The sequence below is a fragment of the Nicotiana sylvestris genome, chromosome 10 (assembly GCF_000393655.2).
Source record: "Nicotiana sylvestris chromosome 10, ASM39365v2, whole genome shotgun sequence".
NCBI classification, from domain to species: domain Eukaryota; kingdom Viridiplantae; phylum Streptophyta; class Magnoliopsida; order Solanales; family Solanaceae; genus Nicotiana; species Nicotiana sylvestris.
Genome location: NC_091066.1, coordinates 19,724,788 through 19,863,769, shown reverse-complemented (window position 1 = coordinate 19,863,769; position 138,982 = coordinate 19,724,788). Strand labels below are relative to the sequence as shown.

The window sequence follows — 138,982 nt, the reverse complement described above, 5'->3', positions numbered from 1 at the left end:
AAAAAAAGAGTCCGCTAGGTTAAAAACTTTGAAAGAGGCGGCCTAGGCAAAAGTTAGGACATATAAAAAAAATCACACAGTCTGAACTATGGTATAACTTGATCCTCTTCGCCGAGGTATGTAGGCAGCTTAGAGTTTCATTCTAAGTTCAGTCGCATAAGTTCAAAAGATACATATTGCCCCAATTATTGTTCAAATGAAGTATGAAGGAATGTAAGATCAAGCTGAAATACCATCCTCCTATTGAACTTTGATCTCATTTGATTTAAAGGGGGCAACCCTCCATGGTAAATTGGTATCTTCAATTGGCCGATTTTAGGAGGATGTCAAGTATTTTCATTGAAGTCCAGGGATTCTCTATATCGTCAGGTTCGCCAAACCTTCAAGTTTGTTGGTCTCCAAGTCCGCCCTCTGCCTTAAAAGAAATTCAAGTATAAGGAAAAAATTGCTTAGCACAACGTTTCAAATTCAGTGAGACTTGAACCCAAGATATTTGTGAGAATATAGCTCTTAAATTTCGATTGATGGCAAGTAAGACATCTTCCGATCTCGAGCCTTCCATACCAAGATGCAAAAGTTTTGGTGAAGTTGCACAATCTGAAATCGTCAGTATGTCAGAATTTTACGTCGACTTTGGAATATTATTTGAAACTATCCTTATGGTATTAAATTTTGCATTTTGGATATGATTTAAATTTCGAAGTTTGGTTTCCGATAAATCAAACGGTTTATAAATTCGACGTTTCTACGCCAAGATATGAATTTGTTTGGTGAGACTGCGCAAATCTAGAATTGATAGCATGGTGCAATATAAAGTTGATTTCAAAATATTATCTGGGACGATTCCGAAGTTGTTTGATTGAGAATTTTGGATATTTCTAGATCTTGAAGTCTTGTTTTTAAAAAATCAAACGGTACATAATTTTGAAGTTTCTACACCAAGATATGATATTTTTGGTGAGACCGCGCAAATCTAAAATTTTCAACGTGGTGGAATCTAAAGTTAGGTTCAAAATATTATCTGGGGCGATTCTGAAGGTGTTTGATTCTAAATTTTGGATATATATTATATATTGAAGTCTAATTTTCGAAAAATCAAACGGTTCATTATTTGGACTCTCCCACGATAAAATATGAATCTTTTGTTACAAGCGCTTAAAGCTGAAAATTATGCGACTAAGATAAAAGTCGGACAATGTAAAGCAAAAGAGAAGCTGAAACATTTAAGCCCTTGAAGTCTCCAATTTGAAATCTTCAAGTTCGTCGGTCTTCAAGTTGAAGTCTTCATATTCGCCACCCTTCAAGTTGAAATATTTAAGCCCTCCAAGTATCCAAGTTGAAGTCTTCAAATTCGTCGGTCTTCAAGTTTCAGTCTTCAAATTCGTCGGTCTTAAAGTCGAAATATTTAAACCTCCAAATCTTCAAGTTGAGGTCCTCAAACTCGTCGGTCTTCAAGTAGAAATATTTGAGCCCTCAAATTTTTCAAGTTGAAACGTCAAAGTCTGCCGAATCTTCAAGTTTGTCGGTCTTCAGGTTGAAACGTCAAAGTCCGCCAAATCTTCAAGTTTGTCGGTCTTCAGGTTGAAGTCTGCAAAGTCCGCCAAATCTTCAAAGTTTTCCAAGTGTTCAAGTAGACGTCATCAAGTCCATAAAGTCTTCGAGTTGAAACTTCATAACTTTCCAATCTTGAGGTGGACATATAAGTCCCTTTGCATCTTAAGTTGTCCTCTTCGTGGGGTTTGTCCTTAAAAGGAACTATAACTTTCCAATCTTAAGGGGGACATATGAGTCCCTTTGCACCTTAAGTTGGCCTCTCCGATAGTCGGGCTACATTGAGAGTAATCTCTCCGGTAGTTAGGCTACATTGAGAGTAATCTCTCTGATAGTCGAGGCACATTGAGAGTAATCTCTTTGATAGTCGGGCCACATTGAGAGTAATCTCTCTGATAGTCGGGCCGCCTTGAGAGTAATCTCTCTGATAGTCGGGCCGCCTTGAGAGTAATCTCTCTGATAGTCGGGTCATATTACTCTCCGATAGTCGGGTCGTTTTGAGAGTAATCTCTCCGATAGTCGGGTCGTTTTGAGAGTAATCTCTCCGATAGTCGGGCCATATTGAGAGTAATCTCTCTGATAGTCGGGCCATTGAGAGTAATCTCTCCGACATTTGGGCAGGGATGAGTATCCATCCCCTCACACCCTAAGACCGCCTTCTTCATGCGTAGATCATCTTTTTGAACAAGAGCATATATCTTTCTCGCTTGACCTGCAAAAAAAACAAAAGACAACAAAGGAAGAAAAGCACAAGAAAAGAAGAAGAAATTATCTTCGCGTTGATGCTTCCGAGTCCACAAAACTAAACTCAAGTGGCTTGCGAAAATTGGGAATTGATGTTTAACAAATAGGAGCGCATGAGTTTATATAGATTCTATAGACGACTTGCAATAGTATATTACCGATGTGGGAGCAGCGTTAAGGCAGTAACATAATTTGTGTCCAACATGAATTACGTGACTAGTAGACTTCAAGAAGGAGTCAAATAGCTTCTTGGTTTAATCGCTTTAGCCACATAAAGGTCGGAGGAAAGCAGTCGTAGGTAGTATCCAACCTCAATGCGGAAAACCACTCGGAAATCCTTTCACGCTGATTTGAGTCAGTTCTTTGCAAATGGAAGTCCTTTTGGAGACCAAATGTATATCACAATACTACTTTTTGTGATCTTTACTCACTTTACCTTAATTATGTGGCATGTTTAAATTAAAGTTGCCATGACTTATCCTTTTTGATATGATGTCATCTCTCGTTGTGATATTTGCTCATATGGATGAATTGATTGTGAGTTAAAGTCTTGGCATGCGCGAGTTACTCAATTGCGTGGTACTTCAAGCCTCGTCTTTCAAAATTAACAAGCCTATACCTCAATAAGTCTTGAAGCATGAGACATTTGTAGGCATATAAATTTTATTAAAATTAAATCCATACAATAATTTGGATTATATTTTAAAGTTCAAGATACATTGGTCCAAATAAATATTATGAGCTAATATAATTGAATTAATTATATAGGTCCAACATATATGGATTAAATGTAAAAATTGCACTGGCGCCCTATTTGGTCCCCCCATTTAACCTATACCCATTTTTTTAAAATTTTTAACTTGTACCCACTTTTTAAATAACTTCAGCTCCCTTTCTCCTCCTTCTTCTCCTCCTTCGTTTTCTTCTTCTTCTTTCTTCTGCTGTTGTTGGTGCTGCTATGAAACTTCAATTCATGAGATGATTGTCATAAATATGTTTATCAGATTATTTAAAAACAAATTATAAATAAATTATTTAAAGCGGCACCTAGATGATTAACTAAACAACCCTTAATTAGTTGCTGAACCTGAATAGTGAATGAAAGATTAAAATTTAGAAGAAAAATTGTAAATGGTTTGATGCTACAGGCACAGACAGGATCAAGGTTTTCGCCGTCGTTGGATTATTTTTGCATTTGTCGCTGTGCAGAAATTTTTACTTTGTTTCAGAAAGCCAATGAACAGTTTTGGTTCTAAAATTGAGCTCTAGTCTAACTATCCTTCTTGCAATGGTGCCTATGCGTGTATTGTATCCAATGTCGTGTTTTATAAGCAAATGTAGACTAGTGATGAACTAAATAACTTAAGCTCTAGAGCTGAAGTTCGACAATTTAAAAACAAAACTTCAGCTTTAGGGATGAAGTTTGTCAGTTACAAAACAAAAACTTCAGCTCTAGAGCTCTAGAGCTGAAGTTCGCCAGTTACAAAAACAAAAACTTTAGCTCTAGAGCTGAAGTCGGCCAGTTACAAACAAAAACTTCAGCTCTAGACCTGAAGTTCGTCAGTTACAAAACAAAAACTTCAGCTCTAGAGCTGAACTTCAGGCTCGGCTACTAGAATGCTGAAATTTTGCGTGATTGTCTTTGCTACTTCAGCCTCGTATGCTGAAGTTATGCGAAAAAACGGGTACGCTTGCAATTTTTTTTTGCAAAGCGGGCACTAGTTAAAACGTGACACAAAAAGCGGGTATAGATGCAAATGCCCCGGATTAAATAAATAGTCTTAATCCATTGGGCTAGCCCATTTAGTTGGGCTAAAGCGATGAACCCACTTCATTAAGCCCGAGATGTCATCTTCCTAGAGGCTCAGTTTGGTGCCACGTGTCAAATGACGTGGCGCGCCAAGTCAAACGGAAGAGCCAATGAGATCATGTCACGTGTCAAAATGACAAGGCATGCCAAGTCACACTAAAAGGCCAATGCAATCGCGCCAGAAAAGATACCAGAAGTTATAACAAGAAGCAAGAGAGAGCTCATGGATCAAACGCCGCAAATGTCTCTCCAAGTTTCAAGCTTCAAGCTCAAGAACGAAGAACAAATCAAGGTCAAATTCAAGCAATCACGCTCAAGCTCAAGAACAAGATCATCGTTCGTGGCAACAAACAAAATTCAAGATCAAGCTCAAAGGCCCTTGAATTTATATTAGAAAAGTAGAATCAGAGGAACCATAGAGATTGTACACTCAAATATTCAAAATAAAATACTACGATTGTTGCGATATTTTTCAGTCTTGATTTTATTTTCTCGATGCAATTATTATCTTCAAACCAAATAATACGTCAGTGTTAAACCTTCGCAACAAACATGGTCAGATATCTTTGTCCCTTTTCTTTCTTCATAACGTTTATTTCTTTGTTTGGCTCTGATAGAGTTCAAAACAAAGTAAGTTTTTATGCTCACTTATCTACTGGGCCAAAAAAAAAAAAAAATCTTTGTTTCAGGTGGCTTCTTTTTTTCCTTTTTCTTTTAAAAGAGGGCCTCCTGAATCAAAAGAAAGTTCCTTCTTTTTTTTTTTGACGGAAAGGATATTTATTTCATTATATTTAATTAGGAATTACAGTATGATGTCTAATCCTGTGGATCATTAGATGATAATTCATGCATAGCATGCAGATTACCAAACATAGCAAGATTTCTACAACACTTCAAAGAAATAGTTTTAACAAAACTAAAATTACTCTTATCTGCCAGCATCCTGGCTAGGACAAAAGGTGGGGGGAAAAGTTCCTTCTTTTCATATTTACACTTGTTCGTTGATTTAAAGTGATTATTATTATTATTATTATTATTATTATTATTATTATTATTATAAATAAGGAGTAAAACTTATTTGAAGACTAAAATGAGGGGTCTAGTTTGGCAACCAACAGAACTGACTCCTAGCCGTCTTTTTTGCCTGCACCTCATTATAGAATACATGGCAATAGGCAAGGGAAGAGCTAGTAAGTTATATAAAAATTATTGAATCCGCTTGATAAAAGGTAAAATTTTATATAAGGGTGTACATGGATCGGGTTGGTTCGGTTTAAATCAAAACCAAACCACATTAACTATATCGGTTTGGATTGGTTCGGTTTTGTCGGATTTTTCGAGTTTTTCGGATTTTTTGCTATTTAAATATTATTTCAATCTTACTTTATTAAATTATGATAAGAAATATATGTTTAGTAAAAATATAAAAAATTGACAAACATACTATCTATTAAATATTCTTATGAGAGAGTTTTCTTAGTAACATATACTTCCTCTGTTCCAATTTATGTGAACCTGTTTGACTAGCCACGAATTTTAAGAAAAAAATGTAGACTTTTGGAATTTGTGGTCCTAAACAAGTCAATACGGGGCCCAGAGTATTTGTGTGGTTATAAAAGCTTCTCATTAAGGGTAGAATTGAAATTTTAAGCTGAATTGTTTCTAAATTTAGAAATGGGTCATTCTTTTTGGAACAAACCAAAAAGGAAATAGGTTCACATAAACTGGAACGAAGGGAGTAATAGTTATTTTTTTAGTCGTCTGACAATAATTTTTCGTTGATGTACACTTTCAAGGTTAAGCAAATTTAGTAATTAAACATAAAAATCAATATGATACCTCAATAATAATAATCACTTCACATTCGCAAAAGATATAAGAATTTAATAGATCTTAACATATGATATGAATATGGAAGAACAAAGAGATTGACGCATTTCAGTAACACTTGATGAGAAAGTGATCATACAACCCATTATTTAAGGTTAATAAATATGGAGCACTTCATATAATATTAAATATTATATCCCGCAAGAGAATCCTAAATATTTCTAGACATTTTTTTAAAGAAAATTCTATATAAAATCTTAAATGTATATATAAAAATTATATATTTATATGTCGGTTTGGTTCGAATTTTTTTACTCAATATCAAACCAAATCAAACCAAACCTAGTCGGATTTTTTAATCGGTTTAGTTTTACTTTTCGGTTTGGTGCGATTTTTCGGTTCGGTTTGTACACCCATTTCTATATATCGTCATAACGTTGGCAACTTTTGAACCATCTTTTCAACTTAATCTCTCAACTAATTCCAATTGAAATTTACTAATGCATATTAAGTTATTTAAATCCATACTGGTTTGAATATGTTAAAACTAATCCAAGACAGAGCAAAATTCTGAAATAAAAAATAAAGGTTTACGTGTTCCTATTTTGGGTGGTCATTAACAGATATTATGATATTATATATATGAGACTGCACATGTTTTGATATTGGTCGATTTGGGTTATGACTTATGCTGGCAAGTAATCATAATTAAATGTTGTTTGACTTAAATATAATCTACTAATAAAAAAAATAAGTTCACCATGATTGTAATTATTTTTATTGAGGCATGACATTTTGGTCATCATAGAGAAGAATAAAAGTTAGGGATAGAATGTCCACGAAGAAAAATGTATCAGTGATTCTATCTAAAAGAGCAATATGTTTTTATGATTGGCAATGGCATGCCTAATAAAATTTTAATCTTTACTAATTTCCATGATTAACGATAATCAGGTGCTAAACTTTCAACCGCATTCAACCTGAATTATTCCTGCCCATGCTAAACTATGTTGTTTATCAGCAATCCAATATCAATTATGTAGTGAAAGGAGTCCATAATCTTCATCTGACACGTGTTTCTTTATCGAGTTTAATGATTAGAACTAATTAACATTTTGAGCGTATTACCAAGCCAGCATGATTTCTTATTGTATTAAAAATTTGGAACTTGCTAAAAGTCAATAAAAGAAGAGATCAACCACAATCAGCCTCCAAAATTTAGTAAACAAGCAAAGTAAAAAAAAAAAAAAAGTGAAAATAAGGGGTTAATTTATAGGATGGTATTTATTTTATTGTATCAAAGTTATTAAATTACTTTTATAATAAAAAAGTTTCGCGTTTTTTAGTATCGCAGAAAATCAAAAGGAGAAACAAATGAGACATGGTGACAATGGTCATTATAATATTATTTTTATGGTATTCACAAATTGAGTGTTCTTTTTAATTATAAAAAATAGTTTAATAACTATAGTGCAATAGAGTAAAACTTGAGTGATCATTCATGAAATTAAAAAAATTAAAAAATAAAATTCAGTAGTATAATTATGCTTCCAGATGCAGCGTCACTATGAATATTCACAATAAGGGATTGATTATGCTTTAAGATAAATGCTCAACTCCTCTCTCTCTCTATATCGTAATTGATTGACATTGTGGCAATAAACCAGTAGTTTGCATGTGGCGAATTCATCACATTTAAGATTACAAACAATAAAAGCAAGAAATAATGTGTAGGCGTTGTATGCTAATACTTTAACTAAAGTTCTGCCACTTGTTATATGCTGGTGTATTTAGCTCGACTAATACGCCCATTTGAATCGACTTGGACCTAAACCGAGATATTGATAGCAATTTTCTAGTCTCACAAAAAAGTATGTGACACGATTTGATGGAATGCAACAAAAACAAAGATTTTACTAAGACTTTCAAACATAAATATCATGTCAAATAAGGACATTCTCATCTATTTGATTGGCTCGCAAAGGTAAAGAGCAATAAAATTTTCTTCTTAGTTATAGTATTTTTGCAACTTATGTAATTTATAATTTAGAATACAACAATGAAAACCCAAAAAGACGGGGGTGATGAGGGTGGTGGTGGTGGAGGAAGAAGAAACGGGGGAAGGGGCTAAAATGGATTGGAATGCTAAGGTGGCACGTCACGTGGTGTCCACCTCACCCATATATCAGGCCACGTAGGATGATGTTGTTATGGCGGAAGATCCTAATGGTGGAGGAATATTTTTATACCAATTTTGTGAAGTTAGAGTAGGGATGGACCAAAAGTATAACATAAGATATAAATAATCCTTTTCGCATAGTAAAAATATTTTTGACCCTTATGCTATGTTGTATATTTCATTATAATGTGAGGTTGTTGTAAAATTGTCATATCTCAAGTACTCTTGCAAACCAACATGAGTACTAAATTTGGACACTATAATATAATACTAGTAAAGAATTATACTCAAGGTATAAAGTTGACTGAGTACTTGCTCAAAAATAAAAGCTTTTTTGTCCTTGTAGTAAATTAACTCATATAACCAACAACAATTGTGGTGGAACGGTAAGTACTTCTTCATCCTTAATTAGAGGTTTTGATTTGAATTCTGGGTATGGAGATATTTTTTATTCTCAATGTAGGACTTTTCGTCGCGAATCCGAATTTAATTGGACGTCAATACAAATATCGGACACCGAATAAAAAACAAAAAGAGTAACTCGTATAAAGTTATTGTACTTCTTAACTCTCCCTCCATGTGCACTTATTGTGCATGGACCATACTTGCCTTTGATCTTTAAATCCTCAGTAAATTTTTTATTTTTATTTTCATTTTTCAACATAAAAGCCATTACTCCTGTCTACTACTAAAGCAAACAAGAATTCATTAGACCATATTTCTAGCCTTTCTTCTTTTGACTTCTGACCATTCTCTGAATTTTTTCTTCTTCTTTGAATCTTGTCGTCTCACTACCAATAAAAAAAACCAAGATTTAGGTTTTTTGTCCTTCCAATTTACTCTCAGTAATTCTACCAAAAAAAAAAAAGAAAATGGCAATTGATATGATCTCAGAAGCTCCAACTCTAGTAACAAGTCCAAGAATTTCTTTTTCTGATGATCTTAGTCAAAAAGATTCTAATGCAAATTCTTCTGCTGAAAAATTCCCATTAATTTGCTCAGATTCTAATTCTGAATTCGATTTCTGTATTACCAACAACACAAATACAGAAACTTCTTCAGCAGATGAGCTTTTCTTAGACGGCTTAATTCGACCTCTTCAACTACAAGAAAAATATGTCACTATAAACCAAGAAATCTTGAAAAATATATCCAAGACTCAACCTTTAAATTCTCCTCCAAATCAACCAACCCCAAATGAAAGTTCAAACCAAGAAATCTTGAAACAAAAGGATCAAAGCAAATCCTTTTGGCGCATAAGGAGAAGTAGTAGTCTTCATTGTGTTAATAGCCACAAAAAAAGCTCATTTTGGTCTTTACCTTTACTATCACGTAGCAATTCTACAGGCTCAGAAGGTCAGAAAAACAATGCACAATTCAAGAAAATGAAGAATATGAATACATCTGCAGCTAATTTTTACACATTTCCATCATCACAAAAGCCACCATTGAGAAAGAATTATGGATTAGGGCATAATTATGGTAATGGGGTTTGCATTCATCCTGTTTTGAATGTGCCACCTACTTTTATTACTAAGGGTACTGCTAATCTCTTTGGTTTGGGGTCTTTTTTTGCCAATGGAAAAGAAAACAAGGGTAAGAAATGATTTGTTTGTACTAATTACTACTTTGCTCTTATTGTTCTTACTACTATAAATTATTGAAATCCATCATAGTTTGTTTACATAATTTTTGGGGTCATTTCGTTTGAAGAAAAATTATGCTAGGATTAGTTACGCTGGCGGCATTAGTATCTTACATTTATTGGTTGTTTGATATATTGTATTAATTTTCGGATTATCAATTTTATTGCTTTATTCTGGGATAATTTATCCGCGTATTATTATTCCACTCTCTATTAGGTATAAGTTATTATAATATTATTTTTAATTCTAAAATAACTTATCCAAAAATTAATAATCAAATAAGAATAAAATGGTAGTACTAAATTTGTTTTATCCCAAATTTATTTTTATTTATTCATCATATCAAACTACCCCTTAATGTTATTTAGTGATGACTTTATTCTTCTTAACATCTTTGGACAGAGGATAAGAATTTGTACTTAGGATATCTGCAGAAGTTGGGTACTTTTTGTCCCTTGTGTCTATCTAAATAAACAATTAATCATTAGAGTCACTAAATTATTAAAAATGTAAAATTTAATGTGGCTTAGGCTTAGGGGACACAAAGACAGGAGGCCTTCTTTTGTGGTTGTCCCTTTTGTTTTTTCATTTGAAATCTTGGATTTAAAGGGTTTCTATTATTAATTTCAAGATTACTTTTTGGTCTGTCTTTTCGGTTCAATCTTTTCATAAGATTGATATACTCCCGGTTCAGAAGATGTGACCAATTTGCTTTTTTATTTGGTTCAAAATAAGTGTCCAGTCATGTAATCAAGAAAAAATTCAATTTGTTTTTACAAAATAACTCCTATGTACATATTTCTAAAAAGTTTTCTTACTTTTCATATTAAATGTTTAATTAGGGGTAGTTTAGTCATAGTAGATATTTTTGTATAGAATTTTGTATTTTCTTAATAGGCGTGCTAAAAGCAAATTGATCGGTGAACCGGAGGAAGTATTTGATTAGGTTCAAACTTTTGAGGAGTGGTTTATGGTATCAGTTGCTTTTGTATGTTTTTGTGGGATTCAGACAATAGCATCCTTCCAAAATAAAATAAACAATGGATTTTACCGGACCAAAAGAGTAAATGTCTTAAAAATATGTAAAAAATGTAATACTTCTACTATATTTCAATACTCCATCCGTGCAACATTATCGGTCATGTTTTGCTTTGCAAAAGTCAAATGTGACAAATTTTTATCGATATTTAAAATGTATTTTTATTATATTGACATGAGAAAAATTATAACCTATAATACTTTTATACTATAGTTTTTGAATATTAAAATTTTAATTTTAAAATACTGAATTGCTCTAATCTAATTTAGTCCCAAAAATTAATTAAATTGACTCTCGAAAAGCAAACCTGATATAATTTGCAATGAAGGGAGTATTTGCAAACTGATGTTTATAATTGCAAACACTAGTTTGGCCCTCGATATTTGCAAACATTAAATTTTAATATCTGAAATATTTGAAAAATATTGAAAAACCTGTATTTCAAGCAAACTAGTAGTTGTTACTCACAAATCTACAATTTTTTCTCCAAATGAAATCCATTTCCAAACATAACTTCCAACTACTCTTTTTTGAACATCATCGTTTCAAATAAACTTTATTTTTCTTCAAGTATGTTTAGATACTCTATTTTTCTATTATATAAAAATTATTTTCCCTAGTCCCACCTTCCGTTTTTCAGTCTTGAGTTTTGAGTATCACTGGTAAATTTTCTTGAATATAGAGACATTGAGCACTATATAAATAATAAAAGTAATAAATTTATCTCACAAATATGGGTCTAGGGAAGGTAATGTATATACAAACTTACCCCTATCTTGTGCAGGTAGAGAGATTGTTCCCAGTAGACCCTCGGCTCCAAATAAGCATGCAAATCACAATAGTATAAAGAAGAAATATAATAGTGTAAAAGTCACGGAAGCAGTAACAACAACAAGTAGAGTAACCAAAGCACAAGCAATATCAAGTAGCAATAGAATTTTAAGCATATAGAAATATTAAAATACGTTACTACTTGTTATGCCTCGCAATATTACGTCCCGCAGTATTAAATTACGACGATGTTGCGCCCTGTAGTATTGTATGTTGAATTTATCGTAAGGCAATTGACATTAGTCCAAGGAAAAAGATTATTTGGAGATTATAAAGATTATGCTATTTTAAATAAATAATGAGTAAATCCGTGAAGGTGAGAGGGGAAGCAAGTCAAAGAAAATAAGTTTTTCGTCCAAGTTTGACATATTGGGATAAAATACGGGCCGAGCGTCAATACCCGATATTTATGGACTAGTGTCATACAAGGTACTACATGACCATGATAGTAAGGTGTAAAGGTATGTTAAAAACGAGTAGTATTTTAAGTAAGTTGAGATAATTATTAATTATGTGGGTAATTAGTTAATTACCGGATAACGGGACATTACCGAATTAATTGGGGATATATTGGATAAGTATTAAATAGCATGATGTGGCAGCCCCACATTCAAAGTAAATAACTCACGTTACAAATTGAAAGGTAGTATTTAAGTGTCATTTGCATGTTTGATTTAAATGACTTTGCACCATATTCAAAGTAAGGTGACTTAAGTACAAGCTACCAAGACCTTAAATGTCTGATTTGTGGTCTTCATTGGTCATTAGCTTCTTCCTAAATTCCAAACAATCGCAAGAACAGAAGATTACACTCCAACAAGAACGGATATTAATCTGGAAACAAAACAATTCCAACAAGATTTCTTAGCACCGTAGCAATGTGAGATTTTGCGATTCTAAAGGAATACGGTGCAACCTTTTCCAAGAATATCATACGGATTTTTCCCTACTCCAGGTATGTTAAGGCTATCCCTTCTTTCTTTTGGCATGATCTATATGATACAAACGAAACAAGAAAATGCATAGAAGTATTAGGGGTGCCTATGTTCTTGAATTTCCATGTGTCATATTATTCTATCATTTGTTCATGGGTCTCAGTAAAATACGTAAGTTGAAAAAAAAAGTTTACTTCATGATATTACTCAAAGGCATAATGGTCTTATGACATTCCAAGAGATTTTATGGACGTACTTCTCATGCATTGCATTCATGTACATTGACCCATGACCAGATGATGTTATATACGCGTATATATGTATATATATGTGTATGGGATATGAGAAAAGGTTATGACGTTATATACGCACCACCACCTGATCAGCTGGTATACGTTGATGATTTGCCCACAACGGCCGAGATGATATGATGGGATGCTCTCAGAGGCTTGATGATGTTATGAACGCATATACCCATACATGGTATGGCATTTATACGCATATGCACGACATTATGATATTAAATGATTCACAGAGTTATTCAAATATACATGTTGAGTCTTTTACTCCATGTTTCTCTCACGTCTACTAGTTACTGATTTTCATTCCTTACATACTCGGTACATTATTTGTACCGACGTCCCTTTTGCCTGGGGACTCTGTGTTTCATGCCTGTAGGTCTTGATAGACAGGTCGAGAGTCCTCCAAGTAGGCTATCAGCTCAGCGAAAGGTGTTGGTGTGCTCCATTTGCTCCGGAGTTGCTTCTTTGGTCAGTATGGTTAGTACATGCATTGATTGGCATGGCGGGACCATGTCATGACCTTTATGATATTATGTATTCATAGAGGCTTGTAGACAGATTTCATATATACGGATACTTGTATGGCCTTGTCGGCCTATATTTTGAGTATATACAGAATTATAATGGCCTTATAAGCCCGTACTTCATTTGTATAAGTTTGTATTTTCTCATGCTTTACTCCGATTCTTTTACCTATGATAGAATGATATGAAAGATACGTTATGTTGGTACTCGGTTGAGTAAGGTACCGGGTTCCCGTCGTGGCCCATCGGTTTGGGTCGTGACAAAAGTGGTATCAGAGCAGTTTTGTCCGAAGAAGTCTATAAGTCGTGTCTAGTAGAGTCTTGTTTATGGGTGTGTTGTGAACCACACTTTTAAGTAGGAGGCTATAGGGCATTTAGGACTGTCACTCTTTCTTCTTATTCTAAACCGTATGGTAGAGCTCAGTTGTAAGAATTCAAATTCCTAACTTCTATTTTATTCGTAATAAAATGATACCTACATCCAGAAAGATGGTTGGTAAAAGACATGGCTACGGAAGAGTTGAGTCAGAGGAACTCGAATTTGCATCATGCTTATAATAAGTAAATGTGAGGTCTTCAGCAGATCATGTGCGTACTGAAAGGTGTAAGCCTCTTGATAAGGAGTCTTGAGGCAAGAATATCTATCCACCTTAATGGTGAAAGACAATGAGAGATTCAGAAGATAAATACAAGTTTCAACAAGCAAAAGAAGTAAGATGAAGAAGAGTACGAGGCGCCCAGCTGATAAAGGTTAACGGTGTTTATAATTCAGGCAGAGGAATATAAACTTTTTGAGTTATATTCAATAGTAATAAAGGTATGTACAATTGGCCGTACCCATCTCAATTATGCTCTGTGGGGGCTGACAGGTGTAGTTTAAGAAAAGGACGGAACATCAGGATCCGGAAGGGGTTAGAGTAACCCAAAATGGTGAATGGATTGTTTGTGTTAGTTGACATTTCCGAAGGGTATTACAAATGTGCTAATAGATCTTCTTGTGAGACACCCAGATGGTACCCTCTAAAATATTATAATTAGATGTGAATACTAGCATGATCAAAAAAAATTCAGAAGATAGGCACTGAAAACCTGTAAGGGATAAATATTACCTTAGTGTGATTCTCGTCCCTAGTAGAGCAAGGATGTTGAGCAACCCGAAGAGCCGATGGATGAAACAAGGGGAGTAAAAAGCAAAAGAATGCTTTGCTGAAGTTTTTAGAAGAAAGGGATAGGCAGAAATATTAGCAGAGTAATGAGAAGAGAGATAAGGAAGAATTATAAGTAAGATGCGATACATGGATGACAACGGTAGGTCAAAAGGATGACAGAGTCTATAGTCAAGTGGAGGAAAAGACGAGAGGCGACATGCCTTGAGACAACAAAAGAGTATAGGACATAAAGTCATTTCCTTATTTTGAGAAATAAGTTCGTGACTCCAACGCGATTACCAAAAGGAAATGTTAGACCCAGAGTAATAGAAACTAGTATGGATTGGTGAACAAGATAAGCTAAACATGAATTAGGAACTGATTGATTTGATAATAGTTGGCCTCATGAGAATTTCAGATTTTTTTCTAGCAATAATAGAATGGACAACAGAAGAAGATTCATGAGAAATTCAGAGAACGGTCATTCAGGCAGACGCTTCCATAAAGCAAGCAACATGAGTAAAGTTTAACTTAAGGAACTAGGTGTGCCAATTACACTAGGTGTCACCATTATGAGTAAGGAATTTGGTTATCCTTGGTACAAAAGGATTGCCTCAAGGCAAGTAAGGTTCATCGATAATGTGGGAAGACGCCAAAGATGAAGAGGTAAAACATCTACAGGTAGATCGTTGTAGTGTTAAATCTTAGTACTCCCCTAAAGGGGGAATATGGAGTAATGCGTCATTAAGTCAGAATTAAGTAGTTCTAGAAATTATGGAATGGTAAAGGAGGAATGCGATAAAAATGAGAAAGAAATAAGATTGCGCTTATTCAAACCCTACAGATATGCTACGAGTTATGCAAGCACGACATCAAGGAGAGGAAGTAAGGGTTCCTTCTAGGGATGATATTAATAGATAAGGAGACAATGTGAGACGTAAGTCAGGACAAATGAAATAACCCAAGAAAGATTACGCGGCAATATTAATATAAGGATAGGCCAACTAATAGTTAGCAGTTGATTCAGGACGAGCCTAATTATGGCTAGACAAGAGGATACAGACAAATCAACAGATCGCGCAAGATAAACATAGTGAACCCCAACATGGAGAATTCAGCCTTGCAGCAATGTCATTATAATACTTGAGATATATTCAAATAGGAGTCGGGGTAGTTAAAGGTACCATATGAATGTTACAGGAATAAAAGAGAGTGTCACTAGGAAGACAGTCAAAATATCAGTGCAGAAGCAACCCAACAAGCATAAGGGCATGGAGGTAAGCAACTACGGATAATTATAGGCAAAGAAGGACATCAAAAGGTCCGTAATAAGCTCGCATCTTTACAAGAGTCAAGGGTTCTCCCTAAGTAATACAATGAAAGACTAGCTGAGGAAATAAGGAAGAAGGCTTCAACTTAAGCACAACGACCTAAAGAGGAAGTGGTCATGTAACAACAGTCTCACAACAACATTGTAAGCACTCCAAAGGAAAGTTGCACCTACCGTGGCTAATTAATGGGAAGTAAAACTAAGAGTAATATTCGAGATCATATGAGTTGCGCGAAAACTCTGGTATGCGTGGGAACTTAGATAAGCTAAGTATGCACACAACAAGGGGGCAGAAAGACCAGGAAAAGTAATAGCTTATGTTAAAGAAAGCTAAGAAGGAACGAAAGGAATTATTCGATCAATGATCCCGAGCTGGTGACGTTATGAATATACTTAAGAGTTTGGAGTTTTATACCTGTAGCATATATAGCCGTAGAATATTCTGGTATACGTTAAAAGAAAGAATTGAGCCTAGGTCATAGATGAAGGATTGAATTGTTAAAGGATTTTATTATGAATATCCCTCAGCGCCTATGAAAGGCTAAAGTAATAACTAATACCAGGAGTCGCAGATCGAAAGGTAGCTTAAGCCTACATAAAAGCTGATCAGAAAGAAGAGGAAACTAAAGAGTTACATCGACTAAGTAAAACAGGAGTGGCCCAAGAGAATTATAGACCTAGGGATCACTCTTAAATAGCAGAGGTATAAGAGAGATAGTATAGTAGCTATATTTTATAACAGCTCTACGAAGAAGCTAACTGAAGAAGTACCAGCTTTATAAGAAGTCAGTATGAAGCTCTCACCGCATTGTGTGAATTATAATAGAGCTTCAAGTTATGAATGTGAATTATACCTATGTGGAAAGGAGGTGTCACACCTCCTTTTTACCCGCGCCGCAAGGGCGCAGAGGGAGTTTTTCCAATTAAAGGACAATCGAAACGGGATTTGTTTATTTAATTCAGAGTCACCAGTTGGGAGATTTATGGTGTCCCAAGTCACCGATTTAATCCCGAATCGAGGAAAAGAATGACTCTGTTAATAGTCCGCGAACCAGAAATCCGGATAAGGAATTCTGTTAACCTGGGAGAAGGTGTTAGGCATTCCCAAGTTCCATGGTTCTAGCACGGTCGCTCCACTGTCATATTTGGCTTAAATATCTGGTTTTTATATGATTATGAACTTATGTGCAAATTTTAACTTTTAGCCGCTTTTATTATTATTATTATTATTATTATTTATTTATTTATTTAGAATGTGAACATCGTTTAAAACATGTCTTTGGGTTGCGTCACATGAAATGCACCCGCAATCCGGAACACATTTTTATTCAATGTTTTGGGATTTGGATTTGGGTCGCATGAAATGCACACCCGGGTTTAAGAAGGTAAGATTATTAAAATGCGTGCCTAAAACGACTAGCGCGTGGTTATTTTGGAAAAAGCCGTGAATTTCGCTAAGCGACCGATTCCGAGTTCTAAGTAATTAATGCATACATTTGTGAGGGCCCCGCAATCTATACATTTTACTAGGCGAGGCTCATCTCATTTATTTTTTAAATGGACAATCCTAAAATGACTACATTTTTTCTATTAAAATTAGTCTTCTAAAATAAAGAAAGAAAATCCTAATTAATTACGAGCTTAAAAGAATAAGAAAAAATGTAACATACTACTTGCCAGATTAAGACAAATATTAATGGAAAGGAATTTTATTAAAAAAAAACAAAAAACAAAATTCGAAATTGTAAATAAAATATGAAATTCGCCAACTAATATTCAAAAGAAATCAATTATAGCTAGATTAAAAGCTCACATTGTTATAAAAAAAACTATTGGAATTAATTATTCACAACCATTTGAAACTAGATTTAACCATAATTACTAAAGCTTATTAGATAGTTTATTAAACTTAAACGTTGATTCATCTTGATCAAGCTCGCATATAATGGATTAATGTTCTTAACCTTGCTACGTTGAGTCACACATTAAAAGCATCAAGCCTGCCGATTCTACGAAATTATTGGCCTAATATTTGCGGATCTTTGTTATTAACAAGATTCAAAGATAAAAAAAAAAACTCAAATTGCTTTTATTCCAATATTTGCAAATTCAAATCTACATTTTTACTAACCCTCCCCCCCCCCAAAATTAAATGGGTTTCCCATATTGACTATTTACCAATTTTGATTTGAATGTGATCTCAAACTAAAAAAATTAACAAAAAGCCGAAACTAATACTTATGGTGTTCATACCGACACCCATCCAATAGTTCCGCAATTTAACGCTTCACATTATACATAATTCTACCATTCATATAACATGAAACACATAATGAATATCTAACTAAAAATACGAATATTCTATAATTAGAAGCATAAATCTTCTGGCCATTTCATTTCAGCTTCAATGCATATGTCAAAATGATTCAGAGTAGTGTACCTGGTGTTTGAATACAAGGAAAGGAAGAATAGGATCAGCAAAATAGTATGTAACACAGCAACAGCAACAAATAACCAGCAATATCCAACAAACGGAACACCCAGTGACAGATTTGAAAACCGAACAAAATCCAGCAATAACCAGTGAAGTAGTAGCAAATAACCAATTAAACTCGAGAAATAAACCACATGAAAATCCAAAAACACCAATAATAATCAACGGGCAATAACAAAGTGAACTTCTTTTTTTTTAATTGAAAGACCAGTTAATGTTTAACCTTTAATTCTCTCTTAATGTTCAGAAAATTCTTTCTTTTAAACTCTCTTCAAATTCGAATCCCTAAAAATCCTTTAATATTTTCGAATTTTTTCTCTCTATTTTCAGTTCATTCTCCTTAAATTCTGTCCAAGTCTCCTCTATTTATTACCAACTTTCAGCATTTTAAAATTAAATCCCACTATCTTCCACTCATCCCCCTTTTAATCCCACTACCTAATGTTTAACATTAAACAAATACATTATCCCCTCCATTATATCTTGTCTCACATGCCTACCTTAAACAATTATATTATTTCCCCACTACATTATGTCTTGTCCGCCACCATGTACTATTTTAATATTATTTAATCTTAATGGACAGAGCACTCAAAATAAATAATTGTTCAGATTTTCAATTCCAAAAATACCCCTCCGACCTTACTGAAATTACCATTTTACCCCTGAAAATACTGCAATTTACCAATCTACCCCGTCAGCTATAACCAATTCACCTAATCAATTCTAACCAAAATATAGCAGCTATAACCAATTCCTAATCAAATTTTATGAACAAACTCAAACTAAATGATGAACAACAAAGAAACAACTGGAATTATTTTGACTGAACAATATTTTTAAACAACAAATCTACTTTCACATTTCAACAACAATAACAAACAAGTATATTCAAATCATTGAGCTCAAATTCAAATTAAACTTAAACAGAACAACTAAACAGATTCAAATCACTAAACTCAATAATCAATTGATCTTCAAATTAAATCCAACAACATTACAACAAAGATGAATGATTCAAAACGAAGCTATGTTGAACTACTACGGGCAGATTTCAGACTACGATTGACACACAGATGCAAGGGACTAAACTAACTGTATTGGGAATAAATCGTGATTTAACTTAGACAAAACCTGAACGAACAGGGAACCAAACAACGTGATCAACAACAAAGAGCAAACTGGCACCATTTCAACAAATAACAAACTACAACAATACGAATATACAAACCAACTAACGAAAACGAGATAATATGACAATTAATGGAGACAAACGACTATGTAAAACTTCTTATGTGATTCAGCAATTAAACAAACAAACATCACAAATGAAAGGGCCAAGATATCAGTATCACGTGAGTCATAAGACTGGAACGAAGGAAATCGAACAAAACAACTCATATACCCACGACGCAAGAACTGAAAATCAAAAGATGATCAAAGTTAGAATATAACCTCTTAATAGAAACTTCTTTATTTTCAACATCAAAGAAACTCCATTGAAAAGCTCGATTTTTGAATCACGAATGGAACTAACGAACGGGCGATCTCGTCGGATCCGAACTCAAACTAGCGACTGGACATGAACTCGAACGGACGATCCATGACTGGACGATCTCGTCTCTTGCAATGAGGACGATGGGTGAGGGTGATGTGCGATGAAGAAGGTGACGCCGCAGAGCAGCCATGGATGTCGAGGGAGCTGTTGGTCGTCGTTTGGGTCGTGAAGACGAAGCAGTGGGGTGGTGCTAGGGATGGAGCAACGACGAGCTGCTTCACGTCGCTGCTGCTGCGATAGGCGGACATGGCTGGAGCTGCGACTGGAGGAGGAAGATGGTGGAGGGTGTTCCTGGCCGGTCGTTCATGGTGGTCAATGAAGAAGATGAAGCAGAGGGGTCGTTCATGGCTGGTCGTTCATGGTGGTCGACGAAGAAGATGAAGCAGCGGGGTGGTGCTGTGTTGCGACGGGGCTGGTTGGGGCTGCTTCACGTCGTCCATGGCTGGAGCTCGTCGAAGCGGGGCTGTTGGTCGTTCATGTCTTCGACGACGAGGCGGGGTTGTTGGTGGTCGACGAGTGTGGATGGTTGTGGAGTTGTGTGTGTGTGTGCTTGTGTCAAAGAAGATGATGCAAGGGCAGCCATGGATGGGGGCGTGAGGAAGCTTGGAGAAGATGGAGAGAAAGAGAGGGGAGGCGGATGGGTTTAGGGTTAGGAAAAAATGAAATGAAGATAGGAGAGGTTAGTTCATTTGGGGTTATGGGGCGGACCGGGTCGACCCGGGTTGAAATAGACCGGGTCATGGGGAAAACTCTTTGGGATTGTGGTTTAAAATTGAAGAAAAGGGCCAATCCGGCCTTTTTCCATTTTTGTTCTTTTCTATTTATTCAATTTCCTAAATAATAAAGCTAAAAATGCTAAGATTAAATTATAAAACCCAAAATTATCTGGAAATACTAATTAACTCTTAATAATAATTAACACACAATTAAAATAGCGATTAACGATAAAATCACACAATTTGAACATTAAATGCTAAAAATGCAACGTACATTATTTTTTTATGATTTTTTCATTTTGTAAAACAAACTTAATTAAATATCAAATGCAAATGCAACATATTTTTATATTTTTTTTTATTAATTTAACACATTAACATGCACAGGAAAAAATATAAATAATTATCAAAAAATGTCACGAAAATTCAAAAATTGCACACAAAGGAAAATTATTTTATTTTGAATTTTTTTTTATTGGGATTAATTCTCATATAGGGCAAAAATCACGTGCTCACAGCTGCCTCTCTTTGTCTGAAAACACAAAGAGTTTTCGTGCAAAGATAAAGTGAGCGGATACAAGCGATTTTTTGCCCGTTAGAATACTCCGTGTGAAGCATTTTTTGAAAGATTTGACCGAACCTTCGCTTCCGAGGTTTCCTACATATCCTGGGCTAAACAGGAATCAGGTCAATATAGTTCGAGAAGTTTTGGTAGCTGGGACTACCATGGGACTGCAATTTGCTGTTACTGCTGCTGCATGCTGTTACTACTACTTACTGATCTCCTTATTACACCGTGCTTAAAAGAAAAATCAAGAAGCTAGGATAGACTACGGATTACAAGATCCCATCTATCTTTCATTTGTTCTTGATGCCCTGCTTTCTTGTCGGCTTGCGTCTATTCTGGTGCTTCTTTCTTTTGAGAACTGACGGGGATGACACCGGCCTCTTGCTTTCCTGAACACCAGTTTGCATCATTTTGTTCTGTCTGCTTGAGGATGCGGCTTCCTGCATTATGTTGTGGATCTTTTGTTGTAACCTTCTGCCTTTCGTATTTCAAGACCTGAAATGTAAAGACTGAAAAATATTCTCTCGTTATACAGGTGGGCGCCTAATGCTAAGACATGAAAGTATTCACTTGTTATACAGGTGGGCGCCTAATGCTAAAGACATGAAATGTATTCCCTTGTTATACAGGTGGGCGCCTAATTGGTAAAGACATGAAATGTATTCCCTTGTTATACAGGTGGGCGCCTAATTGGTAAAGACATGAAATGTATTCCCTTGTTATACAGGTGGGCGCCTAATTGGTAAAGACATGAAATGTATTCCCTTGTTATACAGGTGGGCGCCTAATTGGTAAAGACATGAAACGTATTCCCTTGTTATACAGGTGGGCACCTAATGTTAAAGACATGAAATGTATTCCCTTGTTATACAGGTGGGCACCTAATTGGTAAAGACATGAAACGTATTCCCTTGTTATACAGGTGGGCGCCTAATAGTAAAGACATGAAATGTATTCCCTTGTTATACAGGTGGGCGCCTAATTGGTAAAGACATGAAATGTATTCCCTTGTTATACAGGTGGGCGCCTAATTGTAAAGACATGAAATGTATTCCTTTGTTATACAGGTGGGTGCCTAATTGGTAAAAACATGAAAAGTATTCCCTTGTTATACAGGTGGGCGCCTAATTGCTAGATAATAACTTGAATTTGTTTCCTCGATTCTCCGAGAAAATTTTCACCTGTGACAAAAAAAATTCTGCCCCAGTTCTGGCGATCTTTCTTATGATGTGTCTTTCGGCCATCATCAACACTTTATTTTCCTGTTCAAATCAAAGAAAATTTAGTTAGTTTTTTAAAATATGGCGAGTGGTCATGTCACTCCTGATGGGGAATGATTGTTCCCTTCCCGTTATTCCTGTTTGGCGTTCCCAAAACTTGTTGGGGATGACGTTATTTGCTGGGGATAACATTCTGCTGGGGATGGTTTTTCCATTTATCCCTTCCCCGTTCTGTGTCTCAAAACTTGTTGGGGGTTATTTTGCTGAAGATGGATTTTCCTTTCTTCCTTTCCCACTCTGTGTTGTCCGACCACCTCGGAACTTGGTCGATAATCGGTCGGAGTTCTGCTGAGGATCCTCTTGGAACTTGGCCCACAATTTCCTAAACATGCTTTTTTTTCCGGTTCTTCGTCGTACTTTCCTTGCCATTTTAGACCAATATTATTCGGCCTTGCAACCAACGTCTTTTGTCTTATTGTCTTGTCTCCAGCCTGTCCTCTTCACATTTTTCGTTGGACCATTTTGGAAACTGGTAGTAAGCTCTGAAAGACCTTTCTCAAAAAAAAATCTGAAAAAAGTCTTTTAAACAAAGAAATGAAAAGATAGAGAAAGAGAAAATCTTTCTGAACAAATGCTGGGGAAAAGAAAAGAAATTAACTTATCTGGGTGGTATAACCGATTCCAACGATCATGTCGTGCATTCCGGATTAATCAACCCAGTCTATTTGTGTCGATCAATCTTTCTGATGTCTTCACTTGCTGGGGATAAATAGGTGCCCACCTCTTCGCAAAATGCGGATCCTTTCCGCTAATCTATCTTGTCACCTCATAGTGCCCTTCGCGGGGTTTTCACTAATAAGACTCTCTCATTTCTCTCAGTTCCCGTCACCTTATGGTGCCAGTGAAGGTTTTCACCGATAAGACTCTCTCATTTTGCTTCTCTCAGCTTACGTCATCTTATGGCGCCTGTGAAGGTTTTCACTGATAAGACTCTCTCATTCTGCTTCTCTCAGCTTACGTCGCCTTATGGTGCCTGTGAAGGTTTTCACCGATAAGACTCTCTCATTTTGCTTCTCTCAGCTGGGATTGGAGTGTTGCCGGTAAGATTCTCTCTGTTGGGAATTCTTATGGCTATCAATTCTTTCAGCTCATGATCCTCATTCAGTCGGGGACCGGCATGTTATTCTCGGCTTTCATTTGCCTGTCTTGGCACCTCTCGGATACTGATCGGGAGGTCTTTTTTGGACATCAATATGGGTTTTATGTGGGCTTAGAAGAAAAGGATATAAAATTCAAAATAACTTTGATGGGTAAAACATTACAACTCTTGGAATCAAACTCTTTTTTTTTCAAAATTTAAAAACATAACTTCTGCCCCAGTTTTCTTGCTTTGGGAATTTTTGATTTTTGTTACATTATGACCGAGCCGTGAGGCGCCTACGTATCCTCTTTGAGGAATCAGGTCGAATGTAGTTCACTTGATTCCTTTGTTTTTCTTGCGACCTTCCCTTTTTTTTGTTATTATTCTCCTTCTTTTCTCTTTTTCATTTTTTCTTTTTCATTAATGATTCCAAGGGAGGGGTATAAAAGAATAAGTAAGGCTCAAAGAGGTAAAGCAAAGGTTAAAAGTATTTGGATAGAATAGAGAATTGCCTCCATCATTTCATTATTCGATAAGCACCAAGTACAAACAAACAAATAAACAACAAAAGAAATTACACATAATATCTCTTGACTGCATCAGAATTGATAGCCATGTCGATGTATCTTCCTTCGACATCTGTCAGACGTAAAGCACCGTTGGATAATACTCTGGTCACAGTATACGGCCCTTGCCAATTCGGGGCAAACTTGCCTTTTGCCTCGATCTGATGTGGCAGGATCCGTTTCAATACTTGCTGCCCTACTTCAAATTTCCTAGGGCGCACCTTCTTATTGTATGCTCTTGCCATTCTCTTCTGATATAACTGGCCATGACATACTACTGCCAATCTTTTTTCATCAATTAAGCTCAACTGCTCCAGTCGGGCTTTGACCCATTCATCATCATCAATCCCGGCCTCAGCGACAATCCGAAGGGATGGAATTTCAACTTCTGCTGGTATCACTACTTCAGTTCCGTATACCAACGAATAAGGAGTTGCACCTACTGATGTACGAACAGTAGTGCGATAACCCAACAATGCAAGCGGTAGCTTTTCATGCCACTGTATGGACCCTTCTACCATCTTCCTCAAAATCTTTTTTATATTTTTGTTGGCTGCCTCAACTGCACCATTCGCCTTGGGATGATACGGGGTGGAATTACGATGTGTAATCTTGAACTGTTGACATACTTCTTTCATCAAACTACTGTTAAGATTAGCACCGTTGTCCGTGATGATCACTTTATGGATCCCAAATCTACAGATGATATGGGAATGGACAAAATCCACCACCGCCTTTTTGGTCACTGACTTGAAAGTCTTGGCCTCCACCCATTTGGTGAAATAATCGATGGTTACCAGAATGAACCTGTGGCCGTTTGAAGCTGCCGACTCAATAGGCCCAATGACATCCATGCCCCATACCACAAATGGCCATGGTGCTGACATTGTGTACAATTCCGTTGGTGAAGAATGAATCAGATCTCCGTGTATTTGACACTTATGGCATTTTCGCACGAAACTGATACAATCATGCTCCATGGTGAGCCAATAATATCCCGCTCGCAGAATCTTCTTTGCCAATACATATCTGCTCATATGGGGCCCACAGACTCCAGCATGTACCTCTGTCATCACTATCGTGGCTTGACCCGCATCTATACATCTCAATAATCCCAGATCTGGGGTTCTTTTGTACAACACTCCTCCACTAAGGAAAAATCCATTTGCCAATCGTCTAATGGCTCTCTTTTGATCTCCGGTTGCCTGCTCCGGATATATCCCCATCCTGAGGTATTCCTTGACATCATAAAACCATGGTTCGCCATCCATTTCTTCCTCTATCATGTTGTAATAAGCATGTTGATCACGAACCTGAATATGCAACGGGTCAACATGGATCTTGTCTAGATGGTGCAACATCGATGCTAAAGTGGCCAAAGCATCGGCAACCTCATTTTGAACTCTCGGGATGTGTCTGAACTCCACTGATCGAAATCGCTTGCTCAGATCGTGCAAACATTGTCGATATGGTATAAGCTTTAAATCCTGTGTTTCCCATTCACCCTGGATCTGATGTACTAGAAGGTCCGAATCTCCCAAGACCAAGACGTACTAGACATCCCTGTCCGCAGCTAAATGTAAGCCCAGAATGCATACCTCATATTCAGCTATGTTGTTGGTACAATAGAAACGTAGCTGAGCTGTACTATGTCCTATTTCAGAAATAAGTACGCTCCTATTCCAACTCCTTTCGCATTCGCATCCCCATCGAAGAAAAGCTTCCACCCTAGTTCCTCAGTCAGTTCTAACTCCTCTATATGCATCACTTCTTCATCTGGAAAATATGTCCTCAAAGGCTCGTATTCTTCATCAATAGGATTCTCAGCCAAGTGATCGGCCAATGTTTGGGCTTTCATGGTCGTCCTCGTCACATAGACAATGTCGAACTCTGTGAGTAATATCTGCCATTTTGCCAATCTTCCTGTGGGCATAGGCTTCTGGAAAATATACTTCAATGGATCCAGGCGTGAAATAAGGTAAGTAGTATATGACGACAGATAATGCTTAAACTTCTATGCTACCCAAGTTAGGGCACAACATGTCTTCTCAAGTTGAGTGTACTTAACCTCATAGACTGTAACTTCTTGTTGAGATAATAGATGGCTTACTCCTTTCTTCCCGTAATGTCGTGTTGCCCCAACACGCAGCCAAACGAATTCTCCAAGACCGTTAGATAAATAATTAACGGTCTCCCTGGCTCAGGTGGAACCAATACAGGTGGATTTGATAAATATCCTTTGATCTGGTCAAATGCCTCCTGGCATTCCGCCGTCCATTCTACCGCGACATCCTTCTTCAAAAGCCGAAAGATGGGTTCACAGGTTGCTGTGAGTTGTGCAATAAATCTGCTGATGTAGTTCAACCTTCCCAACAGACTCATTACTTCTGTCTTGTTCTTCGGCGGCGGCAAATCTTGGATACATTTGATCTTTGACGGGTCCAGCTCAATACCTCGCCGACTGACGATGAATCCCAAAAGCTTCCCAGATGGAACACCAAATGCACATTTGGGCGGGTTGAGCTTAATATCATACCTTCGAAGTCTTTGAAAAAATTTCCTTAAGTCTGCTATGTGATTTTCCTGATGCTTGGATTTTATGATCACATCGTCCACGTACACCTCAATTTCTTTGTGGATCATGTCATGAAACACAGTGGTCATCGCTCTCATGTACGTTGCCCCAGCATTTTTCAAACCAAATGGCATTACCCGGTAGCAATAAGTTCCCCATGGCGTAATGAATGCCGTCTTTTCCGCATCTTCTTCATCCATCAGAATCTGATGATACCCAGCATAGCAATCTACAAAAGATCCAATCTCACGTCCGGCACAATTGTCGATCAAGATATGGGTGTTGGGTAAAGGAAAGTTGTCCTTTGGACTCGCCCTGTTCAGATTGCGGTAATCGACACACACCCTGATCTTCCCATCTTTCTTCGGTACCGGCACCACATTAGCCAACCAATCAGGATATCGAGTGACACGAATAACCTTTGCTTGCAGTTGCTTGGTTACTTCTTCTTTAATCTTCACACTCATATCCGTTTTGAACTTCCTCAATTTCTGCTTGACGGGAGGGCATGCCGGGTCAGTGGGCAATTTATGAACCACTAAATCTGTGCTTAACCCCGGCATGTCATCATATGACCATGTAAAAACATCTTTGAACTCAATAAGTGTTTTGATCAATTCTTCCCTGATATTTGGTGCAATGTGGATGCTTATTTTAGTTTCTCTGATATCGCCGGCATCCCCTAAATCGATGGCTTTTGTGTCATTTAAGTTGGGCTTGGATTTTTCTTCAAACTGGCTTAACTCCCTGTTTATCTCCTCGAAGGCTTCATCCTCATCATATTCCGATTCATTATCATAATCGACCTCTTGTATAGTTAGTTCGAAATCAGATTGATCTTTTAGACTAGGTTGAAGATCCGTTGTGCATGCCATGTCGTTAGAACCAGTATGAAAAGAACTATTCAGAAAAAGAAACGAAGGAAACAAAATTAAAAATAACATATAAAATAAGGAATAAAGAAGAAACTTTTTTGTTTTATTGAATTATGGGATAACAAGGTTTCACACTTTGTTGAGCAGTAATAGAAATAAAAAGGAATCTAGATTACAACCCTAGAATAATCCAGAAAACAAAAAGGAAAATCAGAGCCAACTATCAGGACTCCCTCCGAGTAGGAAGAGGAGTAGTTGTCCAATTGTTGACATTGGCCCTAGGCCCCACAAACTGTATGTCTGCCTTACTGGAACCCTCTCCGGCTTCTATTGTGTTGACATCTGCGAACATTCTTTCTAAGCCCTTATTCAAATCTCCATCTGGCCCAATCAACGGTCCACGAATTTTTGGGACTAACGACCTTGTGACACCTGCTCTAACAAAAGATCTAGAGAGACGTGGAACTGGCTTGGGAAGAACCCAAACTTTCTTCTTCATTTTCCGAGCTCGTTTTACATCTGCTGTAGTTGGTTTGAATCCCAATCCGAAAGTCTCTAAATTCTTGGGCAAAGAGACAGGTTGAATAATTCCTTGGAACTCAGCCCCCAGACATTTTCCTGGCACGAACCCATTACTTAGCATCTCCGAAACTATCATGACGATTGCGGAAGCTATCCTGGGGTGTGGAATGCTTTTACCCTTGGGAATCTTGTTTGCTGACACTGCATCAAAAATCTGGTAAACCCAGGGACCTTTGTCATTGTTGGTTTCTATGAATGGCACAATGGCACCTCCCATGGTGCACGCAGTGTCTTCCCTATGCAGCACGACATCTTGTCTGTCCCATTCAAACTTGACCATTTGATGCAATGTGGATGGCACTGCTTTGGCCGTGTGGATCCACGGTCGTCCCAACAAAAGGTTATAAGATACCGCGGCATCCAATACCTGGAACTCCATAGTAAACTTGACCGGGCCGATGGTCAACTCGAGTATAATATCCCCCACGGTGTCTGTTCCACTTCCGTCAAATCCTTGGACGCAAACGTTGTTCTTGTGGATTCTATCATGGTCAATCTTCAACTGGTTCAGTGTGGATAATGGACAAATATTGGCACTTGAACCGTTATCCACCAACGCCCGAGTAACTGCCGAATCTTCACATTTGACAGTCAAGTAGAGAGCTTTATTGTGTTCCGTGCCCTCCACTGGCAAATCGTCATCAGAGAACGTTACCCTGTTTACCTTAAAAAATTTGTTGGCAATCGTTTCAAGGTGGTTCACTGAAATTTCATTGGGCACATGAGCTTCATTTAGTATCTTCATCAGGGCCCGGTGATGCTCGTCCGAATGGATCAATAGTGATAACAACGAGATCTGGGCCGGTGTTTTCTTCAATTGTTCGACAACGGAGTAATCTTGCACTTTCATCTTTTTCAGAAATTCCTCCGCCTCTTCTTCTGACACGGGTTTCTTTGTTACTGCTGGGTTGGACCTTCTCAACTCCACGGGAGTAAAACACCGTCCCGATCGAGTCAGTCCCTGCGCCTCACAACTATCCCCCTCCACTTGCTTTCCCTTGTACATTACCACTGCCTTTTCATACTTCCAAGGCACATCCTTGCTATCAATAACTGGAAATTAGACTACCGGCTTTATGATGACCGGTTCCTTGTAGACCCCTTTCACAACAACTACGGGTGCAGATGATGCTCCCGTTACTACCAATTTGGCTGGCTCTGGTTTCTTTGTAGCGGTGGATGGATTCTTCCCTAATATCACCACTAGCTTGACATCTTCCCCCTTCAACTGTACCCCTGCTTCCCCACTGGTCGATTTTTCTTTCGGAGTGGCACGGATCATCATCACTGTCTGTGAGGGTTTCTTTGGCTCCCCTCCTTCGTGCACAAGCTCGATCATGTGGGCTTCGTGGTGCGTTGGCAATGGGTTCTGGTTAATGTTGGGTGCCTCCGGTGCCTGTACCTCGATCTTGTTGGTATCAATAAGATCTTGTATCGCATGTTTCAGCCTCCAACATTTCTCGGTATCATGTCCATGAGCTCCCGAACAATATTCACATCTTACCGAGTGATCCATATTTTGGGGTAAGGGATTTGGCAACCTAGGCTCAACAGGATTTAATAAACCCAACTGCCTTAATTTGTAGAACAAGGCAGTATAGGTTTCTCCCAACTCAGTAATGGTTCTTTGCCTCTGCAGTCTTTCATTTCTGGAAGCCGGATTTCCCCTGAAACCCGTCCCTAAAGGGTTCCTGTAGGCTCTTGGTGGTGGATAGGTGTTTATTGGTGGTGGGTAGGTATTATGTCGAGGTGGGTATGTATTGTGGGGAGCTGGCGCGCGCCATTGCGGGCGAGCCGGAGGTTGGGTATATGTCTGGGCTTGATGGACGGAGAAATGTTGTTCTTGTGGTGGGTAGTAGGGTTGTGGAGGGTAATTTGGAATGTGTGGGTAGTTTGGATAATGGGGTCTGGGTTGGAAATGAGGGGAAGGACCTCTAGATCTGGACCAATTGCCTGCCTCTATTGTCGTGACCTCTTCTCTCCTTTTCTTTCCAAGCGCACCTCCCGTGCCGCTCTGAATGGCCTGAGTTGTTGCCTTAATTGCCGAGTAACTCAGGATCTTATTGGACTTAAGTCCCTCTTCTATCATACCTCCCATTTTCACCACTTCGTTGAAGGATTTGCCAACTGACGTCACCAAGTGACCGAAGTAAGTTGGCTCTAGAGTTTATAGAAAGTAATCTACCATTTCTCCCTCTCTCATTGGAGGATCAACTCTGGCTGCCTGTTCTCTCCATCGGAACCCTAATTCCCGGAAGCTCTCCCCGGGTTTCTTCTCAAGCTTTAGCAATGTGAGACGGTCTGGGACTATCTCAAGGTTGTATTGTAAGTGTCCTGCGAAAGCCTATGCCAGATCATCCCAGGTGTACCACCTGCTCGGATCTTGTCTTGTATACCACTCCAGTGCCGACCCGCTCAAACTCTGGCCAAAGTAAGCTATCAGTAGCTCATCTTTGCCCCCCGCTCCCCTCATCTTGCTACAAAAGCCTCGTAGATGTGCCATAGGATCGCCATGCCCTTCGTATAAATCGAACTTGGGCATCTTGAACCATGCTGGTAATTGGACGTCAGGGAAAGGGCATAGATCCTTGTAAGCCACGCTAACCTGGTTTCTTAACCCGTGCATGTTCTTGAAGGACTGCTCCAGGATTTTAAATTTCCGCATCACCTTGTCCTGCTCTGGGCTCTTAGCCGGCTTTTCAATCTCCGCCGGGACCTCAAAGTGGGGATTATAGGTATGTGGCTCGGGTGCTTTGAATGTGAGTTCAGGGGGTAGTATTGTGTATCGTGAGCTTGAAACAACGGCTCACTAGACGATCTGTGCAATGGGGCTGGGGAAGGCACTACAAAGATGGGAATATTTGGTGGAGGAGGATTCTGATTGGGTGGTGGAGCTTGGGGATCATAGGCCTCTCTTCCCTGATAGTAGTGATGGCTTGGGAAACTCATTGAAGGGCCGGGAGAGGGGTATTCTGGCATGTGTCCTGGGGGAAGAATAGAAGTAACAGGTGGTTCAGGCCCCTTTTGGGCTCTAGCTAAGGCTAGCTGCATTTCATTCATTTCCAGCCTCATCTTTTCCATTTTTTCCATGGCCTACTTCAGCATCTGATTTGTCGTCTTTTCCGACTCAACACTGTTGTCTGAGCCAGTCATGCTTTCTGGTATGGGCCCTTTTGATCTTGTTTGATAATGGTACGGTGCCAGTACGTTTTAACAAACTAACTGGTATAGATTGGAAAAACAACAAACTTGTCAGTGTTAGAGTCTTAATAGATATTGTAATTGCACGTTGGGGGATGCAATGTTCTTAGGCAGTTAACCATTTCTAACATGCTTTTGCTCTGACCGCATGCATCATCCCGGCTTATTTTATTTGTGCCTCTTTCGAGTGTTTCAGAGACCTCTCTTTTCTTCTTCTCTCTCTCTTTTTTCTTTTTTTTTTTAATTACGGTCGAATCCTATAGAGATTGCTTACGTATCGTGACCCCGCACGAATCAGACCAGGCGTAGTTCGTGCAAGAAAAATTTTCAATTTTTCATTACTTAAACAAACTATTACAAACTAAAACCCTTTTTGCAGAAAGAAAATAACAAACGCAAACTAAGGTCAAATACAAGTTCCAATACTACAGAAATACTTTGGCGCGAAAAGACAACGGACAGAGAAACCACAGGCTAAAAAAAATAGAGAAATACAGACACGAGCTACGCATACTCTAAAGTTTCAAATATGGGTGCCTGCGGGGCATCGCTCGGCCTTGCCACGGGCCTCGGTTCCAAATCCTTTTGAGTTGCTCTAATTCATTCATGGTCCGCTTCACATAGATTAGCACTGCTGAGACAAAAGTAGTAGGGGTCATGTCCTCACAAGCTCGACATCTTCTGAAAATGGCACGAGCAATGGCTCTAATCCTGTCCCTTGCTTGCTTCTTTTCTATAAGCAGACGTTTTATCTGATTACTGCATGTCTTTAACGCCTAAGAATCCTGCATATGCTGATTCTACAGTTGCTGTACTTCTACTTCCATTTGGGCCAACAGGTCGTAATAGTGTCCGCTTTCCATTTGGAAATCCTCAGCCTGCTTAACTGCTTTACCTCAAGTGTAGCCACTTTTCTCTCCATATTGGCAACAGTTTTCTCGTGGTCCCGTTTCAATTGATTTACGTTTATCTGCTCTCGTAGCCCACTGTGCTTTGAGTTCTGCCCTGATATTTTCAGACCTTTCCAACCTATCCCGATATCCCCTGACTTCATTTTATCAATTGCTCATCTGATCGACTCCTCGGTCGTTTATCAGCGGCCATTCTAGATTTCCAGATTTGGGCCCTAAGTGTTTCATTTTCCCGGGTCAATCTATTCTTTTCACCCTGATCCGTATCAATTTGCGCGCCGTTCTCGAATTTCAGACTTTCAACCTGTTGCTTCAACTTACCAATTTCCGTTCGATAACCTTCTTCTCTTGCCAGCCAATCCCATTGTGCTTGAGATGATTCAATGAAATCTTGGACGTGGGGCCTTTTGGCAGGCCACTGCGGAATCAAGAACCTTTTTCCAAACCAAGCATTGTACTTAGGGTCTACCTCGCCCTTAGCCCGATCTCGCACTATGGTTTTAGGCTCGAGGAACCTATATCGATTCCAGATTTCACGGATTTTTCCTTCAAGAAAGACATATTTTGGGCCTAGTTCAATCACTTGCTTGCTTAGATTTTCATCATTGTGCACAGCTTAAAACCTTCCCAGTTGACGCAAGACCCTGTAAGGGGCATAAGGTTGGATGCTTCGAACTCCCATTAAGAGGATGTAGGGAACTTCAGCTGAAGTATATATAGCTTCTGTATCAGGAAGCCACCCTAGGGTCCACTCGATTTTGTCAGCAGTTAATGATCTCAAAAGCGATAGCCAAGCCTCTGTTCCTTCGGGGAACTCAATGCCTGTTATCTGAGTCCCAAATTCTTCAATACAGCTCAATCCCATCAGTCCGTAATTCATGTACCCAACTCGATGGCAAAGGTGTTCCTGCATCCACAATTGCAGCAACAAGTTGCAACCTTGAAAGAACTTCCCTCCCTTTCGGCATATAGTTAAAGGTCGATAGATTTCAGCTACGATTAAAGGAACTACTGTGTCGTTGACTCGTTTGGTCGCAACATCCAACATCCCAGCAAGGTCGATCTCTATGTGACCGTCTTCCCGAGGGCAAACCACAACTCCCATGAAAGCTACCATAAAAGCTAGAACCCGTCTGGCCTCCCATTTGTCTTTGTTTCCAGCGTGAGTCAAACCAAGTTTGGGCTCTTCAAAGCCTCGAGGGTTACCATAACGCCGATACAAAAACTGAAATGCGCAATACCCGGCTACTAACTTCTCTTCCTGGGCATTCCTGCTGATACTTAACAAGTCCAAGAATTTGTGTGACGTTACCGGCCTTGGTGCCAAAGGATAAGAGTTCTGAAATTTGGGCTGAGACCCGCATAACCCGCCATTTCCTCCAAGGTGGGTGTAAGTTCAAAATCAGAAAACCGGAATATGTTGTGTGCAGGATCCCAAAAAGGTACCAGTGCCTTAATAACATCCACCTTCGGCTCAAACTCCAATAAACCGACGAGGCCACCCAAATTTTTTATCACAGCCTTTCTGCTATCGGCTTCTAAATCATTCCACCACATGTGGAGCTGCAAAGGGATCTCTTTAAGGGCCGTAAAGGGTTTATTTTCGGTCGTGCTCATCCTGCACATTTATTAAGGTGATTTAGACAAAAGGGAAAACCTATATTTGACTCAAACATAAAACAAAACTTCTTTTCCATTTTTTTTTCCAATTTTAAAGAAAAGAAAGACTGGTTTTCCGAGCACGGCCTTTCAGCGCTTCATGAACAAAGATTTTAAGGCTGTGAGGGTTGACTGGTCAGAAAAATTCAAAAAAAACAAAAATGACCGCTTGATGTAAATTTTAGCCTTCCGGCGCCCCTTTTGGGAACATTTGGCTACTCTTAACAAAACAGCGTCACCCGATTATTTTTAAGGCTCTTTTCCCGTTTTTCCCAAAATATCATCCCATCATTTGAAAATACGGCCCTACAGAGCCTCGAGGACGAGGGTTATAAGGTTGTATGGGCTAACTGGTCAAAATTCAAAAGATGACCCAAAGTGACCGTTTATGCAAAAGTCAACCTTTCGGCGTCCCTTTCGGGACAACCTGGCTATTTTTGACAATAACGGTGTCGCCCGACTTATAATAACATTTTTTGACATTTTCAGGTTATCTTTTGCAAAAAGGGGAAGTTGGACCCGATGAGAGTTGCCTACGTATCTCACATCCGGTGAGAATCAAACCGACGTAGTTCGGGCAGATAAACTAACTAATTTTTGAAAACAAACATATTTTTTCCTTTTTCTTTTATAGCAAAAAAAAACTATTTTTCCTTTCCGTTTTTTTTTTTAAAACAAAGCAAACTAAAATAAAGGACTCTTTCCTACACACTTTCTGTTTTTTGGGTAAACAAACAATTTTAAAAATAAACTATATTTTTTTTTTCAAAATTTCGGCAAAGTTCTGACAGTACTTGGACACTGGTTTTTTCTAAATTAATCATCTAACTCTCCACTTGTTATTTTTCTCTTTTTCTCAATTTTTTTTTCCAAAATTTTCTAACATTCCCCTAGATTCAGAAGCCGGTCAACATGAGGGTTCGAAACGAATAAATGCACAGAGCGTAAGTAGGATGCATCAGGATGGTCTTTTCTGTTTTAGGTTGCTATTCCTAGACGGACCCAACCCTTGTGTTGAGTCCCCTAAGTCAAAAATGCACATGATGCAGATAAGCGTTCCTACTAGGGATCCGGCATGAAGTTGAGTTATTCTAGGTCCAGAACCTGGGTGTTTGTTTTAGACCTGGCTTACCCAAGCGGACAGCTCGAGCCGGGGGGGCAGCGTACCGGGGATACAGAAGCTCAACCCGGCTTTGCAACTTATCCGAACCTCGTTCTAAAAATGGGATTGACTCTAAACAGAAAAGAAGTCACACGAAGTGCACCCTTCTTCATGATTTAGAAGACTCAGAGAGGAGATGGGTTTCGGCACAGTTTATATACAGTTCACAAAATATCAAAGCGGTAAAAGCATCATTTTGCATATTAAGCACAGATCATATGAGAATATCAGATAATAAAGTCAAAATACAACAATTTATCAAGCTCGAATTTCTAACCCTGAACCGGTGGTTCTGGGTAAAGCGTCCCCAGCAGAGTCGCCAGAGCTGTCACACCTCCTTTTTACCCGCGCCGCAAGGGCGCAGAGGGAGTTTTTCCAATTAAAGGACAATCGAAACGGAATTTGTTTATTTAATTCAGAGTCGCCACTTGGGAGATTTATAGTGTCCCAAGTCACCGATTTAATCCCGAATCGAGGAAAAGAATGACTCTGTTAACAGACCGCGAACCAAAAATCCGGATAAGTAATTCTGTTAACCTGGGAGAAGGTGTTAGGCATTCCCAAGTTCCGTGGTTCTAGCACGGTCGCTCCACTGTCATATTTGGCTTAAATATCTGGTTTATATACGATTATGAACTTATGTGCAAATTAACTTTTAGCCGCTTTTATTATTATTATTTATTTATTTATTTAGAATGTGAACATCGTTTAAAACATGTCTTTGGATTGCGTCACATGAAATGCACCCGCAATCCGGAACACATTTTTATTTAATATTTTGGGATTTGGATTTGGGTCGCATGAAATGCACACCCGGGTTTAAGAAGGTAAGATTATTAAAATGCGTGCCTAAAATGACTAGCGCGTGGTTATTTTGGAAAAATCCGTGAATTTCGCTAAGCGACCGATTCCGAGTTCTAAGTAATTAATACATACATTTGTGAGGGCCCCGCAATCTATACGTTTTACTAGGCGAGGTTCATCTCATTTATTTTTTAATGGACAATCCTAAAATGACTACATTTTTTCTATTAAAATTAGTCTTCTAAAATAAAGAAAGAAAATCCTAATTAATTACGAGCTTAAAAAAATAAGAAAAAACGTAACATACTACTTGCCAGATTAAGACAAATATTAATGGAAAGGAATTTTATTAAAAAAAAACAAAATTCAAAATTGTAAATAAAATACGAAATTCGCCAACTAATATTCAAAAGAAATCAATTATAGCTAGATTAAAAGCTCACATTGTTATAAAAAAAACTATTGGAATTAATTATTCACAACCATTTGAAACTAGATTTAACCATAATTACTAAAGCTTATTAGATAGTTTATTAAACTTAAACGTTGATTCATCTTACTCAAGCTCGCATCTAATGGATTAATGTTCTTAACCTTGCTATGTTGAGTCACACATTAAAAGCATCAAGCCTGCCTATTCTACGAAATTATTGGCCTAATATTTGCGGATCTTAGTTATTAACAAGATTCAAAGATAAAAAAAACTCAAATTGCTTTTATTCCAATATTTGCAAATCCAAATCTAGATTTTTACTAACCCTTCTCCCCCCAAAATTAAATCGGTTTCCCATATTGACTATTTACCAATTTTGATTTGAATGCGATCTCAAACTAAAAAAATTAACAAAAAGCCGAAACTAATACTTATGGTGTTCATACCGACACCCATCCAATAGTTCCGCAATTTAACGCTTCACATTATACATAATTCTACCATTCATATAACATGAAACACATAATGAATATCTAACTAAAAATACGAATATTCTATAATTAGAAGCATAAATCTTCTGACCATTTCATTTCAGCTTCAATGCATATGTCAAAATGATTCATAGTAGTGTACCTGGTGTTTGAATACAAGGAAAGGAAGAATAGGATCAGCAAAATAGTATGTAACACAGCAACAGCAACAAATAACCAGCAATATCCAACAAACGGAATACCCAGTGACAGATTTGAAAACCGAACAAAATCCAGCAATAACCAGTGAAGTAGTAGCAAATAACCAATTAAACTCGAGAAATAAACCACATGAAAATCCAAAAACACCAATAATAATTAACGGGCAATAACAAAGTGAACTTCTTTTTTTTTAATTGAAAGACCAGTTAATGTTTAACCTTTAATTCTCTCTTAATGTTCAGAAAATTCTTTCTTTTAAACTCTCTTCAAATTCGAATCCCTAAAAATCCTTTAATATTTTCGAATTTTTTCTCTCTCTATTTTCAGCTCATTCTCCTTAAATTCTGTCCAAGTCCCTCTATTTATTACCAACTTTCAGCATTTTAAAATTAAATCCCACTATCTTCCACTCATCCCCCTTTTAATCCCACTACCTAATGTTTTGTCTCTCACTAAAATAAACAAATACATTATCCCCTCCATTATATCTTGTCCCTCATGCCTACCTTAAACAATTATATTATTTCTCCACTACATTATATCTTGTCCCTCACCATGTACTATTTTAATATTATTTAAATATTATTTAATCTTAATGGACAGAGCACTCAAAATAAATAATTGTTCAGATTTTCAATTCCAAAAATACCCCTCCGACCTTACTGAAATTACCATTTTACCCCTGAAAATACTGCAATTTACCAATCTACCCCGTCAGCTATAACCAATTCACCTAATCAATTCTAACCAAAATATAGCAGCTATAACCAATTTCTAATCAAATTTTATGAACAAACTCAAACTAAATGATGAACAACAAAGAAACAACTGGAATTATTTTGACTGAACAATATTTTTAAACAACAAATCTACTTTCAGATTTCAACAACAATAACAAACAAGTATATTTAAATCATTGAGCTCAAATTCAAATTAAACTTAAACAGAACAACTAAATAGATTCAAATCACTAAACTCAATAATCAATTGATCTTCAAATTAAATCCAACAACATTACAACAAAGATGAATGATTCAAAACGAAGCTATGTTGAACTACTACGGGCAGATTTCAGACTACGATTGACACACAGATGCAAGGGACTAAACTAATTGTATTGGGAATAAAATCGTAATTTAACTTAGACAAAACCTGAACGAATAGGGAACCAAACAACGTGATCAACAACAAAGAGCAAACTGGCACCATTTCAACAAATAGCAAACTACAGCAATACGAATATACAAACCAACTAACGGAAACGAGATAATATGACAATTAATGGAGACAAATGACTATGTAAAACTTCTTATGTGATTCAGCAATTAAACAAACAAACATCACAAATGAAAGGGCCAAGATATCAGTATCACGTGAGTCATAAAACTGGAACGAAGGAAATCGAACAAAACAACTCATATACCCACGACGCAAGATCTGAAAATCGAAAGATGAGCAAAGTTAGAATATGACCTCTTAATAGAAACTTCTTTATTTTCAACATAAAAGAAACTCCATTGAAAAGCTCGATTTTTGAATCACGAATGGAACTAACGAACGGGCGATCTCATCGGATCCGAACTCAAACTGGCGACTGGACGTGAACTTGAACGGACAATCCATGACTGGACGATCTCGTCTCTTGCAATGAGGACGATGGGTGAGGGTGATGTGCGATGAAGAAGGCGACGCCGCAGAGCAGCCATGGATGTCGAGGGAGCTGCTGGTCGTCGTTTGGGTCGTGAAGACAAAGCAGTGGGGTGGTGCTAGGGATGGAGCGACGACGAGCTGCTTCACGTCGCTGCTGCTGCGAAAGGCGGACATGGCTGGAGCTGCGACTGGAGGAGGAAGATGGTGGAGGGTGTTCCTGGCCGGTCGTTCATGGTGGTCGACGAAGAAGATGAAGCAGAGGGGTCATTCATGGCTGGTCGTTCATGGTGGTCGACGAAGAAGATGAAGCAGTGGGGTGGTGCTGTGTTGCGACGGGGCTGGTTGGGGTTGCTTCACGTCGTCTATGGCTGGAGCTCGTCGAAGCGGGGTTGTTGGTCGTTCATGGCTTCGACGACGAGGCGAGGTTGTTGGTGGTCGATGAGTGTGGATGGTTGTGGAGCTGTGTGTGTGTGTGTGCTTGTGTCGAAGAAGACGATGCAAGGGCAGCCATGGATGGGGGCGTGAGGAAGCTTGGAGAAGATGGAGAGAAAGAGAGGGGGCGGATGGGTTTAGGGTTAGGAAAAAATAAAATGAAGATAGGAGGGGTTAGTTCATTTGGGGTTATGGGGCGGACCGGGTCGACCCGGGTTGAAATAGACCGGGTCATGGGGAAAACTCTTTGGGCTTGTGGTTTAAAATTGAAGAAAAGGCCCAATCCGGCCTTCTTCCATTTTTGTTCTTTTCTATTTATTCAATTTCCTAAATAATAAAGCTAAAAATGCTAAGATTAAATTATAAAATTCAAAATTATCTGGAAATACTAATTAACTCTTAATAATAATTAACACACAATTAAAATAGTGATTAACGATAAAATCACACAATTTGGACATTAAATGCTAAAAATGCAACGTATATTATTTTTTTATGATTTTTTAATTTTGTAAAACAAACTTAATTAAATATCAAATGCAAATGCGACATATTTTTATATTTTTTTATTAATTTAACACATTAACATGCACAGGCAAAAATACAAATAATTATCAAAAAATGTCACGAAAATTCAAAAATTGGACACAAAGGAAAATTGTTTTATTTTGAATTTTTTTTTTAATTGGGAGTAATTCTCATATAGGGCAAAAATCACGTGCTCACAGGAGGTATTGAAAGAGATAGAAGATGTGATGCAAGATTTTAAGGTAAGTAAGGTAAAAGTGAATAACGTACGAGATACTCGGATTCAGAAGGTTGGGAATGGTCCATACTTCGGATAGAAGGCTAGAAGCACTGGGATTCAGTAACGATAGCGGCGTCGACGGTGGCATATCTTCCAGAGTATGGTTTAAGTACGGAGAGATCTAGTCAAGAGAGCAAAGAAGAGTTGGAGATGATGTGATGTTTCTGTTAGAGACTGTGCGTCCACCAGACTGTATAGAGAACCGGGTTCTCTATGTGTTTCCTTTGAAAGTACTGATGAACCAAACTATATAGGGATCTGGTCCTATATCAGTTTGGTATAGTGCTAAGTTTGTGTGAGTCCACTAAATAGCAGAGTACCTGGTCCTTTATCGGGTTCTACAGTGAATGCTAGTAAATCTGAATGTAAATAAGGTCATGGATTTTTACGTGGAAAAATCCCACACAAGGTGATTAAAAAAGCACGACTTACACCTGTAGGCTTTTAACGTCACTAACTTGCAATCTCCCTATTACAAGCCACTTTACAATAACCCTATTGCAAAGACTTCAACTAACTTGTGATGCTCTCATCACAAGCCACTCTATAACTATCCTAGTTACAAAGAATTTGACTAACTTGTGGTATTTCAACCACAAGCCACTTTGTCACACTACGATTACAAAGGCTTTTGACTAACTTGTGATGTTTCCACCACAAGCCACTTTGTCACACTACAGTCACAAAGGCTTTTGCTTATGACTAACCTAGCCACAATATAAACTCAAAGAGTTTACGGATTTTGGTTTGTTCCTAAGACAATGCTTCTAAGAAAGAAAACTAGGAATTACAATGAAAAACATATAACAAAGACTCAACAACCTAAGGACTTAAGATATCTTCAATCTTGGATCAGGTCCTTGAGGTTGCAGCAGCTTTGTTCTTGAGAGAGGTTCTTGAGCACTTGAGAGAATTTCGTTTTATGTATTTGCAAGTGTTGGAACCTGAAATTTGTGCCTTGCATAAGGTTTATACCACACAAGACATCCTTAGTGATGTCCAATCTCAATGGGAAGTGATTGCTGCACTATCTACTATATTGTTACAGGCAGTCACTTATTGCAATTGCTTTCCAGCTGTAGTTGAATTGTACTTCTGTCAGAGAACCCTAAGGGAACATGTCCCTATTGTGTTCCTCTTTGTACAGTTGTGATTAGTCACTCAGTTGCATTCCAGCTGTATAGTTGACTTGGACTTCTGTCAGAGAAGTACCAAGGGATCGGGTTCTTGATCTGGTTCTTGTGTACACTGTCCAAGATTGTCTTGAGTTGAGTCCACTGAATGGTATTTTGTACAAACTCTAGGTACACCTTGATTACATCACTTGAAGTGACGTGAGCACTTTAGTTGGTCAGAGAATGGGTAGGCGCTGGAAACAGTGCAGTGTGGCAGAATCTTCGTTTCCAGATGTGTCCAATTGACTTTGTACTGCCATAAGGGACCCATAAGAGTATCAGGTCCTTGTTTGGGTTCCTACCTCCTTAAACTACAGCAAGTTCACATTTGGCTGGAATCCGTTAGATGTAGTGTAATCCAAGTGAGTCAGGTTCCCTATCTGGTTCTTGACATTAAGTTTGTTGGATCATCAAAATACAAGGTAAAGATATTGAAAACCTATCAATCCTATCAGTTTCGCTTGAAAATCTATGATGCAAGCAAGTTGAAGGAAGGTGGCGAATAATATAAATAGATATGTGTAGGTCGCAAGTTAAAATATGGTAAAGCGATAAGGTTTTAGGAAGACAGGAGTAAAGATAAGAAAGGGTGAGTGAGAAGGTGACAATAATGCATAAGTCCTCGGATTAAGCCCACAAAAACAAAAGCGCTGATGGTTTTTCTAAGCTATATAAAGCTCAATATATCCTGAATGAACTTAAAGGAGTCTAAGATTAGTAGCATTTAGAAAATATTGATTGTTGCCCTAGTAGCATAATGAGGGTGTAATTGTGATAAATAAAGGATGACGGTTGGACTTTCGCTTGAGTAATGATTTGGAAAAAAAAGGAAAGGAGGAGGAGGATTTCATGAATTGTAAGGGACTAAATACCCCCAAAGAATGAATCATAGTGGGATACTATGAAATACGGTTATGGAAGTATAGTATCGCCCCCATGTGGATCAGTCTAATCACTTCAGATATCCCCCGACGAGACGTAAGCCTTAGTAACAATGTACTACGTAAGAGGTTTCAAGTTATCTGTAGTGGATTGCAGATCAACATTGAGGTGAATCAATAATGGATGGATAAAAGTTATAGAGTATGAGATAAGATTAGGCAAACATTCTTAAGATGAACGGTAATGAAAAAGCAATATTCGCAAATTCGATAAAGTACCAAGCAAAGAACTTCAGTATACCTATATATGCTAGAGGGACATCTTGTCAAGTTCTGTACATATTCCTAAAAGTAAAGCCTAGAGATTGGCTAAAATCTAAAGAGAAGAGTTGCATAGGCGTACATACAAGGAAAACGTCGCACAGGCTGCATGACGGAAGATATCAACAGATTCCGACCACAAGTCGTGGTGTGAAAAAGAGGCCTAAAGGGGGGAATGCCTTGGCCTTTGGATTTATTCAAAGCACAGTTTCCTAAATGGCAAGAAGAGTATTAAGGAATTCACAAGAGCTATGGGTTATGAAAATGATAAGAGCATCAGTCAACATCCGAGGACGAATGTTCCAAAGAGGGGAATGATGTTACGCCCCGCAATATTGCGTCGATATTACCTCCGGCAGTATTAAATTACGATGATGTTGCACCCTGTCGTATTGTACGTTGAATTTATCGTAAGGTAATTGACATTAGTCCAAGGAAAAGATTATTTGGAGATTATAAGAATTATGCTATTTTAAACAAATGATGAGTAAATTCGTGAAGGTGAGAGAGGAAGCAAGTCAAAGAAAATAAATTTTTCATCCAAGTTTGGCATATTGGGATAAAATACGGGTCAAACGTTAATACCTGATATTTATGAACTAGTTCCATACAAGGTACTACATGACCATAATAGAAATGTGTAAAGGTATGTTAAAAGCAAGTAGTATTTTAAGTAAGTTGAGATAATTCTTAATTATGCGGGTAATTGGTTAATTATCGGATAACAATACATCACCTAATTAATTGGGAATATATTGGATAAGTATTAAATAGCATGATGTGGAAGCCCCATATTCAAAGTAAATGACTCACGTTACAAATTTAAAGGTGTCATTTGCATGTTTGATTTAAATGGCTTTGCACCATATTCAAAGTAAGGTGACTTACGTACAAGCTACTAAGACCTTAAATGTTTGATTTGTGTTCTTCATTGGTCATAAGCTTCTTCCTAAATTCCAAACAATCACAAGAATAGAAGATTACACTCCAACAAGAATGGAAGGTTACACTCCAACAAAAACGGATATTAATCTGGAAACAAAAAAAATCCAACAATATTTCTGAGCACCGTAGCAACGTGAGGTTTTGCGATTCTAAAGGAATACGGTGCAGCCTTTTCCAAGAATATCATACGGATTTTTCCCTACTCCAGGTATGTTAAGGTTATCCCTTCTTTCTTTTGGCATGATCTATACGACACAAATGAAACAAAAAAATACACAACTTCCATAAATGACTCTATTCATAGAAGTATTAGAGGTGCCTATGTTCTTGAATTTTCATGTGTCATATTATTCTATCATCTTGATGGGTTTTCAATGTCTTTGTCTTATGTTTTGATGATCTAACAAACTTACTGTCAAGGACCAGATAGGGAACCTGACACACTTGGGCTACATTGCAAGTTAACGGATTCCGGCTAAATGTGAACTGCTATAGCTTCAGGAGATAGAGAACCAAACAAGGACCTGATACCCTTGTGGTTCCCTCATAGCAGTGCGAAGTCAATTGGACACAGCTGGAAGCAATGTGACTGCCTGCACTATTTCTGCTTGCACTGCATTGTCTCCGGTGGCCACTTATTCTTTGACCAACTAAAGTGCTTACATCATTCAAGTGATGTCATCAAGGTATATTAACAAGGAGTTTATATCAAAATATCACTTGAACACTTGAGAGATCATTCAAGCTTCTGCAAAATAGTGAACTTCATTCTCAAGAGCTTGAAGAACAAAGTTAAACGCTACTAAGGATCAGTTCCTTAATCTAGTATTTTGTTATCTTGCTAGTTTGTATGAGTCCACCAAATAGAAGAGTACTTGGTCCTCTACAAGATTCTGCTAATAATGCTAGTAAAACAGTATGTAAATAAGGCCGAAGATTTTTACGTGGAAAAATCTCACACAAAGGGATCAAAAAACTACGACCTACACCTGTAGGCTTTCAACTTCACTAACTTGTAAAGAACCTATTACAAGCCACTTTTCAATGACTCCATTACAAAGGATTTACTCAACTAACTTGTGGTACTCTTACCACAAGCCACTTTGTGACTTCCTAGTTACAAAGGCTTTTACTAACTTGTGATGTCCTCACCACAAGCCATTTTGTAACTCTACAATTACAAAGACTTTTGCTTATGACTAAATCTAGTCACAATATAAACTCAAGGAGTTTACGGATTTACAAGAGGATTCCTAATCAAACGCTTCTAGCTAAGCAGTTTAGGAGATGCAATAAGTACAATCACAAAGTTATAACTCAACTAGGACAACAACAAGCTATCTTTTAGGAACTGGTCCGTAGTTTTGTTCAACTTTGTTCTTCAAGCTTGTGAGGATTGATTTCTCTGTTTTTGGCAAGAAGCTTGAATGAGAAACTGAAACCTTCAAGTGATGTTTTGCATAAACTCATTGTAGGTACACCTTGATCACATCACTTGAAATGATGTGAGCACTTTATTTGGTTAGAGAATGAGTGGGCGTTGGTGGAGACAGTGCAGTGCGGCAGAAACAGTACAGTCAGTCACTTCATTTCCAGTTGTGTCCAATTGACTTGTACTATGATGAGGGAACCACAAGGGTATCAGATCCTTGTTTGGGTTCCTAGCTCCTGAAGCAGAAGTAATTCACCTTTAGCTGGAATTCGTTAAGCTTGCAGTATAGTCCAAGTAGGTCAGGTTCCCTATCTGGTTCTTAATAGTAAGTTTGTTAGATCATCAAAATAAAAGGCAAGAACATTTAAAACCTATCATGTCCTTAGTTGAGTTATAACTTTGTGATTGTTCTTATTGTAACTCCTAAATTGCTTAGCTAGAAGCGTTGATTAGGAACCCTCTTGTAAAAATCATAAACTCTCTGAGTTTGTGTTATGACTAGAGTTAGTCATAAGTTAAAGCCTTTGTAACAAAAGAGTTACAAAGTGGCTTGTGGTAAGAGTATCACAAGTTAGTTGAGTTGAAGTCTTTGTAATGGAGTCATTACAAAGTGGCTTGTAATAGGTGTTTACAAGTTAGTAAAATTAAAAGTCTACAAGTGTAGGTCGAGGTTTTTGTCCCCTTGAGTTGGGATTTTTCCACGTAAAAATCCTGTGGCTCATTTACTTTTTGTTTCATTAGCATTGTCAGTTAAAACCCATAGAGGACCAGGTACTCTACTATTTGGTGGACTCATATAAACTAATAATTGGTATCATAGAGGGTTCCTCCTATCAGGCTAACACCTAGGAAGGATCCTTATGGCTGCTCCACCAAATTTTGAAGAAGGTTAATCTACATGGACAATACTATGGGTGGTAGAAGACAATAATGCACGATTTTATTATGGCTGAGGACTCTGAGTTATGGGATGTCATATGTGATGACCCTTATGTCCCAACAAAGGTACTTGAAGAACTTCCATTCTAATTGCCAAAAATTAGAAAAGAATACATTGACGCAGACAGGAAAGCGGTGGAGAAGAATTTTCGTGCAAAGAAGAATTTGGTCTGTAGAATAAGATCTAATGAATACAATAGAATCTCTGCCTGTGACACTGCTAAGGAGATATGGGAAGCTTTGCAAGCAGCTCATGAGGGAACTATGCAAGTAAAGCAATCTAAGATCGATATGCTCACTACCGAGTATGAACTCTTCAGGATGAAGGATGATGAATCTATTCAAGATATGCACACAAGATTCACTTCCATCATAAATGAGTTGTACTCACTTGGTGAAACCATTCCTAGGAATAAGCTAGTAAGGAAAATCCTTAGTATCCTGCCTAGCTCTTGGGAAAGCAAGGTGAATGCTATTACTAAAGCAAAGGACCTGTAAGAGCTGACCATAGATGAGTTGATTGGAAATCTGAAAACCTATGAGATGAAGAAGAAGATAGATAGTGAAAAAAGAGAACCAAAGAAAGAAAAGAACCTGGTACTCAAAGCTGATAGAAATGATTCAAGTGAGGAGGACAGTGACATGTCTTACTTAACCAAAAGATTTCAGAAGATGGTCAGAAGAAATAGAGGAATGCTAAAAAGGGGCAGCTCTAGCAAACAAAAGAACTATGATCTTTGTCATAAGTGTGGAAAGCCTGGGCACTTTATCAAAGACTGTCCTATCCTGAAGCAAGAATTCTCCAAATACAACCCTGAGAAAGCAGCTAAGAGGAACCCGGTTCCTGACAAGGACTTCAAAAGAAAGATATCTACTGACAATATGGTAAAACATGCTCTTGCATCATGGGGGGACTCCTCTAGTGAGTCTGAAGATGAAACTAATGCTGGTGATAGCTCCATGATGTCAGTTGAAAGCGAGGAAAATGAATATGATTCAACTTTTTTTTTAATGGCCCAATCAGATAATAATGATCTCTTGGTAGTAGTCGCAGACCTGAGGGAAACAATGGAGGGACTAGAAACTGAGTCTAAACATGAAAATACTAGAAAAGTAAAAGAGATAGCAAGTGAGGAACACATTAGGCTTGAAAACGAGTTGAAAGCTGCGAGAACTGGGTTGTGTGTTGAAACTGAGAAAAACAAACACTTCCAGATTGAACTGAGAAGAGTAAAAAATGATCTTGAAAAGTCCCTAAAGTGGACCTGGTCCTCAGAAGCTATCACTGCCATGCACACTAATAATGGTGGAAACAGATAGGGAATAGGGTTCCAAAGGGAGAAAATCACTTACAACCCACATAGCAAATATTTGACTGTACCCGAAAATTGGTTGTATGCCCACTGTGGGAACAATGGATATTTCAAGGAAAATTATCAAGCCAAGGTCCAGTTCATTCAGAAAAACAAAATGGTTGCTGAAAATATAATCACTAAAAGGGGACCAGGTTCCACTTACAAAAAATGCATATTACCTGCATGGACTAAGAGAACTCTTATTCATCCTCTTGTCTACTACAAGGGACCCAAACTTGCTTGGGTTCCTAAAACTAACTCTTGATCTTCTTGTGCAGGGAACAGTGAAAGGAAGCGGTCAACAATGATTCATGGATAGTGAGTGTTCAAAGCACATGACTGGGAACACCATGGACTTTCTTTCACTAAAAGCCCTGCAAGGAGGGAGTGTATCCTTTGGCAATGGGAAAAAGGGGTACATTCTTGAAGTTGGAAAAGTTGGGAAATCACTCACTCATTCTATTGAAAATATGTACTATGTCAATGGTCTTAAGTACAGTCTCTTGAGTGTCTCTCAGATCTGTGATAAAGGAAACAAGGTGGAATTCTTGTCCAAGATATGTACAGTTACTAATCTAGTAACTGGTGAAGTGGTACTTGTGGCCAAGAGATACAAGAACATCTATGTTGCTGATTTCGATTCCTTACAAAGTGGTGATCTAAGTTGTCTGAAGGCTGTTGATGATGATGTTAAACTTTGGCACAGAACATTGGGGCACGCAAGCTTCTCTCTTATGAACAAACTAATTCAAAAGGACCTGGTCCATGGTCTGCCCATGTCAAAGTTCAAGGTACAGAAAGTTTGTGATGCCTGTGCTAGAGGAAAACATGTGAAGTCCTCTTTTAAGCCTAAAAGGGATGTGAGCACCTCAAAGCCACTTGAGCTTCTGCATATGGACCTATGTGGCCGATGAGAGTGCAAAGCAGGGGAAGAAAAAGATACATTTTTGTGATAGGGATGACTACTCCAGATTCACATGGACTTTATTTCTCAGAACTAAAGATGAAACCTTTGAGGTGTTTGTGGACTTTGTGAAGAAAATCCAGGTGAAAATGGAATCTAGAGTCGCATGCATTAGATCAGATCATGGAACAGAAATTGACAATGCCAAATTTGATGAGTTCTGCAATGAAAATGGCATCACTCACAACTTCTCAGCTCCCAGAACCCCCAGCAAAATGGAGTAGTGGAAAGGAAGAATAGAACTCTTGAAGAAATGGCAAGAACAATGCTAATCGACAGTGGAATTACAAAGAACTTCTGGGCTGAAGCGGTCAACACTGCCTGCTACGTGGTGAATAGGTGCATGATCAGATCACTCCTGAACAAAACCCCATATGAGTTGCTGAATGGAAAGAAACCCAAGCTGACTCACCTAAGAACATTTGGGTGCAAATGTTATGTTCTCAATAATGGAAAGCATCAACTTGGTAAATTTGATGCCAAGAGTGATGAAGGAATATTTCTGGGCTACTCTTCTCAAAGCAAAGCATACAAGATATACAACAAGCGAACTCAATGTGTTGAGGAAAGTTTTCATGTTATTTTTGATGAGTCTTATCCATCCTGTGAGAAGAGTGCTGAAGAGGATCAAGATGGAGAACCCTCACTAGTCCCTGGTGAAGTCATTGACATGACAAATGGAAACGCATATATGATAAGCCAAGTAAAAGAGCTGAGTGAGGACAATACTGCCTCTTCTTCACTGGAACCAGGTACCTCAATTACAACCACTGAAGCTGAAGAAAGGGTGGTTGATGCAGTTCAGGGTACTCCACTAGTACCTACGAGAAGAATACAAGAAAACCAGTTAAATGTACCCACGTCCTCTACAAATGAACCTCAAATGTCTAACTGGAAACACAAAAACACTTATCCTCTCGACAACATAATTACCCCTCTAGATTCCGGAGTACAAACCAGGTCAAAAGCCAGAAATTCACTTGCCTTCTCAGCCTTTCTCTCCCAAATAGAACCCAAGAATATCAAGGAAGCCCTAAAAGATGCAAATTGAATTACAGCCATGCAAGATGAGTTACATCAATTTGAAAGGAACAATGTCTGGCACCTAGTACCTAGACCCTCAGATAGAACCATCATAGGAACCAGGTGGGTATTCAGGAACAAGCTTGATGAACATGGAAACACCACACGGAATAGGGCCAAGCTAGTGGTTCAAGGCTACAATCAGGAGGAAGGGATTGATTATGATGAAACGTTTGCTCCGGTCGCTCGCATGGAAGCTATTAGAATTCTAATCGCTTTTGCATCTCATATGAAATTCACCTTGTTCCAAATGGATGTCAAAAGTGCATTTCTGAATGGACTTCTTAAGGAAGAAGTCTATGTGAAGCAACCTCCAGGGTTTGAATGTCATGAACATCCTGAATATGTCTTTAAACTGGACAAAGCATTGTATGGGTTGAAGCAGGCTCCTCGAGCTTGGTATGAAAGGTTGTCAAAGTTCCTCTTAGAAAATGGTTTTAAAAGAAGGAAAATTGACAACACCTTATTCCTAAAGAAACGGGAAAGGAACCTGCTCATTGTTTAGGTCTATGTTAATGATATCATTTTCGGGGCAACAGCTGATTCTCTGTGTGAAAAATTTGCAAAACTCATGGGAAGTAAGTTTGAAATGAGCATGATGGGGGAACTGAACTTCTTCTTGGGACTTCAAGTAAAACAGTCCTCAAAGGGTACATTCATTTGTCATCAAAAATACATTAGGGAGCTCTTGAAGAGGTTTGACATGGAAGCATCAAAGGTGATAGACACTCCCATTGCTACGGCCACTCGACTGGACATGGATAAAACTGGATCCCCTGTGAATCGAACCATGTATAGCGGCATTATTGGGTCTCTTCTCTATCTCACTGCCAGCAGACCTGATATTATCTTCAGTGTAGGGCTATGTGCAAGGTTTCAATCAAATTCCAAGGAATCTCATTTGAAGGCTGCCAAAAAAATTCTGAGATACCTTAAAGGAACGTAGGACCTCGTCCTTTATTATCCCTCAGGTGACAATTTTAATCTCATTGGATATGCTGATACAGACTATATAGGTTATCTTGTGAACAGGAAAAACATTTCCGGAATGGCTCACTTCCTAGATTTATGTCTTATCTCTTGGGGCATAAGGAAGCAAAACTTAATGGCTCTTTCAACAGCTGCAGAATATGTAGCTGCAGCTTCCTACTGTGCTCAACTTCTATGGATTAAGCAGTAACTGGAGGATTTTGGGGTACTTATCGAGAGTGTGCCCCTTCTATGTGATAACACCAGTGCACTCAACATGGGCAAGAATCCAGTTAAACACAAAAGGACCGAGCATATTGATGTGAGGCATCATTTTCTGAGGGACAATGTGGAGAAAGGGTTGATCTACATGAAATTCTGCAGCATAGAAGACCAAATTATAGATATCTTCACCAAAGCATTAAGTAGGGAACATTTTGAAAGAAACAAGGTGAAGCTAGGGCTTTTAAAGCCCAATTGAGAACCTGATTCCTCATCATTTGACTATGAAAATCACCTTCAGGTAAAACTATCTAAAGTGTTTTCTGGCCAAGTCTAACTCACTTCAATACCGTTGCAGGTAAATACGCATGATGAGTATAGAAGCTATAGATGCAGTGCATGGACGATAAAAGAGGATTAATACTTTCAAATAACAGGTCAAGGACATGGTTCTTCACCAAAGGTTAGTAGTTCTGTGTATTCCTTAATACACGTCTTAAAAGGGTACAAAACTCAACTGCCATGTCATCCACCTTTTCAGGCCTTGCTGTTGCGTCTCTTCACTTCAAATCGTTCCATCTCCCTCTGAAATGTTGCACTTCTCCACGCACAACCGCCGTTTCAGAACCGGTCCATATCTCTCTCTTCATAATTATCCATTCTTAATAAAACCCTCCTTCGTTCTCCACAAACGATAAGTCCTCCATTAGAACTTCCCAAAGTACCTTCACTCCATCTTTTCAATGGTTGATGCAAACTCTGACCTCCCTGCCTCAGTCATCCATAATACTGAAAAACCTATGGAGTCCTCCATCCCTACTAAGTCTTCTATAACCATTCTTACTCTCCCCACTAAAATCACACCTCACCCAGATTCCCCGTCTCTCTCCATTTCAGAAACCCCTAAAATTGTTGATCTGTCCTCTCTATCTTTTGAGGTTCCCACTAATCAAAAAACAAGTGGAGACCAAGGTCAAAGCCCTGAGGTCACAAAGGGTTCCGCCATTGTTGCTGCAGTTTCTGTGGTGGCAGTGGTGCCGATTGAGGGAGAAAATGTTGTAACCATCTTTGTGGTATCTACTGACGGTGTCCTACATGAGATAATTTCTCAGAGAAACGAGGTACAGGGTGTGGGGGGAAGAAGGAGCCATAGTAACTGTTGAGGGCGTTGCACTAGCAGAAACTATCGGGCCCTCACATGAGGAACCTGACCCTTCTCTAGAGGACCCAGGTCGGGTTTCTCATTCCCAGGACAGTTCTGCTCCTGTATTTGCTATTGCACCTTTGGACATTCAAGCACCTGAGATGAGGTCTAGTGATGAAGAGGATTTAGACAACCTGGCTCTTGATGCGTTCATAGTCAAGCAAAGGGTGGTGTCCACTCCTGAGTCTTCCACCAAGCGACCTACTACCAGGTTGCAAGCTAAGGTGGCCTACAACTATGCCCTTCAGAAGAGCAGAAAAAGTAGTAAGAAGCAAAGGACGAGGTTGGTGAAAGATAATGTGCCAGTATATGATAAAGTTGTCCCTGTGGTAGAAGTGGAAGAGGAAACACCAGAGGAATCTGGTTGCTTGGTGAGACGGTCCCAGAAAAAGAAGCAGCCTGCTTCTGTAGAGAGAGTTTCAAACCCTATTTCAAAGTTGAAGGATGTTGTGAGTGAGCCCTCAAATTCTGATGAGGATGTGTTAGTCAAATCTAAGGGAAAAGAGAAATCAAGTGGTGGGAAGTCTGGCAAACGAAAGACTGAAACTGTTCAGGAACTTGGTTCAGTGAAAAGGCTGAGGAGTGAAGGCAGTTCTGTTTCAGAACGCCTAAGGCACCAAAAGGTTCTGCTGGGTTGTACGTTTGACCCAGCAATCTTTGAGATGGCTGGTATGCGACAAGTTCTTGAGATGGTAGAGTTTCAATGATGGGGGAATCTATTCCAAGTAGATGCACCTAAGGTGTATGAGGATGAGGTTCAAAGCTTCTTTGCTAGCTTTTTTCCCGTTGAGACTGACTATGTTTGTGCTTTGGTGAATGGAGTAGATATCGTGTTCGATGTAGGTTTGCTTAGGGACATTCTTAAAGTCCCTACAGTTGGTGTGTCTAGTGTGAAGGATGCGTGTCAGTATAATTTCTGGAATGTTGTGGTAAAGGACAATGCGAACCAGAAGGGGGACCAGATTAACAAGAAGGCATTACTCCCTGTTTATCAATTGCTCTTCGAATTGGTAAACAAAGTTCTATTTCTTCATGCTGAGAGGAGGTCCATGACCTCTAAGTCTGACCTGTTTTTGATGGAGCAACTGCATAGCTTTACTCCTGTCAGCCTGCCTGCTATTATGATCGAACACATGCAAAAAGTAGCAACTTTCAAGGATGGTAATCATGGCCTTCCATACGGGTTTCTGCTTATGCAAGTGTTTAAGTTCTTCGAGGTGCCGCTGGGGCAAGGCAAGGTAGGAACTAAGAAGCAAACTTTCTCACAGACAACGTTGGAAGAATGCGGGTGCATAGAAAAGAATGGGGGGTAGGCAGTACATCAACCGTCTCACAGCTCATTAATGCTCAAAATAGTGCAACTAAGGAGATCCGTCGGTTGAAGTCTAGGAATGTTATCCTAGAAGGTCAGCAAGCCCAAGGGGTTCTGACGTCAAATGATGAAGTAGCTCGTTTGACTAAAGAGAATGTTGATTTCAGGGCGCAAGTGGAGAACCTGAAAGTAGAACTGCTCAATGAGCAAAAGTCGGCCAATTCCCGAATAGATCTAGTTCTCGAAACTCTTGTTGCGGCCTCCAAGCCCTCTACTCCTAGTGCCCCCTAAGTACCCCTTCAGTGACCAGTTTCTAGAATGTTCTTTTAAGTTTTTTTGTGGCAGATGTTTCGTTTCTTTATGATGTGGTTGGGATGTAACAGTACTACTCCCGTCTTTAACAGTTCAATTTTGCCTTTTTTTAAGCAAAGGCATATATTTTTATCTATATAAAATTTATCCTCTTTTATTGTCTCATTGCTAGTATTTTATTATTCTCTTCTCTATCATGTCGTGTGCACATATATGGAATAAGTTAGCTCGGCTAGACTTCTTTATGTTGTTTAACTGCTTGTGTCTTTCTAATGATGCCAAAAGAAGGAATAAAATAATGATGACAAATTAATTTGAATCAAGGATCTGATTAAGGGGGAAGGCATAAAGTCGAGGGAACTTGTGAGATCGTGTTACTTTATTTAGTTCTCCTTGCTCTAAATACATGTTATCAATGTCTAAGTTTGTCATCATGAAAAAGGGGGAAATTGATGGGTTTTCAATGTCTTTGCCTTATGTTTTGATGATCTAACAAACTTACTGTCAAGGACCAGATAGGGAACCTGACACACTTGGGCTACATTGCAAGTTAACGGATTCCAGCTAAATGTGAACTGCTATAGCTTCAGGAGATAGAGAACCAAACAAGGACTTGATACCCTTGTGGTTCCCTCATAGCAGTACGAAGTCAATTGGACACATCTGGAAGCGATGTGACTGTCTGCACTATTTCTGCCTGCATTGCACTGTCTCTAGTGGCCAGTTATTCTTTGACCAACTAAAGTTCTAACATCATTCAAGTGATGTCATCAAGGTAACAAGGAGTTTATATCAAAACATCATTTGAACACTTGAGAGATCATTCAAGCTTCTGCAAAATAGTGAACTTCATTCTCAAGAGCTTTAAGAACAAAGTTAAATGCTACTACGGACCAGTTCCTAAATCTAGTATTTTGTTGTCCTTAGTTGAGTTGTAATTTTGTGATTGTTCTTATTGTAACTCCTAAATTGCTTAGCTAGAAGCGTTGATTAGGAACCCTCTTGTAAAAACCATAAACTCTCTGAGTTTGTGTTGTGACTAGAGTTAGTCATAAGTTAAAGCCTTTGTTACTAAGAGTTACAAAGTGGCTTATGGTAAGAGTATCACAAGTTAGTTGAGTTGGAGTCTTTGTAATGGAGTCATTACAAAGTGGCTTGTAATAGGTGTTTACAAGTTAGTGAAGTTGAAAGCCTACAAGTGTATGTCGTAGTTTTAGTTCCCTTGATTTGGGATTTTTTCACGTAAAAATCCCGTGTCTCATTTACTTTCTGTTTCATTAGTATTCTCAGTTAAAACACATAGAGAACCAGGTACTCTACCGTTTGGTGGACTCATATAAACTAACACATATGTTCATGGGTCTCAGAAAAATACTTAAATTAAAAAAGAGTTTACTTCAATGATATTACTCAAAGGCATAATGGTCTTATGACATTCCAAGAGATTTTATGGATGTACTTCTCATGCATTGCATTCATATACATTGACCCATGACCAGATGGCGTTATATACGCGTATATATGTATATGGGATATGGGAAAAGGTTATGACGTTATATACGCACCACCACATGATCAGCTGGTATACGTTGATGATTTGCCCACAGTGGCCGAGATGATATGATGGGATACCCTCAGAGGCTTAATGATGTTATGAACGCATATACCCATGCATAGTATGACATTTATATACATATGCACGACATTATAATATTAAATGATTCACAGAGTTATTCAGATATACATGTTGAATCTTTTACTCCATTTTTCTCCCACGTCTACTAGTTACTGATTTTCATTCCTTACATACTCGGTACATTGTTTGTACTGACATCCCTTTTGCCTGGAGATGTTGCATTTCATGCCCGCAGGTCCTGATAGACAGGTCGAGAGTCCTCCAAGTAGGCTATCAGCTCAGCGGTTGATGATTTTATACGTTGCCTGAAACTTATATATATGTTGTATTTCTTCATGCTTTACTTCGGTTCTTTTACCTATGATAGAATGATATGAAAGATACGTTATGTTGGTACTTGGTTGAGTAAGGTACCAAGTGTCCGTCGCGGCCCATCTATTTGGATCGTGACACTACTACCGGAAAACAAAAAGGGGAAGATGGCAAATAAGGCAGGTGAGAATGTACCAAAGGATCTCACCAGAGCATTAATTGGAAGTTTGACTTCAACTTATCACCTCGCAATAAATCTGTTAAAGTGATGCTGCTATGCTTATTTGCCCAACAAAAAGTAGAAAATTGTTCACCATATTTGTTCTATATATAACACATTCCTCAGTTTAACCAAATTCACTAACTGAATTATTGAGTGAAATATCTCCAGGATGTCCGATTTGGCATCAAATATTGTTTCATTATCTTAAATAGTACAAGTGTACTACTAAATAAGCTTCAATATCTGCAAGTACCCATTTTGCCATCAGTATTAATATCCATCTGAGAAGCATTTAAATTTACTAGTTTTGATTCAATTTTCAACTTTCATAAAAAAATTATATTTGAGTGAACTTCATGTCCAAATACAACGATTTACTTTCATGAAAGTCTTTTTGAACTCTTAACTTTAGATGTTCTCTATTTCTTTTTTCAATTTAAATCAAATATTTGGATCTGGTGGGCGGGGGTTGTATTGTTGATTTAATCAAGGATTAGTTTAAAGAAGTTGTCTAGATTTATTTTACTACTATTCAATAAAATATATTAGTCAAAATCATTCGTTATGCTTGGCACGACCTGGAATCAAAATGGAGTACTCAGAAAAGAGTAGATCCTTCTGTAAAGCAAAGTCAGTTTTATTTGCGGATTCAACAGATCACAATAACTTTATTCTCAACAATAGCAATAAAACTTTGTATTTGTACAAGAAATATATATTCCAAATCTAATAAAGTATTTTGTCTAAAATCCCGAACCCATAAATCATAATCCGAACCCATTGGCCAGTCCTTAATTTCACAGACAAAGTTAAAACAAAAAGTGAAAAGCAAAAGGGAGAATTTTCTTTTTGTGTGCGCGCGCAAGACCACCAGAATCGTTCACAAACTAAGACCAATGCTTTTTTATCTTCGCTGGACTAATAGCATGTTTGGTCTAAGCTTCTCGCAGGCCAAAATCACTTTTTTATTAAAAAAAATACTTTTTTTTCAAGAAGTGTTTAGGCCAAACTTTTATAAGAGAAGCACAAGCAGTTTTGGATAAGAAAAAAAAATAGCTTCTCTCCAAAAATACTTTTCTGAAAAGCACTTTTAAAAAAAATACTTAAAAATACTTTTTAAAAGCTATACCAAATGTTAATTGCTGCTAATAAGTACTTTTTAAATCAATTAGTCGAACACAAATTATTTCTCACCAAAAATACTTTTTGACAAAAGATTCTTCTCAAAATAAACTAATATAAGAAGGTTGGCCAAAGAGGCTATAAAACATGGTAAAATCTGAATCAGAAACATACTTGCAGTAAATGGTACAATGCTTCATCAGATACGTATGGTATACTTTTTGTTCCAGTAAATGAATGGCCATGTTTGGGTTTAAGCAGTTCCAAAACTAAAAGCAGAGTACGTACTAGGAGTAATTAATTTCAGTATGAAGCCCAGAGACTATACCTTTTACTATAAGTTAGAGGAATCAAAATGGTACAGACATAAAGACAAGAAATGGGCAACACTCTTCTGACTGTACATCGACTTAACTTTCTGAATCCTACGATTGGTCAATGTCAATCAGACATGAGAAGAACAACTTTGGAAGTTCTTTGAACATCATCATTGTACCATTTTCAACAAACGAGTCCGGAATCAAGGTTCTTTTGGACTCAAAATATATAAATAGGTAGGGGGAAAAAATGACATTTTTATATATAGTGCCAAAATACTTGGCACTATACATTAACTTTAACTGTGCCGTTAATGTATAGCGCCAAGTATTTTAGCACTATACTGAAAAAGCTGACATGCCCAGGTATAGCGCCAAAATACTTGGCGTTATATATAAAAAACTGACACGCCCAGTATTTTGGCTCTATACTCCTTTTTCTGGCCCCACCAATAATTCTTGACTTCAATAATTCAAAAGTGTATAGTGCCCACTTTTTGGGCGCTTTATAAAAAAAAAACGGCTAGCCATTTCCTATATAAAGAGGCTAGGATTGTATAGAAATTCATTCAAAAAAATTTTAACTCTTGTTGAAATGTTTATTGTTGTTAAATTCTCCAGCATTTTTTCATTATGTCTGAAGAGCGTAGAATAAGAGTTTCATTATATTTGGGGGGGTGAGGTTGTGATGGAGAATAACTCCGTGGGCTAGAGTTTACCTGCTCGGTGTCATGTTAAATTGCCACTTACAATGGAGTACGATAAATTGATATCGTTGTTATGCAAAAAAAATGAGTGTGAGGAAACGTTCAGTGATGCTTAAAGTAACCGGAAGAAATCCGCATTCCGTCACTCCGCAAGGAGTTGCTTTTTACTCGGAGTTTAACATAGACGATGATGAAACTGTGAGTGATTTTCTGAGGACTCCGGACGAATGCCGGGAATTTCTTGTAATCACAATGTTAGAGATGTACGTGAAGGTCGAAGACGTTCCAAAAAATGAGGTTGTGCGTAGTAGAGATAACCCCCAGTCATCGGGTGGTTATTCTGGAGCAGTTTTTGCCGGACAGGTTCCAGATGAAAGAGTTTTCCTTGATTTAAACTTATCACTGCCGGCGAATGAGCAGCGAGAAAATAATTTATACCCTGCTTTCCATAATTCACAAGACGAGTGGTACACTTCAATTTTCATTTGTGTTAATTATATATATTTTGGCGTATTGAATTTGTATTAACGCTCATATATTTAATAGGGGGTACCGGCCGGATATGAATTTTACAAGTGGCCCATCCGGTAGTCATCACCTAATTGAAAACGTCCATCATGGAATTTCATCACATTACGACTTGTAAGTGAAGTGATATAGCCATATGGAAAGCATTTATTAATTCAGTAGCTTATATTTTTGTTGGTTGTGCAGTGAAAACGAGCAAGTTGAACCACCCGTACTCACTCAATTGACCGAAAATGATGTATTATATCGGGATCTGGCAGATGCACAAAGTGAGGAATAGAACAGTGATTACGATAACAATGTCGATGAATCCAGAGATGAGACACCCTTTCCTCGTGAGGATGGTGATGAGCAGGATGAGGAGGAAGGACCTGATTTGAAGAGAGACCCCCCTAGACGAAGAGTGTACGGGTCTGAAGTGTCGTTTCATTCAAGGGAGATTCCTTACATTGATAACTTGCCAACTGTGCCAGATGTGGAAGCTCTCACAAGGGATTTTGATGAAATTCGGACAGCAATGTGGGATGAGTCTAGACCAACGGCGCTTGCAAAGGGGATGTTTTTTCCTGATAAAGCGTGCTTAAGCAGCGCTTGTAAAATGCACAACGTAAAAGAGTGTCGTGAGATACAGGTATGGGAGTCAAGTCCGATGGTATACAAGGTTGTTTGCCGCAGGTGGTTTTGGCCATGTAATTGGATGTTGCGTGCGACCAAGAAGAAGACAGGTATGTGGAAAGTGGGTAAATACATTCTCACCCACACATGCGAAATGGACACATTCAACGGGAATCACTTCAACTTGGATATTGCCTTGATTTCTCTTGTACTTATTCCGCACCTCGAAGCGTCCATAAGGTATAAAATCAAATAGTGCATTACAGCAGTCCACCAGGAACATGGTCATACAATTACTAAAAGAAAGTCATATCTCGGGCGCAAAAGAGCGTTTGAAATAGTCTATGGTAACTGGGATAAGTCATTTGCAGATCTGCTTAGGTACATGCCCCGGGACAGTTGTTGAATGGAAGCTTGAGCGGATTCCAGGTAAACCAGAATATATATTCAATTACGTGTTCTGGGCGTTTAAGCCAGCAATTGATGGTTTTCGCATTAACGACCTGTAATATCCATAGACGGAACTCATGTCTCGTAACAGACCCCCTCCCCCCAAATAGAAGGAGCAACAACAGCCCCGTATATCGCTGTAAATCCACCTCCGCTGACTCGTCGGTGATAGTATGGTGGATCTGCACCAGGTGGTCTCTAATGGGGACCAACTGCATACGACTGGACCCAGATGCTACCTCCTCGTCCTCCGGCATGAAACCCGTGAGCATGTGCAGCATATCCCAATATGTCTGCCGCGAATAATATCTCATGGTCGCAGGCAGTAAAACTGGCAAGCCATCAGCGGACAGGCCATATAAACTCTCAGTGTTCTGGAGTGTGATGGTGGCCTCGCCGATGGGCAGATGGAAAGTATGCGTCTCCGGTCGCCACCGCTCAATCAAGGCCGTGATCAAAGCATAGTCGAGCTGTATCCGGCCAATCCTAATAATCCTATATAATCCCATCTCCTCCAGGTAATGGACCACGCGGGGATGTAGAACGCGGGGAGGACTCAAAAACTCCCACAATAGATCCACTCTCTTGGCCCGAAAAGTCTGTGTAAGCAACTGTCCGTCCCATATATACTCGAATCTATGCTGGGGTTGTAGGGCTAATAGATCCAACGTTCGAGGGTCGGGATGTATAGTCGCGTCCATGTCGTCAACTGTAAATTCATATTTTTTAATAACTTAATTGTACAAATTATATATATATATACCTATGAGTTCCGGGCTCGATATTTTGAGGCCAAATGGCACCAAACTATCATTAATAATTATGTATTTTTTTATAATTTAAATTCATATTTTTTAATAACTTAATTGTACAAATTACTAATTATGTGTGTTGATACAATTATTAACTTAATTGTACAAAGTTTGCATTTTCAACTACCAGTATAAGATACTTAAACAAAAGGAATTCTAAGCTAAAATACTACACATTACTACGCTACAAGGCTCTAAATTTTACTACGCTATAAGGGTCTACGTTTTACTACGCTAAAAAGGTCTGGATTTTACTACGCTAAAAAATAATCTAAACTAACCATAAACAACAAATAAATTTAATTGCAAATAAAACATAAAACGGCATGAAAACACATATATATATAAATCAGGATAGTAACAGACAAATTTATTTGATAAATTTATATTTTTTTATAAAACACTAATATTAAATCCGGATAAATTTAACATGCTAGTTTCGAAAAAAAAACACAAACCGAAATAGAACACATACAAATCAAATAATATGCATTATTATAAAAGTTTCAACTTAAAATAAACCGAAATACCTCGATTTAGAATTTTCGGAAAGCAAATAGATTGAAATTTTGACTCCGGAAGTGTGAATCAACAATAATACGAAGCTCTATTCGAATGTGGGACCTACGTTCTTCACCTTTTATGTGACGGGGGGACCCAATTTTTTTTTTTTTAAATAGTGGGGCAGCGGGTATGGGAGAGGGGGACCAAGAAGAAGAAGGAGTAAAATATTGAGGAAGAAGAACCAGAACGACGATGAAGAAGACGGTACGATTTTTAAAAAGGGGTATAGCGCCGAGTATTTTGGCACTATACCTGGGTATGTCAGCTTTTTCAGTATAGTGCCAAAATATTTGGCGCTATACATTAACGACACAGTTAACGTTAATGTATAGCGCCAAGTATTTTGGCACTATATATAAAAATGTCATCTTTTTTTTTTCCACCTATTTATGTATTTTGAGTCCAAAAGAACCACAATTGAGTTCCGGACTCTTCAACAAACCCCTTAGATATGGAGTATTTTTTTTCTGTTCCTGGAATTTTCTATTTTCCTAGGATGCCCCTTCATCCCAAACTTGTGCATAGTAGATCAAGAAAGCTTCACAATTAATAGGAGTACTATATATCTATGACTATGATTGACTTACACGTAAGATGAGATAGGGAATTTAATCCACTCCATCATTCTTCAGCCAAGCAAATATCTTTGCTTCTGTCTTAAGTAAGATAAAAGCAAATTAATGCTTGCCAACCACCCATCAACAACAAATAAAATTGCGATACCATCGAGGACTGTGATAGAATGATTGAGATCCATCTATCTTTCACCAAATAATGTCTCAGATTGGACTATTGGAGTCATAGAAAATTTCTTGGCATGGAGCGTTTTAGCACCTTATCAAGCTTACTCGGTACAAATCTGAATTAGCGGCCATAAAATTTCGAATAGTTAAAAAAAAAAAAAAAAAAAAAAAAAAAAGTGGCGGCTTCCAAAAGTCATTAAAGGAGGAGATGGTGGTTCAAATCACATCAAAATGTTGGTTTACCGTCTCACTTCTACGTTTGTACTCTCCCTGCTAGTAAATGTTGGAGAATGTTAATTTTGTCCGTTGCGGTTGCATAAATAATTGTAATATATTTTCGTTAAGAGTGGGGAAAGGAATAGATAACCTTCCTAACTCGAGCCCTCACGAGTTTGGCATTCGAACTACACGTTCCTTAGTTTAGATATTCCACGTTACACTAGTCATTTTCAGTTTTGTGAATAATTATACCATTACTGTAACCTACAACAGAATACAGAACTAAGAGGAGAGAATGATTCTGGATCAGCTCATATAAAGCCCGGTTTTACCAGAAAGAATAATCATCTTGAGTAGGGGTGACAAACGGGCGGGTCGGATATGGAACAAATCGAAAACAAGTAATATAAAAACGGATAAATTACCCGACCTGACTCACATTCAATACAGATAAAAAATGAATTAACTGACAAATAATATGGGTAACTATACTATCCATGGCTTCTTGAATATGATCACTTTTTATGAGAATTCCTAGTCTTCCCAACTTGAAGAACCCTCAATTTGAGGCTTCACAAATGTAAAAATTAAACCCATTAATAATCCAATGGTTATCCATTTTCTAAGTGAATAATATAGTTCTTATCCATATTTGACCCGTTTTTAAACAGTTCATTATCCAACCCATATTTTAATAGATAATATAAGTAGATAACCATTTTCTTTTATCCATTTTACCACCACTAATCTTGAGGTTGCTCCTATCACAACTTTAATGTCTACTGTACAGTCGCAAAAGCAAGAATCTAGTTTTAAAATTCTACAAGCAAGTACGATAATAAAGGAGGTCCATGTATGCATGTAAGACAAAACTGGTAAATATGCCACTCAATAGAGGGTCCCTAAGACCATGAAGTTAATATCTTAACGGGAAAAAAAGGGAAAAATTAACTTTAAATTGTCTCCCAGATTCCGCCAATGTACACGTAAAGAATGACCCATCCCCAAAGATACTCACTCTTTCCTCAAAAACAGCCTATTAGAAGCCGTCCGGATACACGTATAATGAAGGGAAGAAACACATGCCTAAAGCTATACCGCCGTAGAATCATTAATATTCGTCTCAACTACAAAACTTGTGGATCTCTACCGACTGCCGGAGACCAAAACAGGCACGAAAGGAGGAAGAATATAAAGAAAGGGACGACACTCAATACCATGAGCAACATCATCTGTTTAAACTACAGGTCCTCATAGATGTATACCTTTACCAGCTGATTTTTGCCATGCACACCTCATTCCAGTAGAGGGAATTTATCTATTCGTTCTTCTCTAGAACTCGAGTCACAAGACCAAGAGCAACAGTTCTTCCTGATGCCCTGAGGGACACCCTTCCAAGAGCCTTACATTTAGAATGCTCTTCAACACAAATCATTCCTTGCAAGACCACCTAAACCATGACAAACAAACTAAAGTTAAGATCTCTTTTAAATAGTAGGCGTTATCCAACCTCTAACCTAGACACAAAGGCAGTTGCCTAGCACCTTTCGTGCACCCACTCCCACCCAAGATTATTTTCTTCTAAAAATGATAACATAAGCACATGAATAGACATAATAGTTGCTTTTGAGAGAAACCTCGATTATAGCATTCTGCTTTGCTAGAAGACATCGAGGTGATTTCTTGGTCTCCTTTCCAGTCTTTGGATCAAGCAATGACAAAATCCTCACAACTCTTGCAGCCTCCTTAGCATGATGTACATGAAACTCCAACTGCACATTTTCAAATATCCAGGCTCTAGAGTTATTAACAATATGCCATGAAACTCTGCAAATTTGAGGGTAAAATGATCTTATTAACAAGAGCTGCTACCTGAGAGCCAATCAAAATTGGAACGGCAATATCCAGGATAAGAATCTTCAGTTCCAAATGATTTGTAACAGCAACAGGATATTCAGGGTGGCACAGCACATCCCCTGCCATTACACGATTTGCGTCTATACCTGGTAGATTAACAGTGACATTGTCTCCAGCTTTTGTACTGTTACAAACCTGAGAATTATGTTCCAAAGAACGCACTGTTGCCACTTCTCTTGATGGCATAACTAGAACCTGATCCATGTTAACAGTTTAGCATTTGAAGAATGACTATTATCCTTCCGAAGAAATCAAAACAAGTTTGGCAAATAGAAGATTGCACCACAGAAAAACACCGATAGCGAATTTCTTAATGACCATTAAACAGTTGCTGCCCAATAGAAATTGCACCGTAACATTATTATGATTGAAATACCAACAATTACCTAACAGCATGTCCTAACAATACCCTAACAACTTGAAAGCATAAGTATTTGTTACTTATCTTAGTCCCCTTTAACTCATATTACTCTGTCAACTTGAGCCCTAACATTCTAATTCACTGGTGTTTTACATTATAGGGAGAAAAGAAGTGTCTTTGTGTTTCACTGTTATACCCATCTTATTTTGTCACCATGCAGATGTCCCTTCCAAAGCAAGTGAGCAAGAGGAATCCACATGTAAAGCCTAGCTCAAACAACCACCACCTTGAACTCCCATCCCCCTCTTCCAACTAGCGATGGCAAACTGGTGGGTCGGGTCGGATATGAGCGGGTCAAAACGGGTAATTTAAAAAAACGGATAAATTATCCGATCCGACCCGCATTTGAGACGGATAAAAACGGGTTTATCCGGCGGATAATATGGATATCCATATTATCCATGGCTTCTTAAATATGATCACTTATGAGAGAATTCCTGGTCTTCCAAACTTGAGGAACTCCAATTTGAAGCTTTACAAATGTAAAAGTTAAACACATTAGTTATCCACTGGTTATCCATTTGGTTAACCATTTTTTAAGTGGATAATATGGTTCTTTATCCATATTCGACCCGTTTTTAAATGGTTCATTATCCAGCCCATTTTTTTATGGATAATTGTTTTCTTTTAACCATTTTGCCATCTCTACTTCCAACACACCCCAAGTAAAATTCAAGATACTCTAGAATAAAAAGTGAGAAAAGAGCGTTACACAGAGAAAAATGCAAGGTAGAAGCACCTTGACAGTAAACTAGGATACAAGTTTACAGGCCTAGTGCCTCCCTCAGAACTTCCTTCTGAGAGCAGTGCTTGGGTCAGGTTAATCTGGGTGATATTCAGAATGATGACATAATCTACAGGCACCAATACGATTCCCTATTCAGATATGACTCTAGCATCCCAAGTCTCCTAAAAGCATGTATACAATAAAGGAGAAGGATCTCTCTTGCATTAGTGGTCATTGAGTACCTTATCTCCAACTTGAAGAGCTCCTGTCTCCAACTTCCCGCATACTGACACCTGTCCTTGTGACGGTGATTTAACAAGATCACATATCGGCATTACTAGAGGCTTTGAGTAATCTCTTTGGGGAGGTTGGAGAGAGTCTATTGCATCCAAAAGGCAAGAACCTTGAAACCTGAAATTAACCTTCATTATCAGCTACACAAGACAATGGGGGCTTTGCGAGCTATTTGTCTTATGACACTAAATCACCACAGAAATTTTGAATCAATATGACAATCACCAGTTTATCTATTAGCTTGCAAATTTTGGTTGCCGATATTTGAGAAGACTTTGATTGTATTAAATTCCAGTTCCATACAGTTTAACTAGTATCTTTGTTATATACCCTACCGTTTCCATTGTTTCGCCTCTTCCTCAGTTTAACTAGTATCTTTGTCATACACCCTACCGTTTCCATTGTTTCGCCTCTTCCTTAAAAACATTTTGCTTATAAACAATGTAAACGAGATAAAGTTGAAAAGAACGATTAACATTACACTTCCTAGTAGTGCTAGTAGTTGACCAGTAGACTAACCAGGACAACAATCTTGCATCAGAAGGACTTGTCACCAAATTTTGGTTTTCCATGGCACTGAGGGGAATCCAGAGTACTGATGAATCTTTAAACTTACAAGAACGAAGAAATGATCCTAGTTGATTCTTAATTGTATCGAAACGTTCTTTGGAGTATCCCACTGCATCCATTTTGTTAATAGCAATTATTATTTGATCCACTCCAAAGCTCTTGATAAGTAGTGCATGCTCCCTTGTCTGACCTCCAGTAACATCAATCCCTGCTTCAAATGCGCCTATTGAAGCATCAATTACGAGAATTGCAGCATCTGCTTGTGTTGCACCTGATATCATATTTGGGACAAAGTCTCTATGGCCTGGGGAATCAAGCAGTACAACACGGTAACTTTTTGTCTTAAAGTAAGCAACAGCCACTGTCATAGTTATTCCCCTCTCTCTTTCCTCAGCACTCTCATCCAGTGCCCAGGCATAAGCAAAAGACCCTTTTCCCTGATTGGATAGACAGGAGATTTATCAATCAGATAATCAAGATTTGACAATGTCTTAACAAAAACGGATCAGAAGCTAAAAGAAGGATTACTTGCTGCTTGGCCTCTTTCTCATATTTGTGCATTTCCTTCTGAGATATCTGCCCCAAAAGGTGTAATAATCTTCCTGATAATGTTGACTTCCCAGAATCAACATGGCCAACCTACATGGTCAAAACTTCAGAGTAACATCAGTGCATTAGACATTGTAAATGTTTGAAATCTGGTGCAGATAATAGTTTGACTTACAATCGCGAGATTTAACTGGTCCAATCTGTCTTCTAATTGGTCGGGGCGTACAATTTTCTGAGATTTACTCTGTGATCTTGAAGCTGCACTTCCGGTCTCCGCAATGCAAGGAATTGATGACATAGACATATTGCGCATGTTGCTCGTGACACCATGATTTTCCCTAGTTTCTTTAGGAGAACCTCTATCCTTCATAACATCACGTCTAAATTTTGCTGTTGGTGCAGAAGAGCTAGCAGGCCCTTCGGCAACCAGTTCTTCTTTAACTTCAGTAGCTAATTCTTTTTTACTTGATGGGACATTTGACTGTAAGACTTTGTCAAGAGTAGCTGTAAAAGGAGAGTAGCAATGTACAAGAAAGATGTCAAACTCTCAAAATAGAGAACAACAACAACAACATACCCAGTAAAATCCCACTAGTGGGGTCTAGGGAGGGTAGGATGTACGCAGACCTTACCCCTACCCGGGAAGGGTAGAGAGGCTGTTTCCGGGAGACCCTCGGCTCAACAGAAGAGATAATAATATCAGAAAAGAAATGCAAGAAGAGATCTGTAACAACAAAAGAAGCAAGAAAAGAAATAATAATATCTTAAAATACACCAAATAAATGAAAGGGAGTGCAGTAATACAATCCTATGCAAACCAACAAAATAGTGTGAACACATGTTGCTCTGATACCAATTGTTAGCGGAAACGTAAAAGAAAGAACACAAGATTTAACGTGGTTCGGATCAAAATAATCCTACGTCCACCAGAGAACAGTTGCCTTTTTAATATTAACAAAGGAAGGGGAGAGTTCCCAATTACACTTAAGAGAATTTCTCTCTTAACTCTCTACTCACTACAATGTGTTGTATTATTTTTGGGATGGTTTCTACAAATGAAGGAGTGCATCTATTTATAGAGGTAAAGACCTCCTCTTGATGTCATTGGTGACATCAAACTACCTCCTCTTGATGTCATGGGTGACATCAAAGGAGGAAGCTTCCTCCTAGCATCCACACCAACTCTTTCCACCAACTCTTCCAATTGGCATGTCATTGTTGACTAAACATAAACCAACATTTTCAGCATGCCATTGTTGACTAAACATAAACCAACATTTTCAATCTCCACCTTGGTTTGCGTTTCGAGCGTGTGAACAACTCTGGCCAAAACTTCTAAGCTTACTGGGCAACCCCGTTGTAAGAAACAAGAAGAATCAAACCATTGTTGAACATACCACCTCCACCTAGCAACTGTTCTCTTCGGAGTTGCATCAGTTGATGCACACCCCCGCCAAGTCCTTGCAGTGTGCAAACTTAGCGAGCGGGACTATCTTGGTCAACATGTCTGCAGCATTATCGTCTGTGATAACCTTCACGACCTTGATAGTTCCCTCATCAATAACATCTCGAATAAAATGAAATCTGACATCAATGTGTTTAGTGCGCTCATGAAATCTCTGATTTTTCATTAGATGAATAGCACTCTGACTATCACATCTAAGAGTTGATTCCAGCTGAACCAAACTCAATTCCGCTACTAAACTTTTCAACCAGATAGCTTCCTTTACCGCCTCCGCTGCTGCCATGTATTCTGCTTCTGTCGTAGACAAAGCGACAATCGACTGCAAAGTCGACTTCCAACTGACGGCACTGCCAACGAGGGTAAAGATGTATCCAGTTGTGGACCTTCTTCTGTCAAGATCTCCTGCATAGTCAGAATCCACATAACCGAGAATTGAAATACCTGTACCACTTTTTCGAAAGGTAAGACCAACACCAGAAGCTCCTTTGAGATATCTCAATATCCACTTGACAGCTTCCCAATGCCTCTTTCCTGGGTTGGACATGTATCTACTTACCACACTTACAGATTGAGCAATATCTGGACGTGTGCATACCATAGCATACATAATACTACCAACTGCACTGGCATAAGGAATCTTTGACATATGCTCCACCTCATCCTCGGACTGAGGCATTTGTGACTCTGAAAGTTTAAAATGAGGAGCTAATGGTGTACTTACAGGCTTGCACGTTTGCATATTGAATCTCTCGAGAACCCTTTCAATATACCTCTTCTGAGAAAGATGTACAACACCGTCTTCTCTTGAAATCTCCATACCAAGGATTTTCTTTGCAGCTCCTAAATCCTTCATGTCAAATTCCTTACTCAACAGTTTCTTCAAAGCATTTATCTCTGTAATGTTGTTAGCAGCAATAAGCATATCATCAACATACAACAGTAAATAAATCATTGAGTTACCAGACATCTTCTTGTGATACACACAGCTATCAAATGCACTCCTTGAGAATTCATGTGTAGTCATGAATGCATCAAACCTCTTGTACCACTGTCTAGGGGATTGCTTCAAACCATACAAAAACTTCTTTAGTTGGCATACGTGATCTTCTTTTCCCTCAGCTAGGAAACCTTCAGGTTGATCCATATAGATTGTCTCTTCTAGATCACCGTGTAAGAAAGCAGTTTTGACATCAAGTTGTTGAAGCTCCAAGTCAAATTGTGCAACCAATGCTAGTAGCACGCGAATTGAGCTATGCTTCACGACCGGAGAGAAAATCTCATTGTAGTCAATTCCCTCCTTTTGGCTGAAACCTTTTGCAACCAATCTCGCCTTGAACCTAGCATCTTCCACTTCAGGAATTCCCTCTTTCTTTCGGTAGACCCACTTGCATCCAACTGTCCTCTTCCCCTTTTGTCTTTTCACTAAGACCCATGTCTGATTCTTGTGAAGAGACTCCATCTCTTCAGTCATGGCTAACCGCCATTGTGCGGCATCCTTGCAAGAAGTTGCTTCAATATACGAGGAGGGCTCCAGATCTTTAATCTCTTCTTGTGCAGCTACGAACGCATATGCAATCAAGTTTGCTTGATTTATAAGGCGTTCCGGTTCTCGTGTCTGCCTCTTCTCCCTCCCCTTCGCAATTGTGTATGGTTCATTGACAGCAAGTTCTTCAACGCCTACATCTTCTGACTCATCTTTAACCTGAGTCTCTTGATCCTTTTCCTTGGCAAGCTCCACCGGAAGCTCCACCTGCTCGTTGTTCTTGTTTCCTGAAAACTCCACGGAAACTTTACGGGGATCAAGTATAGAGGATTCATCGAAGGTGACATCTCTACTAACTATAAATTTGAGTAAAGACAAACACCAAAGTTTGTACCCTTTTACTCCATCCACATACCCTACGAATATGGCCTTCTTAGCCCTTGGTTCAAGCTTTCCTTCATTAACGTGATAATAAGCTGGACACCCAAATACTCGTAAGTATGAATAGTTAGAGGGTTCACCTGACCATACCTCATTCGGAGTCTTAAAGTCAATTGTCGATGCTGGAGATCGATTGACAATATGAGCAGCAGTGTGAACTGCTTCAGCCCAAAATACTTTGGACATTTTGGCTTGTAGGAGCATACAACGAGCCTTTTCAAGAAGAGTTCTGTTCATTCTCTCGGCAACTCCATTCTGCTGTGGGGTATGCCTGACAGTCCTATGTCTTGAGATCCCATGAACCTTGCAGAATTCATTAAACTCTTCATTGCAAAACTCCAAGCCATTGTCTGTGCGAAGATACTTGATTTTCCGCTCCATTTGATTTTCAACCAAAATCTTCCACTCTTTAAATGCTTCAAAAGCATCACTTTTTGCCTTCAAAAAATGCACCCAAACCTTTCGTGAGAAATCATCAATAAAAGTGAGAAGATACCTCTTTTTGCCCTTCGATGGAAGTTTAGAAGGACCCCATAAATCTGAATGGATGTAGTCTAGCACTCCTCTTGTCTTGTGTTTGCCAGTGCTGAAGCTGACCTTCTTCTGCTTCCCTAGAACGCAGTGCTCACAGAAGTCAAGCGTGCTGATCTTCTCACCTTCCAAAAGTTTACGATTGCTCAACATCTCCAGTCCACGTGCGCTCATATGACCCAGTCTCATGTGCCATAGTCTTGCCTTGTCATCATTAGATAACTGCACTGTAGATGCATTTGCAGAGCCAACAATGGTGCTTCCGGCCAATGTGTAAAGGCCGTTCTCCAGCTTGCCTTTCAGCATGACTAAAGAACCTTTAGTCACCTTCATAGTTCCTGCTTCGCTCATGTACCTGTAGCCTTGTTCATCCAGAGTACCCAAGGAGATCAAATTCTTCTTCAGATCAGGAACATGACGGACTTGTGTAATAGTCCTCACGATTCCATCATGGCAGCGAACCCGAACTGAGCCAATGCCAACTATTGCACAAGTTGCATTATTGCCCATTACTACGGTTCCTCCACTTTTCTCGTAGCTGCTAAACCAGTCTTTTCGGAACGTCATATGCAGAGTACAAGCAGAGTCTAACACCCATTTGTTTTCATAACTACTATTATTATTACACGATGTTGTTAGTACATAATCATTATCAAAATTATGTACCTGTTCAACTGTAGATGCACTCGCCTTTTCCTTGGACTTTGACATTGGGCAATCTCGTTCAAAGTGCCCCTTCTTGCCACAACCCCAACACTCTGTATTCTTCTTGTTCACACGAGACTTTGATCTGTGCTTTGATTTGGTCTTTCCCTGTTGGCTAGTCCGGCCTCTTACAAAGAGGCCACTTGCCTGGTCATCTCTATCTCCTTCAATGTGCCTCCGCACATCACTAGAGTTAAGTGCCTGCCGCACTTGCTCAAGCTTGATAGGCTCCTTGCTATACATCATTGAATTCTCAATATCACGATATCCTGAAGTCAATGAAAATAGCAAAGCACATGCAAGCGTCTCCTCCTCCTTTTTAATTCCTGCAATCTGTAAGTCCATGACAAGTTTATTGAACGCATCTAAATGATCTTGTAACGAAGTACCTGACCCCATCTTAAATGTGTGAAGACGTCGTTGTAACAACATCCTTGTTGTCACTGATCGGTCTTGGTATAGCCCTTCTAGCTTTTCCCATAACTGTTTGGCCGTCTCTTCGGTACCCGTACTCACTTCACAAAGCACGTTAGGTGCAAGGGATAGTTGGATTGCACTCAATGCATCCCCTTCAATCTTCTCCTTGTCGGGAGTTGATATATCCTTAGGATACTTTCCGTCAATAGCATGGATTGAACCTTCCCTCCGCAGTAACGCCATCATCTGGATCTTCCAGATATTGAAGTTGTTGCGTCCACTGAATCTATCAATTTCAAACTTCATGGAACTCATCTTTGCTTGTTCTTCCTCCTTGGATCGTTAAAGAATCTTGTTGCTCTGATACCAATTGTTAGCGGAAACGTAAAAGAAAGCACACAAGATTTAACGTGGTTCGGATCAAAATAATCCTACGTCCACCAGAGAACAGCTGCCTTTTTAATATTAACAAAGGAAGGGAGAGTTCCCAATTACACTTAAGAGAATTTCTCTCTTAACTCTCTACTCACTACAATGTGTTGTATTATTTTTGGGATGATTTTTACAAGTGAAGGAGTGCATCTATTTATAGAGGTAAAGACCTCCTCTTGATGTCATTGGTGACATCAAACTACCTCCTCTTGATGTCATGGGTGACATCAAAGGAGGAAGTTTCCTCCTAGCATCCACACCAACTCTTTCCACCAACTCTTCCAATTGGCATGTCATTGTTGACTAAACATAAACCAACATTTTTAGCATGTCATTGTTGACTAAACATAAACCAACATTTTCAATAGGCAAAGCTCTATCAGACTACCCAGTACAAAGAGGGAAAAACTATGCACTAACCCTTAGCCTACAACCCTAATGCTCGACCTCCACATGTTCCTATCAAGAGCCATGTCCTCAGAAATCTGAAGACGGGACATGTTTTGCCTGATCACCTCGCCCCAATTCTTCTTAGGCCGCCCTCTACCCCTTCTCGCACCTGCCAAAGCCAACCGCTCGCACCTCCTAACCGGGGAATATATGGTTCTCCTCCGCACGTGTCCAAACCACCTAAGCCTCGCTTCCCGCATCTCGTTGTCCACGGGAGCAATGTCTACCTTCTCCCGAATATCTTCATTCCTTATCTTATCCAGTTTAGTATGCCCGCACATCCATCTCAACATCCTCATCTCGGCTACTTTCATCTTCTGGATATGTGAATTCTTAACTGGTCAATACTCAACCCCATATAACATAGCCGGCCTAACCACCGTTCTGTAGAACTTACCTTTGAGTTTCGGTGGTACCTTCTTGTCACACAGGACTCCAGATGCTAACCGCCATTTCATCCACCCCACCCCAATGCGGTGCGTGACATCCCCGTCAATCTCCCCATCTCCCCGGATAATAGACCCTAGGTACTTGAAACTTTGTCTCTTGGGGATGACTTGTGAGTCTTCATTAAAGGGCAGCCCGGTGCACTAAGCTCCCGCTATGCTGGGGGTCCGGGAAAGGGCCAGACCACAAGGGTCTATAGTACACAGTCTTACCCTGCATTTCTGCAAGAGGCTGTTTCCACGGCTTGAACCCGTGACCTCAGGTCACATGACAGCAACTTTACCAGTTACGCCAAGGTTCCCTTTCACAGGTAGCAGGTTGGCGAATTTAATCGAGATGTGCGCAGCTAGTCGGGACACCACCGTTATAAAATAAAATAAAAAAAATCAACCAATGTCTGATCCTACAATCATAATATTTCCACCAGCCTTTCTGATTATGTGTTGTCGAAACTCGAAAGCATATGAAGCAGCAACAAACTAATTAATGGCTAGGGGAATTCGAGCAATAGGGTTCTTTTGGTACAAGTAACTAACCTATTGAGAAAAGGAGAAAACCCTCAAACAGGAAGTATTCGCCGAAGGAAACTTATATACAAGAACTCCTTTCTACAAAATCAGTCCAATCATCTAGACATGAGGGAGTGTCTGCAATAAGGTCTGCTGTTAGAGCGTCTAGGTTAGTTATAGGTAATATTTATCATAACCAACTAAACCGAATAAGATCATTCCAGCCTGATCTTTGACAATGTTATGCATCTTGCAGCTTATTCACTTGGTTCCTTTTTCTATTTTCTGCCAGCAACAGCAGATCGTAACCTCATCTTCTTCTTTTTTTGATAAGGTGAAGATTTTATTTAAAACAGTATCAAGCTGATACTGTAAAAATACAGAGATACTGCTGGCTTAAAACATTAAAATCCTAAGCGGTCTAGCATGTCCAGCATATCATGAAAAATTCATAACAACATTTCCATCTTTCCAATAGTACAAATAATGTAAACAACTGTATTTCACGTATTGCAGCTGCTCCTTCTTGCCTTCAAAACACCTATTATTTCTTTCTTTTCATATCGTCCAAGCTATGCTAAGAGGAATATCTCTCCAAATCTTCTTTAAGGATGCATTGACCAGTGAATCAGTAAAGAACATGAGGTTTCCAGATCGTAACCTCATCTTCTTGAAACCACAATGAGATGAAGTAACAAGATTACTATGGACGGGAAAGTAAGAAAGCAATTTCTGGGAACCTAGAGTGAATGGCAGTTAGAATGCTAGAGTGTCACCTGGAGCAACAATAAATGGGGCATGTTACCTCACCAACTTTTTAGGCAAAAACCAATGATTTTAACAATGCCAATAACCAGCCTCAAAATAATTTGAGTCACTGGTCAGTGCATTTCACAATAGAACCAGAAAGTTTTGTTCCCTCATACAAAATTATAAATTCACAAGAAGCACTGCCAAATACAATCTCGGACAAAATCTTAATCTCTCTACGACTTTGAAAATCCTTAAACTTAGACCCACCATTGAGTCTTCGACTATATCTAAGGGTCCAACTTCATCACTTACAATGCCGATAATGGACGAAGAAACAGATAATTAACTCAGTAAAGGTATTGATATTTTTATCTTTCAATTTCAGTTACAGTTGCTATGGTTGAATGCAACCTTCACTCTAGCAATAGATTGCCAACGCCAGCAATGACTCTCAACCATAAGCATACAATGACTTCATTCTCTCTTTTGTTATGTGAATCTCTAACTCTTCCACTTTCAGATTCCATATTTCTAATTCTTTCGTCATGGAATACAATTGCAAGTTGTTATTTTCCACCTTCCCATGGATTAAATATTGAGACTGTTGATGTATTCTTGTTATGAACTGTAATGGGTTAATTCACAACTTGATGGTCTGTAATTGTCATGTCTTGATTCTGTTTTTTCGATATCATCCCTATACGGTTTACGGCATGTTTTCAATTGACTGTTTGTAATTGTTATGTGTTGTGTATGTTTCATTCCATTGAGTAGGCACTGACGTCATTTATGAGCTAACTGTTATGTTCGTTAATTGTGAGTTTCTAGATGTTTATGCTTGTACTTGAAGCTTGGGCCCATGGATGACTAAGTTCGGATACAATGTTTTACTTCCCAGTTAAATAGAGAACTTTTTATTCATAATATAAGAGATCTTACAATAGTTACTTTAGGTTCTTTAATTTTTTGTTTATATGTTCCTAATTTAGATAATAATTAGTTATTACAATAATGATGTGACCAGCTCACCTTTCCAGTTTGATGAACCATCCTCTTTTTAAAGCACAGGCAGAGCACCCAATAAACACATAAGGCATCTTAGTCGACTCACCTCTCAATTATGTGAAATACTTTAAAAAGTCTAATAAAAAAGAGATCCATTAGAGAGCATGATAAACAGCAAAAACTACCCCCCCCCCCCCAAAGAAAAAAAGAAAAAAAGAAAAAGGAGAGAGACTCTATGACAGATCCATAAAGAGGTGTCACTAATGTATACAACGATAAATTTAGCCAGAGAAGCACTTTTAAAAATAGAATGCTTTATGAATCATCTTTCCCAGTGGGTAGAAGTTTCGTGCTGAAGGGGCGGATAAGCTTCTGTAGCTTTTTGTTTTGAACTATATGCTATTTAACCTGCTGTTTCTCACTAGAGATAACAAGGAGAATAATCATGCAATAAAAATATTATCTATAAAAACAGTTCTCTCCCAGCCCCACAAGGGAACGTTTTCTTCATGATTTACAATATGTGATTGTATAAACCATTAGCAATATGTGCTAAAGAGTAGTCAAATTTTCACATAGATACACATGCAGAGCTCTGCAAACGTATTGTCAGTTGCTAACCTGCACTAGCTTTGCTGCCGCCACAACTTTTGATCAATGGGTTACGAAGGACCCCACAAATATCACATGCATTCATGGTATCTTCATTATCAAATGTGCAAATGGGACAACGCCAAACCCCAGCCTTAACCGGTTCTTGCTTTGTATTTCCACAAACATCACACACATTCACAGTATCTTTGTTATCAAATGTGCAAATGGAACAACACCAGATGCCAGCCTTAACGAATTCCTGTTTCGTATTCGTTCTTGGTACCCTGCCTGTAGCAAATCGTAAACAACAAATTATGTTCTTACAATTAAGCTTTTAGTATATAAGGGACAAAAACTAATTCAAAGACCAGTAGTCATGGTAAAGTAACCACAAACATGAAAGCATGCAAAAATCAAATGTAAATCTTGTACGAGTAAACAAATATTCCCTACACCCTTTTATATCACATTTTGACTTGGTGGAGAAATTTAACTCAATATTTTCCACCAAAATATTTCAAGAAGATATTCTACAACCAAACTGCGAATTAGAAGCAGAAAAAAGTATTCCTATCAAAACCATTTCTGATACTGCAGGATGAACCAGAAATTAAGAGTGATAATCTTAAAATATGATTTAACATTTTCTTTCTGTTCTTTTTAAGTGTGTGTGTGCGGTGGGGGAGGGACGGGGATTAGAGTACAGAAGGAGGATGCAGCCTTTAGATGTGAAGCACTGAGAAGAGCTGGCGGGACACTCACCATTTTTCTCTGCAGAATCATATCCATCGTCATAGTCATAGTTGTAATCTTCATAGTCATAAAAGTCTTGCTCATAATCAACTCCATAATTTACCTTACGAGGCATGGTGACGCTTTCAGATATGCCTAAGAAAATAAACATGAGCTTGCATATCAATGTCTACATGAATCAAGTCATCACAGAAATGTGCAACATTAGAGAATCAACTCAGCTGCTCTAACAGCACGAACAGAATACACTGTGAATGCTTCACCTTCAATCATACCTCGAAGATGACCGCGTAACTAAGATAACATTTAAGATCTGACTCAACCACCAGGAAATGCTCACCCAAGCAATACCATAAATCCAGAAAAAAACAATATAACTGGGAAGAAATCCTCCTAATGTCCTGAGTGAGAAAGCAAATCTCAGCTTCCTGTCCAACAAAATACGCCACTAGTTTCAATCAATTGGAACATGTTTCAGAAGGAAGATAGAAAATTTCTAATTCTTAAAACTGTACAGACATGACAACATTACTGGATATCTTATATCGGCATGCTTTTTGTGCTTATCCTTTTTATAAAGAAATATCTGTCACAAATAAAACTTTTCCATTTAGTACTATTTTCTTCATTCCCTAGCAGAGTCAGCGACAGGGTCCAAACGAAGATTCTTGAGAGAATCCATCTCACCGTATATCGTTCTTGAGAAGTAACAATATAACAATAAGTCTTAACTATGACCTCTTATGAATTCAGAACACATATAACATTTAAAACTATGATGAAGCAAATAGTCCTCTAAAATTCAAACATGTTTAATTATTTGGAAAAAAGTTTAAATACTGGTTATTAGTGGCATATGTTACATTTATAGGATTTAATACATCATCAAGATCCACAAGGAATTATACAAAAACTTTAGTTAAGAAGATACTAAAAGCATTAAGTATTAATTAGACTGCTAACAGCAACCAGCGCGCAGCTACAAGGAAACACTTCTCCTGTTGGAAACGCCATTAACTATGTTATTCGACATGGATTATCAAAACCTGCTCGCGTGACCTCGCCTTCTGTACAGAACCCCATAGAGAACCCCATAGAACTGCTGAGGTATAACAATAACTTTATCAGAAGTTTTTGATCAATCCTAATATTAAGGGGCAGTAATACCTAAACATTACTAACACACTACGTGATTGATCAAAAGAAATTATATTTTCTTCAAATACTAGCTGATTTTGATAGGTAGAGTTACCTAGTCCCTGTGCTTGTGAGAGAGGTGCCCACAAGCTAGCCCGGGTACCACCATTACAAAAAAAAAAAAATACATATCAGTTAAAGTTCATTAATGAATAATTAAGAGGTCTAATAACCCTAGTACCCCCCCACCCCCACCCCCCACCCCCAACCCCGAAATTGATGAACCGGTTGGGACCAGCTTTCTATCCTGAAGAACAATGTTTACTTATTAGGGAGGCGGCCTTTAATCATGCGAAACCATAGAGCTTTAATCTAGGCAATAACAGTAAACAGAGAATTAACTTGAATAAAACTTTTTTCACATAAAACAAAAAACTACAAATTAAAGATCGATATTATACCGACAGAACGTTAAAGAAAAAAAAAAACTAAGCAGAGTTTACTGGGGTTTCTTCATCTCCAACCTAATTGCCGAGAGAATTGAAGAATGAGGAAGAAGAATTGTACTTTAAGTTTACCTTAGTTACTTTCAACTCCGGCGAAGTGTATTTCTCTGAGAGTGTGAATTTTAAGGAGATTTCAAGGGGGCGTTTAGTGATATGCCACTTTTTTTGTTTTTGCTTAATTTATGTGAAGGTATTTCTGATTTTTTTTCATATATATATTTTAATTATTAATTATTTTAAGTTATAGTATTTTTTATGTAATTTTTAAATATATAAATTCTATTTTCAAAAATTAAAAAAATAATAATTCTAAATATATGGCCATTAAAATTAGAAGGTTTGAATCTAAAACAATAAAAAGTATTATATAAATTGGGACAGATATAAGTATTAATTTAGACTCTAGTCGGATAAGGTCAATTGAATAAAAAGCGCTCCTAAAAACTTCTTAAAACGAGATCTTGACAGTGATAATCTTCTATATATATATTAAAGCAAGAAAGTTTGCATTGTGGTTAAGTCAAGTGGCAAGCTACTATAAAGCCACTTGGCAATCTTAAAGAGTTTGTGGGAAATTGTCAAATAAGGAAATATCACTTAAGAACTATATATGGAATTTCATTTATTGAAATTAAATTGAAATAAGAATTCTTTTTAAAAAAAAATAAAGTTTAATCATTGTACTAATATTTTCTAATTGAAATTTTATATTTGGAAAGTAAAGAATTTTGATATCAATAGTATTTGGATTCCTTTTCTAATATCGAGTGAGAAGAATATATCCTATCGTAATCTAATGTGCAATTTTAATTTATTTTAAAAATTCAATACTTTTTAATGAGTTGAAGAATATATTTTAAGGTTTTAACCTAAAGTTCAGAATGTAGATATATTTAATAATTTATTTATTTCATAATGGATAATCCAAAGTATCTATTTTAGACTAAGTTTTCTGAATTTTAAACAAGTATACAATAAAAATAATTATTTTAAAGGCTAAAAGCTTCAACAAAAATAATAATTACTAGAAGTTTAATAATAAAAATACCGTAATATTTTGGTGAAGTACTATATAGTTTGATCATATGCACTTTTATTTTTGTCTATTATTGAATAAAGCACTAAATGAAAAAATTAAATAAAATATCATACTTACTAGGGGAAATAATTTAGAAAGAGGGGGATAAAGATAGTATTGTAGATAATAAATTTGCGTCGAGAAAATAAAATCAAGACCGAAAAATATCGCAACAATCGTAGTATTTTATTTCAAATATTTGAGTGTTACAATCTCTATGATTCCTCTAATTCTACTTTTCTAGTATAAATTCAAGGGCCTTTGAGCTTGATCTTGAATTGTAATTTGATTTATCCGTCACGAGCACTTTGATTGTTGCCACGAATTTTATCACAAACAAGTAGCCTTGATCTTGAACATCTTTTATTTGATTTGACTTCGTTCTTGATTTTGAATACTTGAATTGTTCTTCGTTCTTGAGCTTGAACTTGATTTCTTGAACTTGAACTTGATTGCTTGAAGCTTGAAACTTGTAGAGAAATTTGCGGCGTTTGATCCACGAGCTCTCTCTTGCTTCTTGTTATAACTTCTGGTCTCTTTTCTGAGTTATGAACCTATTTATAGTTGTGGAAAGAAGGAGTTGTGATAAGAACAAACTCTTTCCGACCAATCAAATTGAAGTGTGACATGGCCGCATTTGATTGGCCAGAACATGTCACTTGCACACGTGGCGCGATTTCATTGGACTTTTAGTGTGACTGGGCATGCCTTGTCATTTTGACACATGGCACAATCCTATTGGCTCTTTCGTTTGACTTGGCGTGCCACATCATTTGACATATGGCACCAAACTGGGCCTCTAGGAAGATAACATCTTGGGTTTAATTAAGTGGGTTCATCACTTTAGCCCAATAGATTATGACTTATTTATTTAATCCATAAATGTTAGACCTATATAATTAATTCATTTATATATTAGCCCATAATATTTATTTGGACCAATATATCTTGAATTTAAAATATAGTCCAAATTATTTTACGGATTTAATTTAAATAAAATTTATATGCCTACAAATGCCCCTACTTCAAGGCTTGTCGTAGTGTGGATACGATAATCCTTGCGATAAGTCGTGAAGTACTAGCAAAGATAACAAATTTGAATCCGAGGTTGAATTAAAATTTCCAAAATATAGTATATTTCGACAATTTAATTCATTGACCCAACGAGCTGAGACAAATTTGTCTTGGGAACTTTAGTATCAAATTTATATATTAACAGAATTGAGCGAGGCCATATTAGTTTGAGAATTTGGAACTTTTGTTACTCGAATTCCAACATTACCAAAGGACCTCTTGAATTCCAACGTTACCAAAGGATCTCCAAATCCAACAAAATAATCTTTTCTAAATATAATCATTAGGCTTGAGATTACACTTTGACTTCTACGTGGCATTGTTATTGCCACAGTCATATACTTTTAGTTTTATTGTCAGTGCTTGTTGCTTTCTTCCACATTTGATACAAATTCAATTACTTGGAGTAGTCCTGGTTTATTCCAACTACAACACAAGAAACGTAAATTCTGAGAGGATATGAGGCCAATTTCGAGTCTGAATCGAATAAGGGAATGTTTAGCCGCCTTATTGTATCTGATCCCAGTCCCACATCGAAATAACCTCTTGTCCAGCTGCTTTGAGAAATCTATATAAACTCGTGCTTGTATTTGTTGGGCATCAATTTGCAGTATTTGCGAGCCACTTGAGTTTATTTTTGTGAACTTGGAAGCATTAAAGCGAAGGTAATTTTTTTTTCTCGTGCTTTCTTTTTTTGTTGTCTTCTTTTTTTTTTCTTTTTTTTGGTAGGTTAAGCAAGAAAGATACGTTCTTGTTCAACAAGATGATCCACGCATGAAGAAGATAATCTTGGGGTGTGAGGGGATGAGTATTCATTCTTGCCCGATTCTTGGAGAGATTACTCTCAATGTGGCCCGATTCTTGGAGAGATTACTCTCAAAATGGTCCGATTCTTGGAGAGATTACTCTTAATGTGGCTCAATTCTTAGAGAGATTACTCTCAAAATGGCCCGATTCTTGGAGAGATTACTCTCAAAATGGCCCGATTCTTGGAGAGATTACTCTCAAAATGGCCTAATTCTTGGAGAAATTACTCTCAATGTGGCCCAATTCTTGGAGAGATTACTCTCAATGTGGCCCAATTCTTGGAGAGATTACTCTCAAAATGGCCCGATTCTTGGAGAGCATTTCATCCATTTAAACTTTGTACCCATTCTAACATTCTTGATTCGGACTTTGATGACCCCTCTTTTCTTTTTTTTTTTAGCACGAAGAGATGGCAAATTTCAGGGACTATACCTCACCTTCCTCAAAACTTAGATATCTCATCATCGAGACTGAAGATGGCATAGAACAAACCAAGCTTTTGGTTCACACCTCACAAGCCGGTCGATATGCAGCCTCATGGCCTCCTTTAAGGAACTCCCTTCATGTAGAGAACTGGACCTTGGAACACAAATCGATTTCTAATCCATTATCCAAGATGTGGTCTCTCCAAGCGCCAATCCATCGCCATGTAATTATTGCTAGCACCCTTCCAAACTTAGGAAGTCGCATAATTCAAGGCGAAGTACATTGGGAAAACACAACAACAATCGAGGGCAAGTATCGTCATATCCCAGGATATTGGGAATGGGTTGAAGACGTACTTGGTGGAAGCCAACAAACTCTGAGTACAACAAAGATTTACGATGTTGTCTATGCCTCACTTTTCACTTATGATCGAAACTCGACCATTTTGCAAGCATTTTGTGAGGCTTGGTGCCCCAAGACGAACACACTTCTTACATCAGCTGGGGAGCTATCTATATCTCTTTGGGACTTACATATCCTAGGGTTTGCCCATTGCGGGTTCTCCGTACGAAGAAGTGGTACCTGAGACAAGAGAACTCATCGATTTGAATGAAAAACAAGTCAGATTTATTCCTCGATCTTGCGAGTATTTATTTGCCGCATTTCATCATCTTAAGGAGGGTACGGGTGCTACCCAAAAGGTCTCCTTCATCAAGTGGACAAGTTTTTGGTATAAAAAAGCTTTAATATATAGGCCTGCCCCGTTGCGAAAGGAAAAGAAATCTGCACGCCTAAAGTCAACACATAATCCTAATGGAGTTATTCCCGAGATGACGAGGTGGTCGAGTGATCAAGAAACTATATTCTCTAAGCTTAGGGTGAGGTCTGACAAGAAAGATGAGACATATGTAGCGGCATTCTTATCAATTTGGCTATGTGCCTTCGTGTTCCCCAAGGTATTAAACTCCATTCGCCCTGAGACTTTCAAGATGGCAAGCATGATGGCAGGCGGGTGACAGATTAGCCTTGCAGTCCCAGTTTTAGCGAGTATTTATCATGGTTTGAATAAGATTTCGCGTTCTTCCCAACTCGATCAGGTCAAAATTTCTTTTCCCATTCATTATGTTTATGTCGGTCTTGCACATTACTTCAAAACCCACTATCCACTTGCTAAGGGTCCGTCTGTCCCTTTGATGGTGGCATACTCAAGAGAAGGGGCTGCAAGGTACTTTGACGAGAAGGATGGAAGAAAACGCATCCACAATGGGGAGTATATAGTTCGTGCACCAACAATGTTAACCAATCTCCGTCCTTATTATTACGTGGATAACGATGCCCCTCAAGAGTTGGAATCAAATTACTTCATGAGCTTACGTTTTAATTACCTTCCTTTGAGGTATGGTAACTCATTCATCATTGAGCCATATAGCCCGCATCGGTTCGGTCGTCAATTTGGATTTTACCAGAACGTCCCCGACTTTTTGGAGAACGATATCTGCAATGCCTCTCTAGATGAAGGAATCAGATTTTGGAGGATTTGCACACTGTATCGATCTATGTCACGTGCGGTTTTTCCCCCAGCGGGAGATCCTATGGAGAAGCCTTTCTCCACTAATTATATGTCTTGGTGGGAGAAAGCGCATGAGAAGTTTCTCGATAATAACTTACAAGCTTTGATAGACAATGTTGGGCTAAAGTCTACAACTCCTTTAGGAGGTGAAGATCAAGGTGTTGGAAAGACGCTCGCAAAAGTTAAAAAAATATCAACTCCAATCCCAAAAGTAGTTATGCAACCTAAAAAAAGGAAGCTTAAATCCTCAAAGGCAGCTTTGAAAGAAGTGGTGTGCACTTCAACAACTATAGAGACACACCCTCTAGTTCTTCCATTTAACACGTGTGTTCCTCAAGACACAAGCCAAAGTACCAATGAAGATCAAAATTGGAAAAGAAAACGGCCTAACCCAATAGAGATCGTAGAGGTTCAAAGTGTTGATAGTCCCTCAAGAACGCATACAGCTTGTAACAAAGAGGTAAAATACAATCGCCTCGCTCATTCCTTTTTTTAGGAGTAGCTTCACTATAAGTTACTTACTTTCTTTGCCTTTTCTTTATGCAGTTAAACACCATTGGGCATCCGATGGTATCCCCATGCGACAAGCCGCAAGTGAGTGATGAATCTATTGGAGGGCCTACATGTAAAGTGAAGTCATCGTCAAAGGCGTCATCTCTTCCTTACGACGAATCCCTAAAAAGACAAACTCCAAATGAGATAACTCGCATTTCACCAATGACAAATACGACGGTATCTATATTTGAAGGAAAAAGCATTGTTTTCAATCGCAAGAAGGAATTCATTTTGGGACTTTGGGAGGATATTTGTAATAGGCTCTCCAAAACTCGTCCGGAATTGCTCTCATCTTATAGGGAGCAAATCATTGAGATTTTCGAGGATATGAAGAAGGCGAATATTCTGGATTTTTCTCCATTAGAAGATTTACTGAATTCTCTTTTTGAACTTGCCGCATCATATGACCAAGAGCGATCCAATATGACTGATAAGACGAGTGAAGATGAGAAGCTAGAGTTGATTTCCAAGGCTAAATAGCGTCTCGAATCATTCAAAATTGAAGCAAGTGAGAAAGTCAAGAAAGTTTCCTCTAGTGAAAAAAAAATGGAAGAGAGCCGTGAAGAAGTTGCAGACATTACAACAAGAGAGGGAGAACCTCGAAGGTGTTATAGAAGCGACTCAAAAGGAGGTTGAAGAGATTCAGAAAAAATTTCAACTGCCGAGACTGAGGTCTCTTCATATGACAACATAAATTTGTTGACTATTGATGATTCGTCCAATTTGGAGAAGAAGAAGAAGAACTTGGAGACTAGCTGTCAAGAACTGATCAACTACAAATTTTGTTTAGATTAGGCTGTTAGCATTATCTCCCCTTTTATTTTTTTATATTAGGTTGACCTAGAGGAAATTTATTTCATCTTAGATAAGATTGTTTCTCGTTTGCTTTACATTACCCGTCATTTATCTTAGTTGAATAATTTTTTACTTTACGCACTTGTAACGAAAGATTCATATCTTGTCGTAGGAGAGTCCAAATAATGAACTATTTGATTTTTCAAAAATTAGATTTCAATATCTAAAATATATCCAAAATTTAGAATCAAGCACCTTCAGAATCGCCCCAGATAATATTTTGGGACCAACTTTAGATCCCACCACGTTGAAAATTTCAGATTTGCGCAGTCTCACCAAAAAATTCATATCTCGGTGTAAAAATATCGAAACGGCAAACCGTTTGATTTCAAGAAAACTAGACTTCAAAATCTAGAGCATATCCAAAATTCTAAATCAAACAATTTCAGAATCGTCCCAAATAATATTTTGAATCCAACTTTATATTGCACCTCGCTATCAATTCCAGATTTGCCCAGTCTCACTAAAAAATCATATCTTAGTGTAGGAACGTTGAAATTATGAACCGTTTAATTTCTTCAAAACTAGACTTCAAAATCTAGAACATATCCAAAATTCTCAATCAAATAACTTCAGAATCGTCCCAGATAATATTTTGAAATCAACTTTAGGTTCCACCACGTTGAAAAATTCAGATTTGCGCGACTTCGCCAAAAGTTTTGTATCTTGAAGTAGGAATGTCGAAATCATGAATCGTTTAATCTACTGAAAACTTAACTTCCAAATATATAACATATCCAAAATTCAAGATTTAATGCCTTACGGATACATTCAGATAATATTTCGAAGTTAAGACTAAATTCTGATACACCGACAATTTCAGATTTGCGCGACTTCACCAAATATTTTATATCTTGATATGGAAGCCTCGACATCAGAAGACGTCTTACTTGCCATAAATCAAAATTTAAGAGCCATATTCTCACAAATATCTTGGGGTTCAAATTTCACTGAATTCGAAACATTGCGCCAAGCAATCATTTCCTTATACTTGTGTTTCCTTTTGACGCCTCGCTTCTCTTCCCCTTTTTTTTAGGCAGAGGGCGGACTTAGAGACCAACAAACTTGAAGGTTTGGCAAACCTGAAGACATAGAGAATCCCTGAACTTCAATGCAAATACTTGACATCCTTCTAAAATCGGCCCATTGAAGATATCAATTTACCAAGGAGGGTTGCCCCCTTTAAATCAAATGAGATCAAAGTTCAATAGGAGAATGGCATTTCAGCTTGATTTTGCATTCCTCCATACTTCACTCGAACAACAATTGGGGCAATATGTATCTTTTGAACTTATGCGACTGAACTTAGAATGAAACTCTAAGCTGCCTACGCACCTCGATGAAGAGGATCAAGTCATACCGTAGTTCAGACTGGGTAGATTTGCCTAGGCCGCCTCTTTTGAGGTTTTCAACCTAGCGGACTTTGTTTTTTACATCCTAACTTTTGCCTAGGCCGCCTCTTTCGAGACTTTCAACCTAGCAGACTTTTTTTTTGGGCCGTACACAGTTTATACTCTTGTGGGTTAGGAGTGTAGCAACGTGCAGTTTAGGCTCGTGCGTCAAGGAGCGTGGTGACTTCAAGGATAATACTTCTTCAAAAACTTGTCATTGATAGGGCCGATCCCCATACCATCTGCATCAACCAGCTTGTAAGCCCCACTTGAATAAGCTTCTTGTACGACATATGGCCCATCCCATTTTGAAGTGAACTTCCCTACAGGTTTATGGGAATTATGGGTCTTCGTATGGCAAGGACTTGATCTCCTACTTGAAAGGATCTCGGACGAACTCTTTTATTGAAGGCGCGAGACAATCGAGCTTGATAATATTCAAGACTCTATTGAGCTTCCAATCTCTTTTCATCAAGAGCTTCCATTTCTGTTAATCGAAGTCAAGCATTTTCTTCATCAGTGATCCCTTCTTGAATAGCCAGTCGTAACGAAGGTATTTGATGCTCAAGTGGCAAGACAGCTTCGACTCCATAAACGAGTGAATAAGGAGTTGCCTGTGTTGGCGTGCGATGAGTCGTTCTATATGCCCATAGAGCTTCTTCCATACGGTCATTCCAATCTCGTTTGGATTTGGAGACAACTTTCTTTAACAAGTTGCATATAGTCTTGTTGAATGCCTCAGCTAGACCATTGGCGGCAGTATTGTACATCGAAGAGTTACGTTGCTTGAAGCCAAAGAGATCACAAATCCTGTTCATCAACCTATTATCGAATGACTTTCCATTATCCGTTATTATATAACGAGGAATGCCAAAACGATAAATAATGTTTACTTGGATGAAACTTGCAACATTTTCCTTTTTTACTTCCTTAAGAGCAAGAGTTTCAGCCCATTTTGAGAAGTAGTCAGCTGCAGCTAAGATGTATAGGTGCCCACCAGAGGACTTTGGCAGTGGTCCAACAACATCTAATCCCCAAGCGTCAAATGGCCAGGATGCAACAGCCGGGTGCAATATTTCAAAAGGTTGATGAATAAAATTCGCATGGAATTGACAAGCCTTACATCTTCGAGCGTAGTTCAAACATTCTTTTACCATCGTTGGCCAATAATATCCCATCCTTTTTATATGGAAGTGGAGCTTTGGTCCATACTGGTGTGACCCACATACCCCAGAATGTGCCTCTTGCAAATCTTGGAGAGCTTCTTCTTCTCCTAGGCATCACAAGAGTACTCCCTCAAACGACCTTCTGTATAGAATATCCTTATAGTAAAGGAAGCGAGGTGCACGACGACGGATTTCAGTCCTTCTCCTCGGATGTTCTGGAAGTATCCCATAGCATAAGTAGTCGATAATGGGTTGTCGTCATTCTTCTTTCTCAACTTCAGAAACAACAACAAGCTGCTTGAGTTCGTTTTCTTCACCTTCGACCTCATTTGGCGGCGGTACTACCCAGTTTTGGCAGACGGTAACTTGCGCTTGGTCAGGCAAGGCTAATGATGAAGCTAGAGCAGCTAAAGCATCAGCCTTCTTATTTTCTTTCCTTGGTACATACTGAATAGTCACATCGCTGAGCCACCTCATCAACTTTTTTGCATAATCATGATATGGGCGTAGTTCAGGCTTCTTGACTTCGTAACTACCCAAAAGCTGATTGACCACTAACTAGGAGTCACCAAAGACTTGCAATTGCAATTGCTTCATATCAACGGCCATTTCAAGCCCAAGTATTAATGCATGATATTCAGAAACATTGTTGGAACAGAGTTGTGTTAAGGTGAAGGAGTAGGGCAAGACTTCACCTTGAGGAGTGACAAATACTACGCCAGCCCCGGCTCCCCCACGATGCGCAGCACCATCAAAGTACATCTTCCATGGAGGTTGAACTTCAACGACCATTGCGTCCTCATCAGTAGTTCATCAATTAGCTCTCAGTCATCAGGTATCGGATGATCTGCCAAGAAGTCTGCCAATGCTTGTCCTCTTATAGCCTTTTGAGGGATGTACAAAATCTCGAATTGTTGAAATTGGAGGTACCATCTCGCTAGTCGATCACTAAGAACAGGTTTTGACATCACGAACTTGATGGGATTTGCTTTAGAAACAAGACAGACAACATGAGCTTGAAAGTAGTGCTTCAACTTTCGAATTGAGAAGACTAGAGCCAAACACAACTTTTCAATTGGCAAATAGTTCAACTCGTTAGGTGTCATCATCCTGCTCAAGTAGTAAAGAGAGTTTTCTTTCCCCTCACTATTTTCTTGGGCCAATAATGCTCCAACAGACCTTTCCTGTGCCGCAATGTATAGTATCAATGGCTTTTCTGGTATAGGAGCTGCTAAAACTGGATGCTTCATCAAGTAGGTTTTGATACTTTCGAAGGCATTGCTACAAGCTTGATCCCACTTGAAAGGAACGCCTTTCTTCATGAGGTGACTAAATGGTTGGCACCTCCCAGCCAGGTTTGATATGAATCTTCTAAGGTATGCTAGCTTTCCTTGCAGACTCTTCAATTCATGGATATCTCGAGGCTCAAGCATTTTCAAAATGGTATCCACTTTGACTTGATCAATTTCGATCCTTCGATAACGGACAATGAAACCAAGGAACTTTCCAGAAGTAACTCCAAAGGCACATTTCAACGGATTCATCCTAAGTTGGTACCTCCGGAGTAATTCAAATACCATCCTCAAGTCTTTCATGTGGTCACCCTTCTCTCTTGATTTCACTACCAAGTCGTCAACATAACATTCGACATTCTTGTGGAGAAGATCGTCGAAAATATTCTGCATAGCCCTTTGGTAAGTAGCACCAGCATTCTTCAAGCCAAAAGACATTACCTTGTAGCAATAAATACCCTTGGGGTGCGAAATGCAGTAAGCTCTTCATCTTTTGGTGCCATGCGAATTTGGTTATAGCCCGACGAACCGTCCATGAAAGACATTGCCTCGTAACCAGTAGTAGCATCGATCATCAGCTCTAGAATAAGAAGCGGGAATTCATCTTTGGGACATGCATTATTGAGGTCCCTGAAGTCAACACATACTCGAATCTGGTCATTCTTCTTCCTTACAGGGACAATACTTGAAATCCATGTTGGGTATTTAACTTCCCTAATAAATCCAGCTTCAATGAGTTTGTTAACTTCAGTTTCAATCAGGGGAACCAAGTCTGGCATAAAACGCCTTTGAGCTTGTTTAATAGGGCAAGCACCATTTCTGACTGCAAGGTGATGGACTCGAAAGGACTGCTACTTTCGGGTCCAAGCCAGGCATCTCTTTGTAACTCCAAGCAAAGACATCCCTGAATTCTTTGAGTAACTCAATATAAGTGCTCTCTTCATCAGCTTCTAGTAAAGCACTTAGGTAGGTGGGTCTTGGTTCCTCATTAGTGCCAAGGTTAACTTCTTTTAAGGCATCAACTGTCGTCTTCACTCCTTCTTCAAGTTCAGGTAGAGCATCTTTCGCATCTTCATCTTCTTGAGGGTCCCCATCATTGAAGGATATGTGATAACACGGCGAAACATCCTCCAATTCCGCATTATCTTCCATCGAAGACGAAACACCATTCTCGTCTTGTACAGTGATACGAAGAACCTACACTTTCTTCATCTTCGTCACGTTCCTTAGTGTAGAACACAGTATATGGCTTTACCTTCAGTACTTCTTCACATGAAACCACCAGTTTTGTTTGTCGCCTCATTTTGGAAGGAACCAAACTTTGGAAATCCTTAGAGATCTCCTGAATTTTGGGAAGTGGGTGTTCTTGTATTTCGATGATTTCTCTGGAACTTATTCCCCTTCTTTAATGGACCCAATCTCTCAAATATAGAAGTTCTCACAGTTGATTTTCCAAGCCGATCAAAGACAGAAGGCCTGTTAGAAGCGGTAGATTCGTTTTCTACAGTGATATAATTGTTACTCGCCCTTCTTATTAAGATGCGCACTGGTGACAGTTGCTTGTATCCCAGACCTTCACGGGGTTGCCTCGTTGCAGCTTCTGATGGGAGCTTCCCTAACTTTGACGGCTTGTTGGGATTGTATCCAGCTTTTGCAAATAGCTTGTAAGCGTTAGGATCGAAACCTTCATCTGTTCGCTTTGTAGGGAGTGCCACATTGTGCAAACGATTTTGGGCTACAAACCCTGCAAGCGGCTTTGAGGACAACTTTACTGCCTCAATTCGTTTTACCAGAAGAGTTAACTCCCTTAGCGTCTTAGTTTGGAGATTATGTGATCTGCCCTCGTCTTTCTTCCTTTTAGGGATATATCGGAGCGCGTGACTTACTTTATTTCCATAAGACGCAATACCCCCTTTATGAGATTTACTCACGTTGGCGGGTACCTCCTCAGTAACAGTTTTGGCTTTACCAATAGTCACATCAGCTCTTTTAGTTATGGGTTCGTCATTCTTGCTTTTCGTACCATCATCAACTTTCAGCTCCTTCACAATGCGGTTCTTCAAGTAGAACTTTCCATCGGCAAAGTGTGACTCAGCCTCGGTAAATGGCTCATCATCAGCAACTACCGTCTTCTCGACTTCACCCTCGTAGTATTTTAAACATTGATGGTAGGTAGATGGAACAACTTTATTCTCATGTATCCAAGGACTCCCAAGCAAAACATTGTATGAAGTCTTCGCGTCAATCACATGCAGCCATGCACTTGATTGCATATCTTCAATAGTGATTCCCAGCCTGATTGCGCCTATGGATCTTTTCCCCCTTGGTTAAATCCTTGGATCATCACACGACTTTCTGAGAGTTCGTTCATGGGAATACCAAGTTCTTTCACAGTATGGATTGGCAAAATGTTCACTGAGGATCCTCCATAAACCAAAATCCGATTTACCCTTTCATCGCGCATATAGCCAACCAGGTACAATGGGTGGTTATGAGGATTGTCAACTAGCAAAAGATCGTCATTTGTGAACGTGACCTTTTCCTCACAAGCATTAACTTCTTGAGGAGTGGACTCGATGGGCTTTTCCGAAGATGGTGCCAACGGTAGGTCATCACTCTTTTCTTCCCCTTTGTCATCATGGCAACAAGAGGCATCAATGCCCTCATAGGAAATCTTCGTGCGAAACCAACTTGGTAAAAACTCCTCCAAGGTCACTGGATTTCGTGGCTTTTGAGGGTGGTGCATCTCCACTTTTGCTTTCTTCAAATGCCTAACTGGATTCTTTTTTATTGGTTTTTTTACCATCATCTTCCTTGTTGGTTGTTCCACTGATTCTTTTTGTGGGCTCCTTTTGTGGTGCCTACAACGAGTCACCAACGTCCAACCTTCATCATCATCAGGTTGGTTGACTTCAACTTTGTCGCTCTCCAGTAATTCTTCATTTTTACTTTCTTTAAAATTACATAATTCATCCGGACTGAATGTGCCAAAGGTGATAGAGACTTGGTTTGCGCTTGCTTTCTCATCTTCAAGCACGATCTTCTTTTCACGAGCCAAGTCCATGACTTTATCCTTGAAGACAAAGCACTTCTCTAGAGGGTGGCTTACAAGTCGGTGATATTTGCAGTAGTTTGGGTAATTTGTTTTCCCAGCTTCATTTGGTCGCTTCATCTCCGGAAGCTCGATGAGATTTAACTCAAGGAGTTCTTCGAAAATGGCTGGCACATCAGAATCCAAGAATGGGTACTCTTTCTCTTGCATTTCTTTTAGAGTCAGCTTCCCACTTGGCTTATCTTGAAACGAAGTAGATTTCATACTCTGCTTCTTGCTCTCCTTCGTCGTGAACTTCACAAGTGACGTATTGACATTCATAGCTTCTTTGCTTTCAGACTTGGGTACGAATTTGCCCCACTTCCTGACTTCTTGCTTATCATTCACTTTGCGAGGTTCATAGATGGGTAGCCTTTCATTTCCAATGGAGGTCATGCTCAATTCCATGTCATGGGCACGAGTTGCAAGTTTTTTAAATGTGCTAGGCTTGATACCTTGCAAGATGTAGCGCAATCCCCAATGCATGCCTTGGATGCACATCTCTATGCCTGAAGCTTTACTAAGTCTGTCTTTGCAGTTGAGGCTTGCATTCCTTCAACGACTGATAAAGTCAATAACTGGTTCCCCCTTTCGTTGACGAGTATTTGTAAGCTCTATCATACTCATCGTGCGTCGTGTGCTATAAAAGCGATTGAGGAACTCTTTCTCTAGTTGATCCCAACTATCGATAGATCCAGCCTCAAGGCCTGTGTACCAGTCAAAAGCATTTCCTTTTAGCGAGCGGACAAACTGCATGATGAGGTAATCTCCATAAGTCCCAGCATTGTTGCACGTCTCAACGAAGTGTGAAATATGTTGCTTTGGGTTACCTTTACCATCAAACTGTTGAAACTTCGGAGGTTGATAGCCAACAGGCATCTTCAACATATCGACCCTTGTAGTGTACGGCTTCGCATATGTAAGGGAGGATTTGACAGAAACTTCATATTTGTTCTTAATGGTTCCTTCGATGAACTCTTTCAGTTGATCGATTGGAATCATCCCTTCAGATGAGACAGGGATAGCCTTAGTGGATGCTGCTTTTCTTGGGGGAGAGTCACTCTCTATTACTTCTGGGAGGTTGCCGGGTGCATGGGTAGATTCTTCTTCCATCAAGATTCTCACCCTGTCTGTTAGCTTGTCAATTCTAGCCTCTTGATTTTGCATGCATTTGGTCAAGCCAGCAATTGCTTCCGTCAAGTTTGCCAACTGCTCCTCCATAGATGAAGTGTTTGTCACCATGGCTTGCATGATTGTCGTAGATGACGGAGAGTAACATGAATTTTCACACAGATTGATCCTTGACTAGCTCACGCTATGTGGTGTAAGTGGGGAGGATCCATCGCTTGAAGCATCATCATCTTCCTTCACAGCAGAGTGCTTGGAGCTGGAGAGGTCAAGCAGAGCAAGAGTTTTCTTGATCTTTTCAGCAACACCGCTTCCTCCTTCAGATGCATTTGTGGAAGATCTTACTCCTTTTGAGGATGAAGATCCAAAAATAGGGGTTGATGCGGACGACACTTGGGGTGTCTGTTGTCCTAAAGAGCTTGCTTTGCTCCTCGTAACTGGTCCGAAACTTCCAAAGGTGACATCGAGGATGCTTTCCACATGAGCATAGAACCTAGAGTTAGCAGTCTTGGTGGATATTGATCTGGATTTGATTTTCTTCGAAGCCATTTCAATGTTCTTGAACTTTGGTGAGTGAAAAGTTGAGATGAGAGGTAGAGATAGTCCCACTGGGCGTGCCAGAATTTGTAGACAATAAATTTGCGTCGAGAAAATAAAATCAAGACCGAAAAATATCGCAACAATCGTAGTATTTTATTTCAAATATTTGAGTGTTACAATCTCTATGATTCCTCTGATTCTACTTTTCTAGTATAAATTCAAGGGCCTTTGAGCTTGATCTTGAATTGTAATTTGATTTATCCGTCACGAACACTTTGATTGTTGCCACGAATTTTATCACAAACAAGTAGCCTTGATCTTGAACGCCTTGTATTTGATTTGACTTCGTTCTTGATCTTGAATACTTGAATTGTTCTTCGTTCTTGAGCTTGAACTTGATTTCTTGAACTTGAACTTGATTGCTTGAAGCTTGAAACTTGTAGAGAAATTTGCGGCGTTTGATCCACGAGCTCTCTCTTGCTTCTTGTTATAACTTCTGGTCTCTTTTTCTGAGTTATGAAGACCCCTATTTATAGTTGTGGAAAGAAGGAGTTGTGATAAGAACAAACTCTTTCCGACCAATCAAATTGAAGTGTGACATGATCACATTTGATTGGCTAGAACATGTCACTTGCATACGTGGCGCGATTTCATTGGACTTTTAGTGTGACTGGGCATGCCTTGTCATTTTGACACATGGCACAATCCTATTGGCTCTTTCGTTTGACTTGGCGTGCCACATCATTTGACATATGATACCAAACTGGGCCTCTAGGAAGATAACATCTTGGGCTTAATTAAGTGGGCTCATCACTTTAGCCCAATAGATTAAGACTTATTTATTTAATCCATAAATATTGGACCTATATAATTAATTCATTTATATATTAGCCCATAATATTTATTTGGACCAATATATCTTGAATTTAAAATATAGTCCAAATTATTTTATGGATTTAATTTAAATAAAATTTATATGCCTATAAGTGTGAGAGAATTTCATACTTTGAATTAATTTAAATAATAAAATAAAGCAAATAAATAATTAATACTCAAAAATATTATTGATAAATTCAAATATTATATAGTGAAAGATTAAAAATAAATAAAAAAATTATTTTAAGAGATAGAAAAACCATATTCTTTATAGTATATTATAATAAAAGTAGCAGATGGGGATATAAAATAGGTGCCAAGCTAATAAAAAGTTAAGTAATAATGTAACCATATTAAGTAACGGGTAACACAATAACAATAAACAAAGAACAAAAAATAGAGAATTTTTTTTTGTAAACAAATAATATAATTGTAGATATATAGAAGAATTAGACATTTAAATTTGATATAAGAAAACTTTTTAAATTATACGAGAAAAAATATATTATATGGATAATATCACGCAATTGAAAACATAATTTATAAACCTAAAATTTAAATCATTTACAATGAAATAACACCAAGCAACAAATTAACAATATAAATATATAATTAAAATTGTCATGTAGTTAAGTTATAAAAAAATTAAAGTCAAAACTCTATATGAAAACAAAAGAAAAAAATTAATTGCTTATTGCACATAATACTAAATAATAATTACTAAATGTGTAGATTTATGAAAAATAATAAAAGAACTTCTTCGTTTAAACTTTGGCATATTTTCAAAAGAATTAAAAAAATAATACGATAATGTTTATATTATAGATACAACACGAAATGTGAAAAATAATTAAAATATTATATGATAGAAAATAATGTATATAGAGGTGAATAGAAGTAATGTGAAGGGGTCTACACTTTATATTTGTTTAATAAAATAATTAAATAGGAAAAATAATATTATTGATAAATTTAAACAAAATAATTGGAGCTACGGAACAAAAGAACAATGTTAAATTAAATTTTAGGGTAATACAAAACTATATTCATTATATTATACTAAAAGTAGAGCAATGAGTAAGGACATTAAGTAACGCGATAAGCTAATAAAAAGTCACATGGTAATATAGCAAGTGTGCATTATGATTAAGCCAAATGACAAGCTAATATAAAGCCACTTAGCAAATTATGACAATATTTGTTATAGTATTTGATTTTAATTGAAAGACAGGATATTTATTTAAATTTAAATAGAAAGATAGTAAATAAGATTCTTTTGAATCTGAATGGAAAGAAAGTTAAATTTGAATTGATTGATTAATTAATTAGGAAAGCTAATCAACACATAAATGTTCCAATTCAAACGGGAGGCTCAACGAGTGAGGCGAATTTTTCTAAATAATGAGAAAGAGTTTTTTGAAATTTGAGTTCACAACAAAAATAACAGAAAAAATAAAAACATGTTTGTTACTAGAAATAAGACTAAAAAATCTAGGCTCGAACCCATAATCATAATTACCGAGTTGTTGGATCAAAACTTAACTTTCGTCACTACCTTAAGGATAATGTTTAACTATGAATCGACTCAGACATTGGCTAAACAAATGTCAATTGTGTTGCCTTTTGATAAAATTAATTATCTAATATTTTATAATTTATTTTATATCTCAATTGTTTGGAAGCAATACATATATCTTTTTTATTTTTTTTATCTATTTTTCTATTAGTGCTAGCAGTTGCTATGCTAAAATATACAATAAGGAAGGATAGATCCTTCTCTAATGACTCATGTATGAACAATGACTTTTTAGCGCGTTGTTGATATTTATGTTCTCTCAAAATGTATAAGCCAATTGATCGAGCAACCTATATATATATATATATATATATATATATATATATATATATATATATATATATATATATATATATATATATATATATATATATATATATATATATATATATATATATATATATATATATATATATATATATATATATATATATATATATATATATTTGGATAGGGTAAACACATAGATGAATATAATTGCACTATTTGGGATTGCTATTTGCACAAAATAAAGTGGATTGTAAAATCATAAGGTAAGATTCATTTAATTAAGAATTACATGTAAGAACTCATCTTCTTTTTGTAGATGTACATCGTAGAAAAAAATATTTAAAGTAGGTTAACATTTATTTAATTATAATATATTAATCTTAACTATATCCCAAAGGTATCATTTAACTTGTTAAAAACAATGTGACTTTAATTGTGTGGTTAAAATTGAGGTAACTAGAAAAATTATTGAGCAAATTACGATCCAACAGTTTTATAAGTTAGTAACTCCCAAAAGTTAGAATATATCGTTGTTAATAAATTATCATGTATGTATATATTAATTTGTCACCGTATAATTTTAGGTTGGTAGAAGTTGATGTTGATGTGAGAATTTATTATGTTGAGATAATAATATAATATATTTTTATAATTTAAATTAAGATATTACGAAATATATTTTTATTTGTTACTACTCTATATAGTATGACTTCACTCAGTTTCAATATAGATGAGATAGTTTGACTTAACATGAAATTTAAGAACGAAAATGAAAACTTTTGAAACTTATGATCCTAATAGTTTTGTGGGGCCATGATATTTGCATTGGTGTAAGAACTTCTCATTATATGTAAAATGGGTAAATAAAAAATTTAAAGTTAAATTATTTTCAAATACATAAATGTGTCATTCTTTTGGAACAGACCAATAAAAAAAATATTTTATGTAAATTGAAAGGGAACGAATATTTATTTTTGAATCTTATTGTATTTTTTATTTGTTTGTATCACCGGTTATATATGAGGTTATAATATTTAAGTTTATGTCAATAGTTATTCATATAATTTGTTCTTTTTAATTTATAGAATTTAGCAGGATCATAATATGATCCGCACATCGTGCGGGTACTAATACTAATATACATCTTCAAGCTATCACTTATATTTTTCTTTTACAATTTGTTCTTTTTTTTTATTTTATATATAGCTAAAAAGGACAAAGAATGGAGAAAAATACTGCGACTTAACTTTTGTTTGCTTGTGGAAATTTGAAATTTTGTCATTGTAAACAATTGTAGATTAACTTTTATAACAAGAGAATTTTTCAAAGAAGTAGAAACATTTTGAGAACACTGATAAATTATAGACAAGAATAAGTTACAAATATTAAAATACATGTTTTTGTTTTGCAAATGTTTTCGCAAGAAAATGTTTAAATTTAATTATATCTTTTATGTTGTGATTTGCTTTGATATAAATACATTCAATTGAACATATTTGACCAAATTACCAAGTTGGTATGATCTATTAAAATGTTTTAATTCTAAACAATATTGATTGATTGAAAGACTAACATCATTTATGTCTGAAGTAAATGACATTATATAGCCGCTCTCAAAATAATAACTGAAAATTTATATATATTTTGTATATATATATATATATATATATATATATATATATATATATATATATATATACATACACACATTCTGTACGTTATATAAAAAATTTATACAAATTTTATATACTTTTTCGACTACCAATATAAATAATTTATGACGCGGACTAAAAGTGATAATACCCCGTATTTTTGTCTACATAGTTAACAACAGGGTAGTATTTGAAGTTTTTTTTTTCCTTTTCCATATAGATAGCATGAGAATATTGAGAGTCTAAGTGGTCATTAGCTTTGCTCCCTTCCTATATAGAAGGATTATGAGACATAATTTTGTTGGAGAAATTGAAATCCACTTGGCATAATCCAAACTAATTTTTCCCTTTTCTTTGTCTCTCTCTTCCTATGTCTGTTGTGCCATCTTCCTTCATCTTTGTTCTCAATATCTTAATCACCTGGAAATCCAATTCAGCTTAAATCTGATGAAAAAAATATTAAGATTCAACCCTCAGAATTTACCTTTGATTACCTTTACTACTTTTACATTTTCCGACAATGATTAGAATATCAAGTTTCCTCCATTATTTACTCGTACATTGTTCATGTAATAATCCCAGTCCCACTGGTAAAGATTAGGTGATATTGCATTCTATCTTGATCTTATATAATTAGATCTAGTTTTATGTACGATATTAGAAGAGGTAACTTAACATAGGAATCACATCTAGGTACACACAATTATATTCCATTTTTTTTTTCAAAAATATATGATTATATTATTCTCTTATACTCCTTAGAATCATAGTTGTTAGATCAGAAAATGAAGCATGAAACACATCAAAATCAGTTTACCTCAGCAAAATTATTTAATTCACAAAGGTACATTCATAGCCTTATTGTTTATTTCCTTTTCTTTGGGTCTGGTTTGGTTATAGGAATTTCAGTAAGCTTTTATCTCAAAGATGTTCCAATTACGTTAAAGAAAAAATTATTTTCTTTCCAACCTTCTCCACTTATAGTAACACCAAAACTGAATCCTCCACCATCTCAGCCATTGAATTTACCTTCGAATCAACAGCCACAACAACGCGTACAATTAAATAATGATCGTCGCGTCGAAAATAATATTAAGACGAAAAGGGTTGGTAGAATAGGGTTAACAGATTATATTAAGCCTCCAGAAGCCATGCACGATATGAACGACGAAGAGTTAATATGGAGAGCTTCAATGGTTCCTAAGGTTAGGAATTTTCCATTTAAACGTACCCCAAAAATTGCATTTATGTTTTTAGCAAGAGGAAGTTTGCCATTGGCTCCTCTTTGGGAAAGATTTTTCAAAGGAAATGAAGGGCGTTACTCCATTTATATTCATTCACAACCATCTTTCAACGGAATTGCACCTGAAGAAGGACCTATTTTTCATGGCAGAAGAGTACCAAGCAAGGTATGTTAAGTATAAACGCCAATTGCAATTATATAGTTTTTCTAAATGCTTCATTCATTTATCTTATTGCTTAGTACACTCCCACCTCTCTATAACATCATCGCTATATAACAATCATGCACAATAAAAGTCAATTTTTTGGAACCAATTTTTATGCTATAATATATGGTTTCTATAACAATACTTTGTTATAACTATGAAAAAAATTTGGAACAAAACGCTGTTATATAGAAATTAATTTGACTGTAGTAGTATTTAAGTTATGTATGTGAGCGGATTGTGTAGAGAATTTTTATAGTAGACTTCTTAAAGAATGGGCGAATTGCACCAAGTTCTACTTTTAACTCTGCTTTTTAAAATATATCCATAATTTACAATGTATCTAAATTAGCCAATTCACCCTAGAACTAAGTGTCCTGAATTTCTATATCCTGAAATTTAGGACATAAGATCGAATTTTTAGACACAATTTTCACACTTTAGGACACGATGTCCTGAAGTTTGAACCTCGAAGTTTAAAATTTAGGATGACGTGTCCTGAAATTTGAGCGAACTAGGTAATCTTTAAATACATTATAATATAGATATATTTTAAATAGCATGCTTAAAAGTGGCTACCTAGTGTCATTTCCACTTAAAAAATCTAGTGGACCAATACATCTTGTCTTTGGGCTTGACTTGACCATTTTCAATTTTGGGTTCGGCCAGTTTAAGATTGTTATACAAATAGCCGGTAACATTCAATGTTTATTTTTTCTAATCGGTTTATATAGATTATGTATTGATTATATACAATTATACATATATTATATGTGAATTGTAGATATATTTTATATCCTTCGGCAATTTATAATTTAGCAGATTAGGTGAGCTGCTATTTGGGTTTATACTTCTTGTTGGATTTCCTTTTCATTAGGTGACTACATTTGTACTTCCCGCACTGTTTAGTGGGAAGTTCATAATATAATATTAATTTAGTTATATGCAGAATGCTAATTTCAATGCATATGAAAAACTGTCCTAGTTATCACATAGCTTGTGTATATGTGTTATTTCAATTTACATAAAGAAGCTTCTTTGACCTTTTTTGTTGTACGATTGTTATTTTATAACTCTATTTAATTTGATAATATCCTCATTGTTGGCAAAATGTGTAGAGAGTGGACTGGGGAGAATTCAGCATGGTCGAAGCAGAACGAAGGTTACTAGCCAATGCCTTACTTGACATGTCAAATGAGCGTTTTGTGCTGCTTTCAGAGGCTTGCATCCCCTTGTACAATTTCACTGCCATCTACACCTATATCATGAACTCCACGAAAACTTTCGTGGAGTCCTATGATGAATGGGGCCCTGTTGGACGGGGCCGTTACAATAGCCAGATGACACCATGGGTGACCATCGAACAATGGCGAAAAGGGTCCCAATGGTTCGAACTCGACCGGGAGATCGCCGTCGACGTGATCACCGAGCCAAAGTATTTCAATTTATTCAAAGAATTTTGTAGGCCAGCATGTTACTCCGATGAACATTACTTGCCAACTTTTGTAACTATGAGATATTGGTGGAAAAATGGCAACAGAACGTTGACTTGGGTTGACTGGACAAAAGGTGGGCCCCATCCAACGAAGTTTGCTAGGACAGAGGTAACAAAGGAGTTGTTAAACCAAATGAGAAGTGGAATTCAGTGTGAATATAATGGAGAGCCTACAAGTATGTGTTATCTTTTTGCAAGAAAGTTTTTGCCTAGCTCATTGGATAGGCTTTTGAAGTTTGCTCCTAAGGTCATGATGTTCGGTTGATATATGTATTTTTGTACATATAATCTCTCACTTCACAACGGTTTAATTTTACGTATGGTCACTCGTGCCTAAAGAAGGCACAATTTTCCTAACATTATTTTCAGAAGGAAGATTTTGTAGGAGTTAGTTTCTATTAAAATTAAATCAAAAGCAAATGCAATGTCATGTAATTCTTTTATTTTCTTGATAGGCCTTTTTTTGGTCGTATAGAGTGCTACCTCATTTTCAATGTGACAATGAACAAAAATCACTTGTGTATTTTTTTTGTCACAACTGATGGATTGTTTTGTGTGGAGATAGACTAATATATATATATATATATATATTAGATTAAATTATACTCCTGCTTGAAGTTGCATTTGGTGGTATTATTTATATTTGGTAATGCAAAGTCAAAGAGTTTTCTGTAGTTCTTTTTTTCCTTCTTTACTACTTTGTCTTTTGTGAAAAACAAAGTGTCCCTCGTCTATTGTGGAAAGTTTCTTCCTCTTTTTAAATTGAATTACTCTTTGTTGCACTTGTAAAGAGCTAGAAAAATAGAGTGGTCTCGCACACATGAGAAATTGGTCCTAAATGCAAAACGGGTTGATTTCCCCCCCCCCTCCCACACACACCATTGAATTCTGTAACAGCAGTCGGGCCGAAATCGCTTTCAAGATTGGCTTGCCACGTCATAGTATTTTTTGATAAGTTATTCTTGTTTCCTTCTTGTTCTTGGTCAATATTATCTACTCATTTTTCTTACGGTATCAATCATTTCCTTCAATATAGTGGCGAGCAAAGTTATTTTCCCTTTGGATCTTATGCATGTTATGAATACCTAATTTTTGTATGCTTTTTAATTCCTACAAAAAAACTAACTTTTGGATGGTTTTAGCTATTTTAGTTAATTTTCTTTGAATTTATTTGTATATTTATATGTGAATTCCTTAATTAAAAAGTATTAATTTTTTTTTTATATTTTAATTTGCATCCTTAATTTATATATACCAAAAAAAATTTCTTTCTACTTGCATATTTTCTTTAGAACTAAATAAGACTATAATTTCATTAGAGTGAAAAAGGATTGGGTTAGTGTATTTTAATTAATATTGAACCAAAATTGGCCCAAAGTTTGAGCCCAGTTCGGCCATACCTGGTCCAATAAATGGCCTGTCAAGACCTGGTCCAAACGGCGTAGTTTCATGATTAAACTATATAGTTTTATTAGTTAGTTACTTCACTATAATACGTGTCTTGCCTAATCATAGATTTTTATTTTTTTCCCCTTGGATTGATCATATAAACATTAGTTTAATTGGCTAAGTTGAATGCTGAATTTTTTGCTTTTACATTGGTTTTAATTGGTTAGTTAGTTTGATATTAATTTGTGAAGGGTAAAAGATAAATGATGAAGTAGTGTACATGTTTGGTTTCTTTTACTGTTTTGGAGTTGTTGGGAGTACATCTACTTTTGTTTGTGTCTGAAATTAGTGAAAAAGGACAGTCCTTTTCTCATTTTTTGGGCATATTTTTGGTTAAGGCAAAACCTAACCTCAAGGACCTTCTACTACTATAAAGAGAGGGGTCCCCGAGGAGCAGTTGAATACATTATAGTAAAGTAAGCTGAAACCAAGAAAAAATCTTCCAAAAATAAAAGCAGTAAATTTAGTTTCTAGGCTTTAGTTTCTTTGAAAGTGCCTGAAGTTTGTGGGTTTGATTTTTTGGTTTATTTCGGGTGTCTTTTGCTGCTAGTTCTTGTTGGTTTTGGCTGGGTTTAGTTGCCGTTTTTCTCTACCTTGTTGCTGCGTTTAAAATTCTGCAATCTAGGTAACTTTCAACCTTGTAATTTTGTTCTATTCGATTGAAAGTGAAGAAGAGTCGCATATCCGAGTTCCTTTCAGTTTCTTTGGTTCTTATTCTACTTCCTGCTCGTTAAAAGAATGCATGAGTGCCGAAATTATTATAAGAAGTAGACTAGTTTATTTTACATTCGCTTAAATTTGGACTAAAAATTTGTCGGCTATCAGAGGATTACTTCTGATGAACCTAATTATTACACTAGTTAATGTTGTGAACTTGGTTCAAGGTTACTATCATTCTTAGTTTTTATTATTAGGTTGTTAAGTATAGATCAGGCGACTTAATTTTAAAAAAATGCATTCTAAAAGGTCCAAACTTTTCACTGCTCTTTTACATAAATAAATGTGCTTGAAGCATTAGGTGAAATTTGAAAATGGAATTTTTAGATTCACGCTGTTCTTGATTTTTTTTTTTGACAATGTAATATTTTTTATTTTTTTGATGTCTTAGCTTGGTCTATTTCGTTTTGTTATCCATTGCATGATGAAATCTTTGTTTACTTGTCATCCTTTGTTAGTTTTAATGAGCATATGATTTTACGATTGCAAATTTTGAATGCTTTTGTTTGATTAATTTATTCAGAGTTTGGTTTAATATAATAATAAAAAAGGGAACATTCTTCGTCATTAGCATATGAGAAATTTTCATCCTATACCATATAAGAAACTATATTACTAAATATGTTCATAGTTTACATATTACCATTCATGCTAATAGTATTTCTACATAATATACACAATGCATTAAATAAGGAATCATTATAGTTGTATGATTCCTTATTTAAGCGCCCTAAAAAAGGAGAATTACATATTTTCCAGATCTTCCAACGCAGATCACGCACAGTAATCACCATCGTCGACTTCTTTACAAAATTTCCGTACGCTGTTTTTTGCGCTAAACTCTATTTCAACATTTTCTCTGATTTCACAAATCAAAATCGACAAAATCTTCTATAATTCTTCTGCAACAAAAGCAATTATGGCGAAAATACAAAGCAAAGGAAAAGAGAGCAACAATTCCACCATTGACAACCACTAAAAAGCTTTGAAGTTTTGGATTCAAATTTGAGTTTTCAAAAATCATTATTTGTTTGGATTGAGTGTTGTTGAAAATAATTGAGAATATGGTTTGGAGTTTATATCTCAATAGGGGTTTTGGTGAAGATTAGACTTGATTTTGATTGAATTTCAGATTGAAATTCGAAGAAGAAGAAGACGTATATTGCAGAAATTATAGATAAATTGTAGAAACATTGTATACAGTTGTTTATTTATTTTTCTTTTATTCATTTACCTATTGTATGAAAGTTGAACAACATTGTATAAAAATTATATTTAAGTGGATGATTTAATACTGTTTTGTACAAAAATATATATCAAAAATATGAAACACACATTTCAAGGGAAGCATTTCGAGTCCAAATATGTACCTAGTTTATAGATATTTTGTAGATAAATTATAGATTATTTGTATTCTGATTGTAGATACTTTATTTTCTGTTTTCACAAATAAAAAAATGACTAAAACTTCTACAAATCTTCTGAAAAAAACGCAATTATGTCAAAAATCCCAATTATACTACAATTGAATGAGAATTGGGATATTAAAATTTAATGTACCCAGTTTGTAGATATTTTGTAGATAAATTGTAGATTATTTGTATCTTGATTGTAGATGTTATATTTTCTGTTTCACAATCAAAAACAACTAAAACTTCTACAAATCTTCTGCAAAAAATGCAATTATGTCGAAAATCCCAATTATGCTACAATTGAATGAGAATTGGGATATTAAAATTCAATGTACCCAGTTTGTAGATATTTTATCGATAAATTGTAGATTATTTGTATTCTTATTGTAGATGCTTTGTTTTCTGTTTTCATAAATAAAAAACGACTAAAACTTCTACAAATCTTCTGCAAAAAAAGCAATTATGTCGAAAATTCCGATTATGCTACAATTCTGTGATCCTCCTATATGCTCTTGTTACTCCTTACGAAACTGCTATGCTAAATATGGAATCCAAAAAAATATTTCTGCAATTTTTCTTCAAGAAAAATAAATAAACAACATTCTACAATTTCTGCAATATACGTCTTCTTCTTCTTCTTCTTCTTCTTCTTCTTCTTCTTCTTCTTCGAATTTCAATCTGAAATTCAGCCAAAACCAAGTCTAATCTTCATCAAAACCCCTCAAAATTGAGATATAAACTCCAAACCATATTCCCAATTATTTACAACAATACCCAATCCAAACAAATAATGATTTTTGAAAACCCAAATTTGAATTCAAAGCTTCAAAGCTTTTTAATGGTTGTCAATGGTGGAATTGCTGCTCTCTTTTTCTTTTCTCCTATGTTACTGAAGGAACCCAAAATCATAACCATCAAAAGTTATTGATGTGTATGAAACTTTGAAGATTTGACTTCAATATTGACTGGTTGTAGAAGAAAAAACCTTGATTTTGGACGTTAATGGTAGAGGGTTTCAATTGTTTTTCTGGATTTAGCAGAGGGTTTCAATGTTTTTCTGATTTCTGGGTGTGTGGTGATACGTGGGTAAGGGTGTGGGGTTGGGAGAGAGAAACGTGAGGGGAGGGGGGGGATTTGGAGGAATATACAGTACCATAAATGTAAGAGTGATATAAGGTACAATTAATGTACAGTTAAAAAACCTTATGGTCTATAATTGGTAATTAAGTGTAACGACCCGACCGGTGGTTTTGAGCTTTTGCACTTCGCTCGCCAGTTCGCGGGCATGACTTGCCTCGTGTGATGTATTATGACTGATGTAAATCATTGGTTTTGGTTTTTACGGAAATCGGAATAAGTTTGAAAGAACAGTTCTCAGTTGTAGCTTGAAATTGGAAAGGTTTGACCAAGATTTGACTTATTTGTATATGAGCTCGGATCGGAATTTTTATGATTTGGTTAGCTCCGTTGGGTGATTTGTGACTTACGAGCACGATCGGAAGTGGTTTTGGAGGTCCGGAGTAGAATTAGGCTTGAATCGGCGAAGTGGAGATTTTGGCAATTTCCGGTTGGTAGGTGAGATTTCGATTCAGGGGTCGGAATGGAATTCCGAGAGTTGTCGTAGCTTCATTATGTCATTTGGGATGTGTGTGCAAAGTTTTAGGTCATTCAGAGGTGGTTTGGTTAGGTTTTTGATCGAAAGCGTATTTCGGAAGTTTTAGAAAACTTAGGCTTGAATTCAATGTGAATTGGTGGATTTGGTGTTGTTTGAGGTGTTTTGATGATTGGAACAAGTTTGAATGAGGTTTTAGGATGTGTTGGTGGCTTTAGTTGAGGTCCCGGGGGGCCTCGGGTGAGTGTTGGGTGGCCAATCGGGCTAGTTTTGGTATTGGATAATTGCAGAAACTGTTCAGTTGTTGCAGACGAAATTGGCCTTCGCAATCGCGTGGGGCGAGTCGCGATCGCGTAGAAGGATTTTGGGGTGGTCTGTGTTTGGCCTTCACGTTCGCGTTTGAGGCCTCGCGTTCGCGGAAGGTGGGAGGCTGGTGCTTCACGTTCGCGTGAGGGTAGGTCGCGTTCGCATAGTGGAGTTGGCGCGTGAAGGGTCCAGGAGCTGTTGCTCTTCGCATTTGCGTAAGTGGGACCGCGTTCGCGTAGGTTGAGGAGTCTAAAGCATCGTGTTCGTGAGCCCTTGGTCGCGATCGCATAGAAGGAAATCTGGTCAAGTTAAATTTGCGCATCACGAAACGCGAGTGTTTGACCGCGTTCGCGAAGAAGGAATATCAGAACTGGGCAGAAAGTTTATAAGACATTTTATCCGCGATTTTGAGCCATTTTTCCTCCATAGCAGAGTATTTTGAGAGCTTTTTGAAGGTGATTGAAGAGAGATTTAAGGAGAATTGATTGGAGGTAAGATTTTTGAACCTAAAACGTGATTCTATTGTGAAATTAACCTAGAAATTCATAGAATTTAAGATAAAAAAATGGATGAACTAGGGCTTGGTATTTTGAACTTTTGAATTGGGATTTGAAGGACCATTTGAGGTCGGAATTGAGAACTTTTGGTATGTATGAACTCGTGGAGCGATAAGGAATCTAATGATGTGAAAATTTCTGAGTTTCGAGAAGTGGGTCCGGGGCTCGGGTTTTGCTAATTTCGGGATATTTGATATTTTTCGATTGTTTTCACTTGGGCTCTGTTCCCTTAGCATATTGTGACGTATTCGTTCTGATTTTGGTTAGATTCGACGCACGTGAAGGCCAATTCGAGGGGCAAAGGCGTCGCGAGCTAGAGTTGTAGCCGGTTCGAGGTGAGTAATGATTGTAAATGATGTCCTAAGGGTTTGAAACCTCGGATTGCACATCGTAGTGTTATATTGAGGTGACACACACGCTTGATGATGAGCGTGGGGTCGTTTACTATTGGGGATTGTGACTTGGTCCGTCCCAGTACTTCAGTTGACACGGGGGTCCCTTCTTCCCGGACTCATCCTTTCACGGCCCAGCAGTTGACTCGGACACTAGCCAGTTTGAACAACTAGATGTCAGTTGCGACATCCAAGTTGTCTACATTGTCTGCTACAGTTGAGGCCCATCCAGCACCTTCCACTACTCAGTTTCCTCAGTCCATTGAGGACACACTAAAGAAGCTTCAGGAAAATCAGGAGAAGATTATGAGGACTCAGGACGCCTTGACTATGGCGGTGGATTCACATGGCAAGGCTTTGAGGGAGCTTGCCAAGGAGCACAAGAGATGAGGAAGTCAAGGGCGTCTAAGGAGTCGGTGAGAGTGCTACGGACTGATGTGGACAGGCTATTGGCAGACCAGATGCCTTTAGACTTGTTATTCGGGGATCCACCCCCAGCAGCAGATCCAGCTCCAGCAGCAGCACCAGTGCCATAGCCACAGTAGGAGCAGGAGCAGGCACCCAGGCCCCCAAAAAAGAAGAGGAAGCTCCCCAGTTCAGTTGGTGCAGTTATTGAGCTACCAGACCCACAAGAGACCCCCTCCAGTGATGCACCTATCAGTCAGCCGGTTTAGGAGCAGGCCCCAGTCCCAGCAGCTGAGCAGCAGGAGATCGGGAACCAGTCTGAGGTTCCCGTACATACAGAGGACTTGGGGACCACTGATGATCCCATGCAGACGGACCAGGCATAGGGAGATCCTATATCCTTTCTTTTCTTTTGATATTTATCTGATAGTTGACATTGAGGACAATGCCAGCTTTTATTCGTAGGGACGCCCTACTTTTTTCTGGATGACTGTATATATATAGATTCTTAGTTTATTTTTATTGATTTTTTGTTTTTTTTACTTTGGGCTGTATATAACTTTACATTTCTGTATATATTCATCCCCCGTTGTATATTCTACTCCCCTATTTTACATATTCATTCTATTTTCTATTTTCGCAAAATTTTCGTTTTTAGCTTTGTAGTTAGGCTCGTAGCCGCTTGTTTTGATTTTGGCGTTTCCAATAAGCCCTTGGTTTTCTTAATTCCATGGTTCTTTCCAAGGGTTGAGTATTGTGCGAACCGGGTGGCTCTTCCCAATGATAGATGGCGTGACAACCTTCTTAAGGGTTTGAGTCCGTTTCTTTGATTTTTCTTTTGTTTTTGATAGTGTAGTTAAAGGCACCTCAAGTAAAGCTTCACTTGGGCCTAGCACATTTGCCTTTGATCCCATGGTCAAAGACATAATGTTATGTTCAGGATGGTGAAAGTCGTGGCTTTGAGACTCTTGCGTTGACCAAACGATCATCATGTGGTCTTTTTGGACCATTGTGTGTTTAAATCATAACTAAGGTCGTTGTGGTCCCTCGACTCGATGTCTTTAGCAAATCCCTAGCGTGTGTGGTGAGGAATTGAAATTTGAGTCCAAGTCCCAAGCCAATGGTCTAGAACTTGCCCTGAATGTCTGTTGAGGCAAAATCCTAGGTGAACTTTGACTTGAGAAATGATTATAGGCTCTCCTTGATCTAAATGCTAAGTTAAACAATTTCATAGCCTTCTAATGAAATAATCCCTAGTTAACCCTTTTGAGCCTTAAACCTTTTTCCTTCAAGAACCAATGCTACAAGCCTATACCCGTTCTAAACGATTACCCTCTCTCGTCACCCAAATCTTCCCTTGAGTAATGGCAAAAATCTAAGTTTGGGGGGAGAGACAAGAAAGGAAGCAAAGCAGTAAGGTACAAAAGAAAGAAAAGAAGGCAATGAAAAAGCAAGAAAAGAAAAAGGACAAAAAGAAAGTCCCATGTGAACAAGAATAAAAAGGGATTCAAGGAAAACAAAAGTGAAAAAGGCGTGGAGAAAGTAGAAAAAGGAGAAATGTTTTGAATTGTATAAGAAAGAGTGACAATGTATCTCTCTAACCCCTTGCGAAGAAGTGAAATCCTCAAAAAGAGCCAAGAAAGTTGCGCCGAAATGAATCAAAAGAAGTGCTTAAGGGAAGATTGAACCCACGTGAATAAAAATATGTCCTACCCTTGCCTAAAAGCCTTCACAATGACTCCACAAAATCCCTATTTGATCTTAAGTTGAAGGGAGCTTACATTAGTGGATATTTACATAAGGGGCAAGCATATGGTACTTAGAGCCGGACTTGTGACCTTCCTTTTTGAGAGAGATGAGTGAAATTTCATTTGTTTCGATTTGTGTGTCAATATTTAAAAGGTGAGGTTTGCTTAGGGAGAGTTGAGGATGTGAGAGTTTGGGTTCCACAATGACCAAAGTAAGTGAGAAAAGCTCTTTGATGAAATGTGTCAACTCTTGATGCTCTTGTGTCACACTTGATCCATAGTTTTCAAAGTTTTAAATGTGTTAATGATGCATTCGTACTGAGGGCAATTGTTAGTCCCAATTGATGCTTGTTGAAGTTATTTTAGGATAGCTGGAATTACTTGGATGTTCCTTTAAGGGGTGGGTCTTATTTTGTTTGCTTGAGGACAAGCAAAGGTTTAAGTTTTAGGGAATTGATAAGTTAGGATTTTAAAGTGTTTATGTCCCTACTTGCCTATGCTTTGAGCATAAATTGATACAAAAACAGTCCCAAAATGCTCACAAATTGTGCTTGATTGCTGGGTTGATTGACAAAGTGACGAAATGTCAAAGATCGGCTCAAAAAGGAGTGAAACCCGCTCAAGTATCAAAGACCAAGAGAAGTGAAGAAAAAAGGGGCCTAGTGCGGACCGCGTAACAATGACCGCGGACGCACTAGGAGGTTCAGAGTCTAGACATTTTCAAGCTTAAGGTCACGCAGCCGCGGTAGGATTTATGCGGCCCACGGAGAAGCATCGCGGCCGCACTCCTGCTCTGTGCGGTCCGCGTTCATAGGGTTCACAAAGGGCATTTGTCCTTATGCGGTCCGCGGTCACGTCTGCGCGGACCGCGCCAGTTGCCTTCGCGGCCGCAGTACACTCCCACACGGTCCGCATCCCCCAGTTCAAGTCATCAAACAACTGAAGCCCAAGAGCCAGTGCGGCCGCGGTCCATTTTGTGCGGCCCGCGCTGACTCCATAGGGGTATTTTTGTCTAATTTTTCCAGCCTAGTATAAATAGAACATTTAACTATTTTTTTATTGAGCCGTTAGATCTGAGAACAGAAGAACAGCTGCGCTTGGTGTTGTAGCCATTTTTGGCATATTTGCTTCCCATTAACAATAGATTATTGTAGTTTCTTCTTAGTAATTAATTAATATGTGTAGTTCTTCATCTATTTCTTCAGTTTCTTCTTTAATTATGTGTAGCTAAACCCATTAGCTAGGGTTGTGGCTCAACCCTAGTGTGGGTAATTGATGGGTGTTGCCATCTAGGGTTAGATTGACTATGGGTGTTTGTTATTTGGGTTGATTTTATGATTTAATTTAGAATTGGTGGTTGCAAACACTGATTCAAGCTTTGTGGGTTTAACTCTTCTTGAGAAAGAGAGTTTATGACCTCAAAATTGACCCAACAAGGAATTGGGATGGACTCATGAGAAATGATAGTCCCAATTAACGGGTTAAATCTCGAGAGAGTAATCACCCTACTTGAACCCTAGTTGCTTGGTCTAATTTGCCAACCCAATTGGTCTCGAGAGAGTCAATTGGGTAAAATCACTTTCTCTACCGAGAGGTGTGAGAGTGGGTAAAATTGTGCAACGGTTATAGCATAAGCCCCAAATAAGTCAATCAAACCTAAGTAATATCTACCCGTCAATTAGCCACCAAGGTAATGTCACGACCCTAGTGCTCTTCCTTCCCATTAATTACAACTTAGCAATATTCTCCTAGCATAATCTAGCTTTAATCCATAGTTTTATAATAGTAGTTATAAATACAAAAACTCAAAAGATGCTTGAAGTGACATTAGAAGCACAACCGCAACTCTAGGCTAGACAGAAAATACAACTCCACTACTAGCTCCCTGTGGAAATTCGATCCCGGACCTCTATTCGGGTAAAAGCTATTGCGATCCGCTCTTCCTACCATAGTGTAGTGTCGAGTTAGCAGCGATCAACTTTTTGGCGCCGTTGCCGGGGAGCTTACGTTGTTGACTATCTGTTTCGTTAGTTTTGTGTTTTGCTTCTCTTTCCTTCTTGTTTACTAATTTTGTTTGTGTCGATCAATCAGGTACAATGACTCTTAATGCAAATGACCCTCTCGATAATGTGATAGCGGGGGAGGAGGTAGAGGATCTAGAACCAGATGAGGTCTTACCTCAACTTCCACGGAGAGGCCGACATGTAAATGTAAATACAAATGAGAATAACAATATTCCAGACCTTCCTCTGGTACCACCAAGAGTGGCTCCCAGATACTAAATCAAGGATATGCTAGTGCTATTGTTCCTCCCCGAATCCGGGCGGGGAACTTTCAAATCACAAATGTTATGCTGACCTTGCTCGAGGAAAGAGGGTATTTCACGGGTGTCTCCGATCAAAATGCATATAAGCACTTGAAGGGGTTCGTAGATACATGCTGGGGTAGCAAGCAGACAAACATGTCCGAGGATGCATTGAGATTGAGGCTTTATCCATTCTCTCTTCGGGGTAAAGCATTGGATTGGTTGGAAAGGCTCCCCAATCATTCTATTACAACATGGGATGAATTGGCGGACAAATTTATTTCCAAGTTTTTTTCTCCAAGTCATATGGCAGCTCTTAGGGATGAAGTTCTAGCTTTCAAGCAAGAGCCAACAGAACCTTTGCACGAGATATGGGAAAGATATAGAATAATGGTGAAAGAGTGCCCTAATAATGACATGACCGAGGCTATGATTCAACAAACCTTTTATCGGGGCATCAACACCACGAATCAATGCATTGTGAACCAATTGGCTGGAGGAAACTTTATGAAACTTTCTTACCAAGAGGCATATGATGTACTTGATGAAATGGCCGACACCTCTTCGGCATGGCAAAGCCGAGCAAATGTGCCCCAAGGTGACCCCACGGTCATCCATTTGCATAAGGAATTGCACGATCATGGCCAAGCCATCCCTGAGCTTACAACAACTATGAATCAATTGGCAAAGGTGCAATTGCAACAAGTCCAAAACCCGCGCCAAGTCAATGCAATGAAAGGTGTTTCTATGTTGAAAAGGAGGCAAAGAGGACAACAACCTCAAGGTAATTGTGAACAATATGACAACAACAATGATGGTGGTGGTTATTCAAATGAGTTCTATGATGATCAAAGTGAAGAGGTCCAATATGTCAACAACTACCAAGGGAATAGAGGTAACTCTTCAAATCAACAATGGCATCCTCAAGGAAATTGGGGCAATCAACAACAAGGCAGAGGTAATTGGAATAACAACAACCAAAACAACAATTGGGGTAATCAAAGCAACCAAGGAAATTGGAATGGTAGTAACAATAATTGGGGCAACAACAACAATCAAGGAGGGTGGAACAATAGCGGGAACCAAGGTAATCGGGGGCAAAGCTTTCAAAGGCTCCCCATGTACCAACAACTGAACAACCCACCCCCTTTCCTTCTCAAGGTCCGAGTTCGTCCGGAAGTGATATGGGGAGAATTGAAAGCATGTTCGAGCAAATGATGAAAAAGAACCAAGATTCCGAGGCCCAACTAGCTTCGCATAACACATCTATCCGAAACTTGGAAGTGCAATTAGGCCAAATCTCTCAAGTATTGAATACTCATCCCAAAGGTGCGCTACCAAGTGATACGGTGGTGAATCCGAAGGGTGGGAATAATAATCATATGATGGCGGTTACAACAAGAAGTGGTAGAGGCGGTGATGTGAATGCCTCAATGCAAAAGCAAGTTATGAATGAAGATGTTGAGTTGCGGGATGATGATGTACCTTTGATTGTTGATGATGTGGTTAATCAAAATGCGAACAATGATGTGCGGATTGATATTAATGATGAGGCCGAGGTAGAGACTCAAGATGCTGTGAACCCATCTAGGGAACACGTGATTGACATGCCCGAGCCGGTTGTACAAAAAGCCAAGGCACCTTTGCCTAGGCCACCTCCACCTTATCCTCAATAGTTAGCAAAGCAAAAGAGTGACAATCAATTCAAAAAATTCATTGACATGATGAAGAGCCTCACAATCAATGTCCCTTTGGTTGAGGAACTTGAGCAAATGTCGGGGTATGCGAAGTTCATGAAAGATTTGGTTACAAAGAAGAGGTCGATGGAGTGCGAAACAATTAAGATGACTCATCAAGTGAGTGCCATAGTGCATTCAATGGCACCCAAGCTTGAGGATCCCGGAGCTTTTACTATCCATTGTACCATCGGAAGTGCGGATTTTCCAAAGGCCCTTTGTGAGTTGGGGGCTAGTATTAATTTGATGTCCTACTCGGTCTTCAAGACTTTGGGAATTGGGCAACCTCGGCCTACCTCAATGAAACTTCAAATGGCGGATCGATTGATGAAGCGACCCTTGGGCGTAATCGATGATGTTCTTGTCCGTGTTGATAAATTCATATTGCCGGCCGACTTTGTCATATTAGATTGTGAGGTGGATTTTGAAGTGCCGATTATTCTTGGAAGACCTTTCCTGGCTACGGGGAAGGCATTGGTTGATGTTGAAACGGGTGAGTTGACATTCCGAGTGGGAGATGATAAGGTGGTATTCCATGTTTGCAAATCAATGAGACAACCCAATAGCACGGAGGTGTGTTCATTTGGGGACATTGTCACAGCTGTGATAGTGGATGACACAAATTCCATGATCAATGTTGAAAATCCTCTTAAGGCCGTGCTTCTTAACATGGATGTCAATGATGATGCTAGTAGAGTGGAGTGCGTGAATGCATTGCATGGTATGGGTTCATATTCTTATGAGCCTAGAAGGCTATCTTTAGATCTTGAAAACCGCAAAACTCCACCAACGAAGCCATCGATTGAGGAGCCACCGGTGTTGGAGTTGAAGCCACTTCCTCCATACCTCAGGTATGAATTCTTGGGTTCAAATTCTACTTTACCTGTCATTCTTTCTTCTTTCCTTACTAACATGCAGGTTAAGGCCACCTTGGCGATTCTTCAAAAGCGAAAAAGGGCAATCGGATGGACTCTAGCTGATATTCGGGGTATAGGCCCCGCCTTTTGCATGCATAAAATCATATTAGAGGAGGATGCGAGGCCTTCACTTGAGCATCAAAGAATACTAAATGAGGCAATGCAAGAAGTAGTAAAGAAAGAGGTTATCAAGTGGCTTGACGCAAGTGTGGTTTATCCCATTTCTGACAGTTCATGGACTTCTCAGGTGCAATGTGTACCGAAAAAGGTGGAATGACTGTGGTGACCAACGACAACAATGAGCTTATTCCGACTCGGACAGTGACGGGTTGGAGAGTTTGCATGGATTACCGGAAGTTGAACAAGGTGACTAGAAAAGATCATTTCCCATTGCCATTCCTTGACCAAATGCTTGATCGTCTTGCAGACCGGGCTTTTTATTGTTTTTTGGATGGTTACTCGGGGTACAATCAAATTCTCATTGCCTCGGAGGACCAAGAGAAGATGACTTTCACATGTTCTTATGGCACATTCGCTTTCTCCAGAATGCCATTTGGATTATGTAATGCTCCGGCGACCTTCCAACGTTGCATGATGGCTATTTTCACCGACATGGTAGAGGATATCTTGGAGGTCTTCATGGATGATTTTAGCGTGGTTGGGGATTCTTTTGAGGAGTGCTTGGTAAATTTGGATAGAGTGTTGGCTCGGTGTGAAGATACCAACCTTGTTCTAAATTGTGAAAAGTGCCATTTTATGGTAGAAGAAGGTATAGTGTTGGGTCACAAGATCTCGAAGCGAGGAATTGAAGTTGATAAGGCCAAGATCGAGGTTATTTCAAGGCTTCCTCCCCCTACTTCTGTCAAAGGGGTGAGGAGTTTTCTTGGGCATGCGGGTTTCTACCGGAGGTTCATCAAAGATTTTTCTAAGGTAGTTAACCCGTTGTGCAAATTGCTAGAGAAAGATGCCAAGTTTGTTTTTGATGAGAAATGCATGGAGGCTTTTGAGCTCCTAAAACAAAAGTTGACAACTACCCCCATCATCACTGCACCAAATTGGAGCTTACCATTCGAGCTCATGTGCAACGTGAGTGACGTTGCGGTGGGGGAGGTTTTAGGCCAAAGGATCAACAAGATGTTCCATCCGGTGTACTAATCAAGCAAGACCATGAATGAGGCTCAAAGGAACTACACAGTCACCGAAAAAGAGTTGTTGGCTATTGTTTTTGCTATGAAAAAGTTCCGTCCTTACCTTATGGGGGCTAAAGTTATTGTGCACACCAACCATGCCACCCTTAGGTATTTTATGACCAAGAAAGATTCAAAGGCAAGATTGGTGAGATGGGTTCTTCTCCTTCAAGAGTTTGATTTAGAAATTGTTGACCAGAAGGGTAGCGAGAATCAAGTGGCGGACCACTTGTCCCGTTTGGAGGAGGAGGGGAGGCCTTGTGACGGCCTTGAGATCAATGATACATTTCCCAACGAGCAACTCCTTGCGGTGTCAATGAGTGGAATACCGTGGTTTGCCGATATTGCAAACTATCTTGTTACCGGAATCATCCCGTGTGAGCTCTCTTCTAACCAAAGGAAGAAGCTCAAACGGGATAGCTTGGATTATTATTGGGACGAGCCCTATTTGTTTAAGATTTGCACCGATGGTGTGATTCGACGATGTGTCCCCAAAGAGGAGCAATTGGGTATTTTGAAAGCTTGCCATTCCTCAACCTATGGTGGCCATCATGGCGGGGTGAGAACGGCTTCTAAAGTGCTTAGTTGCGGATTTTATTGGCCTACTTTGTTTAAAGATGCCGGTGATGTGGTCAAAAGATGTGATGAATGCCAACGAGCTAGTGGAATTTCAAAAAGGAATGAAATTCCCCTCAATACAATTCTCGAGGTAGACATTTTTTATGTTTGGGGCATCGACTTCATGGGTCCTTTCGTGAGCTCTTGTGGAAACACTTACATTCTGGTGGCGGTAGATTATATCTCCAAGTGGGTTAAAGATGTGGCTTTGCCCAATAATGAAGCCCGGAGTGTTGTGGCATTTCTTAAAAAGAGTATCTTCACGAGGTTTGGCACTCCCCGTGCTATCATTAGTGACGGGGGATCTCACTTTTGCAACAAAGCTTTTGATTCATTGCTAGCCAAATATGGAGTTAATCACAAAGTAACCACCCCTATCATCCTAAAGCTAGCGGTCAAGTGGAAGTCTCCAACCGAGAAATTAAGAGTATCTTGTCTAAAACTGTCAATGCTAATAGGACCGATTGGTCGAAAAAATTGGATGATGCTCTTTGGGCCTATCGGACAGCTTACAAGACTCTGATTGGTATGTCCCCGTACCGGTTGGTGTTTGGGAAAGCTTGCCATCTTCCAGTGGAATTGGAGCACAAGGCTATGTGGGCCTTGAGGAAGTTGAACTTAGAATGGGATGTTGCTGCAAATCTGAGGGTTGAACAACTTAATGAGCTCGATGAGTTTAGATTCCATGCAATACTCCAGCTCGTCCTTGTATAAGGACAAAATGAAGTACCTTCACGACAAATATGCTCGGGGCAAGGAGTTCAAAGTTGGGGATATGGTTCTCTTGTTTAATTCCCGGTTACATCTGTTTCCGAGTAAACTCAAGTCAAAGTGGAGTGGGCCATTTGAAGTTGTGTTCGTGACCCCGTTTGGTGCTCTTGATCTTAAAAACAAAATGGTGAAGTCTTCAAAGTCAATGGTCACCGGGTCAAGCATTATCTCGGAAAGTTCGATGGCAGCCACGTAGTGGCGCTTCTTCATCTAAAGTGATGTGGTGGTAACATGCATCGTGCCGCGACGTTAAATCAGGCGCTTCTTGGGAGGCAACCCATGTGTAGCTTAGGATTTTTGAGCTAACTGTTTATGAGATGTTGCAGGGATTGTGTTGAAGCAGTGCAAAATAAAGTTGGAAAATAGCATAGTCTTTGAAGATTGCCAGTGCGGCCGTGGTGCATTTTGTGCGGTCCGCGCTGGCATGAGTCAAAAGGGGGACTCTCTGAAGTTCTTCACCGCGGCCGCGGTCAAGTTAGTGCGGTCCGCGGTGGGCTGACGCGGCCGCGGTACACGTTTGTGCGGTTAGCGTAGGTTTCATCATGAGGGGTCACACAAATAAACCCAACGCGGTCCGCAGTCACTTTTGTGCGGCCGCGCTGGTAGGTAAGTACGGGTCCTACTAGGGCTCTATAAATAGAGACCAAGGATCTCATTTTACCCTTTTTGCAAATTGGAAACCCAGAACCCTAATTCTACTGTTCATCCCCATCCAAGACTGAGATTCTTGCTTGTGTGGATAGATTGCATTCATTCTTCATAATCCTGGTAACATGTCATGCATTTTTGATTATTACTCTTTTCTTTTTATTTTAATTGCTTGCCAGTAGTCTATAACTTCTTTGCCTTCACAATGGTCTTCGAATTGTTAGTCTAGGGTAGCTTCCATGTTAGTTTGAAATAACTAAGGATTGGGTACATGAGTAGGGACAAGTAGGGGTAAAAAGTTGAACAAAAATAGAACAAAAGCATGCAATCCCTAGCTTACTCACTCAAACTAACCCAGTGCGGCCCGCGGTCGCCTTAGCGCGGTCCGCGATGCCCTAACGCGGTCCGCGTTATGCTTCCACGCGATCCGCGATGCTTGAATAACTGAGGAACAACTTGTGTCCAGCGCGGCCGTGGTAACTTTTGTGTGGTCCGCGCTGGCACACCGCAGCCGCGACACCATTTTGTGTGGACCGCGGTGTGAAATTCAGAGAAGACTCTTCCTGGGGTTTTGTTCAGTGCGGCCCGCGGTCACCTTAGCGCGGTCCGCGGTGCCTCCAACGTGGCCGCATTCCTGATGATGCGGTCCGTGGTGCCTGGTTCTGCAGTAGTGTCTGCAACTTTCATTTTGCTTCTGCAATTTTAATTCAGTCACATGTTTCACTCCCTGTGCTTCAACTAATAATGTTAGATGTGTTTGTTTGCAGACAATGGTAAAACAACGAGGAAGAGGTGCTAAACAACCCGACCGAGGTGACTCCTCCCGGGGAGGAAAAAGGAAACAAGTTAAACTCACTTCCCGACCTAAACTGAAAACAAGGAAACAAATTGTTATAGACGACCAATCGGGGAGTGAGTACGTACCCTCTCAGGACCTCTCTTCTGATTCAGGGCCAGCTACTGCAGTCCCGGCTTCACATACTGCCCAAGCCCCACAATGTATACATTTTGAGTCGTTTGATGGCTCAGCAGCAGGCATTGGTGAATACTCCACCTCCCCTACAGCTTCAGTATCTGGGGAGAGTGCAGAAGGCGGGACTAATAGTGATAATGAGGTACCGGACAATGGGGTGCCCCAGGTTGGGGGTGTTGAGAGAACTAGAAAATCTAAAGTTTGGGAAGATCGATTTGTCAGCTAGGTGGCGTTCCACAAATTTAGAGAATTTTGGCCGTCACGGAAGTTGATACTTGAGCGGAGCTTTATTGACAAAGACCTTCTACCCCTAAACCCCAATGTGCATAGACAGTTCCAGGCTCGAGCGGGTTGGGAGTTCTTTAAAGACAATTGTTTGAAGGCAAATGAGCATATGGTCAAGTAGTTTTACAGCAACGTGGCTCATATCATGAAAGGCACTAAAGTGACGAAAGTGAGAAACAAAAATGTGGTTTTCACCGGGAAGGCGTTGAATGAGTATTTGGGGTTCATTGACGAAGATGAGTCCCTGTACAATGAAAAGTTAGCAATGGGCGAGGAGGTTCATCCGTGGTTAGATTCATACCTGGAAATCCCGGGTATGGTTCCAGAATGGTTACAAGCAGGGACCAAAATACTTCAGAGAACTTTCAACTTCGAGGCTAGAGGGTGGTTGACCTTTGTATGCAGTCGGCTCGACCCGACTACTCATGATCAGACTATTCCACTAGCCCAGGCGGTTCTTATTGCTTCTATTATGGCAGGTTATCCTATCAATGTGGGCAATGTGATGTCCCGCATCATTTCTGCAGTAGGGATTGAGCATGACCAGACAACCCTTTTCCCAGCACCCTTACTATGTATTTCCGTTACTTGGAGGTGGAGAAGAGACCGTTTGACGTCAAGGTAAAACCTGTGGCTCCATTCTCCTGGTACAGTTTGAAGGGCCCAGACAATCCCAAAAACAAAAGTTACAAGCCGCCTTCCTCTACTCCAGCTGGCCAGTATGAGGAGCCAGTGGCGGTAGTGTCTTCGGTTGAGCCCCCCACAGAGCCTTCCACCATGCCTACTGTCACCACTGATGATGATTTGCCTCCACGACCTTCCTCCTCTGCTGGCCCCAGTACTTTAGTTGACACGGGGGTCCCTTCTTCCCGTACTCATCTTTTCACGGCCCAACAGTTGAACCGGACACTAGCCAGTTTGAACAACTGGATGTCAGCTGCGACATCCAAGTTGTCTACATTGTCTACTACAGTTGAGGCCCATCCAGCACCTTTCACTACTCAGTTTCCTCGATCCATTGAGGACACACTAAAGAAGCTCCTGGAAAATCAGGAGAAGATTATGAGGACTCAAGATGCCTTGACTATGGTGGTGGATTCACATGACAAGGCTTTGAGGGAGCTTGCCAAGGAGCACAAGAAGATAAGGAAGTCAAGGGCGTCTAAGGAGTCGGTGAGAGTGCTACGGACTGATGTGGACAGGCTATTGGCAGACCAGATGCCTTTAGACTTGTTATTCGGGGATCCAGCCCCAGCAGCAGATCCGGCTCCAGCAGCAGCACCAGTGCCACAGCCACAGCAGGAGTAGGCACCCAGGCCCCCAAGAAAGAAGAGGAAGCTCCCTAGTTCAGTTGGTGCAGTTATTGAGCTACCAGACCCACAGAAGACCCCCTCTAGTGATGCTCCTATTAGTGTGCCGGTTCAGGAGCAGGACCCAGTCCCAGCAGCTGAGCAACAGGAGATCGGGAACCAGTCTGAGGTTCCCGTACATACAGAGGACTTGGGGACCACTGATGATCCCATGCAGACGGACCAGGCAAAGGGAGATACTATATCCTTTTTTTTGTTTTGATATTTATTTGATAGTTGGCATTGAGGACAATGCTAGCTTTTATTCGTGGGGGTGCGCCCTACTTTTTTCTGGATGACTGTATATATATAGATTCTTAGTTTATTTTTATTGATTTTGTGTTTTTTTTACTTTTGGCTGTATATAACTTTACATTTCTGCATATATTCATCCCCCGTTGTATATTCTACTCCCCTATTGTACATATTCATTCTATTTTCTATTTTCGCAAAATTTTCATTTTTAGCTTTGTAGTTAGGCTCGTAGCCGCTTGTTTTGATTTTGGCGATTCCAATAAGCCCTTGGTTTTCTTAATTCCATGGTTCTTTCCAAGGGCGGAGTATTGTGCGAACCGAGTGGCTCTTCCCAATGATAGATGACGTGACAACCTTCTTAAGGGTTTGAGTCCGTTTCTTTGATTTTTCTTTTATTTTTGATAGCGTAGTTAAAGGAACCTCAAGCAAAGCTTTACTTGGGCCTAGCACATTTGCCTTTGATCCTATGGTCAAAGACATAATGCTGTGTTCAGGATGGTGAAAGTCGTGGCTTTGAGACTCTTGCGTTGACCAAACGATCATCATGTGGTCTTTTTGAACCATTGTGTGTTTAAATCATAACTAAGGTCGTTGTGGGCCCTCGACTCGATGTCTTTAGCAAATCCCTAGCGTGTGTGGTGAGGAATTGAAATTTGAGTCCAAGTCCCGAGCCAATGGTCTAGAACTTGCCCTGAATGTCTGTTAAGGCGAAATCCTAGGTGAAATTTGACTTGAGAAATGATTATAGGCTCTCCTTGATCCAAATGCTAAGTTAAACAATTTCATAACCTTCTAATTAAATAATCCCTAGTTAACCCTTTTGAGCCTTAAACCTTTTTCCTTCAAGAACCAATGCTACAAGCCTATACCCGTTCTAAACGATTACCCTCTCTCGGCACCCAAATCTTCCCTTGAGTAATGGCAAAAATCTAAGTTTGGGGGGAGAGACAAGAAAGGAAGCAAAGCAGTAAGGTACAAAAGAAAGAAAAGAAGGCAATGAAAAAAAAGCAAGAAAAGAAAAAGGACAAAAAAGAAAGTCCCATGTGAACAAGAATAAAAAGGAATTCAAGGAAAACAAAAGTGAAAAAGGCGTGGAGAAAGTAGAAAAAGGAGAAATGTTTTGAATTGTATAAGAAAGAGTGACAATGTATCTCTCTAACCCCTTGTGAAGAAGTGAAATCCTCAAAAAGAGCCAAGAAAGTTGCGCCGAAATGAATCAAAAGAAGTGCTTGAGGGAAGATTGAACCCATGTGAATAAAAATATGTCCTACCCTTGCCTAAAAGCCTTCACAATGACTCCACAAAATCCCTATTTGATCTCAAGTTGAAGGGAGCTTACATTAGTGGATACTTACATAAGGGGCAAGCATATGATACTTAGAGCCGGACTTGTGACCTTCCTTTTTGAGAGAGATGAGTGAAATTTCATTTGCTTCGATTTGTGTGTCAATATTTAAAAGGTGAGGTTCGCTTAGGGAGAGTTGAGGATGTGAGAGTTTGGGTTCCACAATGACCAAAGTAAGTGAGAAAAGCTCTTTGATGAAATGTGTCAACTTTTGATGCTCTTCTGTCACACTTGATCCATAGTTTTCAAAGTTTTAAATGTGTTAATGATGCATTCGTATTGAGGGCAATTGTTAGTCCCAATTGATGCTTGTTGAGGTTATTTTAAGATAGCTGGAATTACTTGGATGTTCCTTTAAGGGGTGGGTCTTATTTTGTTTGCTTGAGTACAAGCAAAGGTTTAAGTTTGGGGGTGTTGATAAGTTAAGATTTTAAAGTGTTTATGTCCCTACTTGCCTATGCTTTGAGTATAAATTGATACAAAAACAGTCCCAAAATGCTCACAAGTTGTGATTGATTGCAGGGTTGATTGACAAAGTGACGAAGTGTCAAAGATTGGCTAAAAAAGGAGTGAAACCTGCTCAAGTATCAAAGACCAAGAGAAGTGAAGAAAAAAGGGGCCTAGTGCGGACCGCGTAACAATGATCGCGGCCTCACTAGGAGGTTCAGAGACTGGATATTTTCAAGCTTAAGGTCATGCGGCCGCGGTAGGATTCACGCGGCCTGCGGAGAAGCTTCGCGGCCGCACTCCTGCTCTATGCGGTCCGTGTTCATAGGGTTCAGCAAAGGGCATTTGTCTTCATGCGGTCCGCGGTCACGTCTACGCGGACCGCGCCAATTGCCTTCTTAACCGCGATACACTCCCACGCGGTCCGCATCCCCCAGTTCAAGTCATCAAACAACTGAAGCCCAAGAGCTAGTGCGGCCGCGGTCCGTTTTGTGTGGCCCGCATTGACCCCACAGGGGTATTTTTGTCCAGTTTTTCCAGCCTAGTATAAATAGAACATTTAACTATTTTTTTATTGAGCCGTTAGATCTGAGAACAGAAGAACAGCTGCGCTTGGTATTGTAGCCATTTTTGGCATATTTGCTTCCCATTAACAATAGATTATTGTTGTTTCTTCTTAGTAATTAATTAATATGTGTAATTCTTCATCTATTTCTTTAGTTTCTTCTTTAATTATGTGTAGCTAAACCCATTAGCTAGGGTTGTGGCTCAACCCTAGTGTGGGTAATTGATGGGTGTTGCCATCTAGGGTTAGATTGACTGTGGGTGTTTGTTATTTGGGTTGATTTTATGATATAATTTAGAATTGGTGGTTGCAAACACTGATTCAAGCTTTGTGGGTTTAACTCTTCTTGAGAAAGAGAGTTTATGACCTCAAAATTGACCCAACAAAGAATTGGGATGGACTCATGAGAAATGATAGTCCCAATTAACGGGTTAAATCTCGAGAGAGTAATCACCCTACTTGAACCCTAGTTGCTTGGTCTAATTTGCCAACCCAATTGGTCTCGAGAGAGTCAATTGGGTAAAATCACTTTCTCTACCGAGAGGTGTGAGAGTGGGTAAAATTGTGCAACGGTTATAGCATAAGCCCCAAATAAGTCAATCGAACCTAAGTAACATCTACCCGTCAATTAGCCACTAAGGTAATGCCACGACCCTAGTGCTCTTCCTTCCCATTAATTACAACTTAGCAATATTCTCCTAGCATAATCTAGCTTTAATCCGTAGTTTTATAATAGTAGTTATAAATACAAAAAACTCAAAAGATGCTTGAAGTGACATTAGAAGCACAACCGCAACTCTAGGCTAGACAGAAAATACAACTCCACTACTAGCTCCCTGTGGAAATTCGATCCCGGACCTCTATTCGGGTAAAAGTTATTGCGATCCGCTCTTCCTACTATAGTGTAGTGTCGAGTCGGCAGCGATCAACGTGTTTTCTTGCTTTCAGCCATTATTTATAATTATTACTTACTGAGTCGGAGTACTCACATTACTTCCTGCACCGTGTGTGCAGATTCAGGCATCGCAGAGTCCACTCCTGAGTGCTGATCTTCCTAGTCCAGGCAGTATTTTCAGAGACTACGAGGTAGCTGTTGGCGTCCACAGCCCCCGTGCCTCCCTTATCTTACTATTTTCATGTCCTTGAACTTCTGTATCGGATTTCATATCTAGTAGACTGGTATCCGGATTTCGTATCTAGTAGACTGGTATCCGGATTTATTAGTTGCTCATGACTTGTGACACCCCGGTTTGGGCTGTGTCGGGATAGTTTCTATTGTTGTTATCGTTATTTCCGCAAATTATGGTTATTATATCATATTTTAGAACTATTTATGGTATTTAACTATTTAAAAGAGGTGGTCTGTTTTGGTTTGGCTGACCTTGTCTTCATGATAGGCGCCATCACGACCGGGTTCGGGGTTAGGGTCGTGACATTAGCTATATTAAATGTAATTATATCAAACCTTAAACATTGAAGGTAATATAGTTTCCTATATGACATAAGAATGTAAAAATTCCTTAGCATATCTATGAGGCCCTGTATGCATATCGGGCTAATCAAATAAGTTTCTTTAGCCCAACTAATAAATCAAGAGGTTGGTTCATTTTTTTTATCATAAGCCGGTCTAATATTACATACTAATTTAGTCAAATAAATTCAATAACAATCTGAATTTTTTATATATATAGCTAAAATGATGTGAAGACTTGATCCCTTTAGTAATTAATTTAAGTACTAGACAATTAGTAGGCACGCTTTAATCTTTTTTTTATTCACGGATGTTCAACATTCAATAAAGTAATTTAATAATCTCATACCATATTAGTTTTAGTTAATTTTTAATTTAATTATTCCTTTGCTAAAATCGCGAATTCGCTTGCGTAGCGCGATAGTTGACTTTTAATAACTTTCAAGAATTAATTTTCTCAAATGTAGTAATTTCTCGAAAGTATTACAAATAATTGATTGTCATGATTTCAGATTCGCTTGTGAGGCGCAATTATGATAAGTTAATTAATTTTGTTGCTCGATCTCTCATTTGCTTGCGTAGCGTGATTATGACAACGTAATTTATCCAAAAATCATTTTTCTTAATAAATCTAATAAAGTCATCAACAATAAAAGCGGACATAGGCAAACATGAAAATCGAATAAAGCACAGTTTATCTAAAAATTAATTTAAAGCCAAATGTAGTAAATAAAGCGACCGTGCTAGAACCACGGGACTCGAGGAATGCCTTACACCTTCTCCCCGGTCAACAGAATTCCTTACCCGAACTTTATTTTTTCAGACCAATAATGATAGAGTCAAATCTTCCTTTGACTACGGATTCAAATAAAAGGTGACTTGGAACACCCAAAATCAATTCCAAGTGGGGACTCTGTAAATAAAATAATCCCTACTCAAATTTGTCATTTTAATTGGAAAAACTCTTTAACCCACAATCCATAACACATATTATTTGGGCTAGAAAAAGGGGCGTGACACATGTAACTAGGGGTGTACATAGGCCGGGTTGGTTCGGATTTTTCAGTCACCAAACCAAACCAAACCAATTGTCTCATATTTTTAAATCTATAAACCAAACCAAACCAACAAAAGTCGGGTTTTTTAATCGCGGCTTTTCTCAGATTTTTCGGGTTTTTGCCCAACAAAATCTTCATAGCATAAATTTGTAATTTGTGCTCTAATATTTCTTAGGTCCTAGTATGATAAAACTATATAAGATGTTGCTCAATAAAATAAGATAAAATAATGTAAGATGAGTCATGATTATACTAAAATACTCAACAAATCGCATAAGATAAATATTGCTAATTAAATAGCCATAATAAAAATAAACATAATCTAAAAGTACTAAGTCATATTAAAATAAGTACTAAGTATTAATTACATGATTAAATAGTATTAAAAATAAGTTATGCATTTTCATTATCTAAACCAATGCAAGACTAAAAATAAAATATCCATTACTATTGTCATTCCTAGTATTGAATTGATTTTTTTAGCATTAGTATTGATTTGATTTGTAAAAATAGCACGGGCTAGCCAGTTTTCGGACTGGTCATTAAAAAATAGCCTGCGTTTGCAAAGTCATTGAAAAATAGCCACTATTTTGCTGCAATACAGAAAGTTCCAGCATAATATACTGGAGATCGATGCACCTGTGTATAAACTTCCAGCATACTATGCTGGAACTCCGACACGCGAAAAGTTCCAGTATATTATACTGGAGTATTTTTCTGGATTTTGAACAGTATTTTTGTTCATATTTATCTTTACATGAAAGTGGCTAAATTTTGATTACTTTTGAAATTGTGGCTATTTTTTAATGACCCCTTGTAAATCTGGCTATTTTTGAATTTCTCCCATTTGACTTTGCTTTGGGCTTTATTTGAGTTACTAACTTTTATGGGCTATAAAACATATTTGACCACTCAAAAGTTCTAAGTCCAAGCTTGAAATAATACATTAAAAGTGAGAACTATTAAAGAGTTTAAAAAATATTTATAAATTACATTACAATAATTATTTTTATGTATAAAATATTTTTAAAACTTGTATACATGTAATGTCGGGATGGTTTGGTTTCGGTTTGACTTTTTTAGTTAAAACCAAACCAAACCAAATCAATTATGGTCTGTTTTTTTTTCTAACACCAAACCAAATTAAACCAACCCATAATCAGATTTTTTTTCTCGGTTTAACTCGGATTATCGATTTGATGCGGTTTGTCGGTTTCCTTTGTACACCCTTACGTGTAACTAACTATAAATATTAAAGAAGTTCATGGCTAGTCAGGTAATGCTGATTTCGAGGCCTATGGTAAACAATTTGACCTCAATTGTTTAATGCTACTTATTAAGAGTGTACGCAATAGTCTATAACCACATTTTCCCAGCATTTCCTCCCAACTATACAAATATGAGAGTATACGTAACGCTTGTTGATAAATGTGTAATTTAACCCTTCCTATACACAAATATTCCTTTTCAATTATTGCATTAGGGGTGTGTCCGAGCTAATTGGTCAGGTAAAATGAAAGGAGATGCTATGCTGATGCTTGAATCATTTGCCTCAAATGTTGAAGATAGGTGAATAGGGTAAAATACGATATGACACATGGTTATCTAAAGAAAGGACACGTGGAACTCAAAACGAAGATGGCCACCGAGCGCAGCTATTCTGCTTATCACCGGAAGGGATGACGATCATAAAAATGTATTAAATGTTTTGCGTCCGGTAACATTTAATAAGGAATATTCTGCAGCATTAAGGGCGACGACCCATTACAGAAAATTTGGCATTTATGTCCACCATTACATTTTCATCAATGGCCTTATAATTAACATTAAAGGAGGGCACGATCCTAGGACCTCCTTCCCTAGACACAACTATAAATAGTGAGCTTATTTATCATTGTAAAGGACACGAATTTTCTGACTAACTTATATTTCATTCTATACAAAGCTTAATATAGTTTTATTTTCTTGCTTTTGATCTCATCAATGATGTGCCCGGAAACCTTGTTTCCGAATTCGTCAACTCTGCTATTTCATCTACATTTTAAGGCTAAGTATTATATATTTCTTCAGTTATTTCTCTATTCAAGATCAAATTAGTTCACTTATCTAGAAACCACAAACAAATTCAACTGTACCGTTTTACGAGTAACAATTTGGCGCCCGCCATGGGAATTGTTTAACCAAAAATATATCTTTCGGTTAAAGTCTAATTTTAGAAGAAAACGGGCTTCTAATAACCAATTTTTGCCTCACTTTCTTAACGGTATCAAAAGAAAATAACAATAACAAATAAGAAAATAATTGATTGCAAGATCAAAGCAGAGAATTTCAAGAAAGCAGAAAAGTAGAATGTATATTTCAATATTATCTCAGACGTCCCCTTTACAAATAATATTTTGTGCCCTTATATAGGAATGTACAATAGTAACAGGGTTTCCCCCATAATTTGAGCTAATTATGGGCATTTGATGATATTGATTGCTCATTATTTTGGATTCTTATAACCGATGCATTTATTGCTATAAATGTCTTACATCTGTTACGATTCTCCTTCCTTATTTCTTTTCGGTCCATGTATTTTTTCTTCTTTCTACTATTTATTCATTCTTTGCCACCTGTTAGGCCCGATACTGTCTCGTGGGTATTTCTTTCTGTGCCTTTTCTTACTCTATCAAATAAGACTGCCACGTGTTGCTATACTATTGTTCCACATATTACGCCATGTCAGCAGTCTAGTGTAGCTCCTTTTCACCACCAATACAGATAGTCCCCCCACTTTCTTGAATATTCTCTACTGAATATTTGGGAAAGTGAAAAGTTTTTATGGCGGGAATTCTTTGCTGACGTTTTCGAATATAATCATACCCCTTTTCTGAACCGATGTGACATTCATCACTTTCATTTAATGACCATACCACGTGGCTTTTATCAACTGGTCCTTCAATTCTTCAACGTCTTTTAGGGTTTTCTTGCAACCGCATCAGTCACGAAGTGATGGCTCCATTATGACGCTTCATAATGACCTCAATAGTCGTGTCTTCTTATAAATACTTCACCCATTTTTTTCTATTTTCTAAAGCCTTTCCTTCTTGGTTTTCTTGTCTTACTTATTTCTTCATCTTTTTCTTGTGTTTCTTTAGTTAATCATGGCTTCCCCTGATCCTTGCAAAGTTATCATTGTTGATGAGTTTGCTTCTTCCAATGTGCCTACTAGAAGTAGAAGAGGTGGTCAATTGCGTAGCCTCGATTCTATTTCCGTGGTTCCCCCTCTCAAAGTAGTGCTGCCAATCCATCTTCTTCTAGACCTAGGGCTTCTACAATCCTAAGATCTTATTCTAAAGACAAAGATTCAACTGAAGCTCTACGTGAACCTACTGTTGATGAAACTGTTCCTCAAGAGCTATCCTTTGTGAATGATAGTGAATCCGTGAAGAGTCAAGTCTCTTCCATGGTTGCTTCCCTTGATCGTGTTAATCGTTATCCAACTCTGATTACAACTGGTCTTCTTGCTCTGGTTCATAGAGAATGTAATTGGAAAGCTGACTTTCCAATTTTAGTCCTGGTTCTAACCATAGAATAACTTCATACCAAACTGGCTATTCCTTCGTTTATACATATCCTTTTACCCTAGGATTTAAACCTCATATTGACCTGGTAATCATTGAGTTCTGTCGTTACTTCAATATGTGTTTAGGACAGATTGGTCATATTGTGTGGAGAGCTGTTGCATGCCTCCGTTATTTATCAAATTTGGCTTCTATGCCTTTCACTTTTCGTCATCTGCTCCATCTTTACTCTCCCAAACTATTTCATGAAGGAGTTTTTTCCCTTGTGGCTAAAAGTAAAAGAGTATTAGTTAGCCCTGACGATGATAGAAATCGAAGGGGTTGGTATGCTCGCTTTGTTGCTGCTCCCACTAGTGCTTTGGTGGGTGAAGAAAGTATGCCTTTTCCAGAAAAATGGAATTTTGCACGTAAGTATTTGTATCTCACTTTTTCCTTGCTCAAAATTGATTTTCATGTATTCTCACCCCTACTTTTTCAGCAACTATGGAAGTTTTTTAGGAAATATCCAACTTCTATGCTTGAGTAGGAAAGTTGCTATCTGTTGCCCCTATGGAGAGAAGATCTTGGAAATATCTTTCTCAGAAATTTGGGTGGAAAGTTAAAACACATGGTAATTTTTCCCGCTTAGTCTTCTTCTTTTTCTCTTTTCCTACTTAAGAGTTTCTCACCGTGACTCTTTTCTTTTATTAGGGTTTGCCATTCGTGGTGTTAGTTCTACATCTATTCCCACAGTCAAGCTTTCTGTAAGTTCTGCCCAAGAGCGGATTTTGAGCGCTTCTTCCTCCAAGAGGAAAATTGCCGAAACCCGTGGCTCTAAAGGTGAAGAGGAACAAGAAGAGGGTTCCTTAGTGCACAGGCCTCGGGCTAGGAGGCACGTTATTTCAGATGATAAATCCACCCCTCCTCCAAGTTCAGTTCCTTTGAACGAGCCTGAAGATATTACTTTAGTGAGTTCTGATGAAGAGATGAATGCTCCTCCTCGAGACTCTACTGACAGCTATTTTCCCTTGGTTTTGATAGTGAAGATTTTGGTCCCATTTATGAAGAATTACCCCTTGCTCCTCTTCCAGCGTCAGTCCCCATTCGTTCTCAATCTACCGTTCCTGTTGTTGTTGCTGCTGCTCCTCCCATGGCTGCTTTCGCTTCCTCAACTGTCCTTGTTGCTACTACTTCTCATGTTGAAGTTGGTGCTTCTAATAGCAATAGGGTGACGAAAACGGTTATCATAGAAGTCCCTGAAAATGGTAATCTGTTGAAAATATCTGGTCAAGCCGACGTATGGTTGAAACCTCTACTTGGCCTAGTTGAGAAGTCAAAGTTGGAAAGCCACGGCTCCTTGGCATGGATGAATGATATTGTTCATTCATCTTTGAAGGTTCAAGTCTTAGCTTTTTTTTCTTCTTTTCCTCATGGTTATTTACTTTTGTTTGACAATCCCTTCTTTCTTTTCTTTTGTAGATCAACTTGATAGGCACAGAGCTTATGAAGAGAATTGTTCACACTGAACAACTAGTCAATGATTATCATACTGAAGTGGATAACTGGAAGGAACAATATGTGGGTCTTCAATTAGAGAAAGAAGTTTTAGCCGAAGAGAAGTGTGCTTTGGAACAACAAGCAAGGATGATGGCGGCGGAATTGACAGTTGAAAAAGCCTCTTCAAGTCAAGTTGGCAAAGACAAAGATATCCTTGAGTCTTCATTTGCAGAGCAACTTTCTAAAGCTACCGAGGAAATTAGGGGTTTGAAAGAACTCCTTAATCAGAAGGAGACTTATGCCGGGGAGCTAGTTCAAACACTCACTCAGGTTCAAGAAGACCTCCATGTCTCTTTTGATAAGATCCAGTTATTGGAGAGTTCCTTCGCCTCTTTGAAAGTTTCTTATGATGCTTCTTTGAAATTGTTAATTATACATAATCAAGGTTAAAAGAAATGCAGGGTCAAGTAAAGAAGAACCAGTAATATAAAGACATATGGCAAAAGTGGGGTCGAACAAATAATTCTTATTATTTAAAAACCAAAAAATGGAACTGTTAGTAGACAATGACATAAATAGGCGAAAAGTATAACGTTAGTGGCATGAATAGGGCGACCTTTTAACAGATGGCATAGATATTCTATTTATGATAGTTCAGTGGCAATTTTAGACCTTTTCCATATATTTTATATCCTCCGACTATTTATAGTTTAAGAGATTAGGTGGGCGGCTATTTGGGTTAATTGTTCTTGAAGATTTCCTTTTCATTAGGTGACTACATCTGTACTTCCCACGCTGTTTAATGGGAAGTTCATAATATTAGTTTAGTTATATGCAAAATGCTAATTTCAATGCCTATGAAAAACTGACCTAGTTATCACATAGCTTGTGTATACGTTTTATTCCAGTTCAAGATAAAGAAGCTTCTTTGAATTTTTTTTGTTGTGCGATTGTTATTTTATAATATGTAAATTTTTGGCTGGAATATTTAATTTGATAATATCCTTATTGTTGGAAAAATGTGTAGAGAGTGGACTGGGGAGAATTCAGCATGGTTGAAGCAGAACGAAGGTTACTAGCTAATGCATTACTTCACATGTCAAATGAGCATTTTGTGCTTCTTTCAGAGGCTTGCATTCCCTTGTACAATTTCACCACTATCTACACCTACATCATGAACTCCACGAAAACTTTCGTGGAGTCCTATGATGAATGAGGCCCCATTGGGCGGGGTCGTTACAATTGCTAAATGACACCATGGGTGACCATCGAACAATGGGGAAAAGGGTCCCAGTGGTTCGAGCTCGACTGGGAGATCGTCGTCGATGTGATCACCGATACAAAGTATTTCAATTTATTCAAAGAATTTTGCAGGCCATCATGTTACTTTGATGAACATTAATTGCCAACTTTTGTTACTATGAGATATTGGTGGGAAAATTGTAACAAAATGTTGACTTGGGTTGACTGGACAAAAGGGGCCCCATCCAACGAATTTTGCTAGGACAGAGGTAACAAAGGAGTTGTTAAACCATATGAGAAGTGGAATTCAGTGTGAATATTGTTTGACCAAAAGATATCATAACCTTTTTGATTAAAACAATTGATGATGATGATGATGATGAGGTAAATCTTAGCCAAGCATAATAAACTCCAGATCTAAAAAGAATGGAAAATAATGAGTAAAATAAAATAAGAGCAATCAATCTTTATTGATGTTTGTGATTTCTTCTTTCGTCAAAAAGAGAGGATCATTGATTTTTGCCTTTTTTCGGAAAGAAATTACAGGAGAGGGTCAAGAGAGAAAAAGCCGCCCCTTTCCTTTGAGAATCCCCCATATATATAGTTCTGGGACCCTTGCTATTTTCTTTGGCCTGTGTGCCTTCATGCTGCAACCTTTTTTGTTGCTGCTCGAGTATTATTTTTAATTCAACGTACACTGTAGGTGCTTGTACCGAATAGGTCTTGATGCCTCTCGCTATACCGCCACTTAGGCGGGATCCCAGCTGGGTCGACTACTGTAGTAAGATTTTGACCTATACAATTAGTCTCTCTGCCCGTCGGGGTCGTCTATCGGTGGGCCCGATGGCCCCATTATGATTCTTAACCCTTAGGAGAAATCTGACTGCTTATGCCTTAGGCGTGGATTTAGATCGGGACAACGGCACGACGCACTAGCAATGCCTTTGGACCGTCGTGACCGTTCAGAATCGAAGCGTTGTTTGATTTGAAATGTTGTTCGTGGCTACTACCATTATGACACACATTTCCTAGGGATTGAACCGTTTCGTGCCTTATCAGTTTTGGTTGGCGACTCTTAGGTTTCCCGTTTGGGGAATTTATGTACCCATAAGTAGAAGAAAAACACCATTCGATTGACACACTTTTCTTGCCTTTGTTGAAAGAGTTTTGTGGATCTTTCCTATTTTTCGATACTCCAAATTTCCGATTCTCTTCGGTTAACCAGAAGTTTTCATCCCAGTCTCTTCTTTTTCTTAATCCCTTTGTTCCCTTAAAACGATATAAATGGATGGTAGCTCTTCCCGCGCTGACAATCCTGCCGCAACTCCGACGCCGAAAAGTGATGTTCCTGCTCCCGGAGGAGTAGAAGTGATAGAGGATAAGGGGGTTTCGACGGCTGCCGAGATATTGCCTTACCCTGGAAATCCGTGGAACAATTTTTACAGTCCAGCGGGAGAAGAGCCGGAACTTGTTTCCTCCGTTATGACTGAGGCGGGGATTGCGGAACTAAAGGCCAAATGGGGGATTCCTCACCATGTTGAAATGCTGCCGGCGGTGGGAGACGATATTATTCATTTTGATCGCCCGGGATATTGTGCGTTTTATGCCTACCCCTTTATTGCCGGATATACGCTTCCTCTCCCCCTCTTGGTGGTAGATTTCTGTCGTTTCTACGAGGTGTGTCCGACTCTACTTTCATCGTGCTTGTATAAATTGTTCCTTATGCTGCTCAAGTTCGCAGATCTTGTTGGTCGGGAGATCACTTTGAGACACATGCTCAACATCTTTGCCCCTTAACTCATCCGAGACACGATGATCCACATGCGCCATTGAGGGACGAAGAGCTTGGTAGTGAAGATGGACGACAGGGTCAACCATCACTTTTATGAAAATTATTTTTATGTGCGGACCGAGCACCTTGTGGAGGATCATGCAGGATTCCCTGAGAGATGGAACTTTGCACATAGGTTTTTGTATCTTCGGTCGGAATGATAGTCGACCGCTTTTCTTTGGACGGTATTCAACTATTTTTACTTTTGCAGCCGCGAGACTACCCCCTGCGCCTATTGATGATATCCATGAATGGGTGAATGCCATTCTTCCTCATATGGTGGGAGTTTGCGAATGGTCGTCCTTCTACAAGAAACATGGACGTAAGCCCCTTACTGGTAAGTAGTTTTACCGCAGTCTCTGTTTTCTATTTTGCAATTTGGCTTTATTGTTTATATCGCATTTTATCGCTAGCAGGTAGAGTGCGAAGGGCGTGGGCTTCCCCACTTGCATTTCGTCAACCAGCATCCTCTGCTCGGCCCGTACCGAAGCCTAATGCCCGAACTACGGCAAGGGCTCTTCAAGTTGGATCTGCAACCGTAGCAGTGTGCACGGAAATAGTTCCTCAATCTGGGGCTTCAACTTCTACTATCTACCCAACGGGGGAGTCTTCCAGTGCTGAGGATTGTGAGGGGACGTCAAAGAGACGATGAGTAGAGTCCGAAACGGTGCCACTGGCCGTGGTATGTTTAGAGGGCGGCATCCCCTTGATGGAGTCTGAGACGGGGGAACGATGTTAACCCGTCTGCAGAGGTAGAGTCGGTCACCGTGACCAACCCGTCAATAGAGACTCCAGCCGTTGTAAGTGGTCAACAGACTACTACGATGGGAAGTCGGAGTCCCGAGGCTGCTGGTGTTACTTTGGGCGGGCCTTCATCTTCTGGACCAGGTCGTACTTCTTCTTCGGCTGCAGATAGGGGAAAAGGCATCATAGTCGATGACTACGAATCCGAGTCTGATCTTGATCCTGGTGATGTCAGGATGTTGAAGAGGGCCTTACTCGTTCAGTGGTACATGCGGAAGGCCCGTCCCGTATACTTGAAATCTCGTCGGATATTAACCTCTTAGGGGATACGGAAGACCTGGTACTGCAGTTTGACCTTTTGTGTTCTGCCGCTGAGAGTGACGCTCTCCGGGATGTTCGTGATATTGATTTGATGCATGAAGTGGCTGCTATAGGCCTGAGGGTAAGTTTCTCCTTTCTTTTATGTTCTTTTCGTCTTTGGCGACCTCGGTCTTAACTAATCTTTTCGTCTTTTAGACATACATGGTGGAGATTGAAAGTGCTTGTAGGGCTGACACTTGGGCCAAAATTTTCATGACGATGTTGGAGAAGTATCGGCGCTAGCACAACAAGTGCTGTGAGATGCACGAGCGGCTGAGGGCGAATGCCGGTGATCATTCCCTTGGCGAGGAACTAGAGAAAAGGGATCAGGAGCTGATGCAGGCTAATCGCAGGAGTAGCGTGCTCGAGGAGCAACTTCGTGCAAAGGACGAAGAACTTGAATTGGGTAAAAGGGTTGCCGTAGATGTGAGCATCTTCAGGCAAAGGTGTGGCCAATGCAATCCGAGATAGATTAGAATGCCATTAGGGTCGAGGCGATGAGTGCGGAATGGGTGGGAAAGTTAGTCGAGTTGGAGTGGAAGGTTTCTAGGTTGGAGAGTATCGAGAGTGCTTGGACGTCGACATCAGCGAGGGCGACGACTTTAGAGGAAACTATTCATGTCCTTCAGTCCGAGCAAGAATCTGAGAGGGCGACGACGATGCTTAGGAAGGCGTGGCTCGAAGAGCGTATTGGTGACATCGACTGGGAAGCGTCGACTTTGGGGGACCAGGTCGCTGCTCTTGAGGCCGAGAAGGCGCAATTGTTGGCCCAAGTCAAATCTGCCTCTACCGCTGTTCTCCGTCATCTGCACGAGCTATGGGTACATGCCGAAGCCTAGCGGGACATATATAAGAGTTTGTGGGAAGCGGGCAATATTTCTGAGGCCGCATATGAAGGAGCACGAATGAAGGCACGAGAGGCTCGTGTTAATTGTGGATATGATCCTACGAAGCCGGAGGCCGACGAAGATGTTGATGTTGAAGAGAGACTTTCTGGAGATGGTGATGAGGAGGACGACGGTGATGACACCGAGTGAAAAAATTGTTTATCTTTGTTTGTGTTGTTCTTTTTTTTTGGACTTGCCCGGTTTGAGACGTGTGTAGTTTGTGACTATTTGCGCAACTGATTTAAATAAAAAGAAGTTTTTGTTGGTGTATGTCTTTTGTATTTCCCTTCCTTTTGCTTTGCATAACTTTGGCGTGAAATTTTATATTCCCGTATGGTCAATTCCTGATTTTCAGGGAATTTGATCTCAGCCGAACTGAGTAGGACTTCGTCGTGTGAATCCGAATGGAGTCATTGATCTGCCTATTTGGGCGAGGTCGACAGGTGACATTGCTTTGAGCAGATTCGCTCTCGATTCAAAACAAGATTATACCGTTGGTTCGTGCAAAGTCGTTTTTCTTTCGTCGATGGCCATTGATTTTAAGGGTGTTATTTCGAACTTTCATCGAAATGTTCACCCGTCGTTGTTCGATCGAGGTTGAACCCTTCTTTTTGGCGAGGGCCCTTGGCCTTAAGGGTGTTATTTTGAACATTTGTCAAAATGTTAACCCATCGTTGTTCGATCGAGGTCGAACTCTTCTCTTTGGCGATGGCCCTTGGCCTTAAGGGTGTTATTTCGAACTTTTGTCAAAATGTTAACCCATCGTTGTTTGATCGAGGTCGAACTCTTCTTTTTTGGAGATGGCCCTTGGCCTTAAGGGTATTATTTTGAACTTTTGTCGAAATGTTAACCCGTCGTTGTTCGATCGAGGTCGGACTCTTCTCTTTGGCGATAGCCCTTGGCCTTAAGGGTGTTATTTCAAACTTTTGTCGAAATGTTAACTCGTTGTTGTTCGATCGAGGTCGAACTCTTCTCTTTGGCGATGGCTCTTGGCTTTAAGGGTGTTATTTCGAACTTTTGTCGAAATGTTAACCCGTCATTGTTCGACTGAGGTCGAACTCTTCTCTTTGGCGATGGCCCTTGGCCTTAAGGGTGTTATTTCAAACTTTTGTCAAAATGTTAACCTGTTGTTGTTCGATCGAGGTCGAACTCTTTTCTTTGATGATGGCTCGTGGCCTTAAGGGAGTTATTTTGAACTTTTGTCGAAATGTTAACCCGTTATTGCTCGATCGAGGTCGAACTCTTGCCTTTGGCTATGGCCCTTGGCCTTAAGGGTGTTATTTCGAACTTTTGTCGAAATGTTAACCCGTCGTTGTTCGATCGAGGTCGAACTCTTCTCTTTTGTGATGGCCCTTGGCCTTAAGGGTGTTATTTCAAACTTTTGTCGAAATGTTAACCCATCGTTGTTCGATCAAGTTCGAACTCTTCTCTTTGGCGATGGACCTTGGCCTTAAAGGGTGTTATTTCAAACTTTTGTCAAAATTTTAACCCATCATTGTTCGATCGAGGTCGAACTCTTCTCTTTGGCGATAGCCCTTGGCCTTAAGGGCGTTATTTCGAACTTTTGTCAAAATGTTAACCCGTCGTTGTTCGATCGAGGTTGAACTCTTCTCTTTCGCGATGGTTCTTGGCCTTAAGGGCGTTATTTTGAACTTTTGTCAAAATGTTAACCCGTTGTTATTCCTAGATTTTGGAGAGTTTCAGATGTCCTTTGGGGGAGTCCCAGTTCCCTTAACTTGTGCGTTTCCTGGGTGAGTCCCAGTTTGCTTAACTTGTGCGTTTTCTAGGTGAGTCCCAGTTTGCTTAACTTGTGCATTTCCTGATTTGCTTAATTTTGTCTATATTGGAGAGTGTGATGTCGAAGAGTATAGAATGTTTCTATCTTGCTAATGTTCATTTTATGCAAGTGTTAGAATTTCCTTGTTTAACCCCTTCATCGTTCGACTTGGAGAGCTCGTCGATTTGGGGGGGGGGCGATGTACTATCCCTTGGATTTGGTGATGTTTCCCTCATTGCCTCGTTCAAAAACTCCCTAATAGAACTTAATTGGGACAACTCCTGGGTGAGGAAAGGGAGTACGACTTAGGGAACGTCGCCTTTCAGAAGAAATGTTTGAGATGGTCGATATTCAAGTTATTTTGCAATAGTTCTTCCAGTCTTCAGTTGGAATGCTTTTTTGCTCGATTTCTCATACGACACTTGTGTTCCTATTCAAGCAAGCAATAGAAGTTAAACCAAGACGTGATTTTACTTACCTCAATCTAATGAGTCGATGAATTAGGTAGCCTTATAGCGTTGTTTTCCCTGACTGGCATTTTGGTTGGTGGAATGGTGGTCTTTAGATTTGGCAGTAGGTGTCGTCTCATCTTGTGGGCTTTGCGTGGATACTGGTTGTAACTTCTGCTTGTATGTAGCATTATGATCTAGGTTAGCATGCGAGGTTCACTTACCGCTTTTTTGGTGGGTTATTATGTTGCTGGTTTTTGATCTAGAAGAGACTAGGAAATTTGACTAAGAAATCCCCACAGACGGCGCCAAATTGTTTGACCAAAAGATATCGAAACCGTTTTGATTAAAACAATTGATGATGATGATCAGGTAAATCTTAGCCAAGTATAATAAACTCCAGATCTAAAAAGAATCTGAAAATAATGAGTAAAATAAAATAAGAGCGATCCATCTTTATTGATGTTTGTCATTTCTTATTTCGTCAAAAAGAGAGGATCATTGATTTCTGCCTTCTCTTCAGAAAGAAATTACAGGAGAGGGTCAAGAGAGAAAAAGCAGCCTCTTTCCTTTGCGAACCCCCCTATATATAGTTCTAGGACCCTTGATATCTCCTTTGGACCATGTGCCTTCCCGTTGCAACCTTTTTTGTTGCTGCTCGAGTATTATTTCAATTCAACGTACACTGTAGGTGCTCGTACCGAATTTGGTCGTGATGTCTCTTTCTATACCGCCACTTAGGCGGGATCCCAGTTGGGTCGACTACTGTGGTCAAATTTTGACCTATATAAATATAATGGAGAGCCTACAAGTATGTGTTACCTTTTTGCAAGAAAGTTTTTGCCTAGCACATTGGATAGGCTTTTGAAGTTTGCTCCTACGGTCATGATGTTCGGTTGATATGTATTTTTGTACAAATAATCATTCACTTCACATCATTTTAATTTCACATATGGTCACTCGTGCCTAATCGACAGAAAGGCACAATTTTTCCTAACATTATTTCAGAAGGAAGATTTGCAGGAGTTAGTTTCAATTAAAATTTAAACCAAAAGCAAAGCCAATGTCATGTAATTGTTTATTTTATTGAAATTTTAGTATATTAGTTTTCTTGGTAGGCCCTTTTTTGGTCGTATAGGTGCTACCGCATTTTCAATATGACACTAAACAAAAGTAAGTTTGTAACGATCCGACCAGTCATTTTGATCTTTAGCACGTCGTTCTGTAGTTTGAGGCCATGAGCAGCTTCACTTCAAGCATTATGACTTGTATGTATGGTCGGAATCGAAATTCAGGAAGTTCGGATTGGATTTGGAAAGAAAATTCTCATTTCAAAAGCTTGAAGTTGAAAGAATTGACTAAGATTGGATTTTTGAGTAAGCGACCTCGGAATGGGGATTTGAAGGTTACAACATGTTCATATGATGATTTTGGACTTGGGCGTATGTCCAGATCGGGTTTTGGATGACCTGGGAGCGTTTTGGCCCCTATTTTGAGAGTTAGCATTTTGGAAGAATTTCATAAGATTGGGTTGAAGTGCATTTCAATGCCATCGATGTCCGTTTGGGATTTTGAGTCTAAGAATAGCTCCGTATGGTGATTCTGGTATTGGGGGCACGATCGGAAATGGATTTGGAGGTCCGTAGGTCATTTTGAAGTCATTTGGCTAACGTTAAAAATTTGAAGGTTTTTGAGAAGTTTGACCAGAAGTGGACATTTTGATATTGGGGCCGAATTCCGATTCCGGAAGGAGGAGTAGGTCCGTAATGCCAAATATGACTTGTGTGCAAAATTTGAGGTTAATCGGACGTGATTTGATAAGTTCCGGAATCGAATGTAGAAGTTTGAAGTTCTAAAGTTCATAAAGCTCGAATTGGGATGTGATTCATGATTTCGGTGTTGTTTGATGTGATTTGAGGCCTTGAGCAGGTCCGCGCTATGTTATGGGACTGGTTGGTATTATTGGACGGGGTTCTGGGGACCTCGGGTGGATTCCCAGTGGTTAACGGATCGAATTGGAGTTGGGAGGAAGAGCTGAAGCCTGCTGTCATTTGGTGTAACCGCACCTATGAGGTCTGCAGGTGCGGAGCCGCAGAAGCGGGAGTGGCTGGGCTAGGTTGGGACCGCAAATGCGGTCTTCTTGCTGTAGAACAGGGACCGCACCTGCGGAAGGAAGGGCTCAAATTCAGAAGTTGAGGGCCTGGAGGAGGACCGCAGAAGCGGATTGTGGGTTGCACTTACGGAACCGCAGAAGTGGTCAAGTTACCGCATGTGCAGAAATGCTGGAGGCAATGAGGTTCTTTTAAATCGGGGGTTGAGTTCATTTCAGCCCCATTTCTTCCATTGGAGCCGGTTTTGGAGCAACTTTGAGGTGCCATTTTCACCACCAAGCATGAGGTAAGCGATTTATGTTAGTTTTGAGTTAAATACATTGATTTTGCATCGATT

At 38.7% G+C, this 138,982-nt stretch overlaps 4 protein-coding genes across 10 annotated transcripts; 3 read left to right on the top strand and 1 right to left on the bottom strand.

The window, feature by feature from the left end:
- The first annotated feature begins 8,795 nt into the window (after positions 1-8,795).
- LOC104224286 (uncharacterized) lies at positions 8,796-9,803 on the top strand. The gene has a single exon (XM_009775907.2). The coding sequence runs from the start codon at positions 8,987-8,989 to the stop codon at positions 9,719-9,721; it is 735 nt and encodes a 244-aa protein (XP_009774209.1). The 5' UTR covers positions 8,796-8,986; the 3' UTR covers positions 9,722-9,803.
- A 36,349-nt stretch (positions 9,804-46,152) lies between these two features.
- On the top strand, positions 46,153-46,929 carry LOC104222412 (uncharacterized). Its single transcript, XM_009773648.2, has one exon. It carries the CDS (start codon positions 46,153-46,155, stop codon positions 46,927-46,929), a length of 777 nt encoding a protein of 258 aa, XP_009771950.2.
- A 15,211-nt stretch (positions 46,930-62,140) lies between these two features.
- LOC104222413 (uncharacterized) lies at positions 62,141-77,535 on the bottom strand. 7 transcript variants are annotated; one of them, XM_070160036.1, is made up of 11 exons: positions 77,457-77,535; positions 76,005-76,169; positions 75,751-75,876; positions 75,016-75,276; positions 65,932-66,260; positions 65,736-65,846; positions 65,157-65,644; positions 64,586-64,754; positions 63,151-63,390; positions 62,916-63,050; positions 62,141-62,728 (listed from the first exon to the last, which is right to left on the bottom strand). In XM_070160036.1, the coding sequence occupies exons 2-11, from the start codon at positions 76,012-76,014 to the stop codon at positions 62,597-62,599; spliced, it is 2,001 nt and encodes a 666-aa protein (XP_070016137.1). In that variant the 5' UTR covers positions 76,015-76,169; positions 77,457-77,535; the 3' UTR covers positions 62,141-62,596. The 7 variants fall into 7 exon arrangements, with proteins under 7 accessions (XP_070016137.1, XP_070016142.1, XP_070016141.1 ...); XM_070160041.1 differs by having other exon boundaries at positions 76,017-76,169; XM_070160040.1 differs by lacking the exon at positions 77,457-77,535 and adding an exon at positions 76,994-77,017.
- A 19,535-nt stretch (positions 77,536-97,070) lies between these two features.
- Positions 97,071-100,234, top strand: LOC104219898 (glycosyltransferase BC10-like). The gene is made up of 2 exons (XM_009770667.2): positions 97,071-98,140; positions 99,298-100,234. The coding sequence occupies exons 1-2, from the start codon at positions 97,517-97,519 to the stop codon at positions 99,937-99,939; spliced, it is 1,266 nt and encodes a 421-aa protein (XP_009768969.1). The 5' UTR covers positions 97,071-97,516; the 3' UTR covers positions 99,940-100,234.
- Positions 100,235-138,982: the final 38,748 nt, after the last annotated feature.

Coding starts and splice junctions, on each gene's coding strand:
- LOC104224286 (XM_009775907.2), top strand. CDS start 8,987: ATGGCAATTGATATGATCTCAGAAGCTCCAACTCTAGTAACAAGTCCA.
- LOC104222412 (XM_009773648.2), top strand. CDS start 46,153: ATGAAGAAGAAGATAGATAGTGAAAAAAGAGAACCAAAGAAAGAAAAG.
- LOC104222413 (XM_070160036.1), bottom strand. Junction 64,755..65,156: donor GATGCAAGATTGTTGTCCTG/GTTAGTCTACTG, acceptor GGTTAATTTCAG/GTTTCAAGGTTCTTGCCTTT. Junction 63,051..63,150: donor CAATTTTGATTGGCTCTCAG/GTAGCAGCTCTT, acceptor GAAAATGTGCAG/TTGGAGTTTCATGTACATCA.
- LOC104219898 (XM_009770667.2), top strand. CDS start 97,517: ATGAAGCATGAAACACATCAAAATCAGTTTACCTCAGCAAAATTATTT. Junction 98,141..99,297: donor GCAGAAGAGTACCAAGCAAG/GTATGTTAAGTA, acceptor CAAAATGTGTAG/AGAGTGGACTGGGGAGAATT.